The sequence below is a fragment of the Hevea brasiliensis genome, chromosome 3, assembly GCF_030052815.1.
Source record: "Hevea brasiliensis isolate MT/VB/25A 57/8 chromosome 3, ASM3005281v1, whole genome shotgun sequence".
NCBI lineage: Eukaryota > Viridiplantae > Streptophyta > Magnoliopsida > Malpighiales > Euphorbiaceae > Hevea > Hevea brasiliensis.
Genome location: NC_079495.1, coordinates 47,972,363 through 48,116,541, shown reverse-complemented (window position 1 = coordinate 48,116,541; position 144,179 = coordinate 47,972,363).

Genomic DNA, 144,179 nt, shown 5'->3' with positions numbered 1-144,179 from the left:
CATAATTTAATACTACACACACCAATTTTACTCTCTAGCACCAAAAATCCAATTTTTCCATGAACCCTAATCTCCTATAATTAAATTTATACACATTTCATGCAATTTCTTTACTCTAATCATGCATACTACTTCAACAAAGCTTGATTTCATCATCATTTTCATTGAAATATATCAAACTCTAATTTTTCTCCAATTTGGCCAAAACCTTAGTTTAGGTTCCATGCATGTTTCCTTTCATTTTCTTATGAAATTTCATCATAATCTAACTTAATTTAAAGTTTGTGTAACAAAATGAGCATTAAAGAACTTACCTCTTGATGACTTCATTCCAACTCCCCAAATCTTCAATTTTCTTCTAATCTCTTATTTCCCCTTACATTTAATCTCTAAATCAAATATTAATTTGATGCTCTCTACCAATTAGAAGCAAAACCCATAGAGGAAAAGCAAGGAATTGAGTGGTGTCAATGGAGAAAGAAGGAAGAAGAAGAAAGAAAGAAAGAAAGAAGGAGAGAGAGTGGGTGGTAACTAAATGGGAAGGAAAGGGAAGAAATGACTTTTTAATTTTTCTTATCTTTTATATATATTTACTCCCAAAATTAGTTTATTTCAATTAAAAATTTTAATTGTGTCAAAAATGTCATAAAACTTACAATTTTATTTCCTTTCTTTTCTTTTTATATTTACACTAAATTTTCCTCAATATTTCTTCATAATTCAATAATTTATTTTTAGTTAATTAAATTGACCTTTTGGTAAAAAAAAAATCAACTCTTAAAGTGAATTGACCAAAATGCCCCTTATCGGGTCATAATCCATCTTTTACAATATACCCGGTAAGTCCTTATATTTGTGGGTCACTTGAATTTTTATTGCATCTATCTCAATTAATTTTTTTTTTTTTTTTTGGTCCTCAAGGTGCCTTTGAATAGTACTAGTCATGGACCAAAAATGGTACTATTCATAACTTGGAGGTTCAGGGTGTTACATTCAAAAAGTAAGAAAATTGTTTTAAAATTCCTTGCAGGGTATTTAATGGGTTATCAATAAACGAAGACGGTAATTCATTAGGTATACTGTAGGATCATGTTATGCCTTACAGAGGGGTAAGGTATAACACTTTTATATGAATGAATAAATGAAAAATATATTTGAAATTGTATGAGCAGTAATGATGTGACAGGATGACATATGATATGATATGACATATGAAAATATGTGATAGATATTGAATTGTTTTAACAGGTGAATAGTAAAATCCACTAAACTTAAATGGAATAGAGGAGCCTCTGTTCGGGTCTCCATAAAAATAAATTGTGCTATAAAATTTTTTTTTCACAATATGGATAACATGAATAAACATAGTTTAAATTAACAATGTACATGACAAGATAAGATAGGGTGCTCTGGCACCGAATGTGGTACATCTTGCTTGGCTACACTGCAGACGAGTAAGGGGCGTCACATTTAGTGGAATTAAAGCAAAGGTTTAGGCAGTCCTAGACTTAGATAGATAGAAAGAGATAGTGTGCACAACATGCATGGGCCTTTAATTAGAGTCGAGGTGACACTAATGCAGATATATTCTTTATCTGTTTTATAGGGTCGTTGGCATCCGATCCCTCAGAGCACGGGTCTTCTAGACTGATTGAGGAGGAGGTAGAGTCTCATACACCTGCACCTACTCCTAGTTAGGAGCGAAGTAATAGAGCAGAGTCATCCCATGGTGCTGTGGGTAGAGCACAGTAGGCCTTCCTATATTAGATGACTTAATTGCTCCGTCAGATTACTAGAGCCATACCTCAACCACAGCCACCACCACCTCCATAGCCACAACCACTGCCACCACCACCTGTACAGCCAGAGCCAGCACCACCACCTCCATAGCTATAGCCAGTACAGAGGTCCCCACTAGAGAAACTGCAAAAATATGGGTCTGTTGATTTTAAGGGTAAGAAGGAGGATGACCTAGCCACCACAGAGTACTGGCTAGAAAGAACATAGAGGATATTACAGCAGTTACACTGCACCCCAGAGTCGTAGTTGGAGTGTGCTTTGTCACTGCTTTAGGAGGATGCGTATCAGTGGTGGGTGGCAGTGTCGAGAGTGGTACAACCTGCACGGATCACGTAGGATTTCTTTCTGGCTAATTTCAGAAAGAAATATATCAGCCATGTGTACTTAGAGGCCAAAAGAAAAGAATTCCTGGCATTGAAATAGTGGTAGCTTATGGTCTTCGAATATGAGTGGGAATTTATGAAACTTAGTAGATATGCAGGAGAGATAATGCCCACAGAGGCTGATAGATGTAGGAGGTGTGAGGACGGACTAAATGACAACATTTGACTGATAGTTACATCTCACCACTTCACAGAACCTTGTTAGTAGCATCACCTCTTAATGTGGAGAGAGTTAGAGATGAGGAGCAGTCCAGGAGAGACCGATAGCGTAAGAGGGGTCTGGACAGGAGCTAGATCCGATAAATGTCATTCGAGGTATTTTTTTCTCTTTATGACATGTCTGCTTACGCTTTGATAGATCCTGGTTCCACACACTCTTATATGTGCAGCACACCACCGGTTAGTAGAGGGGTACAGATAGAGGGGTTAGAGGAGGACATATTGGTCACAAATCCTTTGGGCCATAGTGTCACGGTGAAGAAGGTCTATAAGGGTTGTCCCCTGAGGGTATAGGGTTATGAGTTTTTAGCTGACTTGATCAAACTACCATTCCATGAATTTGATGTGATACTGGGAATGGATTGGTTATCACGTCATCAGGCGATGGTAGATTATCGGTTGAAGAGGATTACATTACAGACAGCAGATGGGGATGAGATTACAGTTGTGGGTGAAGGAAGAAGTTGTCTTTTCACTATCATATTAGCCACTGCAGCCAGGAGAATGATGAGAAAGGGCTGTGAGGCTTTCTTAGCACATGTGGTTGACACCAGGAAGACTAGCCCGAGTTTACAGGACATCCCCATTATATGTGATTTTCCAGATCTATTTTCAGAAGAGTTGCCGAGTTTGCCACCAGAAAGAGAGGTGGAGTTTGCTATAGAGGTTATGCCTGGTACTGCACCAATTTCTATTGCTCCATATAGGATGGCACCTATTGAACTTAGAGAGTTGAAAGTTCAGTTACAGGAGTTACTAGATAAGGGTTTCATACGCCTTAGTGTGTCAACCTGGGGACCACTGGTGCTGTTTGTTAAAAAGAAGGATGGTACACTTTGACTTTGTATTGATTACTGGTAGCTAAATAAGGTGACTGTGAAGAACAAATATCCTTTACCATGGATATATGATCTGTTTGATCAACTGAATGGAGCCGGTGTATTCTCCAAGAGATCTCAAATTAGGCTATCACTAGCTGAGGGTAAAGGAGACAGATGTGCCTAAAACTGCTTTCAATACCCGGTATAGACACCATGAGTTTCTAGTGATGCCATTTGGGCTAACGAATGCACCAGCAGCTTTTATGGACCTAATGAACCGTATCTTTCATCCCTATTTGGATCGGTTCATTATGGTCTTCATAGATAATATCTTTGTGTATTTTAAGAACTAGGAGGAGCATGATGAACACCTGAGAGTGGTGTTACAGACACTGTAGGAGAAGCAATTATATGCCAAGCTGTCCAAGTGTGATTTCTGGTTAGATGAGATATCTTTCCTTGGACACATTGTATCAACAGATGGGATCAGGGTAGATCCAAAGAAGATTGAAACAATAGTTGAATGGAAGCCTGCCAGAAATGTAATAAAGGTTAGAAGCTTCTTGGGATTAGCTGGTTATTACAGAAGATTTGTGAAGCGATTCTCCCTTATAGCTACTCCACTGAACAAGTTGCTGCATAAGAATGCCAAATTTGACTGGAATGACAAATGTCAAGCTATTTTTGAGAAGCTAAAGGTTATGCATACAGAGGCTCCAGTGCTAAAACAGCCAGAGTCAGGGAAAGACTATGTGATCTACAGTGATGCCTCTCACAATGGGCTTGGGTGTTTTCTGATGTAAGAAGGGAAAGTGGTTGCTTATGCTTCCAGATAGCTAAGACCACATGAAAAGAACTACCCAACTCATGATCTAAAATTGGCGACAATCATATTTACATTGAAGATATGGAGGCATTACTTGTATGGTGAGAAGTGCTACATATACACGGATCACAAGAGTCTGAAGTATTTGCCAACTCAATCTGAGATAGAGGAGATGGATTGAATTCCTTAAGGATTATGATTGTGCGATCGACTATCATCCTGGGAAGGCAAATGTAGTGGCTGATGCACTGAGCAGGAAGTCCATCATGGCTTTGAGAGCACTGAATGTTCACTTGTCCTTAACCCCATCTGGAATTATTTTGGATGAGTTACATGTAAAGCCAAACTTGCTATAGCAAATACAGGAAGCATAGATAATGGATGAAAAGTTAATGACTATTATGGACAGAGTTAAAGAGGGGAAGGAGACTGATTGGGTGCCTACATTATAAAGGCAGAATATGTAACACCCCTAAGTTTGGTAGTGTGTTCTACTGTTCCGGTGACCAGTGTTGTCCGGACAGCTAGGATGCCTAGAACTACACTTCGTTATGATTGAGGGGACATAAAATAATGAAATACAAGAAAAGAAAATACAAGAAAAACAAAGGAAAAATAATAGCAAAGAAATGTAACCAAGTTAAGCGAGCCGAGAACCCTAGCGATGGGTGACCGCACCGGGAAGTCACGGCGTGGACCGTTGACTAACCCTGGACTGCGGGGAACCTTGAAAAATATTTTTAGGATTTAAAGAGACATCAATTGAAGTATAAATATCATTAGAAATATCAAAGAAAAATTAATTAATTAGTACAAAGAAAAGTGAGAAATCGAAAAATGGACAAAACCCGGTGTTACCGAAAAATCGGGAATGCAATCCGAACAGGGGCATTGTGGTCATTTGACACCCCGAGTTGTCTTTTGACCTAAATGTCCATTAAAAATAAATAATATTACACTTGGAAAATATAATGAAAAATTAAATTAGTGGTACCTAATATAAATAGCAAAAATGGGGCGTTAAATGTGGGAAAATGAAATTTATGAATAAACTAATATTGAAGGCCCTTAGTGCTCCACTCACCTGCCAAAGTGGACCACATATTCATCAATTTGGACCAGCATATTGTCATCTTCCTCACTTCTCAAAATTTCAGCAGTGAACCTCCATTGAAGACACTCTATGGCCAAAGCTTAACCAAGCCATGCAACCATGATTTAGACACATTTTTCACGGGCTTCCTTCACAAAAACTATTCTACACCACTTGGGCAGTAGATAGGCAGCAAGAAGACCAAGTTTTGGAGAGATTTTGAAGAGTTTCCAAAGTGGTAAGTTTGTTTTTTTGGTTAGTGCTTCATTAAAGTTAGTAAGGATGTTATGGGTACTTGAATTATGGAGAGATTTTTGAGGTTTGATGTTTAAAGGGGGATGTGTACTTTTGGCAGCCATGGAAACAATTTGAAGGCAGTTTATTTTTGCTTGTAAATGGTGAATTAAATGATTGATTAAATGTATATTGTGTAGGAAATTATTTGGGTGATGTATACTTAGTATATGTAAATGTGAATTGAAATTTGAAGCTTGGAAATTAATGGAATGTCAAGGTACCATTGCGGCAGTTTGTTAACTCTTGAGGAATGCTGGAATTCATGCTTGGTTTATGGAATAATGGTGTTGAATTGTGATAGTGGGGTTATGGCAGTTTGAGGGTATGTATGATGGTGTGAAGTTGAACATGTAAAAGTGTTATGGTTAGGTACTTGAATTGTTGTAATTGAGTTGAAAAATTCTGCACTTTATGGTGTATGTTGAATGTAATTGTAAGCTGCCAAAATGACCTATAATATGTTGTAAATTATGTTTAGGTTATGGTACAACCAGAATTGACTTGAATGTTGAGTTTGGTAAGTGTTAGGAGTGATCCTTGATGTGTATGAAAGAAATGCAATAAGGCAGTTTGAGTTTTAGGCCTAGAACTTTAAGTGTATGGCTCCAATTGGTATGAGACCAATTGGAGGCGAAACTAGGCACAAAATGTGCCAACTTTCATGAAGGAAGCTTGCCAAAATTCTGCTTGCAAGGTAGCTTGAAAAATGACCAAATCCGGATTAAGTGCAATTGAGGCCTGAAAATTGACCATTTGGGCAGCAGTTAGTGTTTAGGCCATAACTCACTCAAAACAGGTCCAATTGACCTGAAATTTTAACCATGAATAGTTAAGACCCATATATACAAGTCTTATGAAGACACCAAAGCCCAGAAATGACCATAAGCAAGTCAAACAGCTTGCACAAGTTCGGGTCCAAAAACTGGCCGAACCTAAAATGACCTAAAGTGACCAATTTTGGTGCAAGTTGACCAGCAATAGTAAAATGATCATAACTTGGTCTACAAAACTCAGAATGATCTAAAATTTTGCCCCGCATTCCATAAGACATATATCTACAAGTTTGTAGTTTTGACCAAAACCCGAAAACCGAGGGAACTAGGCCGTCCGGCAAGGTCAAACTAGTATCCCGAAATCCAGCAAATTGCAAGAAAATGCAGTATACATGGAAATGAATTTGGTAACATGTACCAACCCTAAAAGACTATCAAATGTGACATATTGGTAACCTTAAAACCTAATTTACTTGGAACGCATCGAGGGTCGATATATTAGGTTGATTAAGCAAATAATAGCATTCAGTGAATTACTTATCAAGCATTATAATTAGAGACAGTTTAATTAAATACTGAAACACTTCAAATTATGTTTCTCAGTTAGCAAAGACTCAGGAAAAGGGAAGGAAACACTGAGTCAAGACCAGGAGACAGTTATCAAAGGTTTGTGCACAATAAGTATTTCTTTTGGATTTTTCAATTGAAATAAATTACGATTATTTATATGTTATTGTTTTAAATTGTGTTTGTGCACAATAACTATTTTTAAAAAATTTTTCAATTGAAATAAATTACGATTATTTATATGTTATTGTTTTAAATTGTGTTTGTGCACAATAAGTATTTCTTTTGAATTTTTCAATTGAAATAAATTACGTTTATTTATATGTTATTGTTTTAAATTGTGTTTGTGCACAATAAGTATTTTTTTTGAATTTTTCAATTGAAATAAATTACGCTTATTTATATGTTATTGTTTTACATTGTGTTTGTGCACAATAAGTATTTCTTTTGAATTTTTCAATTGAAATAAATTACGATTATTTATATGTTATTGTTTTAAATTGTGTTTGTGCACAACAGTTATTTCTTTTGAATTTTTCAATTGAAATAAATTATGACTAATTGTATATTATTGTTTCAATTATGGAAATGTGTTTGAATGGATACTTATTGCTTGAAAAGCATTGTAAACGGTTTGAAACTGTGGAAAAATTGATTTAGTGTGATTTGTGAAAATTGAAGTTAATTATGAATTGTGTTGCCATTTTGTGAATGAAATTATGGCTTTGGAAAATTATTGGATTCTCACGAATCATTTGAATAAAATGTTTGGAATTGATTTTGTGATCACACTTAGCATGACAGTATCATATCATTCCTTCTCCATTTATGGGGTTGTGATCGTTTATTTTCCTTCTCCATTTATGGAGTCGTGATCGTTTATTTTTCTCCCTCTCTAGTTTACCAGTTGAGGTGATCGGATGAGTACTCATTATATAGCTAGCTCCCTTCCTCATTGATTTCGATTAGTGGGGTTGTGATTGCTTTGTCGTGGCGTACAACGCGGCATTGATAGGAAATTTTGTGTCATGGCTTAAGTTGTGTATGAATTGGCAACACTGTGTTCGTAAATTATTTGACTAAATTGTGTTATTATGAGCTTTGATAATTTGTGAAATGGAGTTTAAATTCTTATTGACATTCACTGTGTTTTGAATTTAACTACGTTTTGATTACTGAGATTTATTGTGATATTGTGTTAAATTCCTTATGACATTCATTGTATTGAATTTAATTATGGTTTTACGTATCCATCATTTCTATGATTTATGAACTTTGATTTAAAGTTGTATTTGGCTAATGTTGTGCACCGCTGAGACATTGTCTCAGCGATAGCTTTTCATTCTTTATCGCAGTGAAATGCACATGAGACAGTACAGCAGACTAGGCTGCTAGTACATCCAGTGAGAGATTATCGGGTATAATGAGTATACCACATTTTGCATTTTGTACTGTAATGTATGACCACTGTATGTACATAGTGTTCTTGGTTTTGAGCAGTTGTAAATTCAAATTGTACGTTAAAGTTGTAAAATAATTATGAGTTATTTTGGCTTGTAAAAATTGTATTATATTTCTTGTATCTCAGTCTTTGAAAAATCACTGTGGAGAGTTGAGAAATATGTTGTGTTGAGAAATGTGTTGGAGTTGAGATTTGGAAATATATTGAAGTGCTTTTTACAGGTTTTCTGAAGAACTGTTTTATCCAAAATACATATGGCACTCTGCCAAAATTTTTACAGAAACTTCAAATAATTCAAATGTGTTAGTTCTATCACTTTAGTTCAAACAATCTATAGAGGCTGAGGTGCAAGGGGATGCTGACCCTACATAATGTCGATGGTTACTGCGGCACCAGCCCATGATCTGCAGATTTCTGCTCGATTCGCTCGTGAGATGGCTGCAATATTCCAACAAATGGCTGGTAATGTGCCTACTCAAGTCCCAATATAGACACCAGTGGTACAACCACAGTCTTCTGCAAGGTAGTATGACAAATTAATGAAATATGGGGCTACAGAGTTCAAGGGGACAATAGACCTTCTAGAGGCTGAACAGTGGTTAGAAAGGATGGATAGGGTATTCAAGAAACTACATTGCATAGAGGAGCTCAGATTTGAATACTTAGTATCTCTGCTACAGGGGGATGCTTATGATTGGTGGAAAACCATTCCCCACAGTCTGGTAGAACCTGCAGTGCTAACATGGAATGACTTTCTTAGGGAATTCAGACAAAAATATGTCCCTAATACTTATGTAGACCAGAAGCTACAAGAGTTCCTAAGTCTGAAACAGGGAAGCAGATCAGTGGCTGAGTATGAAAGAGAATTTTCCTGCCTAAGCCATTATGCAGTAAATCTACTTTCTACCAGCAAGGAGAGATGTAAGAGGTTTGAAATCAGCTTGAAGCCCAGTATCAGATTACAAGTAGTCATATTCAAACACACTAACTTCTCCGAACTTGTTTCTCAAGCCCTATAGTTGGAAAGAATTGAGTCTGAAGCTGTTCCTGAGAAAAAGAAATAAGAGAAGACAGAGAAAGAGGGAAAATCAGTAGAACAAAGTTCCAGTGGTCCTACTGGAAAGAGGAAGAATCATGGGGAACACAGCAGAGGTGGCAAGAAGTCTGGTAGGGGAAGACATTCAGGACAGAAACCTCCTCTATCTGGTCAGAAGAGTACCGGAGGTTCCTATCATTCCCGCCAATGTGAAACTTTTGGAAGATATCATGGTGGGATATGCTATAAGGCTATTGGAGCCTATTATAACTGTGGAGGCACAGGACACTTTGCCAAGGACTGCACCAGTAGTCGCAGAGTTGGGCAACCTCCTACTACTGCAGAGGGGTCAGTTCAGAGCCCTGTCACCAGAAGTTCACAACCACCCAGCAGAGGTAGAGGCAGGGGTAGAGGTAGCCCAGCAGGTAGCCAAGGCATAGTGAAACATTTAGAGCAAGACAGTGCTTCAGTCAGAGTCTATGCAATGAGACAGAGAGAAGAGGCTAAGACATCTGATGTTGTGGCTGCTACCTTCTCAACTTTTAATCAGGATGTGTTTGTGTTATTTGATCCGGGTTCTACCCATTCTTATGTGTGTGCTAGCATCATTGATTGCATTGTTGTTCCATGTACAAAAATGGACCTTGAGGTGCTAGTAACAAGTCCGCTAAGATAGGAAAGTCTGATATATTGGAATGTATCATAGTAACTATGCAATGTTCTTGATGTTTATACTGTAAGCTGCAGACTACAGTACTAACTTGAGATTATTGTGTAGAGCTATGTACTACCCGATAGTACACCTAGATGAGAATAGTTGCCAATGGCATCTGTTTTGGTATAGTTATGCTAGGACAGAATTTAATTGTTAGAAATAAGTTTGAAAATCCTACTTAGGGATCTAAAACTCAAAAGTTAAATTATCGAAAGGTTATAGTTCAGTACAAAAGGAAGTAAGTTATAGAATATTGAAAGATAAAAAGAGTTATGGACGTAAAAATTCGAACAGTTGGTTCAGATATAACAAAGAAATGTTACGAATGTGAGGAAGACTATGACTAGAATGGTCAGAGGACCAATGACTAGATAAATGATTCTAACATGACCTCAAGGGTCATTCAAGAAGGAACATGAACCGAAATATTAGATAGCACAATAGTAAGAGAAGATTGGTGTTATACAAAAAAAAAAAATGTTGTACTAGATTGTAAAAAATCTTATACAAATTTGAGGAAAAGAAGATTATACGATCGTATAGAAAGGAGAAAATAAACGTATGACTATTGTAAGATGGCTATTGGGTAAAATTTCACGGACGAAATTTATTTTAAGGGGGGGAGAATTGCAACACCCCTAAGTTCGGTAGTGCGTTCTACTGTTCCGGTGACCAGTGTTGTCCGGACAGCTAGGATGCCTAGAACTATACTTCGTTATGATTGAGGGGACATAAAATAATGAAATACAAGAAAAGAAAATACAAGAAAAACAAAGGAAAAATAATAGCAAAGAAATGTAACCAAGTTAAGCGAGCCGAGAACCCTAGCGATGGGTGACCGTACTGGGAAATCACGGCGTAGACCATTGACTAGCCCTGGACCGCGGGGAACCCTGAAAAATATTTTTAGGACTTAAAGAGACATCAATTGAAGTATAAATATCATTAGAAATATCAAAGAAAAATTAATTAATTAGTACAAAAAAAGTGAGAAATCGAAAAACGGACAAAACCCGGTGTTACTGAAAAATTGGGAATGCAACCCGAACAGGGGCATTGTGGTCATTTGACACCTTGAGTTGTCTTTTGACCTAAATTTCCATTAAAAATAAATAATATTACACTTGGAAAATATAATGAAAAATTAAATTAGTGGTACCTAATATAAATAGCAAAAATGTGGAGTTAAATGTGGGAAAATGAAATTTATGAATAAACTAATATTAAAGGCCCTTAGTGCTCCACTCACCAACCAAAGTGGACCACTTATTCATCAATTTGGACCAGCAGATTGTCATCTTCCTCACTTCTCAAAATTTCAGCCGTGAACCTCCATTGAAGATACTCCATGGCCAAAGCTTAACCAAGCCATGCAACCATGATTTAGCCACATTTTTCACTGGCTTCCTTCACAAAAACTGTTCTACACCACTTGGGCAGTAGATAGGCAGCAAGAAGACCAAGTTTTAGAGAGGTTTTGAAGAGTTTCCAAAGTGGTAAGTTTGTGTTTTTGGTTAGTGCTTCATTAAAGTTAGTAAGAATGTTATGGATACTTGAATTATGGAGAGATTTTTGAGGTTTGATGTTTAAAGGGGGATGTGTACTTTTGGCAGCCATGGAAACAATTTGAAGGCAATTTATTTTTGCTTGTAAATGGTGAATTAAATGATTGATTAAATGTATATTGTGTAGGAAATTGTTTGGGTGATGTATACTTAGTATATGTAAATGTGAATTGAAATTTGAAGCTTGGAAATTAATGGAATGTAAAGGTACTATTGCAGCAGTTTGTTAACTCTTGAAGAATACTGGAATTCATGCTTGGTTTATGGAATAATGGTGTTGAATTGTGATAGTGGTTATGGCAGTTTGAGGGTATGTATGATGGTGTGAAGTTGAACATGTAAAAGTGTTATGGTTAGGTACTTGAATTGTTGTAATTGAGTTGAAAAATTCTGCACTTTATGGTGTATTTTGAATGTAATTGTAAGCTGCCAAAATGACCTATAATATGTTGTAAATTATGTTTAGGTTATGATACAACCAGAATTGACTTGAATGTTGAGTTTGGTAAGTGTTAGGAGTGATCCTTGATGTGTATGAAAGAAATGCAATAAGGCAGTTTGAGTTTTAGGCCTAGAACTTTGAGCGTGTAGCTCCAATTGGTATGAGACCAATTGGAGGTAAAACTAGGCACAAAATTTGCCAACTTTCATGAAGGAAGCTTGCCAAAATTCTGCTTGCAAGGTAGCTTGAAAAATGACCAAATCCGAATTAAGTGCAATTGAGGCCTGAAAATTGACCATTTGGGCAGCAGTTAGTGTTTAGGCCATAACTCACTCAAAACAGGTCCAATTGACCTGAAATTTAACCCTGAATAGTAAAGACCCATATCTACAAGTCTTATGAAGACACCAAAGCCCAGAAATGACCATAAGCAAGTCAAACAGCTTGCACAAGTTCGGGTCCAAAAACTGGCCGAACCTAAAATGACCTAAAGTGACCAATTTTGGTGCAAGTTGACCAGCAATAGTAAAATGATCATAACTTGGTCTACATAACTCAGAATAATCTGAAATTTTGTCCCGCGTTCCACAAGACATAGATCTACAAGTTTGTAGTTTTGACCAAAACCCGAAAACCGAGGGAACTAGGTCGTTCGGCTAGGTCAAACTAGTATCCCGAAATCCAACAAATTGCAAGAAAATGCAGTATACATGGAAATGAATTTGGTAACATGTACCAACCCTAAAAGACTATCAAATGTGACATATTGGTAACCTTAAAACCTAATTTACTTGGAACGCATCGAGGGTCGATATATTAGGTTGATTAAGCAAATAATAGCATTCAGTGAATTACTTATCAAGCATTATCATTAGAGACAGTTTAATTAAGTACTGAAACACTTCAAATTGTTTTTCTCAGTTAGTAAAGACTCAGGGAAAGGGAAGGAAACACTGAGTCAAGACCATAAGACAGTTATCAGAGGTTTGTGCACAATAAGTATTTCTTTTGAATTTTTCAATTGAAATAAATTACGATTATTTATATGTTATTGTTTTAAATCGTGTTTGTGCACAATAAGTATTTCTTTTGAATTTTTCAATTGAAATAAATTACGATTATTTATATGTTGTTGTTTTAAATTGTGTTTGTGCACAACAGTTATTTCTTTTGAATTTTTCAATTGAAATAAATTATGACTAATTGTATATTATTGTTTCAATTATCGAAATGTGTTTGAATGGATACTTATTGCTTGAAAAGCATTGTAAACGGTTTAAAACTGTGGAAAAATTGATTTAGTGTGATTTGTGAAAATTGAAGTTAATTATGAATTGTGTTGCCATTTTGTGAATGAAATTATTTCTTTGGAAATTTATTGGATTCTCACGAATCATTTGAATAAAATGTTTGGAATTGATTTTGTGTTCACACTTAGCATGACAGTATCATATCATTCCTTCTCCATTTATGGGGTTGTGATCGTTTATTTTCCTTCTCCATTTATGGAGTTGTGATCGTTTATTTTTCTCCCTCTCTAGTTTACCAGTTGAGGTGATCGGATGAGTACTCATTATATAGCTAGCTCCCTTCCTCATTGATTTCGATTAGTGGGGTTGTGATTGCTTTGTCGTGGCGTACAACGCGGCATTGATCGGAAATTTTGTGTCATGGCTTAAGTTGTGTATGAATTGGCAACACTGTGTTCGTAAATTATTTGACTAAATTGTGTTATTATGAGCTTTGATAATTTGTGAAATGGAGTTTAAATTCTTATTGACATTCACTGTCTTTTGAATTTAACTATGTTTTGATTACTAAGATTTATTGTGATATTGTGTTAAATTCCTTATGACATTCATTGTCTTGAATTTAACTATGGTTTTACGTATCCATCATTTATATGATTTATGAACTGTGATTTAAAGTTGTATTTGGTTAATATTGTGCACCGCTGAGACATTGTCTCAGCGATAGCTTTTCATTGCTGTCGCAGGTAGACAGACAGACAGACAGGGCAGCAGACTAGGCTGCTAGTAGGTGCAGCGAGAGATTATCGGGTATAATGAGTATACCACATTTTGCATTTTGTACTGTAATGTATGACCACTGTATGTACATAGTGTTCTTGGTTTTGAGCAGTTGTAAATTCAAATTGTACATTGAAGTTGTAAAATAATTGAGTTATTTTGGCTTGTAAAAATTGTATTATATTTCTTGTATCTCAGTCTTTGAAAAATCACTGTGGATTTGAGTTGAGAAATATGTTGTGTTGAGAAATATGTTGGAGTTGAGATTTGGAAATATATTGAAGTGCTTTTTATAGGTTTTTTGAAGAACTGTTTTATCCAAAATACAGATGGCACTCTGCCAAAATTTTTACAGAAATTCCAAATAATTCAAATGTGTTAGTTCTATCACTTCAGTTCAAAAAAGGTTTTTAACACCTGTAAATAGTGCTCACCACTGTAAAAGAAGTAAGAAAAGTTTTTAAAATCCCTTGTAGTGTATTTAATGGGTTATCAGTAGACGGAGTTGGTAATTCATTAGGTATACTACGGTGTTATGACTTACAGAGGGGTAGGGTGTGATAGAATATGTGCACCAGGAGATGAACAATAGAAGAAGAATATTATGAAAGAAGTACACAGTAGCTTCCATGCTATGCACTTGGGAAGTAACATGATCTAAAGGCACGCTATTGGTAGCCTGGAATGAAGAAAGACATTGGTGACTTTGTGGCAAGATGTTTGACATGCCAGTAGGTTAAGGCTGAGCATTAGGTTCCATCAGGGTTGTTGCAACCCATATCCATACCAGAGTGGAAATGGGACTGCATCACCATGGATTTTGTTGCTAGGCTGCCATTGACACAGAAGAAACATGACACTATCTGGGTGATTATTGATAGATTGACTAAGTTAGCTCACTTCCTATCAATTAGAGCCGACTACTCACTTGAGAGGTTAGCAGAGATCTACATAGCTGAGATAGTCTGACTACATGGAGTGCCAACATCAGTCATATCTGATCGAGACCCAAGATTTACTTCGATGGATTTGGAGAAGCTATAGGAGTCATTAGGCACTCAACTGCACTTTAGTGCAGCTTTTTATCCTCAGACGGATGGACAGTCAGAACGGGTGATTCAGGTAACCCTTAAGACCTGGTGAAATGTTATTGTAGTTAAAAGACTGATAGTAATGACATGACATGAATTATATGATAGGTGCTGGAGGATATGCTTCGAAGTTGCATCATTGATTTTAGAGGAAGTTGGGAGAAGTATCTTCCTCTGGTAGAGTTTGCATACAATAATAGCTACTAAGCCAATATAAAGATAGCTCCATATGAAGCATAGATGCAGAACTCCCTTGTGTTAGACAGAGTTGGGTGAGGAGAAGATAGCCGGTCCAGACTTAGTAAGGCAGACTGAGGAAAAGGTGAGACTCTTCAGAGACAACCTAAAAGCTGCCTTAGATAGACAGAAGTCATACGTTGATTTAAAGAGGAAAGACATAGAGTATGAGGTTGTTGATAGGGTGTTACTCAAAGTGTTGCCCTGGAAGAAAGTGCTAAGATTCGGCAAGAAGGGTAAGTTAAGCCCTAGGTTTATTGGTCCATGCGAGGTCAATGAACGTGTGAGTCTAGTAGTCTACAGGCTAGCTTTACCACCTAAGCTGGACAAGATCCACAATGTATTCCATGTGTCGATGCTCAGGAGATACAAATCAGATCCTTCTCACATCATCTCAGCAGAAGAAATAATTGTACAACCTGATATGACATATAAAGAAGAACCAATTAGAATCTTGGCACGAGAGATCAAGGAACTCAGAAACAAGAGGATCCCACTAGTGAAAGTCTTATGGAGACACCACAAAACAAAAGAGGCGACATGGGAGAGTGAGGAGATGATGAGGCAGTAGTTCTCTCAGCTCTTCACATCAGGTAAATTTCGAGGATGAAATTTTTATTTAGAGGGGAAGAATTGTAACGCCTTTACTTTAGGTAGTCCATACATTCTACTGTTCCGATGACTAACATCTGTTCGACCAGCTAGGATGTCTGGAACTACACTTGGACTAGAGTGAGGAGACATAAAGTGACTGAATAAAGATCAAGAGAAATTAAGGAAAACTAAAAGAAATGAAATGATAATAGGTTAAAGGAGCCAAGGTTCTAGCGATGGGTAACCATACCGGGAAACGACTGTGAAGGCAGTTACCGGCCCCAGACCAGCGAGGAACCCTGTGAAATAAATATTTAGGATTAAATTGAAGGTTTTATGAGGATTAAATAACATTAAAAATGTCAAAGAAAAATCGAGAAAATTAAGCCAATCGGTACAGACAAATATAACTCGATAAGTACAATGAAGGGCATTTTGGTCATTTCACTATTAGTATTGAATTTTAACCTAAATGTCAATTAAAATTATGAAATATGCAATGGAAATGAGAAAGGAAAGAAAATGAAATAAAAATAGAATTATTACCTAAGCATTACATCATTGTGACATAAGCATGATAATATAATGACATAATTAAGAACTTAATTCAATTTTTAGGGGATAAATACATAACAAGAGACAAAATTGATCAAAGAAAGTCATCTTCTGTAACACCCTTCACCCATCTACAGTGTAGCCTGTTAGTAGTATGCCCTAGAGCATATCATTTAGTAAGTATCTTATACATATTTTTATTAATAAAAGGCTTTTCCACTTTTCTGTTTACATAATATATTTATGTGTAATAGAAAAGGTCCATTGATATTTTGTTAGAAATATTATTCTTAAGTTGTTAAGAATATGAGTGATATTATTTCTAGCACAAAGTATAATAAATAGGTTCACAATCGAGGAACTTCATAATAAGGACATGACTTATCCAGAAAGATTGTATTCATGTTTGTTCCCAAGTTATTTATATGAGATATAAATAAGATGGAATGGTGAGTCTCATGCCATATGACAAACATGATAGGTACTTATAAATGATAAATAGGCCGAACCAGTGACACTTATGACAAGCACATGGAGTTTACTCTTGTCAATGTTTTGTCATAAATCATATCAGTGCATATAATCTTTAAACTTGAGATAGCACAGTTATCTTGTACATAGGTAGTTTGAGTTTGATACTGCTTTCATACTTGTACTATGTATGGGTATATGGGCATGTGTTGGCTCCTACTAGTTATATATGGAGGTAGGTGTTGATGAAGATGGAATCTGTTCCTCTAAGTAAATAGAGATAAAATCCTATATTCATTTAATTATTCTTAAAGTTTCAAGTTTCTGGCCAGGACAGATAGATTTAATAAGAAAAGAGTTTCTGATGAGAAAATCTTTTTAATTAAGAACTGGAATTAAAAGAGAACATAATAATCATAGCAAATGGAGTTTGACATAAACCATGACTCCAACTTGAGTTGGGATTTTGTAACAGAGAGATTCTAGTGTATGGTAACATATGATTATAGGTTCATTTAAGGTAAACCTTATTACTAATTAGGTGTCCATGGCATACTATGCTAGGTGTTAACCATGGTCTATGAGGTGCATAAAATGATTTAGAGAAATCATTTATTGTAAAAAAGAGTTCTGATGATATTAAGAGTTGATATCATGTCTCATTGCCAATTAGTGATGAGCCTAGTAAGTCACACACATACACAAGTAATTACCTAATTAAATATGATTTAATTAATTAATTAAAGAGTTTAATTGATTAATTAAATAGCTTTGGTTTACAATTAGATTGCAGAGTCCCTAGAATGACTTGAAACCAAATCTCGATTATTGGATGTATAGTATAAGTTAAATTTATATTTAAAGTGTTTAAATATGAATTTAATTAATAGGGATTAATTAATTAATTTATATTTGATATAAATTAATTAGAAGAAGAGAATTAATTATTTTGGGTAAAGAACTCAAAATTAAGACACAGGGGCATTTTGGTCATTTCGTAGTGTGACACGTGGCACCATGAGATGGTGACACATGGCATTACACATAAGCTTGACAAATGTCTTTTAATCATGTAAGATGATTAAAATTAAGATTAAATATAGGTTTGACACTTGGCACAATGTGATTGGGTCAATTAAACCTAGAGCTAATCAAAGGGTGACATGTGGCAAGGGTTTAATGTGTTAACCTAGATATATAAGTGTTGTTATGAGAAAATAAAACATAACCAGCAGCCACACTCCTTTGTCACGCCATTTTGAAGCTCTCCCTCTCTTCCTCTTCATCTCTCATCAATTCAAAGAGATTAGCCATCAATCTCTTGAATTAAGAACACCAGAAATTGTTTCTAGTGTCCTGTTTACATCTCTAATCTTTTAAAAGGTAGAACTTGATTTTCTAATTAATAGAAAAAGCTTTAGAAGCTGTTCAAGGGCTGCCATAGGTGTTCTTGGTGTGGACAAGCTAGAGGGACAACATTTGGTGTCCTGAAGATGAATCTCAAAGGTGCAAATACGCTGCAGTGCATCAAGAGGTTAGTGTAACTATTCTTGATTTAATCTAGGGTTCTAAAATTAATCTGATTAATTTTAAAATCTTAAATAGCAAATACAGATCCAAAAACATATTAAAAGAGTTTTAATATGTTGTTTATCATTGAAATCAAATAGATAAAAATAAATCTTGCATGATACATGTGACCCTAGGTGAAAATTTTTGAATTCAATGGTATAAACTTGTATTTTTCACGCTTCTGTTCCTTTAATTGGTATCAGAGCCACTGTATTTTCCATTTAGATTGTTGATTATATGATTTAATTGTGTGTTTTGATCATGAAATGATTTATCCATTGCTGGTTGCAATGAAGGTGTGGCGGTATGCTTGAAAAACACCATCAATGGTCTCATGGTTTGGCTTCCATAGGTGGTTCAAGGTTTGGCTTTTAATTCTGCAATTGTTGTATGATCTAAGGCCTATTCTTTGACTAATTAAAGTGTTTAATTAGTAGTTTTAATCACATAATTAAATTATAATTCAAATCAGAATTTTAAAAATTATTTGAATGTGATTCAAATCTGAATTTTAAAAGTTGTTTGAATGTGATTCAAATCTGAATTTTTAAAGTTGTTTGAATCATATTCAAATCTGAATTTTTAAAGTTGTTTGAATCATATTCAAATCTGAATTTTTAAAGTTGTTTGAATAATATTAAGATCTGATTTTTTAAAAAATGTTTGAATGTGATTCAAATCTGATTTTTTAAGAAATGTTTGAATGTGATTTAAATCTGAATTTTTAAGGTTGTTTGAATGTGATTCAAATCTAAATTTTTAAATTTGTTTGAATGAGATTCAAATATGAGTTTTTAAATTTATTTGAATCATATTCAAATATGGATTTTTAAGTTGAATATGAGATATTCAATTTAATTTAAGTATGTATGTTTTATTTAATTATTAAATAGTGATATGCATGATGGATGATCATGGACTATATAAGACCAATGTGATTGGATTTATTTCTTTTATGTTTCTTTGGGATTGTAAATTAATTAATTTATTGTAATTTATTTTGGGCATGTATTATTAAGTTTGTAATAATTTTTGGGTTGTAATTTCATTTATTTAAGTTCTTGTAAATTCGCCTTGGTGTGCCAAGGATCACTATGTAATTGGATTGCAAGGAGGTCAAGAGCATTGGTGGGACCGGTGGGAGGAATTCAAGATCAAGTGTTGATTATGTACTCCTTCAGCAACTCTTGTAAAATGAATGAATGAAATGCACCAAGGAATGCCCTGATTCAATTCTTGGTGGCTCAGAATTGAATCCCTTAGAAAGTCCATGATCATACCATATTTACTGCTTATCCATGAATGCATGAGATGTATGGGAATATATGCAATTATATGATACATGCATGCTAAATGGATAATGTGCAAAGTGAGACCTAAATAGTAATTAGGATGACCATAAAATCTTCCAAATAAATGATTAAGTTGGAAATGCTATAATTAAAGTAATTATAACATAGGCCCTCTAGTAGGACAATTATTTTAAGAAATTTTAAATAGTTGCATAAGATGCAATTAATTTAAGAGATTTTCTTAAGAATAATTGTTAAGTATGAGATGTTGTAAATATGTAAATGGTTTGGTGGCCAATATTGGATGGACCTGAGGACATTAAAATTATTTGCATAATTAATGGCTCAATGGGATCAACTTAACTAATGCAAGATAAGTCAATAATGGATGTACCTGAGATTTTGAGCATTAGGGGCTAGGTAAAGGATTGAACCTCACATGAGATGTGATGGGCAAGGAGTTGCTCACTTATAGTTTTATGTAATTTCAATAATGAATATACCTGAGGATGATCAATAGAATTATAAGAATTCAATCACCCACTAGAAATCCATCCAACTAGGATTTCCATTTTCTACTTTGAAAGTACAGGATTCGCTAAGTTAGTGGGAGGACCAATTTGATTAAAAGACCATAATCTTTTTGGTTGATTACTTGATACATTTACTAATTAATCTGGTTATTTTCTGCAATTAATTTTGTGATAATAATGAGCACAGAACAACCACCACCATCCAATATCCTTGCAAGCATACTTGATCGCAATAGGTTGACAGGGCTTAATCTCTCTGATTGGCTAAGAAATTTAAAACTTGTCCTGAACCTTGAACATATAGGATATGTTCTAGATTCAAATGTTCCTGGTCCCTTACATCTAGAGGCCACTCAAGAGGAACATAAAACTTTGGACAAGTGGAAGCAGCATGATATGAGAGCTAAGTGTTACATGCTTGCTTCCATGAGTAATGAGTTACAGAAGCAGCATGAGAACATGCAGAGTGTGAGTGAGATCCTCCTTCACCTACAAGAGTTGTATGGTGAGCACAGTAGGAATGCTAGGTATGAGATATCTAGGCAGTTGTTTCGCATGAGGATGTCTGAGGGACAGAATGTTGGGGATCATGTCCACAAGATGATTCGGCTAATTAAGCAGTTGGAACATCTTGACTTCAACATGGATTTCCAACTACAGACAGATTTGATCCTTCAGTCCCTTCCTGAGTCTTTTAGGAATTTTGTGACAAATTTTCATATGACTCAACAAGAATGCACCTTAGCTGGTTTACTCAACATGCTGGTTATTGCCCAAAAGAATATGCCGGGCAATAAAGGAAAAGAGGTAGCTTTGATTGCATCTTCTTCTACTGGAAATTCCAACAAGAGGAAGGGCAATAAGAAAAAGAAACCTCAGATTCCTGGTCCTTTTAAGAAAATAGCTAAACAGAAAGGGAAGACTAAAGTTGATGGAGGCAAAGGAAAGTGTTTCCACTGCCAGAAGGATGGGCACTGGAAAAGGAACTGCCCAGAGTATCTTGCTTATATGAAGGACAAGAAGGATAAACCTTCAGAAGGTATGTCCATATCTTGTTATTTAGATTCTGATGATACTCATAGTTCATCTACAGCTTGGGTTTTAGATACTGGTGCCAGTTCTCACATTTCTAATGATATGCAGGAACTAGCAAATAGTAGCAGCTTGCTTTCTCAAGATGTTAGAGTCCAGATTGGCAATGGCTCAACTGTTAATGCTTTAGCCATAGGATCTAAATCTTTTTATATGTTTGGACATATTTTGTGTTTGGATAAAATTTTATATGTACCTGAAGCTTTTAAGAACATCATTTCTATATCTAGTTTGACTAGAAATGGCTATGAATTTCAGTTCACAAGTGATATTTGCAATATTTATTTTGGAAATAAATATGTTGGTTCGGGTTATATGAATGATGGTCTTTATTATTTGGATAATAATGACAAACACAAAATGAATGCAAGTGATCTAAATGAATGCAATGCCATGGTGAAAACCAACTCAAGTTCAAAATATATTTGGCACTTAAGGTTATGTCATGTTGCAGAAGATAGGATTGCAAAACTGGAGAAAATGGGGATTCTATCCTCATTGGGCTCTGAGCCTACTCCAACTTGTGAATCTTGCCTTCAGGGCAAAATGACTAGATCACCCTTTGTTGGACAAGGGCTAAGAGCTAAAAATATTTTGGAGCTAATACATAGTGATGTATGTGATCCATTTAAGGAAATGGTTAAAGGCGATTTTCATTACTTTATTACCTTTACTGATGATAAATCAGGGTTTAGGTATTTATATTTGATGAAATACAAACATGAATCCTTTGAAAAGTTCAAAGAATTTAAATCTGAAGTAGAAAATCAAACAGGAAAGAGTATTAAAACTCTTCGATCAGATCGTGGAGGTGAATATTTGAGTACTGAATTTGATGAATACTTGAGAAAGCACGGCATTGTTTCCCAGCTGACTCCTCCAGGAACGCCACAACTAAATGGTGTATCTGAAAGGAGAAATCGTACCTTATTGGATATGGTACGTAGTATGATGAGCTATACTGATATGCCAATCTCCTTTTGGGGATTTGCATTAGAATCAGCTTTGTGTATTCTGAATAAGATTCCATCAAAATCAGTTTCTTCCACACCTTATGAGATATGGCATGGAAGAAAACCAAGTCTTAAGCATGTTAAGATTTGGGGTCGTCCAGCTTATATCAAAAAGCTGAACACTGATAAATTGGAAACCAGATCAGAAAAGAGTCAATTTATTGGATATCCAAAAGATAGTTTTGGATATTATTTTTATTTTCCTACTTCACAAAAGGTTGTGATAAGTAGAAATGCCACATTTCTTGAACAACAGTTTGTCCAAGAAGGAGGCAAAGGAAGGCAAATAGAGTTAGAATTAGAGAATTCTGACCAATCAACAGATCAGATGGATATAGATCCATCTAGTCAACCTATATGTGACACCCCTTACCCGTCTACAGTGTAGCCGAGCAAGCTATGCCACACGGTGTACCAGCACACTCTATTTTACCTTAATTAATTTTTGTCAAGGTTTTGAATATAGTTTGTGAAACATAGTTCATTTATTGAAATTATAATTTATTTGAGGTTCCGAAAATTTTATAGAAAATCCGGCAGAGTACCGGCTAAAAATGGAGAAAACAGTTCTTCGGAACCTGTTAAAAACACTTCCAAAATTTGTATTCAATCATCTCAAACTCCAATATCCAAAATCTCAACAATATTTCTCAATTTCAGTTCTCAATAACCTTTTCATTTCTCAAACATCCATTTCTCATAATACTCATATACAAGCAATAAATAAATGCTTAAATTTTGCATTCATAGTCATAACTTTCATTATTTACATGAACATCAAAATATATTACATAAGTTCAAATACATATGAGAAAGTAAAAATTTGCTACAAAATATCAAAATGACACCTAGTGTCCTATTAATGCACTGCAGAAGTTGAGGTGACAAGGACACTATGCAGAACTGTAGGATGGACTCACCCAGTCTGTGGTCTACTGGGCTCACGATCGGGATCTCCAGTACCTACGCGTGGCAAAAGCAACGCGCTAAGCAATAATGCTTAGTGGTGCAATAATATAATAAAAGGAAATAGCAAGAATTTAAATGTGTGGTGAATGTATATGTTTTATTTGTTTGGTATTTGTATATCATTTACTTTGTCCACTTTTATTCATTTGGTTGCCCCAAGTAACCTACACTAGACGACTGGACTGGATAACGGGTAAACTGGCACTGGGTATCTAGTACCTCGGGCCGTCACACCATCGGTCACATATGCATATCCCGGTGTGCAACAGAACAGCTAATAAGCTGTAATAACATCAGGCATAAGGCCAAGTCTCAATACAAAGTCAGAATGGCTAAAAGCCATGAAATCACGGAATGGCATATTGCCATATGCAGTACTGCTAACTGAACCCTATTGGCATGCCAAACTATCCAAACCAATCTTGTTAGGTATACTAGGGCATTCGATACTTTAAAATTCTTCAATCTTTGAATTTCAAGTTTCGATGTTACTATTCACCTCTATGGTCAACTAAAATGTTGACTTTTAGGTAGAAATTAGGTACATTGGTTTTGGCACTCCCAACATACCACATTTTGCCTTAAAAACTTGTTGGAATTGGTCACCATTACCATTTCTAATTTAAAACCAAGAGGGCAGAAAATTTCAGTTTTTGAAGCATATGTTTACTGTTCCATTAAACACTGTTGCAGTGGGAATTTGAAGAAATGACAAACATGAAAGTTGTTCCTTATTTTGTCTAGTTGAATTTCCTTTTTTGAATCACTCCATTTGGAGTTTTGTAGCTCCAGATATGGCTCAAAAACAACATCTGGCCGGATTGCCAATCTGCAGAATTGACCATATCTACAGTAACATGAACAGTGACTGTGATTGCATTTTTGAATTGGTTCTGGCCATAATTTGGGGTATGTTTCTTCATGAAAGTTGTTTGTCTATATCTTAACTTGTTGCTGTAAAAATTTTAGGTCAATTGACCAAATCTACAGTGAGTTATGGCCAAATGAACAGTTACTGTTCATTTGGTCATTCTGCAGAATCAGTTGCAGGGTATCCGGATTGGGGCCAAGTTTTGGTCCTCTTGCTTTGGTCTTTTGGGCATGGTTTCTTCAGAAAAAATGTGCCATTATAAGCCTAGTTTCATGTCCAATTGGCCAAACACCAATTGGACCAACACAGCCAAAGTTATGGCTGTGTAATTGGACTGAAATTTCAGTCCATTGCTGCTGTCTTTAGGCAGCATAGTCATTCTCTTTGCCAAGCCATTTTTCAGTCCAATTTATGGTCAACATACCTCAAATGGTCACTAATTGACCATTAGAGTGTTCTTTAACAGTTTCATAAGCAAAGTCAAAGTTTCACTTCTCAAAACCCTAATGTCCAACTCAATTTACCCATAAACCTCAATTAGCACACTTGTTCAACATCCATGCATATTCATACCTTAAACACCATTTCTAGCTCACTTTAAGTCCAATAAAACAATCAAAACCATTCCTCTAGTAGGGCTGCCGAATTCTATGGTGGACATACACTTGAATTTGTTTCATTTATTTCACAATTTCTCATCCATTACAAGCCTCAATCATGGAATTAATGAGTTTTAACTACATATATGCACTAACCTCTTGTAGGGAGATTTTTCCCAAGCTCAAAACTTCACTTTCCTTCTTCTTCTTGGCTGCCAAAAGCTTCCCCAAGTGATATGGTCAAGGTTTAATGAAAGGGGTTAGGGTTTAGTGGTGTAACAAAGGGAGCAATTAAGCTTAATTGAAAAAAAATCAATGGAGGGGTCTAGGGCATGTTTCGGCTGGCTTTTGGGGAAGGAGATGGCTGCTGCAATTTTTGGTTATTTGGTCTTCATTTAGTCTCTTTATTAGTTAGTCAAATGATGGCTTAATTGTGATTGGTCATAGTTTTCTTAATGACATCACCATGATGTCATAAATGAGCTTTTTCCTCACTTTCTTTTCTTTCCTCCATTACTCATTTTCAATTTAATTTCTAGTAATGTTTATTCATATTTTATGTCATATTAATTATTTACTCAACTGGACAAGTTGGCCAAAAATCACCTCTGAAGGCGAAATGACCAAAATGCCCTCCGTTTGGCTGAACGGGTCAAAATTATCTATACCGATTGAAAATTTTTTCTAGGTATTTTCTTGGCATTCTAATGCCATGGGAACCTCAATAACCCTTCTCTGGAGTCCCAAAAATTATTTTATAATTTTTCCCCCGGGTCTAGGGCTCCTCGTTGCGCGTTGCGAGAACCGTAACTTCCCTCTGGTTACCCATCGCTAGGGCACCGACTCGTTTAACTTGGTTGTATTTTATTTCTAAAATTTTTACTAAATTTTTCTTATTAATATTTGAGTTAATTATGATTCTCGACTTTAGTTTAAATATTTTTCCGGACGTTCTAGCTGTCCGGACCGACACCTGATCACCAAAAAAGAGAATGTACGGAGTTGGTACAGGGAGGGTGTAACAACTCTTCCCCTCTAATTTAAATTTCGTCCTCGAAATTTACCTGATGTAAACAGTTGAGGGAACTGTTGCCTCATCGTCTCCTCACTTTCCCAAGTTGCCTCCTCGGTGTTGTGGTGCCTCCAAAGCACTTTCACCAATGGAATTTGCTTGTTTCTCAACTCTTTCTCTTCCCGAGCCAAGATCCGTAGAGGTTCTTCTTCGTATGTCAAATCCGGCTATATTTCAATTTCTTCTCTGGAGATGACATGTGAAGGATCTGAGCGGTATCTTCTGAGCATAGACACGTGGAACACATTGTGGATCTTGTCTAGCTCTGGTGGTAAAGCTAGCCTATAGGCCACTGGACCCACACGTTCAATGACTTCATATGGGCCAATGAACCTAGGGCTTAACTTACCTTTCCTTCCAAACCTCAATACTTTCTTCCATGGTGACACCTTGAGGAACACTTTGTCGCCAACCACATATTCTATTTCTTTTCTCTTCAAGTCGGTATAGGATTTCTGTCTGTCTGAGGCAACCTTGAGATTGGCTTTGATTAGTTTTACCTTTTCCTCAGTCTGTTTCACCAGGTCTTGCTCCACCAGTTTGTCTTCGCCCAATTCAGTCTAGCACACTAGAGTTCTACATTTTCTCCCATACAGTGCTTCATATGGGGCCATTTGGATGCTAGCTTGGTAGCTATTATTGTATGCAAATTCTGCTAATGGGAGGTATCTATCCCAACTTCCCTCAAACTCAATGACACAACTCCTCAGCATATCCTCAAGGACCTGACATATATTTCATGTTATTATTATCATTTTAGTTCAATAGTTGTATTAATTCAATTGGTTTAATTGTTTACCTGGATTACTCTTTCTGATTGCCCATCCATCTGAGGATGGAAAGCTGTGCTGAAGAGGAGTTGTGTACCCAAGGATTCATGCAACTTCTTCCAGAATCTTGATGTAAACCTTGGGTCTCGATCAGATATGATGGAAAGTGGAATTCCATGAAGTCTAACTATCTCTCTGATATACAATTCTGCTAACTTCTCCAGTGAGTAGTCAGTCCTAACTGGCAGAAAGTGTGCTGACTTGGTCAATCTATCCACTATTACCCATGATGCATCATGTTTCTTCCGGGTGAGAGGTAGACCACTTACAAAATCCATGGTGACTCGATCCCATTTCCATTCAGGTATGCGTATAGGTTGTAGCAAACCCGATGGAACTTGATGTTCTGCCTTGACTTACTGACATGTCAAGCATTTAGTCACATAGTCAGCTATGTTTTTCTTCATACTGTGCCACCAATCAAGCTTGGATCATGATACATCTTTGTACTTCCTGGGTGCATAGCATATACACTAGTGTGTGCCTCTTTTAGAATATTGGCCTTCAATTCCCCATCATCTGGTACACACAGTCTTCCTTTGTAATACAGACACACATTTACCTTCACCTCATAATCAGTTGCTTTTCCTTCTGGGATTTTGCTCATAATGGCCGTTAATTTTCCATCTGCCATTTGCCCATCCAAAATCTGCTGTAGCAGGTTTGGCCTCACTTGCAACTCAGCCAAAATAGCTCCATCTCGAATCAAAGTTAGACGGGCATTCAATGATCTCAAAGCTGTGATGGACTTTCTGCTCAAAGCATCAGCAACTACATTTGCCTTCCCAGGATGGTAGTCAATTACACAATCATAGTCCTTCAGGAACTCAATCCATCGCCTCTGTCTAAGGTTGAGCTCCTTCTGAGTTGGCAAATATTTCAGACTTTTGTGGTCTGTGTAAATGTAGCACCTTTCACCATACAAGTAATGCCTCCATATCTTCAGTGCGAAGATAATTGCTGCAAGCTCTAGATCATGGGTAGGGTAATTTTGTTCATGTGGCCTTAACTGCCTGGAAGCATAAGCGACCACTTTCCCCTCTTGCATCAATACACACCCTAACCCATTATGAGAAGCATCACTGTAGACCACGAAGTCCTTTCCTGACACTGGCTGTGTTAACACTGGTGCCTCTGTCAACATAGCCTTCAACTTCTCAAAACTGGTCTGACACTTGTCATTCTAGTCAAATCTGACATTCTTGTGTAACAACTTGGTCATTGGAGCAGCTATTAAGGAAAATCCCTTTACAAATCTTCTGTAATACCCAGCTAGCCCCAAGAAGCTTCTGACCTCAGTTGTATTCCTGGGAGGCTTCTATTCCATCACTGCTTCTATTTTCTTAGGATCCACCCTAATCCCATCAGCTGACACTATGTGTCCAAGGAATTCTATCTCATTCAGCCAAAAGTCACACTTGGACAACTTAGCATACAGCTTCTTTTCTCTCAGGGTTTGCAGAACAATCCTCAAATGCTCATCATGTTCTTCCCTGGTCTTGGAATACACCAGCATATCATCAATAAAGACCATTACGAACCGATCTAGGTATGGATGGAAGATATGGTTCATAAGGTCCATAAATGCCGCTGGTGCATTTGTTAGGCCAAAGGGCATCACCAGAAACTCATAATGCCCATACCGGGTCCTGAATGCAGTCTTGGGCACATCTACATCCTTCACCCTCAACTGATGATACCCTGATCTGAGATCAATCTTAGAAAATACTCCTGCCCCCTTCAACTGATCAAACAGATCATCAATTCTAGGCAACGGATATTTGTTCTTCACAGTCACTTTATTCAACTGCCGGTAATCAATGCATAGCCTCAAAGTCCCATCCTTCTTTTTCACAAACAGCACTGGAGCTCCCCATGGTGACACACTGGGGCGTATGAACCCCTTATCAAGCAACTCTTGCAACTGAGTTTTCAACTCTCTCAATTTAGTGGGTGCCATCCTATAAGGAGCAATGGAAATGGGTGCTGTACCCGGCAGTGTCTCAATAGCAAATTCAACTTCCCTTTCTGGTGGCAAACCAGGCAACTCTTCAGGAAATACGTCTGGGAAGTCTCTTACTGTGGGTATGTCACTCAAGTTTGGCTTAGCCTGCCTAGTATCCACCACATGTGCTAGGTAGGCTTCACAGCCTTTTCTCATCATTCTTCTTGCAACTGTGGCTGAGATGACATTGGACAAGAAATCTGTCCTTTCCCCCACAACTGTGATCTCATTACCCTCAGGGGTTTTCAAAGAAATTCTCTTCAATTTGCAATCAACTATTGCCTGATGACGTGACAACCAGTCCATTCCCAAAATCACGTCAAACTCATGGAAAGGCAACTCAATTAAGTCTGCCAAGAATTCATACCCCTGAATCTTTAACGGGCAACCCTTGTACACTTTGTTCACCACTACACTGTGGCCCAATGGATTAGTGACCAGAATGTCTTGGTCACTCTCCCCTACTAGTATCCCCCTTTCTACGGGTAAGTTGATGCAAATGTAGGAATGAGTAGATCCTGGATCTACCAATGCATGCACAGGAGTATTGTAGAGGGAGAACGTACCCCTGATGACGTCCGGGGCATCTTGCTCCTCCTGAGCTCTAATAGCACAAGCCCTTGCTGGTGGTCTACTGTCAGGCCTCTCTGCTGGCGCAGATGCAGGCCTCTGTGATGGTCCAACAGCCTCAGATTTACCAGATTTTCTACCTCTCGTAGTGCGCGCAGACCGGTCACATGCCTTGTGTTGGAGCAGCTGTAGTAGTTCTGCGTGGACAGTTCCTCAGCTGATGCTCTGTTGACCCACACCTCAAGCAGGCACCAGTCACTCTCCAACACTCCCCCTTATGCCATTTCTGACAGTGTGGACACGCAGAAGATGCTGGGGCTGGTCCCCTGAACCCCATCCCTGGAGAGCTGCCCACTGATGGTGTGGACTGGCCTCTCCTAGAGGTAAACTGTGGCCTGGGCCCCTGTGACTGACCCTGACCTTGTGGTTGGCCTGAACTCTGTGCAGGTGGACCCTTGAACTTCTTCCCAAATGCAGGAGATGAACTGGACTGACCTGGGCCCCTCTTCTGCTGTCTCTCTCTTCTGGTCTGCTCACTGATTCTTACTTTTTCCACCTTTATTGCAGCTTCCACTAACTTGGTAAATTCTGTGATTCCCAAGGCAGTGAGCTGGATCTTGATGTTGTCATTTAGTCCCTCTTCAAATCTCTTGCACCTTTCAGCTTCATTAGGGACTATCTCCCTTCCATAGCGGCTCAATCTTACGAATTCCTTCTCATATTCGGCCACTGACAGCTGTCTCTGCCTCAGGTTAATAAACTCTCTTCTTCTCTCTTCCAGGTATACAGTACCCACATATTTCTTCTTGAATTCAGAGAGAAAGAAGTCCCAAGTTACAGCTTCTGGCTGTACTTCACTGGACACCGTGTCCCACCATTCATAGGCATCATCTTGTAACAGAGATATGGCAACTTCCAGGTTTTGCTCTGGAGTGCAGTGGAGTTGTTTTAGAACTCTGCCCGTTCTGTTCAACCAATTTTCGGCTACAACAGAGTCATCTTCTCTCTTGCCATAGAAGTCCACTACTCCAAACTTCCTTAGCCTTTCTAGGTTTGATTTCTGTTGTGGAGCTGGTGGTGGTGGTGGTGGTGCTGGCATTACCCCGGCCATTTGTCTAAAGAAGTCGGCCATTTATTGGAACATGGCTTATGGATGCTGAGCAGGCTCTGCTAGAGCTGGCGGAGCAGATTCTCTCATGCCCCCAGTCTCAGCTGCTGCAGGTGGAGCATGACTCTCCACTTCCTCCTCAACGGCTCTCTGAGATGAAGGGTCCATATCCTATTCAAAATAAGAAAGATAAACAGATCTGCGTTAGTGTCACCTCGACTCTTACAAATGCAACGCATGGTATGGACTCAATCTAGGCCTAGAAAAGCCTAAACCGTGCTCCGATACCACTAAATGTGACACCCCTTACCCGTCTACAGTGTAGCTGAGCAAGCTATGCCACACGGTGTACCAGCACACTCTATTTTACCTTAATTAATTTTTGTCAAGGTTTTGAATATACTTTGTGAAATATAGTTCATTTATTGAAATTATAATTTATTTGAGGTTCCGAAAATTTTATAGAAAATCCGGCAGAGTACCGGCTAAAAATAGAGAAAACAGTTCTTCGGAACCTGTTAAAAACACTTCCAAAATTTGTATTCAATCATCTCAAACTCCAATATCCAAAATCTCAACAATATTTCTCAATTTCAGTTCTCAATAACCTTTTCATTTCTCAAACATCCATTTCTCATAATACTCATATACAAGCAATAAATAAATGCTCAAATTTTGCATTCATAGTCATAACTTTCATTATTTACATGAACATCAAAATATATTACATAAGTTCAAATACATATGAGAAAGTAAAAATTTGCTACAAAATATCAAAATGACACCTAGTGTCCTACCAATGCACTGCAGAAGTTGAGGTGACAAGGACACTGTGCAGAACTGCAGGATGGACTCACCCAGTCTGTGGTCTACTGGGCTCACGATCGGGATCTCCAGTACCTACGCGTGGCAAAAGCAACGCGCTAAGCAATAATGCTTAGTGGTGCAATAATATAATAAAAGAAAATAGCAAGAATTTAAATGTGTAGTGAATGTATATGTTTTATTTGTTTGGTATTTGTATATCATTTACTTTGTCCACTTTTATTCATTTGGTTGCCCCAAGTAACCTACACTAGACGACTGGACTGGATAACGGGTAAACTGGCACTGGGTATCTAGTACCTCGGGCCGTCACACCATCGGTCACATATGCATCTCCCGGTGTGCAACAGAACAGCTAATAAGCTGTAATAACATCAGGCACAAGGCCAAGTCTCAATACAAAGTCAGAATGGCTAAAAGCCATGAAATCACGGAATGGCATATTGCCATGTGCGATCGCTAACTGAACCCTATTGGCATGCCAAACTATCCAAACCAATCTTGTTAGGTATACTAGGGCATTCGATACTTTAAAATTCTTCAATCTTTGAATTTCAAGTTTCGGTGTTACTATTCACCTCTATGGTCAACTAAAATGTTGACTTTTAGGTAGAAATTAGGTACATTGGTTTTGGCACTCCCAACATACCACATTTTGCCTTAAAAACTTGTTGGAATTGGTCACCATTACCATTTCTAATTTAAAACCAAGAGGGCAGAAAATTTCAGTTTTTGAAGCATATGTTTACTGTTCCATTAAACACTGTTGCAGTGGGAATTTGAAGAAATGACAAACATGAAAGTTGTTCCTTATTTTGTCTAGTTGAATTTCCTTTTTTGAATCACTCCATTTGGAGTTTTGTAGCTCTAGATATGGCTCAAAAACCACAGCTGGCCGGATTGCCAATCTGCAGAATTGACCATATCTACAGTAACATGAACAGTGACTGTGATTGCATTTTTGAATTGGTTCTGACCATAATTTGGGCTATCTTTCTTCATGAAAGTTGTTTTTCTATGTCTTAGCTTGTTGCTGTAAAAATTTCAGGTCAATTGACCAAATCTACAGTGAGTTATGGCCAAATGAACAGTTACTGTTCATTTGGTCATTCTGCAGAATCAGTTGCAGGGTATCCGGATTGTGGCCAAGTTTTGGTCCTCTTGCTTTGGTCTTTTGGGCATGGTTTCTTCAGCAAAAATGTGCCATTATAAGCCTAGTTTCATGTCCAATTGGCCAAACACCAATTGGACCAACACAGCCAAAGTTATGGCTGTGTAATTGGACTGAAATTTCAGTCCATTGCTGCTGTCTTTAGGCAGCATAGTCATTCTCTTTGCCAAGCCATTTTTCAGTCCAATTTATGGTCAACATACCTCAAATGGTCACTAATTGACCATTAGAGTGTTCTTTCACAGTTTCATAAGCCAAGTCAAAGTTTCACTTCTCAAAACCCTAATGTCCAACTCAATTTACCCATAAACCTCAATTAGCACACTAGTTCAACATCCATGCATATTCATACCTTAAACACCATTTCTAGTTCACTTTAAGTCCATTAAAACAATCAAAACCATTCCTCTATTAGGGCTGCCGAATTCTATGGTGGACATACACATGAATTTGTTTCATTTATTTCACAATTTCTCATCCATTACAAGCCTCAATCATGGAATTAATGAGTTTTAACTACATTTATGCACTAACCTCTTGTAGGGAGATTTTTCCCAAGCTGAAAACTTCACTTTCCTTCTTCTTCTTGGCTGCCAAAAGCTTCCCCAAGTGATATGGTCAAGGTTTAATGAATGGGGTTAGGGTTTAGTGGTGTAACAAAGGGAGCAATTAAGCTTGATTGAAAAAAAATCAATGGAGGGGTCTAGGGCATGTTTCGGCTGGCTTTTGGGGAGGGAGATGGCTGCTGCAATTTTTGGTTATTTGGTCTTCATTTAGTCTCTTTATTAGTTAGTCAAATGATGGCTTAATTGTGATTGGTCATAGTTTTCTTAATGACATCACCATGATGTCATAAATGAGCTTTTTCCTCACTTTCTTTTCTTTCCTCCACTACTCATTTTGAATTTAATTTCTAGTAATGTTTATTCATATTTTATGTCATATTAATTATTTACTCAACTAGACAAGTCGGCCAAAAATCACCTCTGAAGGCGAAATGACCAAAATGCCCTCCGTTTGGCTGAACGGGTCAAAATTGTCTGTACCAATTGAAAAATTTTTCTAGGTATTTTCTTGGCATTCTAATGCCATGGGAACCTCAATAACCCTTCTCTGGAGTCCCAAAAATTATTTTATAATTTTTCCCCCGGGTCTAGGGCTCCTCGTTGTGAGAACCGCAACTTCCCTCTGGTTACCCATCGCTAGGGCACCAGCTCGTTTAACTTGGTTGTATTTTATTTCTAAAATTTTTACTAAATTTTTCTTATTAATATTTGAGTTAATTATAATTCCCGACTTTAGTTTAAATATTTTTCCGGACGTTCTAGCTGTCCGGACCGACACCGGTCACCGGAATAGTAGAATGTACGGAGTTGGTACAGGGAGGGTGTTACACTATATCCGTTGATGAAACATCTACAGCTCTTCCTCATAGAACAATCAGGGTATCTCACCCACCAGTGAGATATGGTTTCCTTCATGAAGAAGAACAAGAGTTGTCTACTCATGAAGAAGTAGATCATGGAGATGATTCACTTACCTATGAAGAAGCTATATGAGATAAAGATTCTTCAAGATGGATTGATGCTATGAAATCTGAAATTGATTCCATGTATAAGAATCAAGTTTGGGATCTTGTTGACCCACCTGAAGGTATTGTACCTATAGAGAAAAAATGGGTTTTCAAGAAGAAAATTGGTTCTGATGGAAAGGTAGAGACCTATAAGGCAAGGCTAGTTGCGAAAGGGTTTCGCCAAAGGCAAGGAATCGACTATGAGGAGACTTTCTCGCCTGTTGCCATGCTTAAATCAATTAAGATTCTATTAGCAATAGCTGCATACTATGATTATGACATTTGGAAAATGGATGTCAAAATAGCTTTTCTCAATGGATAAATTGAAGAAAACATTTTCATGGAACAACCTAGGGGTTTTGAATCCCAAGATGGTTCCAAGGTATGCAAGCTAAAGCAATCCATTTATGGGTTGAAACAAGCTTCGAGGAGTTGGAACATCCGTTTTGATGAAGCCATTAAATCCTTTGGTTTTATCAAAAAAGAGGATGAGCCATGTGTATATAAGAAGGTTAGTGACAGTGCTATCACTTTCCATGCCTTATATGTGGATGACATACTGTTGATAGGTAATGACACAGGTATGTTGACAATTGTAATGATATGGTTGTCAAATACATTCTCCATGAAAGACTTAGGGGAGGCAACCTATATTCTTGGGATTCGCATCTATAAAGATAGAGCGACAAGAATAATTAGTTTATCCCAAAGTCTATACTTGGAAAAGGTGTTAAAGAGGTTTAACATGCTTGATTCCAAGAGAGGATTGTTACCAGTGAGGCATGGTATCCATCTTTCTAAAGAGATGTCTCAAAAGACACCTGAAGAAAGAGATAAGATGGCTAGGATTCCATATGCTTCAGCTATTGGAAGTTTAATGTATGCAATATTGTGTACTAGGCCGGATATCACATATGCTGTTAGTTTGACTAGCAATCCAATCCAGGTTTGGAACACTGGATAGCTGTCAAGAATATGCTTAAGTACTTGACAAGAACTAAGGATTTATTCTTAATCTATGGAGGTGGAGACTTGTAATTGGATGATTATACTGATTCTGATTTCTAATCAGATATCGATGATAGAAAGTCTACCTCTGGATATGTGTTTATTTGTAATGGATGTGCAGTCAGTTGGAAGAGTTCCAAACAGAGCACGACTGCAGATTCCATTATAGAGGCTGATTATATTGCTGCATCAGATGCTGTAAAGGAAGCTGTTTGGATAAAAAAGTTCATGACAGAACTTGCAGTAGTTCCTTCCATTGAGTCAGCAGTTCCACTACACTGTGACAATAATGGAGCAGTCATACAGGCTAAGGAACCAAGGTCTCACCAAAAATCCAAACACATAGAAAGGAGCTACAACATTATCAGAGAAATAGTTGGGCAAGGCGATGTAGCCATGCAGAAAATAGCATCAGCTAAAAATCCAGCTGATCCATTCACTACGCCTATGTCACAGACTCAGCTAGACCGTCATCTTGAGAAGATGGGTCTAATATATTATAATGAATGGCTCTAGTGTTAGTGGGAGATTGTTAGTAGTATGCCCTAGAGCATATCATTTAGTATGTATCTTGTACATATTTTTATTAATAAAAGGCTTTTCCACTTTTCCGTTTACATAATATATTTATGTGTAATAGAAAAGGTCCATTGATATTTTGTTAGAAATATTATTCTTAAGTTGTTAAGAATATGAGTGACATTATTTCTAGCACAAAGTATCAAAAATAGGTTCACAATCGAGGATATTTCATAATAAGGACATGACTTATCCAGAAACATTGTATTCATGTTTATTCCCAAGTTATTTATATGAGATATAAATAAGATGGAATGGTGAGTCTCATGCCATATGAAAAACATGAGAGGTACTTATAAATGATAAGTAGGCCAAACCAGTGACACTTATGACAAGCACATGGAGTTTACTCTTGTCAATATTTTGTCATAAATCATATAAGTGCATATAATCTTTAGACCTGAGATAGCACAGTTATCTTGTATATAAGTAGTTTGAGTTTGATACTGCATTCATACTTGTACTTTGTATGGGTATATGGGCATGTGTTGGCTCCTACTAGTTATATATGGAGGTAGGTGTTGATCAAGATGGAATCTATTCCTCTAAGTAAATAGAGATAAAATCCTATGTTCATTTAATTGTTCTTGATGTTTCAAGTTCCTGGTGTTAGTAGTATGCTCTAGAGCATATCATTTAGTATGCATCTTGTACATATTTTTATTAATAAAAAGCTTTTCCACTTTTCTATTTACATAATATATTTATGTGTAATAGAAAAGTTCCATTGATATTTTGTTAGAAATATTATTCTTAAGTTGTTAAGAATATGAGTGACATTATTTCTAGCACAAAGTATCATAAATAGGTTCACAATCGAGGATACTTCATAATAAGGACAAGACTTATCCAGAAAGATTGTATTCATGTTTGTTCTCAAGTTATTTATATGAGATATAAATAAGATGGAATGGTGAGTCTCATGCCATATGACAAACATGATAGGTACTTATAAATGATAAGTAGGCCGAACCAGTGACACTTATGACAAGCACATGGAGTTTACTCTTGTCAATGTTTTATCATAAATCATATAAGCGCATATAATCTTTAGACCTGAGATAACACAGTTATCTTATATATAGGTAGTTTGAGTTTGATACTGCTTTCATACTTGTACTGTGTATGGGTATATAGGCATGTGTTGGCTCCTACTAGTTATATATGGAGGTAGGTGTTGATCTAGATGGAATCTGTTCCTCTAAGTAAATAGAGATAAAAACCTATGTTCATTTAATTGTTCTTGATGTTTCAAGTTCCTAGCCAAGATAGATAGATTTATTCAGAAAAGAGTTTCTGATGAGAAAATCTTTTTAATCAAGAACTGGAATTAAAAGAGAACATAATATTCATAGCAAATGGAGTTTGACATAAACCATGACTCCAGCTTGAGTTGGGATTTTGTAACAGAGAGATTCTAGTGCATGGTAACATATGATTATAGGTTCATTTAAGGTAAACCTTATTACTAATTGGGTGGCCATGGCATGCTATGCTAGGTGTTAACCATGGTCTATGAGGTTCATAAAATGATTTAGAGAAATGATTTATGGTAAGAAAGAGTTCTGATGATATTAAGAGTTGATGTCATGTCTCATTGCCAATTAGTGATGAGCCTAGTAAGTCACACATACACAAGTTATCACCTATTTAAATATGATTTAATTAATTAATTAAAGAGTTTAATTGATTAATTAAATAGGTTTGGTTTGCAATTAAATTGCAAAGTCTCTAGCATGACTTGAAACCAAATCTAGATTATAGGATGTATAGTATAAGTTAAATTTATATTTAAAGTGTTTAAATATGAATTTAATTAATGAAAAATTAATTAATTAATTTATATTTGAAATAAATTAATTAGAAGAAGAGAAATAATTATTTTGGGTTAAGAACTCAAAATTAAGACACAGGGGCATTTTAGTCATTTCGCAGTGTGACACATGGCACCATGAGATGGTGACACATGGCATTACAAATAAGCTTGCCAAATGTCTTTTAATCATGTAAGATGATTAAAATTAAGATTAAATGTAGGTTTGACACTTGGCACTATAACACCCTCCCTGTAGAAATTCAGTATATTCTACTGTTCCGGTGGCCAGTGTCGGTCTGGATAGTTAGAGCGTCTGGAAAAATATTTAAACTAAAGTGAGGAACCATAATTAACTCAAATATCAATAAGAAAAATTTAGAAAATATTTTAGAAATAAAATACAACCAAGTTAAATGAGTCGATGCCTAAGTGATGGGTAACCTAGTAGGAAGTTGCGGTTCTCACAACTAGGAGCCCTGACCTGGGGGAAAATTCATAAAATCCCTGTAGAAATTCCATATATTCCATTGTTCCGGTGACCAGTGTTGGTCTGAACAGTTAGAACATTCGGAAAAATATTTAAACTAAAGTGAGGAACCATAATTAACTCAAATATTAATAAGAAAAATTTAGGAAATATTTTAGAAATAAAATACAACCAAGTTAAATGAGCCGGTGCCCAACCGATGGGTAACCTAGTAGGAAGTTGCGGTTCTTGCAACTAGGAGCCCTAGACCTGGGGGAAAATTCATAAAATAATTTTTGGAACTCCAGAGAAGGGTCATTGAGGTTTTTATGGCATTAGAATGCCAAGAAAATACTTAAAAAAATTTTTCAATCGGTACAGAAAATTTTGGCCCGTTAAGCCAAACGGAGGGCATTTTGGTCATTTCGCCTTCAGAGGTGATTTTTTGCCGACTTGTCCAGTTAAGTAAATAATTATTATGAAATAAAATGTGAATAAATGTTGCTAAAAATTGAATTGAAAATGAGTAGTAAAGAAAAGAAAAGAAAATGAAATAAAATTGCAATTTTGACCTCATGCTTATGTCACTAAGCACTCTCACCCAATCACATTGTGACACATGTCCATAAACCAATTAAAATGAGTCAAATGGGCAGAAAATTGAAATGAAAAACTGAACCCTTTTTTCCTCAATTCCCGTCCACCATAGCCAAGAAGCTTTCTCTCCATTTTCTCTTTTAAAGGTTGATTTTCCTAAGCTTCCTCACCTCAAAACCTTATCCTCCCTTCACTAAAATTTATACCCACACTAAGGAGAAGTGTTTGGCAGCCAAGAAAGAGTAAGAAAGTAAAGAAAAATTAAAGTCTTGGTTGGCTTGGATTTGAGCTACAAGAGGTTAGTGCTTATTTATGCATATTTCTCTCTTTAATCCATGTTAGGGACTTAAAATGAGTATGAAATTGTAAGTCAAATGAAATACAACTTATGTGTATGTACACCATGGAATTTGGCAGCCCTAAGGAAGGGATAGTGTTGATGGTTTTGATGGATTTAAAATGGCTTAGAAATGGTGTTGATGTGTAGACATAAATTTGAAATGGATTAGTATGCCTAATTGATATGTGTTGTGTGAACCTTGAATTTGAGCTAGGGTTTGGACACAAAAACTTGGATCTTGTTTATGTGTTGGTGAATGAAAGTTTAAATGTTCAATTAGTGACCATTTGGCTAGGTATGATGAAGAATTGAAGTGAGTTGTAGCTTGGGATTTGAGTTTGGCTAGGCTGCCCATGGTGACCTGCAGAATTGGACATGAGTCCAGCAGGTTTGGGCAGCCATAACTTGAATTTTACAGGTTCAATTGGTACAAAGCCAATTGGAAATGAAACTAGACACATAATGGCACAACTTTGGTGAAGAAACCATGCCCATAAAACAAAAGCAAGTGGACCAAAAGCTTGCCCCAATCCGGGTGACCTGCAGTCTATTTCTGCAGAATGACCAAATGAACAGTGTTTGGTCATTTGGCCATAACTCAACGTAGAATGGTCCAATTGATCTGAAATTTTACCAGCAACAAGCTACGATATTGGCCAACAACTTTCATGAAGAAACCTACCTCAAATTATGATCAGAACCTATCCAACAAGGGAGTTGCAGTCACTGTTCACTGCACTGTAGATATGATCAGTCCAGAAAAATTCCAATCGGGCCAATTGTGGTTTTTGGACCATAACTTGAGCTACAAAACTCCAAATGGAGTGATTCAAAAAATGAAATTCAACTAGAAAAAATAAGGAACAACTTTCATGTTGATCATTTTGCCAAATTCCCACTGCAAAAATGACTAATGGAATAGTAAAGATAAGATATGAAAACTGAAAATTCTGCTCAATTAACTTTAAGCTTAGAAATGGTATTGGCAACCAATACCAACAAATTTTCAATGCAAAATGTGGTATGTTGGGAATATTAAAACAAATGTACCTATTTTTTATGCAAAAGTCAACATTTTGGTTGACTAATGAAGTGAATAGTAACACAAAAACTTGAAATTCAAAAATTGTAAAACTCAAACGTGTAAAATGCCCTAGTATACCTAACAAGATTGGTTTGGATAGCTTGGCATGTCAATAGGGTTCAGTTAGCAGTATTGCACATGGCATTATGCCATTCTGTGATTTCATGGCTTTGAGCCATTCTGACATTGTGTTGAGACTTGGCCTTCTGCCTAATGTTATTACAGCTTATTAGCTGTTCTGTTGCACACCGGGAGATACATATGTGACCGATGGTGTGACGGCCCAAGGTACTTGATACCCAGTGCCAGTTTACCTGCTTATCCAGTCCAGTCGTCCAGTATAGGTTACTTGGGCAACCAAAAATGAAAGTGGATAAATTTAATGAATAGTGAATATAACAAATACAAAATAAGTAAGACTACAAATACTCAACGAAAATTTATTTACAATGAGACATCGATACATTCACTGCATATTTATTTTCTGTTATTTCTTTTTATTTTATTATTGGCACCACTAAGCATTATTGCTTAGCGTGTTGCTTTTGCCACGCGTAGGTTCTGGAGATACTGACCGAGAGCCCAGTAGACCACAGACTGGGTGAGACCTCCTGCAGCTCTGCATAGTGTCCGTGTCACCTCGCCATCTTCAGTGCATTGGTAGGACACTAAGTCTCATTTTGGTATTTTGTAACTAACTTTTATTTTCTCTTCTGTAATTGAGACTTATATAATGTATTTTGATGTCAATGTAAATAGTGGAAATTGTGTTTATGAATAGAAAATTGAGTATTTATTTATTGCTTGTAAATGAATACCATGAGAAATGAATGATTGAGAAATAGAAATGTTGTTGAAAAATATTGAGATTTTGATGATGAAATGGAGTTTGGGATTGGTTGAAAATTTTGGAAGTGTTTTTCACAGGTTCCGAAGAACTGTTTTCTCCATTTTTAGCCAGTACCCTGCCGAATTTTCTATAAAATTTTCGGAACCTCAAATAAATTATAATTTCAATAAATGACTTAAATGAATTATATTTCATAAATTTTACTTCATAACTATGAAAAAAAAAGAAAACAAAAAAAAATATAATAATAAATTAGGAAAAAAATGATTGAATTAAAATAGGGTGTTCCGATACACTGCGTGGCATATCTTGCTCGGCTACACTGTAGACGGGTAAGGGGTATCACATTTAGTGGTATCAGAGCACGGTTTAGGCGTTTTTAGGCCTAGATTGAGTCCATACCATGCATTGCATTTGTAATAGTCGAGGTGACACTAATGCATATCTGTTTGTCTTTGTTATTTTGATTAGGATATGGACCCTACATCTCAGAGGGCAGTTGAGGAGGAAGTGGAGAGTCATGCTCCACCTGTAGTAGCTGAGACTGGGGGTAGGGGAGAACCTGGTGCACCAGCTCCAGTAGAGCCTGCTCAGCCTCCACAGGTCGTGTTCCAGCAAATGGCCAAATTCTTCAAACAAATGGCTGGGGTAATGCCACCACCACCACCACCTCCACAGCAGAAATCACACCTGGAAAGACTAAGAAAATTTGGAGCAGTGGATTTCTTTGGCAAGAGAGAAGATGATTTTGTTGCAGCTGAAAATTAGTTGAACAGAACAGGAAGGGTTTTAAAACAACTCCACTGCACTCCAAAGCAAAACCTAGAAGCGGCCATATCTCTGTTGCAAGACGATGCATATGAATGGTGGGATACGGTGTCTAGTGAAGTACAGCCAGAAGTAATAACTTAGGACTTCTTCCTCTCCGAATTCAAGAAGAAATATGTGGGTAGTGTATACCTAGAAGAGAGAAGAAGGGAATTCATTAACCTAAGGCAGAGACAGTTGACAGTGGCCGAGTATGAAAAGGAATTTGTCAGATTGAGCCACTACAGGAGGGAGATAGTCCCTAATGAAGCTGAAAGGTGTAAGAGATTTGAAGAAGGATTAAATGACAATATAAAGATCATGATCACTGCCTTGGGAATCATAGACTTCACCAAGTTAGTGGAAGCTGCAATAAAAGTTGAAAGAGTAAGAATAAGTGAGCAGACTAGAAGAGAGAGACAACAAAAGAGGGCCCGGGTCAGTCTAGTTCATCTCCTATAACTGAGAAGAAGTTCAAAGGTCCACCTACACAGAGTTCAGGTTAACCACAAGGTCAGGGTCAGTCTCAGGGGCCCAAGCTATAGTTCACCCCTAGGAGAGGTTAGTCCACACCATTAGTGGGCAGCTCTCCAGGGATGGGGTTTAGGGGACCAGCCCCAGCATCTTCTGCATGTCCACATTGCCTGAAGTGGCATAAGGGGGAGTGTTGGAGAGTGACTGGTGCCTGCTTAAGGTATGGGTCAACAGAGCATCAGTTGAGGAACTGTCCACGCAGAATTACTATAGCTACTCCAACACTAGCAGACAGACCTGCTCCTGCACCACAAAGAGGTAGGAAATCTGGCAAATCTGAGGTACTGGGACCATCACAGAGGCTCGCATATGAGCTAGTAGAGAGGCCTGAGGGCAGACCACCTGCCAGAGCCTATGCCATGAGAGCTCAGGAGGAGCAAGATGCCCCGGACATCATCAGGGGTACGTTCTCCCTCTACAATACATCTGTGCATGCATTAGTGGATCCAGGATCCACTCATTCATACATCTGCATCAACCTACCCATAGAGAGGGGGATATTAGTAGGGGAGAGTGACCAAGACATTCTGGTCACTAATTCATTGGGCCACAATGTAGTGGTGAACAAAGTATACAAGGGTTGCCCGTTAAGGATTCAGGAGTATGAATTCTTGGCAGACCTGATTGAGTTGCCTTTCCATGAGTTTGACGTGATTTTGGGAATGGACTGGTTATCACGTCATCAGGCAATGGTTGATTGTAAATTGAAGAGAATTTCTTTGAAAACTCCTGAGGGTAATGAGATCACAGTTGTGGGGGAAAGGACAGATTTCTTGTCCAATGTCATCTCAACGACAGTTGCAAGAAAACTGATGAGAAAAGGCTGTGAAGCCTACCTAGCACATGTGGTGGATACTAGGCAGGCTAAGCCAGATCTGTGTGACATACCCACAGTAAAAGACTTCCCAGATGTGTTCCCTGATGAATTGCCTAGTTTGCCACCAGAAAGGGAAGTTGAATTTGCTATTGAGACACTGCCGGGTACAGCACCAATCTTTATTGCTCCTTATAGGATGGCGCCTGAGAATTAAAAAGGCGAAATCCGATTCTGAGTTCTTGGATAAGGGGTTTATACGCCCCAGTGTGTCACCATGGGGAGCTCCAGTGCTCTTTGTAAAGAAGAAAGATGGGACTTTGAGGTTATGCATTGATTACTGACAGTTGAATAAAGTGACAGTGAAGAATAAGTATCCGTTGCCTAGAATTGATGATCTGTTTGATCAGTTGAAGGGAGCAGGAGTATTTTCTAAAATTGATCTCAAATCAGGGTATCATCAGTTGAGGGTGAAGGATGCAGATGTGCCAAAGACTGCATTCAGGACCCGGTATGGGCATTATGAGTTTCTGGTGATACCCTTTGGCCTAACAAATGCACCAGCGGCATTCATGGACCTTATGAACCGTATCTTCCATCCATACCTAGATCGGTTCGTAGTGGTCTTTATTGATGATATTTTGGTGTATTCCAAGACCAGGGAAGAACATGATGAGCATTTGAGGATTGTTCTGCAAACCCTGAGAGAAAAGAAGCTGTATGCTAAGTTGTCCAAGTGTGACTTCTGGTTGAATGAGATTGCATTCCTTGGACACATATTGTCAGCTGATGGGATTAGGGTGGATCCCAAGAAAATAGAAGCAGTGATGGAATGGAAGCCTCCCAGAAATACAACTGAGGTCAGAAGCTTCTTGGGGCTAGTTGGGTATTACAGGAGATTTATGAAGGGATTTTCCTTAATAGCTGCTCCAATGACCAAGTTGTTACATAAGAATGTCAGATTTGACTAGAATGACAAGTGTCATACTAGTTTTGAGAAGTTAAAGGCTATGTTGACAGAGGCACCAGTGTTAACACAGCCAATGTCGGGAAAGGACTTTGTGGTCTACAGTGATGCCTCTCATAATGGGTTAGGGTGTGTATTGATGCAAGAGGGGAAGGTGGTCGCTTATGCTTCCAGGCAGCTAAGGCCACATGAACAGAATTACCCTACCCATGATTTAGAACTTGCAGCAATTATCTTCATGAAGATATGGAGGCATTACTTGTATGGTGAAAAGTGCTACATTTACAGACCACAAAAGCACGAAATACTTGCCAACCCAGAAGGAGCTCAACCTTAGACAGAGGCGATGGATTGAGTTCCTGAAGGACTATGATTGTGTAATTGACTACCATCCTGGGAAGGCAAATGTAGTTGCTGATGCTTTAAGCAGAAAATCCATCACAGCTTTGAGATCATTGAATGCCCGTCTATCTTTGGTTCGAGACGATATTTTGGCTAGGTTGCAAGTGAGGCCAAACCTGTTACAGCAGATTTTAGATGGGCAAAAGGTAGATGAGAAGCTAAAGGCTATTATGAGAAAAATCCTAGAAGGGAAAGAAACTGACTATGAGGTGAACGCATATGGGTGTCTGTACTATAAAGGAAGACTGTGTGTACCAGATGATGGGGAATTGAAGGCCAATATTCTGAAAGAGGCACACACCAGTGTTTATGCTATGCACCCAGGAAGTACAAAAATGTATCATGATCTGAAGCTTCATTATTGGTGGCCTGGTATAAAGAAGGACATAGCTGACTATGTGACTAAATGCTTAACATGTCAGCAAGTCAAGGCAGAACATCAAGTTCCATCAGGTTTGCTATAGCCTATATGCATACCTGAATGGAAATGGGATCGAGTCACTATGGATTTTGTAAGTGGCCTACCTCTGACCCAAAAGAAGCATGATGCAGTATGGGTGATAGTAGATAGATTGACGAAGTCAGCACACTTTCTGCCAGTTAGGACTGACTACTCACTAGAGAAATTAGCATAATTGTATATCAGTGAGATAGTTAGATTGCATGGAATTCCACTTTCCATCATATCTGATCGAGACCCAAGGTTTACATCGAGATTTTGGAAGAAGTTGCATGAGTCCTTGAGTACACAACTCCACTTCAGCACAACTTTCCATCCTCAGACGGATGGGCAATCAGAAAGAGTAATCCAGGTAAACAACTGAAACCAATTAAACTAATACACATATTGAACTGAAATGGTAATAATAATGTGAAATACATGTCAGGTCCTTGAGGATATGCTGAGGAGTTGTGTCATTGAGTTTGAGGGAAGTTGGGATAGATACCTTCCACTGGCAGAATTTGCATACAACAATAGCTACCAAGCTAGTATCCAAATGGCCCCGTATGAACCACTGTATGGGAGGAAATGTAGAACTCCAGTGTGCTGGACAAAATTGGGCGAAGACAGACTAGTAGGGCCAGACCTGGTGAAACAGACTGAGCAGAAAGTAAAACTAATCAAAGCCAATCTGAAGGTTGCCTCAGATAGATAGAAATGTTATGCCGACCTGAAGAGAAAAGAAATAGAATATGCAGTTGGCGACAAAGTGTTCCTCAAGGTGTCACCGTGGAAGAAGGTATTGAGGTTTGGAAGAAAAGGTAAGTTGAGCCCTAGGTTCATTGGCCCATATGAAGTCATTGAACGTGTAGGACCAGTAGCTTACAGGCTAGCTTTACCACTAGAGCTGGACAAGATCCATAATGTGTTCCACGTGTCTATGCTAAAAAGATACCGCTCAGATCCTTCACATGCCATCTCCATGGAAGAAATTTTTTACAACCGGATTTGACATATGAAGAAGAACCCATACGAATCATGGCTCGGGAAGTCAAAGAGTTGAGGAATAAGCAGATTCCACTGGTGAAAGTGATTTGGAGGCACCACAACACTGAGGAGGCAACTTGGGAAAGTGAAGAGATGATGAGTCAATAGTTCCCTCAACTGTTTGCATCAGGTAAATTTCGAAGACAAAATTTAAATTAGAGGGGAAGAGTTGTAACACCTTCCCTGTAGAAATTTTGTATATTCTACTGTTCCGGTGACCAGTGTTGGTCCGGACAGTTAGAACGTCCAGAAAAATATTTAAACTAAAGTGAGGAACCATAATTAACTCAAATATTAATAAGAAAAATTTAGGAAATATTTTAGAAATAAAATACAACCAAGTTAAATGAGCCGGTGCCCAACCGATGGGTAACCTAGTAGGAAGTCGCGGTTCTCGCAACTAGGAGCCCTAGACCTGGGGGAAAATTCATAAAATAATTTTTAGGACTCTAGAGAAGGGTCATTGAGGTTTCTATGGCATTAGAATGCCAAGAAAATACTTAGAAAAAATTTTCAATCGGTACAGACAATTTTGGCCTGTTAAGCCAAACGGAGGGCATTTTGGTCATTTCGCCTTCAGAGGTGATTTTTGGCCGACATGTCCAGTTAAGTAAATAATTATTATGACATAAAATGTGAATAAATATTGCTAAAAATTGAATTAAAAATGAGTAGTAAAGAAAAGAAAAGAAAATGAAATAAAATTGCAATTTTGACCTCATGCTTATGTCACTAAGCACTCTCACCCAATCACATTGTGACACATGTCCATAAACCAATTAAAATGAGTCAAATGGGAAGAAAATTGAAATGAAAAAACTGAACCCTTTTTCCTCAATTCCCGTCCACCATAGCCAAGTGAAGGAACGGAAGCGTGAAAAACACAAGTTTATACCATTGAATTCAAAAATTTTCACCTAGGGTTACATGCACCATGCAAGATTTATTTTTATCTATTTGATTTCAATGATAAACAACATATTAAAACTCTTTTAATATGTTTTTGGATCTGTATTTGCCATTTAAGATTTTAAAATTAATCAGATTAATTTTAGAACCCTAGATTAAATCAAGAACGATTACACTAACCTCTTGATACACTGTAGCGTGTCTGCGCCTTTGAGATTCGTCTTCAGGACATCAGATGTTGTCCCTCTAGCTTGTCCACACCAAGAACACCTATGGCAGCCCTTGAACAGCTTCTAAAGCCTTTTCTATTAATTAGAAATTCAAGTTCTGCCTTTTAAGAGATTAGAGGTGTAAACAGGACAGTAGAAACAATTTCTAGTGTTCTTAATTCGAGAGATTGATGGCTAATCTCTTTGAATTGATGAGAGATGAAGAAGAATAAAGGGAGGGCTGCAAAATGGCGTGACCAAGGAGTTTGGCTGCTGGTTGTGTTTTGTTTTCTCATAACAAAAAATAAATAGCTAGGTTAACACATTAAACCCTTGCCACATGTCACCCTTTGATTAGCTCTAGGTTTAAGTGACCCAATCACATTTTGCCAAGTGTCAAACCTATATTTAATCTTGATTTTAATCATCTTACATGATTGAAAAACATTTGGCAAGCTTATGTGTTATGCCATGTGTCACCATCTCATGGTGCCACGTGTCACACTATAAAATGACCAAAATGCCCCTGTGTCTTAATTTTGAGTTCTCAACCCAAAATAATTATTTTTCTTCTTCTAATTAATTTATATCAAATATAAATTAATTAATTAATCTCTATTAATTAATTTCTAATTAATTAAATTCATATTTAAACACTTTAAATATAAATTTAACTTATATTATACATCCAATAATCTAGATTTAGTTTCAAGTCATGCTAGGGACTTTGCAATCTAATTGCAAACCAAACCTATTTAATTAATCAATTAAACTCTTTAATTAATTAATTAAATCATATTTAATTAGGTGATAACTTGTGTATGTGTGTGACTTACTAGGCTCATCACTAATTGGCAATGAGACATGATATCAACTCTTAATATCATCAGAACTCTTTCTTACCATAAATGATTTCTCTAAATCATTTTATGAACCTCATAGACCATGGTTAACACCAAGCATAGCATGCCAAGGCCACCCAATTAGTAATAAGGTTTACCTTAAATGAACCTATAATCATATGTTACCATGCACTAGAATCTCTCTGTTACAAAATCCCAACTCAAGCTGGAGTCATGGTTTATGTCAAACTCCAATTGCTATGAATATTATGTTCTCTTTTAATTCCAGTTCTTGATTAAAAAGATTTTTCTCATCAGAAACTCTTTTCTGAATAATTCTATCTGTCCTGGCCAGGAACTTGAAACATCAAGAACAATTAAATGAACATAGGATTTTATCTCTATTTATTTAGAGGAACAGATTCCATCTTGATCAACACCTACCTCCATATATAACTAGTAGGAGCCAACACATGCCCATATACCCATACACAGTACAAGTATGAAAGCAGTATCAAACTCAAACTACCTATATACAAGATAACTATGCTATCTTAGGTCTAAAGATTATATGCACTGATATGATTTATGACAAAACATTGACAAGAGTAAACTCCATGTGCTTGTCATAAGTGTCACTGGTTCGGCCTACTTATCATTTATAAGTGCCTATCATGTTTGTTATATGGCATGAGACTCACCATTCCATCTTATTTATATCTCATATAAATAACTTGGGAACAAACATGAATACAATCTTTCTGGATAAGTCATGTCCTTATTATGAAGTATCCTCGATTGTGAACCTATTTATGATACTTCGTGCTAGAAATACTGTCACTCATATTCTTAACAACTTAAGAATAATATTTCTAACAAAATATCAATGGACCTTTTCTATTACACATAAATATATTATGTAAACGGAAAAGTGGAAATGCCTTTTATTAATAAAAATATGTACAAGATACATACTAAATGATATGCTCTAGGGCATACTACTAACAATCTCCCACTAGCACTAGAGCCATTCATTACAATATCTTAGACCTATCTTCTCAAGATGTCGGTCTAACTGAGTCTGTGACATAGGCTTAGTGAATGGATTAGCTGGATTTTTCAGCTGATGTTATTTTTCTGCATGGCTATATCGCCTTGCCCAACTATATATCTGATAATGTGGTAGTGCCTTTCTATGCGTTTGGATTTTGGGTGAGACCTTAGTTCCTTAGCCTGTATGACTACTCCAGTATTGTCACAGTGTAGTGGAACTACTGACTCAATGGAAGGAACTACTGTAAGTTCTGTCACGAACTTCTTTATCGAAACAGCTTCCTTTGCAGCATCTGATGCAGCAATATACTCAGCCTCTGTAGTGGAATCTGCAGTCGTGCTCTATTTGGAACTCTTCCAACTGACTGCACCTCCATTACAAATGAACACATATCCAGAGGTAGACTTTCTATCATCGATATCTGATTGGAAATCAGAATCAGTATAACCATCCAATTGCAAGTCTCCATCTCCATAAATCAAGAATAAATCCTTAGTTCTTCTCAAGTACTTAAGAATATTCTTGACAGCTATCCAGCGTTCCAAACCTGGATTGGATTGATACCTGCTAGTCAAACTAACAGCATATGCAATATCCGGTCTAGTACACAACATTGCATATGTCACACCTTATCCCTCCGTAAGGCATAGCATGCTCCCGTAGAATACTTAATGAACTACCGAACTTCACCTACCGATAACTCATTAAGTACCCTACAAGGGATTTTAAAACAATTTTCTTACATTTTGGAAGTGGTGAGCATTTTGGTAAGAATTAAAAACCATTTATTCAAAGTTTAAATACTAGTAAAAATTTTTGTCCATTCAAATTTTGTCGCAAATTTTATAAAAATTTTGACAGAGTTCCCTCTGTATTTTGAGAAACCAGTTCTTCAAATACCTGTAAAAAGCACTTCCAAAACTATTTTACAACTCCCAACCTCCAATAATTCACAATTCAACTCAAGTCAATCCATTTCAAAATAGTTTCACAATCCAAGTCAAATTTGTCAACTCAGTAGGTTCAATAATTCCATTCACAAAACATAAGGCAGAAAATCCATATGTACAAATATTAAATTTACAGAAGAAAATCTAAAATAATATTATTATAGTTTATTTACAACTGCTCAATTTACATTGATACTTATGACATTATAATATTTACATTAAAATAACCATAAGGGTATAAAACAATACCCGTACAAAAAGGAATCAAAAAGATCTTGTCAATTCCGCAGCTCACTCTGCTGCTTTCTCCTTGCTTTTATCTGCGACAGTAAATTAAACTATCGCTGAGTATAAACATACTCAGTGGTGCACAATAAAGATTTAAAATGTGATACATAAATCATTTATTGATGAAATATAATTTGAATACTTCACAATCACATTTCACAAATATCAAGCTCATAACAACTCATTTGTCAAATAATATATTAAACAACAGTTTAGTCAAACAATTGCATAAACACAGTGTTGCCAAAGTCGTACACAACTTAAGCCATGACACAAAATTTCCGATCAATGCCGTGTTGTACACCACGACAAAGCAATCTCAACCCCATTAATCGAAACCAATGAGGGAGGTGGCTAGCTAGCTAATGAGTACTCATCCGATCTACAACCTCAACTGGCAAGCCAGAGAGGGAGGAAAATAAACGATCTCAACCCCATAAATGGAGGAGGAATAATAAGTAACTGTCATGCTAAGTGTGAATCAAAAATCCATTTCAAACATTTCATTCAAATATTGCATACAAAAATCAAATCCATTTCCAAAGTTACAATTTGATCACAAGGTGGCAACACAAAAGTTCATAAATTCATAATGCGTAATAAATCAATTTTTCAAGGATAAAATGCTTAAATAGGGTTTATTGTGCACAAACCTCAAGCGAGTCGTCCCTTAGCCTCGACTCGTTTCCTCGGGTTCCTTCCCGATATTCTTTTCAACTGAAACACAAAATTTGACAATGTTTCAGTACTAGAACTTAACATAAATCCCAAAATGAATTTTAACTTCGCATTTACCTATTTCTAACGTGTTAAATTCGACGTTCTCGAAATTTTGTGTTTCGGGTTACTATTCACTGCACTATTTAAGTCAAATAATTGACTTTCTAAGGATTAATAGGTATGGGAACTCCAACTTCACCCACATACCACATTTTGGTCACCAAACTTCTTGGTTTTGGTCATTTGTTTAAAGCTTAGGTCATTTTGGCAAAATTACCAATTTTCGGTTTTGGTTCTCCGAAGTTGCACTGTTCCATTGGTTGATCTACTGTTGCAATTTGACAAAACTTCCTTCATAGAAAGTGTTCCTTATTGTCTTAAGTGTATTCTCATTTTTGGATCACCTCAATCGAAGTTTTGTACCTCAAGTTATGGCCAAAATAAGTTTACTGTTCACGTGTACTGCTCATACTGAGATTTTGGTGCTGGCAGATTTTTGGTCCAACTTTGGTTAATAATTTGATCAAGTTAAGTTCATAATTTGGTCTCACTTTCTTCATATGAAATGTTGTACTATGTCTTACGTTTCCATCGGTTCAAGAATCGCCTAAATCCGAGTTTTCTAGAGGGAGTTATAGCTATCCAAACATTGCTGCTCAACTGAAAATCTGCAGAGTTGCAGTACAGTAATTTAATTTTACTCAATGATTTTGAAAGGGTTAATGGCCTAATTTGGGTTGGTGTTCTTCATGAAAGTTTTAGGCCTATATCATATCTAATTGCTGGTAAAATTTCAGGTCAATTTGACCTACCTAGCTCGAGTTATGACCAAATGAACAGTTACTGTTCATTTGGTCAGTTTGGTGCAGGGCAGCCTGCTATCAACTCACTTTGGTCAATTGTTTCACCAACTTTTGGTCAGTTTTTGGTCATGGTTCCTTAATGAAAGTTGTGCTCTTTTATGTCTATTTTCATCTCCAATTGGTGGCATATCCATTAGGCTTGTAAAATTTGAGTTTTGGTCCTTCAAAGAAGGTTTGGTCATGCTGCAAAGCATGACCATTGACCTACGAATTTAGCTAAATTTTCCACCATTCCCACACAACTTATTTGGTCATAATTGACCATTAATTCATGTCACAATAGGTTAAACATGCCATTTATGCATTTCTTCAAATTTTAGTTCACTAACCCTAACATTCAAACCCTAATCTCACTAATTCATTGTGTTTAACTACTTTCAAAGCCTTAAACCATAATAACTCAACTACTTAAGGTTCATATACTCATACACACCTTTAAGTCCATCAAATTCATACACACACATCAAAACCCTAGCTGGATGAATTTGTCTTTAATCCTCCCACCATTAATTTCTTTTCATTTTAAGTATATTCCTAGGTTAATTAAGCTATAAACATAACTAAATCAACTAACAATTCAAGTTTAGTTTACTAACCTTGTGTGCAGAATTTCTTCTCCCTTTTCATCAAATTTTTCTTCTTTCTTTTCTTTGAATCCTCTTTCCTAGTTGTCCAAACAACATCTAGTTATGGTAGGACAATTGGCCATGGTTGGATTTTGGTTCTTCAAGCTCAAAAATGAGCTTTGATGGTGGTTTTGGTGTGGGAGAGAGAGAGTGACGTTTTTTTGAAGAAGAAGATTTGTGTTTTAATTTTTTTTTTCTTTTCTTTTCTTTATCTTATGGAAGACCACAATTCCCAATTTAATAATTCACTAAATTAATTTGTTTATGACATCATTCATGATGTCATCAACTTTGACTTTTCCATCTTCTTCCTCTTTTTTTTTTTTTCTATTAGTTCTTTAATTTAATTCTCTATTCCGAAATTTTCTTTTCTTCGATTTTATTTGTGATTAGGTCGAGTCACTCGGGTCAATTGACCAAATCGCCCTCACCTGTTCATCCCGTTTGCAAATAATCCAATATTTCTTCGGCTCCTCGACCTAATTATTTGATTGGCTTAACAGTTCTTTTCGTGATTTTCTCTTTTCCATTGTGTTCATAAGGGTCCTAAGGACCGCAGTCACTTTTACGGTTCGAAGTTTGAGTTTAAAATGACTTCGCAGTCGTTCCCGAGGAGGTCACTCATCGCTGTGACTCTTGGCTCGTTTAACCTCTTATGTTCTGTTTTTCTTATTTATAGTTAACTAATTAAACATTACTAATTATTTGTGTTTATGGCTTCTCAAGTTGTCTTAAGTGTGGCCCTAATCCCATTAATTGTCCGGACCGACACCGGTCACCGGAACAGTGAAATATACTAGGCTATGCAAACGGGGGTGTTACAGCATACATTAAACTTCCAATAGCCGAAGCATATGGAATCCTGGCCATCTTATCTCTTTCTTCAGGTGTCTTTGGAGACATCTCTTTAGAAAGATGGATACCATGTCTCACTGGTAACAATCCTCTCTTGGAATCAAGCATGTTAAACCTCTTTAACACCTTTTTCCAAGTATAGACTTTGGGATAAACCAATTATTCTTTTCGCTCTATCTCTATAGATGCGAATCCTAAGAATATAGGTTGCCTCCCCTAAGTCTTTCATGGAGAATGTATTTGACAACCATACCTTTATAGTCGTCAACATACCTGTGTCATTACCCATCAACAGTATGTCATCCACATATAAGACAAGGAAAGTGATAGCACTGTCACTAACCTTCTTATATACACATGGCTCATCCTCATTTTTGATAAAACCAAAGGATTTAATGGCTTCATCAAAACGAATGTTCCAACTCCTCGAAGCTTTTTTCAACCCATAAATGGATTGCTTTAGCTTGCATACCTTGGAACCATCTTGGGATTCAAATCCCCTAGGTTGTTCCATGAAAATGTTTTCTTCAATGTATCCATTGAGAAAAGCTGTTTTGACATCCATCTGCCAAATCTCATAATCATAGTATGCAGCTATTGCTAATAAAATCCTAATTGATTTAAGCATGGCAACAGGCGAGAAAGTCTCCTCATAGTAGATTCCTTGCCTTTGGCGAAACCCTTTCGCTACTAGCCTTGCCTTATAGGTCTCTACCTTTCCATCAGAACCAATTTTCTTCTTGAAAACCCATTTGTTCCCTATAGGTACAATACCTTCAGGTGGGTCAACAAGATCCCAAACTTGATTCTTATACATGGAATCAATCTCGGATTTCATAGCATCAATCCATTTTGAAGAGTCTATATCTGATATAGCTTCTTCATAGGTAAGTGGATCATCTCCATGATCTACTTCTTCATGAGTAGACAACTCTTGTTCTTCTTCATGAAGAAAACCATATCTCATTGGTGGGTGAGATACCCTGGTTGTTCTACGAGGAACAGCTATAGATGTTTCATCAACGGGTATTGGTTGATTAGATGGATCTATATCCATCTGATCTGTTGGTTGTTTTGTGCTCATTTTTATCAGAAAATTAACTGCAGAAAATAATCAGATTAATTAGTAAATGTATCATGTAATTAACCAAAATGATTATGGTCTTTTAATCAAATTAGTCCTCCCACTAACTTAGCGAATCCTACACTTCCAAAGTAGAAAATGGAAATCCTAGTTGGATGGATTTCTAGTGGGTGATTGAATTCTCATGATTCTATTGATCATCCTCAGGTACATCCATTATTGGAATTACAATAAACTATAAGTGAGCAACTCTTTGCCCATCACATCTCATGTGAGGTTCAATCCTTTACCTAGCCCCTAATGCTCAAAATCTCAGGTACATCCATTATTGACTTATCTTGCATTAGTTAAGTTGATCCCATTGAGCCAGTAATTATGCAAATAATTTTAATATCCTCAAGTACATCCAATATTGGCCACCAAACCATTTACATATTTACAACATCTCATGCTTAACAATTATTCTTAAGAAAATCTCTTAAATTAATTGCATCTCATGCAACTATTTAAAATTTCTTAAAATAATTGCCCCAATGGAGGGCCTATGTTATAATTACTTTAATTATAGCATTTCCAACTTAACCATTTGTTTGGAAGATTTTATAGTCATTCTAATTACTATTAAGGTTTCACTTTGCACATTATCCATTTAGCATGCATATATCATATAATTGCATACATTCCCATACATCTCATGCATTCATGGATAAGCAGTAAATATGGTATGATCATGGACTTTCTAAGGGATTCAATTCTGAGCCACCAAGAATTGAATCAGGGCATTACTAGCTGCATTTCATTCATTCATTTTACAAGAGTTGCTGAAGGAGTACATAATCAACACTTGATCTTGAATTCCTCCCACTGGTCCCACCAATGCTCTTGACCTCCTTGAACTTCTTGCAATCCAATATTACATAGTAATCCTTAGCATACCAAGGCGAATTTACAAGAACTTAAATAAATGAAATTACAACCCAAAAATTATTACAAACTTAATAATACATGCCCAAAACAAATTAAAATAAATTAATAAATTTACAATCCCAAAGAAACATAAAAGAAATAAATCCAATCACATTGGTCTTTTATAGTCCATGATCATCCATCATGCATATCACTATTTAACAATTAAATAAAACATACACACTTAAATTAAATTGAATATCTCATATTCGACTTAAAAATCCAGATTTGAATATGATTCAAATAAATTTAAAAATTCAGATTTGAATCACATTCAAACAACTTTAAAAATTCATATTTGAATCACATTCAAACATTTTTTAAAAAATCAGATTTGAATCACATTCAAACATTTTTTAAAAAATCAGATCTGAATTTTATTCAATCAAATTTAAAAAATCAGATTTAAATATGATTCAAACAACTTTAAAAATTCAGATTTGAATCACATTCAAATAACTTTTAAAATTCAGATTTGAATCACATTCAAACAATTTTTAAAATTCTGATTTGAATCATAATTTAATTGTGTGATTAAAAATACTAATTAAACACTTTAATTAGTCAAAGAATAGCCCTTAGATCATACAACAATTGCAGAATTAAAAGCCAAACCTTGAACCACCCATGGTAGCCAAACCATGCGCACCATTGATGGTCTTTTTTCAAGTATGCTGCCACCTTGCTTTGCAACCAGCAAAAATCTTTTGATCTCATGATCAAACACACAATTAAATTATATAATCAACAATCTAAATGGCAAATATAGTGGCTCTGATACCAATTGAAGGAACGGAAGCGTGAAAAACACAAGTTTATACCATTGAATTCAAAAATTTTCACCTAGGGTTACATGCATCATGCAAGATTTATTTTTATCTATTTGATTTCAATGATAAACAACATATTAAAACTCTTTTAATATGTTTTTGGATCTGTATTTACCATTTAAGATTTTAAAATTAATCATATTAATTTTAGAACCCTAGATTAAATCAAGAACGATTACACTAACCTCTTGATGCACTGCAGCGTGTCTGCGCCTTTGAGATTCGTCTTCAGGACACCAGATGTTGTCCCTCTAGCTTGTCCACACCAAGAACACCTATGGCAGCCCTTGAACAGCTTCTAAAGCCTTTTCTATTAATTAGAAATTCAAGTTCTGCCTTTTAAGAGATTAGAGGTGTAAACAGGACAGTAGAAACAATTTCTAGTGTTCTTAATTCAAGAGATTGATGGCTAATCTCTTTGAATTGATGAGAGATGAAGAAGAATAGAGGGAGGGCTGCAAAATGGTGTGACCAAGGAGTGTGGCTGCTGGTTGTGTTTTGTTTTCTCATAACAAAAAATAAATAGCTAGGTTAACACATTAAACCCTTGCCACATGTCACCCTTTGATTAGCTCTAGGTTTAAGTGACCCAATCACATTGTGCCAAGTGTCAAACCTATATTTAATCTTGATTTTAATCATCTTACATGATTAAAAAACATTTGGCAAGCTTATGTGTTATGCCATGTGTCACCATCTCATGGTGCCACGTGTCACACTGCAAAATGACCAAAATGCCCATGTCTTAATTTTGAGTTCTCAACCCAAAATAATTATTTTTCTTCTTCTAATTAATTTATATCAAATATAAATTAATTAATTAATCTCTATTAATTAATTTCTCATTAATTAAATTCATATTTAAACACTTTAAATATAAATTTAACTTATATTATACATCCAATAATCTAGATTTGGTTTCAAGTCATGCTAGGGACTTTGCAATCTAATTGCAAACCAAACCTATTTAATTAATCAATTAAACTCTTTAATTAATTAATTAAATCATATTTAATTAGGTGATAACTTGTGTATGTGTGTGACTTACTAGGCTCATCACTAATTGGCCATGAGACATGATATCAACTCTTAATATCATCAGAACTCTTTCTTACCTTAAATGATTTCTCTAAATCATTTTATGAACCTCATAGACCATGGTTAACACCTAGCATAGCATGCCATGGCCACCCAATTAGTAATAAGGTTTAGCTTAAATGAACCTATAATCATATGTTACCATGCACTAGAATCTCTCTGTTACAAAATCCCAACTCAAGCTGGAGTCATGGTTTATGTCAAACTCCATTTGCTATGAATATTATGTTCTCTTTTAATTCCAGTTCTTGATTAAAAAGATTTTTCTCATCAGAAACTCTTTTCTGAATAAATCTATCTGTCCTGGCCAGGAACTTGAAACATCAAGAATAATTAAATGAACATAGGATTTTATCTCTATTTACTTAGAGGAACAGATTCCATCTTGATCAACACCTACCTCCATATATAACTAGTAGGAGCCAACACATGCCCATATACCCATACACAGTACAAGTATGAAAGCAGTATCAAACTCAAACTACCTATATACAAGATAACTGTGCTATCTCAGGTCTAAAGATTATATGCACTGATATGATTTATGACTAAACATTGGCAAGAGTAAACTCCATGTGCTTGTCATAAGTGTCACTGGTTCGGCCTACTTATCATTTATAAGTGCCTATCATGTTTGTTATATGGCATGAGACTCACCATTCCATCTTATTTATATCTCATATAAATAACTTGGGAACAAACATGAATACAATCTTTCTGGATAAGCCATGTCCTTATTATGAAGTATCCTCGATTGTGAACCTATTTATGATACTTCGTGCTAGAAATATTGTCACTCATATTCTGAACAACTTAAGAATAATATTTCTAACAAAATATCAATGGACCTTTTCTATTACACATAAATATATTATGTAAATGGAAAAGTGGAAATGCCTTTTATTAATAAAAATATGTACAAGATACATACTAAATGATATGCTCTAGGGCATACTACTAACACCAAGAAGCTTTCTCTCCATTTTCTCTTTTAAAGGTTGATTTTCCTAAGCTTCCTCACCTCAAAACCTTATCCTCCCTTCACTAAAATTTATACCCACACTAAGGAGAAGTGTTTGGTAGCCAAGAAAGAGTAAGAAAGTAAAGAAAAATTAAAGTCTTGGTTGGCTTGGATTTGAGCTACAAGAGGTTAGTGCTTATTTATGCATATTTCTCTCTTTAATCCATGTTAGGGACTTAAAATGAGTATGAAATTGTAAGTCAAATGAAATACAACTTATGTGTATGCACACCATGGAATTTGGCAGCCCTAAGGAAGGGATAATGTTGATGGTTTTGATGGATTTAAAATGGCTTAGAAATGGTGTTGATGTGTAAACATAAATTTGAAATGGATTAGTATGCCTAATTGACATGTGTTGTGTGAACCTTGAATTTGAGCTAGGGTTTGGACACAAAAACTTGGATCTTGTTCATGTTTTGGTGAATGAAAGTTTAAATGGTCAATTAGTGACCATTTGGCTGTGTATGATGAAGAATTGAAGTGAGTTGTAGCTTGGGATTTGAGTTTGGCTAGGCTGCCCATGGTGACCTGCAGAATTAGACATGAGTCCAGCAGGTTTTGGCAGCCATAACTTGAATTTTACAGGTTCAATTGGTACAAGGCCAATTGAACATGAAACTAGACACATAATGGCACAACTTTGGTGAAGAAACCATGCCCATAAAACCAAACCAAGTGGACCAAAAGCTTGCCCCAATCTGGGTGACCTGCAGTCTGTTTCTGCAGAATGACCAAATGAACAGTGTTTGGTCATTTGGCCATAACTCAACGTAGAATGGCCCAATTGACCTTAACGTTTATCAGAAACAAGCTAAGATATAGACCAACAACTTTCATGAAGAAACCTACCCCAAATTATGACCAGAACCTATCCAACAAGGGAGTTGCGATCCACTGCTCATCGTGATCGTAGATATGGTCAGTCCAGAGAAATTCCAATCCGGCCAGTTGTGGTTTTTGGACCATAACTTGAGCTAAAAAACTCCAAATGGAGTGATTCAAAATTGAAATTCAACTAGACAAAATAAGGAACAACTTTCATGTTGATCATTTTGCCAAATTCCCACTGCAAAAATGACTAATGGAACAGTAAAGATAAGATAAGAAAACTGAAAATTCTGCTCAATTAACTTTAAGCTAAGAAATGGTATTGGCAACCAATACCAACAAATTTTGAATGCAAAATGTGGTATGTTGGGAGTATTAAAACCAATGTACCTATTGTTTATGCAAAAGTCAACATTTTGGTTGACTAATCAAGTGAATAGTAACACCAAAACTTGAAATTCAAAAATTGTAAAACTCAAAAGTGTAAAATGCCCTAGTATACCTAATAAGATTGGTTTGGATAGCTTGGCATGCCAATAGGGTTCAGTTAGCAGTATTGCACATGGCATTATGCCATTCTGTGATTTCATGGCTTTTAGTCATTCTGACATTGTGTTGAGACTTGGCCTTGTGCCTAATGTTATTACAGCTTATTAGCTGTTCTGTTGGCACTGGGAGATACATATGTGACCGATGGTGTGAGGGCCCGAGGTACTTGATACCCAATGCCAGTTTACCCGCTTATCCAGTCCAGTCGTCCAGTATAGGTTACTTGGGCAACCAAAAATGAAAGTGGATAAATTTAATGAATTGTGTATATAACAAATACAAAATAAGTAAGATTACAAATACTTAATGAAAATTTATTTGCAATGAGACATCGATACATTCACTGCATATTTATTTTCTGTTATTTCTTTTTATTTTATTACTGGCACCACTAAGCATTATTGTTTAGCGCGTTGCTTTTGCCACGCGTAGGTTCTGGAGATACTGACCGAGAGCCCAGTAGACCACAGACTGGGTGAGACCTCCTGCAGCTCTGCATAGTGTCCCTGTCACCTCACCATCTTCAGTGCATTGGTAGGACACTAGGTCTCATTTTGGTATTTTGTAACTAACTTTTATTTTCTCTTCTGTAATTGAGACTTATATAATGTATTTTGATGTTAATGTAAATAGTGGAAATTGTGTTTATGAATAGAAAATTGAGTATTTATTTATTGCTTGTAAATGAATACCATGAGAAATGAATGATTGAGAAATAGAAATGTTGTTGAAAAATATTGAGATTTTGATGATGAAATGGAGTTTGGGATTGGTTGAAAATTTTGGAAGTGTTTTTCACAGGTTCCGAAGAACTGTTTTCTCCAGTTTTAGCCGGTACTCTGCCGGATTTTCTATAAAATTTTTGGAACCTCAAATAAATTATAATTTCCATAAATGACTTAAAAGAATTATATTTCATAAATTTTACTTCATAACCATAAAAAAAAAGAAAACAAAAAAAATATAATAATAAATTAGGGAAAAAAATGATTAAATTAAAATAGGGTGTTCGGATACACTGCGTGGCATATCTTGCTCGGCTACACTGTAGACGGGTAAGGGGTGTCATAGGCACAATGTGATTGGGTCACTTAAACCTAGAGCTAATCAAAGGGTGACATGTGGCAAGGGTTTAATGTGTTAACCTAGCTATTTAAGTGTTGTTATGAGAAAAAAAAATACAACCAGCAGCCACACTCCTTTGTCACGCCATTTTAAAGCTCTCCCTCTCTTCCTCTTCATCTCTCATCAATTCAATGAGATTAGCCATCAATCTCTTGAATTAAAAATACTATAAATTGTTTCTAGTGTCCTATTTACATCTCTAATCTCTTAAAAGGCAGAACTTGAATTTCTAATTACTAGAAAAAGCTTTAGAAGCTGTTCAAGGGTTGCCATAGGTGTTCTTGGTGTGGACAAGCTAGAGGGACAACATTTGGTACCCTGAAGACAAATCTCAAAGGCGTAAATACGCTACAGTGCATCAAGAGGTTAGTGTAATCATTCTTGATTTAATCTAGGGTTCTAAAATTAATTTGATTATTTTTAAAATCTTAAATGGCAAATACAGATCAAAAAACATATTAAAAGAGTTTTAATATGTTGTTTATCATTGAAATCAAATAGTTAAAAATAAATCTTGCATGATGCATGTGACCCTAGGTGAAAATTTTTGAATTCAATGGTATAAACTTGTGTTTTTCACGCTTTCGTTCCTTCAATTGGTATCAGAGCCACTATATTTGCCATTTAGATTGATGTTTATATGATTTAATTGTGTGTTTGATCATGAGATCAAAAGTTCATTGATGATTGCAAAGCCAAGGTGGCGGCATAAATGATGAACACCATGGTGCGCATGGTTGATGCACCATATTGGTGTGCAAAAGTAAATGGATGGTGAATGTGCAATTGTTGTATGATCTAAGATCGATTTGATGTCTAATTAAATTGTTTAATTAGAATTTTTATCACACAATTAAATTATGATTCAAATCAAAATTTTAAAAATTGTTTGAATGTGATTCAAATCTGAATTTTAAAAGTTATTTGAATGTGATTCAAATCTGAATTTTTAAAGTTGTTTGAATTATATTTAAATCTGATTTTTTAAAAATTGATTAAATAAAATTCAGATCTAATTTTTTAAAAAATGTTTGAATGTGATTCAAATCTGATTTTTTAAAAAATGTTTAAATGTGATTCAAATCTGAATTTTTAAAGTTGTTTGAATGTGATTGAAATCTGAATTTTTAAATTTGTTTGAATGAGATTCAAATCTGAATTTTTAAATTTATTTGAATCATATTCAAATCTGGATTTTTAAGTTGAATATGAGATATTCAATTTAATTTAAGTATGTATGTTTTATTTAATTGTTAAATAGTGATATGCATGATGGATGATCATGGATTATAAAAGACCAATGTGATTGGATTTATTTCTTTTATGTTTCTTTGGGATTGTAAATTAATTAATTTATTTTAATTTATTTTGGGCATGTATTATTAAGTTTGTAATAATTTTGGGTTGTAAATTCATTTATTTAAGTTCTTGTAAATTCGCCTTGGTATGCCAAGGATTACTATGTAATATTGGATTGCAAGAAGTTCAAGGAGGTCAAGAGCATTGGTGGGACCAGTGGGAGGAATTCAAGATCAAGTGTTGATATGTACTCCTTCAGCAACTCTTGTAAAATGAATGAATAAAATGCACCTAGGAATGCCCTAATTCAATTCTTGGTGGCTCAGAATTGAATCCCTTAGAAAGTCCATGATCATACCATATTTACTGCTTATCCATGAATGCATGAGATGTATAGGAATATATGCAATTATATGATATACGCATGCTAAATGGATAATGTGCAAAGTGAGACCTTAATAGCAATTAGAATGACCATAAAATCTTCCAAACAAATGATTAAGTTGGAAATGCTATAATTAAAGTAATTATAACATAGGCCCTCCATTGGGGCAATTATTTTAAGAAATTTTAAGTAGTTGCATAAGATGCAATTAATTAAAGAGATTTTCTTAAGAATAATTGTTAAGCATGAGATGTTGTAAATATGTAAATAGTTTGGTGGCCAATATTGGATGTACCTGAGGACATTAAAATTATTTGCATAATTATTGGCTCAATGGGATCAACTTAACTAATGCAAGATAAGTCAATAATGGATGTACCTGAGATTTTGAGTATTAGGGGCTAGGGAAAGGATTGAACCTCACATGAGATGTGATGGGCAAGGAGTTGCTCACTTATAGTTTATTGTAATTCCAATAATGGATATACCTGAGGATGATCAATAGAATTATAAGAATTCAATCACCCACTAGAAATCCATCCAACTAGGGTTTCCGTTTTCTACTTTGGAAGTGTAGGGTTCGCTAAGTTAGTGGGAGAGCTAATTTGATTAAAAGACCATAATCATTTTGGTTAATTACTTGATACATTTACTAATTAATCTAGTTATTTTCTGCAATTAATTTTCTGATAATAATGAGCACAGAACAACCACCACCATCCAATATCCTTGCAAGCATACTTGATCGCAATAGGTTCACAGAACCTAATCTCTCTAATTGGCTAAGAAATTTGAAACTTATCCTGAACCTTGAACATATAGGATATGTTCTAGATTCAAATGTTCCTGGTCCCTTACCTCTAGAGGCCACTCAAGAGGAATATGAAACTTTAGACAAGTGGAAGGAGCATGATATGAGAGCTAAGTGTTACATGCTTGCTTCCATGAGTAATGAGTTACAGAAGCAGCATGAGACAGAAAAGAGTTTCTGATGAGAAAATCTTTTTAATCAAAAACTGGAATTAAAAGAAAACATAATATTCATAGCAAATGGAGTTTGACATAAACCATGACTCTAGCTTGAGTTGGGATTTTGTAACAGAAAGATTCTAGTGCATGGTAACATATGATTATAGGTTCATTCAAGATAAACCTTATTACTAATTGGATGTCCATGGCATGCTATGCTAGGTGTTAACCATGGTCTATGAGGTGCATAAAATGATTTAGAGAAATCATTTATGGTAAGAAAGAGTTCAGATGATATTAAGAGTTGATGTCATGTCTCATTGCCAATTAGTAATGGGCCTAGTAAGTCACACACATACACAAGTAATCACCTAATTAAATATGAATTAATTAATTAATTAATTAAAGAGTTTAATTGATTAATTAAATAGGTTTGATTTGCAATTAGATTGCAAAGTCCCTAGCATAACTCTAAACTAAATCTAGATTATTGGATGTATAGTATAAGTTAAATTTATATTTAAAGTGTTTAAATATGAATTTAATTAATGAGAAATTAATTAATAGAGATTAATTAATTAATTTATATTTGATATAAATTAATTAGAAGAAGAGAAATAATTATTTTGGGTTAAGAACTCAAAATTAAGACACAAGGGCATTTTGGTCATTTTCCAGTGTGACACGTGGCACCATGAGATGGGGACACATGGCATTGCACATAATCTTGCCAAATGTCTTTTAATCATGTAATATGATTAAAATTAAGATTAAATATAAGTTTGACACTTGACACAATGTGATTGGGTCACTTAAACCTAGAGCTAATCAAAGGGTGACATGTGGCAAGGGTTTAATGTGTTAACCTAGCTATATAAGTGTTGTTATGAGAAAATAAACATAACTAGCAGCATCACTCCTTTGTCACTCCATTTTGAAGCTCTCCCTCTCTTCCTCTTCATCTCTCATCAATTCAAAGAGATTAGCCATCAATCTCTTGAATTAAGAACACCAGAAATTGTTTCTAGTGTCCTGTTTACATCTCAAATCTTTTAAAAGGCAGAACTTGATTTTCTAATTAATTGAAAAAGCTTTAGAAGCTGTTCAAGGGCTGCCATAGGTGTTCTTGGTGTGGACAAGCTAGAGGGACAACATTTGGTGTCCTGAAGACGAATCTCAAAGGCACAAATACACTGCAGTGCATCAAGAGGTTAATGTAACCATTCTTGATTTATTCTAGGGTTCTAAAATTAATCTGATTAATTTTAAAATCTTAAATGGCAAATACAGATCCAAAAACATATTAAAAGAGTTTTAATATGTTGTTTATCATTGATATCAAATAGTTAAAAATAAATCTTGCATGATGCATGTGACCCTAGGTGAAAATTTTTGAATTCAATGATATAAACTTGTGTTTTTCATGCTTCCGTTCCTTCATAGCCAAGCAAGGCATGTCACGCGGAGTGGCAGAGCACCTAATCTTATCTGATTTCATTATAGTTCTTGATTTACTTGTTTAAAAATTTTATCTGAGGTTTAGGCTATTTTTACTGTTTATCAAAATCTGACTAATTTGAAAAATTTAAAAATTTTAATGACAATCTAGTAGAGTGCCATCAGTAATTTGGACTAACAGTTCCTCTGAACTTGTCAAAAACAATTTCAATATATACTCAATCTCAATCAGAATCATCATGATCAGATACTTAACTCATATATCAGAATTCTTACATTTCATTATCTTGCATAATTTGCCAACTAATTACATAAGTTTGTCAAGTACAGGATATACAAATAATTTACAATATATTTAGAATGAACAAAATACATAACATGTGTAAATATGAGCCCTATCTACATGCATTACTGAGCAGGTGACAACCTTGAATTCTTCTGACAGCCCTATCTATATACAAATTGTATTTTTGTTATGATTTTATTGCTAATCTCTTTTACTCATTTCATTCAATGCTTAATTTAATTGTACTAAAATTTTCGTATACTTAACTTAACTTAACTGCCTGAATTGAATAATGTTTTAATTGACTGCCCGTGTAGCCTATATACTGACCAGACTGGATAAATGGATATACTAGCACTGGGTACCTAGTACCTAGGGCCGTCACACCATCGGTCACAAAGTATCTCCCGGTGTGCAAACAGTGTGGCTAAAAAGCCATATAATCAATCAGGCATTAAGCCGAATATAATAACACAATCTGTATAGCCATAGGCTATTAAAATCATAGTATGGCATAATAAGCCAGAAAACACAGTACGGCGTGAAGCCAATTACATAACAGCTATCAGAATCCTATTGGCATGCCAACCTATCCAAACTAGTCAACTTGGCAAACTAGGCCATATTACAAGATTAAATATTTATTTTTAGGGTTTACTGGTCATTATACAATTCATTGGTCAATGAAAATGTTGACCTTTTCATACATCATGCATAAGTTGATTATAGTATCAACATGTCACAATTCACATTTTAATATGCTGTCAGTATAGTGCAATTTACAATTCTCACAAGTTGGCATTTATTGCCAAATTACTTTAAAGCTTCATTGTATGTTAATGTCAAATTTTCAGTTTTAGTGTGCTAGATTGGTCTAGCTTAATGTCCTATTTCTCTTGGTTTTTAGCTTCTGGTCAAAGAAGCAAAATTGTAGCTCTATGTCTTATTGAAGTTTCGACAATGATTTTAGGTCATTCTGAGTTGTATATACCAAGATATAGTCAATTTACTAAAGCTGGATAGATTGCATTTTTAGTGCAAAATTTGGTCAATTTTAGGTCAAATTCAGTTCTGGCAGTTTTGGTACCCTAACTTGGGCAAGCAATTTGACTTGACTAAACTTCCTTCTTTTTGCTCCAAATATGCTGCCCAAGGTGTGTGTGCAAGCTTTAATGAAGAAACCAGGTGGAAAAGAGGTGTAAATCATGGGTGCATGGAGGTTTCTTCAATTTGGCCATGGTGGTTCTTCAATGGAGGCTTTCGGCTGTTTGTTTCTCAAGGTTGAAGATGGGTATTCTGCTGTCCCAAAGGCTTGTATAGGTGTCTCATAATGTGAGTTAGTGGAGCACTAAAGGTTAGTTAACGATTAATTAATCCAAAGTTTCCTAAATTGTAATTTTATCACCAATCTTTCACTATTTACATAATGTACCACAACTTTATTTTCCATAACATTTTTCAAAGTGTAATACTACTTATTTTTAATGGACATTAAGGTCAAAAGTCAACTCTATATGTTAAATGACCAAAATGCCCCTATTTGGTTTGTATTCCCAATTTTTTGGTAACACTGATTTTTGTCGGTTTCTTGATTTTTCATTTTTAATTGTACTAATTCATTAATTTTTTTTGACATTTCCAATGTTAATTACACCTCAGTAGACCTTTAATTATGTCCCGAAAATATTTCCTCGAGTTCCCCATTGTCCAAGGCTAGTCAACGGTCCTCGTCGTAACTTCCCAATGCGATCACCCATCGCTACGGGTTCGGCTTGTTTAACTTAGTCACATTTCATCTCTTTTATTTTCTCTTAATTTTTCTTATAATTTCTTACTTTGTATTCCATCATTTTATGTCTCTTCACTATCACTAAAATGTAATTCTATACTTTTTGGCTGTTTGTATTCCGACTGTCCACATTCTGGTTGTCTGTACTCTGGCCGCCTGTCCTTTTGGCTGTCCGGATAGACATCAGCTGTCAGTACAGTAAAACGTACCAACCATGTAAGTTAGGATGTTACAACTCTTTCCCTCTAAAAAGGAATTTCGTCCTCAAAATTCATCGGATTTAAATAACTAAGCTTATCATTATTTCATAATTCTATTCACTGTCCCATCATTGTTTTCTTTTGCCTTTATTATCTCTACTCATGAAATCTATCATTCATTAGTTCTCTGATTTCTCATACTGGAATCCTTATTGGTCCTTCAGTCTCTTTTACCAATTCTAACTCTGTTAAATTACCATTTGTCTAGGTATTCTGCATTTATCTTATATAAGACCTCATACTTTGATATCTTCATGCTTATTTAATAAATATCACTATACACAACTCTATCAATGGAAGGTATCTATTCTTGCTTCCAGAGGGAATAGCACTATAACTTCTAAATATATTTTCAAATGCCTAAATCATTCTTTTCTGACAAAAATATCAAAGTAATTATAAGACTCTATATTAATGTCAGATATCTTTACCCAACTCAGTTCGATGTACTGGTGTTCTGCACTTTTTTCCTTACAATGTTTCATAGGGTGCCATTTGTATGCTAGCTTGACACTTATTATTGTATACAAATTCTGTTAGTGGGAGGTATCTATCCTATCTCTCCTCGGATTCAATGACACAAGTTCTTAGTATATTCTCGAGGGCTTATCGCATATTACAAGTTATTATTATCATTTCATTTCATTGTTTACAGGAACTCAATCAGTTTCAGAATTTACCTGAATTACTCATTTTGACTGTCCATCCGTATGAGGATGATAAGTCATACTGATATCTCTAAGCTTATAGCAATTACTATACTACAAGTAGTTCACATTAATGTAACCGAGTCACTAATTCTAGCTACCTTACAAGTGTAATCTTTTGATAGGCTAGTTTTGAAGTTTTAAATTTCTGACTAAAATTTTCACATTTATTTCCCGTAATAGTGCTCTATTCAGGTGTAACTATATCAATTTATAGATTACTTAAAAATATTCTTATTTTATTAAACCACGAGGAAGCACGTAGCTCTATATAATAATCTCATATCGGTACTGTAATCTGCAGCTTACAATACAAACGTCGAGAACATTACATAGTCACTACATTATAACCTCATGGACTAGGTTTTCTACTTCTTTTTCAAATGCCCTCTGCGACTCTGAGTCCATATCTTAACCTTGAATAATTAAAAGTAAACAGATTTGCATTAGTGTCACCTTAACTCTTATGAATGCAATACATGTATGCACACTAGTTCTTTCTACTTATCTTTGCCTAGGAATGCCTAAACCGTGCTTTGATACCACTAAATGTAACAGCCCTCACCCGTCAACAGTCTAGTCGAGCAAGGCGTGTCACACAGAGTGCCGGAGCACCTAATCTTATCTGATTTCATTATAGTTCTTGATTTACTTGTTCAAAAACTTTATCTGAGATTTAGGCTATTTTTACTGTTTATCAAAATCTGACTAATTTGGAAAATTCAAAAATTTTAATGACAATCCAGCAGAGTGCCGACAGTAATTTGGACTAACAGTTCTTTTGAATTTGTCAAAAACAATTTCAATATATACTCAATCTCAATCAGAATCATCATGATCAGATACTTAACTCATATATAAGAATTCTTACATTTCGTTATCATACATAATTTGCCAACTAAATACATAAGTTTGTCAAGTACAGGATATACAAATAATTTACAATATACTTAGAATGAATAAAATACATAACATGTGTAAATATAAACCCTATCTACATGCATTGCTGAGGAGGTGACAACCTTGAATTCTTCTGACACTTCTGCAGGTCTGGACTCTAAAATCTCAGTCAAAGTACCTGCGCGAGGAAATAATTCCATCGCGCTAAGCATTTCTGCTTAGTGGTGCAATAATATAACAAGAAATAATATATACAAATAAAGAAAGAAATAAATCATAATTTGGATATCCAGGAATCAATTATTCTAACTGTATTGTATTTCAAGTCTCTATGGTTCTGCAAATTGTATTTTTGTTATGTTTCTATTGCTAATCTCTTTTACTCATTTCATTCAATGCTTAATTTAATTGTACTGAAATTTTTGTACACTTAACTTTATTGCCTGAATTGAATAATATTTTAATTGACTGCCCATGTAGCCTATACACTGACCAGACTGGATAAACGGATATACTAGCACTGGGTACCTAGTACCTCATGTAACACCCCTATATTCAGTAATGCGTTCTACTGTTCTAGTGACTGGTATCTATCCGGATAGCTAGGATGCCTGTAGTTATACTTAAATGTTAGTGAGGAGACATGAAATAATGAAATACAATAGAGAAAAATACAAGAAAAATTAAGGAAAAATAAAAGAGAGAAAATGAAACTAAGTTAAACGAGCCAAAAATCGTAACGATGGGTGACCGCACTGGGAAGTTACGGCGTGGACCATTAACTAGTCCTGGACTGCGGGAAACCGTGAGAAATATTTTTAAGACTTAAATAAACATTTATTGAAGTGTAATTGACATTGGAGATATTAAAAAAAAATAGTAAGTCAGTACAAATAAAAACGAAAATTTAAGAAAATCGGTGGGACAAGGATTAAATCGGTGTCACCGAAAAATCAGAAATACAAAGGGAAGAGAGGCATTTTGGTCAATTAACACCTAGAGTTGAATTTTGACCTAAATGTCCATAAAAAATTAGTAGTGTTACATTTTGAAAATGCCATGAAAATAAGAAATATTAAACATAATGTAAATTAAAGGAAAATAAGGACATTAGTGCAATTAGGGAAAACTTGGATTATTATAATGTTAATGTTAATTAGTGGAGCACTAAGTGGATAATTAGTTGACTATAAAAGCTCAATTGAGGACAAAGTGGATAGTCATTTGATCACATTCATCTTCTCCATTCTTCTTGCCAAATTGAAAAGCTCCCAAGCTTCATCCATGGTCACCCCACATGCATCACTTCCAACCTCTTCATCCTCTCCATGAAATCAAAAGCTTCTTTCATTAAACTTAGTCTATACATCATGGGCAGTATATTAGGAGCAAGAAAGAAAGGTTTTGATGAGTTTTTAACAAGCTTCAAAATAGGTAAGTGCTTGTTTTCCATTTTTGCTTCATTAAAGTTTGTGTAGGTGTTGTGGTGAGTTAATTTATGAAGAAAATTTAAGGCTTTAATGAGTTATTGGAAGGTACTATTTTTGGAAGCCATGGAATATCAAGGTTAATGAATTATTTCTTCATGTAAATGGTGATTGAGGTGTTGATTTAAGTGCTTATATGAATAGGAGTGATTTACCATTTATATAGTTTGAATTGTAAGTTTGAAAAGTTAAAATGGAAACTTGATTTATATGTGTTACTTGGGCAGCCTCATGGTGAAGATTGGAACTGTTTAAATTCATGAAAAGTTTGTTGAATTATGGTACTAAAAGTGGCAGCATATGTATATGATATAGTAGTGAAAATATATGTAATTTGATGATGGAAGTTATATGTATTGGTTAGGAGTATTATGTCGATATATTGTTATAAATGGACTTTATAAATTAGGATTTGTATTTGGTGTATTTAAGGTCATTATATTCTGCCGAAAGTGACTATAATATGAAGTCATAAATGGTTGTGATATGATACAAATGCAGAATTTGGTTTGGGAATGAAGTTATAACTAGTTGAATGTGTGATTGGTTTGGTGCTTTAAAAATGTGTTAAGGGCAGTATGTGTTTTAGGCTATAAATGGAATGGTGTGACTCTAATTGGTATAAGACTAATTGGAGGTGAAACTATGCACAAAATGTGCCAACTTTCATGTTGGAAGCCTACCTAAATTATGTCCAGAAAGTGACATGAAAATAGACCGAATTCGGATTAGTGACTTTGCAAACCTGAAAATTGACCATTTGAGCAGTAGTCAGTATTTTGGCCATAACTCACTCAAAACAAATCCAAATGACCTGAAATGTATAAATGGAAAGCTTAGAAATAGAGCTACAACTCTTATGAAGACACCAAAGCCCAGAAATGATCAGAACTAAGTCAAAATGTTTGCACAATTTGGGTTACAAAAACTGGCCGAATTGATTTTGACCTAAAAATGACATAAACTTTGCAATATAAGTGCAACTTGGCCAGCATTAGTAAAATGACCATAACTTGGTCCATAGAACTCCAAATGACATGAAATCAGTCCCAAAATTTCAATAAGACATAGATCTACAATATTGGTAATTTGACCAAAAACCAAAAATCAAGTGAATTAGGTCAATTAACTTTATTACTTTGGCACACTAAATCTGGAATCAGCACATTTGACCATCAAATCTAGAAAATTCAAATAAGCATATCTCCCACCAAAAGTGTCCAATTTAAATGAGCCATACCAATTTGGAAAACTAAGAAAGAAATCTAAAACATTTTTTTAGACAACTTCCTCAAATTATAAATGTATAAGGTCAGAATTTAATGTCAAAACCATTGACCTAATTGAGGACCATGCCAATATAGGACCTTTGAGTCCAAGTTAACAATTTGCCTATGAAGAATTCTATAAGACTTGAAAAATAGTAAGAAAAATTTATGGTTGTCCCTAAGACACAGGGCAACAATACTTATGAAGAACGCTAGACCTTAATGTGATTACAAATAGTCCAAATAAATTAGTAAATTCAGAACCGAAAATGCCTAAAAAGGAAACTAAAAATTTAGATTTGACCTAATTATGGTTAATTAACCATAACTTGAGCTATACAACTCCAAATGGAGTGATTCAAAAAGGAAATTAAAGAAGACACAATGAGAAACAATTTAATGAAGAGAAATCTATTAAATTTACATTGTAGCTTGGTTCAATAGATAGTAAACATTGGCCATGAAATCTGAAAATGGCAATAAAATGCAATAAGCTTTAAAACGAAATTGGTTACATATACCAACATTTAGAGACTATAAAATGTGACAAATTGGAATATTAAAATTGACACACTTAGAGTGCATCAAAGGTCAATATTATAGGCTGACTAATGAAATGAATTGAAGGGAATAGTACTAAGAAAATTTAGATATTGGATTTTATTGTTAGAAACAATTTAACTGAGTACTGAAACACTTTAAATTGTGTGTTTCAGTTGAAAAGGATATTGAAAAGCATAAGGAACATTGAGTCAAGGCCTAGAGGTGACTCAAACCAGGTCTGTGCATAATATTTTTTATATTCACTGCTTTTACTAGAAAAATTAATTGGAGAAATGAGTTATGAATAATTCTTTATTGTTTTGGCTTTGGGAATTTTATTTGGAAATTATTGTATTGCGTACTTTGCAAATGGAAATTTTGAGATAAAATGTGATTTGTGGTTTGTATGAAATATTTAAATATTATGATTTGGAATTGTTTTGATTGACACTTGGCATGGAAATATCACTATGTTCCTCCTCTATTTATGGGGTGAGTATGACTATATTCTCCCTCTTTGACTTGCCAGTCTGAGGTGAGTATGGATGAGTACTCATTAGCTAGCTAGCCACCTCCCTTATTGATTTCGATTAGTGGGATGAGTATGTCTTGTAGTGGTGTACAACACGGCATGTTCGAAAAAGTTTGTGTCATGACCTAAATTGTGTTATTTATTGGCAACATTGTGTTATCAAATTATTTGATCAAATTTGTGTTATATGAGCTTTGAAAATTATGACATGAAATTGTGAATCATTTGAATTGTGAATTATTAATAAATGTTTTATATACCGCATTTTAAATTTTTATTGTGCACCACTGAGTAAATTTTACTCAGCGATAGCTTTTTCATTGCTGTCGCAGGTAAACAGGCAAATAAAGCAGCAGAGTAGGCTGCTTGTAACTTTGCTTTGGGATTTTGCCGGGTATATTGAGTATACCACTTCCTTGTAAATATTATATTAATGTATGTGAACTGTATGTATATATTGTACTTGGTCTTGAGCAGTTGTAAAATAAAGTTGTAAATTACTTTGGCCTAAAAAAATGTTGAACTATAATTTTCTTATATCAGCTTTGAAATACTTAGTCATTTTGCATTCTATTTTTGAAACTATTGAAAGTGATGTTGAATTGAGTTTGACTTATGTTTGAGAAAATTGATTTGTGTTGAGCCATATTAGAGTTTGGGACTGAAACAAATATATTTGAAGTGTTTTCTATAGGTTTTTAAAGAACTGTTTTGCTTAAAATATAGACGGCACTCTGCTGAAATTTTTATAAAATTTGTGACTATTTCAGACCTAATGTATGATTTAACTTCGATTAAAAAGTTTTAACACCTGTCAAAAGTGCTCACTACTTTAAAAAGAAGTAAGAAATTGTTTAAAATCCCTTGTAGTGTATTTAAAGGGTTACCGATAGGCGAAGTACGGTAATTCATTAGGTGTACTATGGGATCATGTTACATTTTACGGAGGCATAGGGTGTCACATGTTTAGTGGTATCAGAACAAGTTTTTAAATTCTGTTTTGACCTGTAATTTGAATATTTTTCCTTCATAGTACAATTGCTCAATGTCATGGTTTGATACATACAGTACATTACATCATAAATATGATCTAATGGAGAGAAATCTCCTTATGTTAGTTGTATAAGAAATAGAAAATCCTGTGAAAAGATATGGAAGAGAAGAATAAGATAATAGAATAGTCTGTGACGGCGAAAGTACAAGGTGAGGCCCCAGCCTCTCAGAGAGTCAGAAGTTCGACTTTACCAGCCCTACCTGTACAAATTACTGCACAAATGGCCCATGTAACATCCTCATTTTCGTAGTCCGTACATTCTACTATTCCGACAGCTAATGTCTGCCCCGGTGTCGGAATGTCTGGAACTACACTTTGGTGATAATGAACAGACATATAATGATGAAATAAATAAGAAGAAAATGCAAGAAAAATCAAAGACAAATGAAAGAAAGAAAATGAAGCTAAGTTAAACGAGCCGACACCACAGTGATGGGTGACCGCACTGGGAAGGCCGTTGCCGACCCCAGGACCGTGGGGAACCCTCAGAATTTAATTTTGGGAAGTAAGTAAAGGTCTATTGAAATATAATTGACACTACAATTATTTAAGAAAATTAATAAATTAGTACAAAGAAAAACGAAAAATCGAGAAATAGACAAAAATCGGTGTTACTGAAAAATCGGGAATATAGCCCGAAGTGGGGTATTTTGGTCATTTGACACCTAGAGTTGCCTTTTGACCTAAATGTCCATTAAAAATAAGTGATATAAAAATTTTGAAAATGTCATGAAAATAAGAAATATTACACATAATATAAATTAAAGGAAAATAAGGACATTAGTGCAATTAGGGAAAACTTGGATTATTATAATGTTAATGTTAATTAGTGGAGCACTAAGTGGACACTTAGTGGACTATAAAAGCTCACTTGAGGACAAAGTGGGCAACCATTTGATCACTTTCATCTCCTCCATTCTTCTTTGCCGAATTAAAAATCCTCCAAGCTTCATCCATGGCTGCCCAATATACAAGCCTTCATCCACCTATGATCAAGCCATCATTTCTTCAAGAGTCCTTCATTAAACTTGTTCTACACATCATGGGAAGCATGTAGGAAGCAAGAAATAGGAGTTTTGGTGAAGTTTAATCAAGCCCAAGTTGAGGTTAGTGCTAATTTTCCTTACCTCACTTAATTAAACTTTGTACTAAGGTGGAGATTAGTTGAATTATTGAAAAATTGGAAGGATTGGATGAATATTTAATGGTGATTGAATTTGGCAGCCATGGAACCTAAAGAGGTTTGAATTATCTTTACATGTAGTTGATGGGAAATGATATTGATTAAGGTAATTAGAGGTCCTAGCAAATTAACTTTATGTGTATGTTGAGATTGAGTAATTGAATTAGGAGTTTGAAAGAATTGTTGAAGACCTTGGATAATTGTTGAATTAGGGCAGCCTTGAGAAGCATGAAAATGGTTAAATTATGCTTATTATTGTTGATTAATGATACTCAATTTATGTGATTATAAGTAGTAGAATTTAATTGTAAGAGTACATGTGAGGTTGACAATGTGAAAGTGGGTTTTGAACAAAATTTTGAAGACTTGGACAATTGAGCTTGAAATTGGCAGCCTATAATGTTATGAAATTGTATGTGAATTTATGTAATATATTGATGAGATGTGATGGTATTAAATTGGGGGCAGCATGTGTAGTTAAAATGGAAGTGTTTGTGTAACATAAGTGTTGATGTACATTGAATTTGGGTGGATGTAAATATTGAAGTTTAATGGTGTATTGTGTGCCTTGTGCCCTTGAGTATTCTGCCCAGAATTCTTGCTGGAATTGTGTATAATATATATATAGAAGTGCCATAGATTGAATATTGAAGTATTGGGAGGAGGAGGATTGTTAAAATTGGAAGTGTGATGTTCAAATGCAGGTTGTGTATGTTGGCAGCACTTAAATTAGGTCATAAGTGCATTGTGAACCCAATTGGTATGAGGCCAATGGGGAGTGAAACTAGACACCAAATAGGCCAACTTTCATGTAGAAATGTTGCCAAAATTCTGCCTAGAAACTGACCTTAAAAATGACCAAATCCGGAATAGCAACCTTGCAACCCAGATTTTTGACCATATGAATAGTAGTCCTTGGGATGACCATAACTCACTCAAAACAGGTCCAATTGACCTGCAATTTTTACCATGGTTAGTTTAGACATAGATCTACAATTCATATGAAGACACCAAAGCCCAGAAATTGCTAGAACTAAGTCAAATAGCTTGAACAAGTTCAGGTACCAAAACTGCCAGAACTAAAATTGACCAAATTTTACACTAAAGGTGCAATCTGTCCAGTTTTAGTAAATTGACCATATCTTCTTGGTCTATACAACTCAGAATGACCTGAAATTTTGGACAGAGTGCAATAAGACATAGAGCTACAATTCTTATGAAGACACCAAAACCCAGAAATGGCCAGAACCAAGTCAAATGGCCTGCACAATTTCGGGTATAAAAACTGCCGAACTAAACGTGACCTAAAATTGACCAAATTTTGCACTAAAGGTGCAATCTGTCCAGCTTTAGTATATTGACCATATCTTGGTCTATACAACTTAGAATGACCTGAAATTTTGCCCCGAGTGCAATAAGACATAGAGCTACAATTCTTATGAAGACACCAAAACCCATAAATGGCCAGAACCAAGTCAAATAGCTCGCACAAGTTCAGGTACGAAAACAGGCCGAACCAAAAGTGACCTAAAAATGACCTAAGCCTACTATTTTAGTGCTTTATGTCCAGCATTGGTAAATTGATCATATCTTGGTCTACACAACTCAGAATGACCTGAAATTTTGCTCCATGTGCAATAAGACATAGACCTACAAGTTTGTAGTTTGGACCGAAACCCAAAAACCGAGGGAACTAGGTCGTCCGGCTAGGTCAAAATAGTACACCGAAATCCGGTAAATTGCAATAAAATGCAATACACTTAGAAATGAAATTGGTAACATATACCAACACTAAAGCGCTATAAAATGTGACATATTGGTGACATTAGAATTGACTCACGTAGAGTGCATCAAGGGTCAACATTATAGGTTGACTAAGGAAATGAATTGAAGGGAATAGTACCAAGAGAAATAGGACTTTAAGCTAGACAAATCTAGCACACAAAAATTAAGAAATTGACCAAATTTTGAAGTAAAGGTGCAATCTTTCCAGCTTTAGTAAATTGACCATAACTTGGTCTATACAACTCGAAATGACCTGAAATTTTACCCCGCGTGCAATAAGACATGGAGCTACAATTTTGCTTCTTTGACCAGAAGCTAAAAACCAAGGAAAATAGGACTTTAAGCTAGACCAATCTAGCATACTAAAATTGAAAATTGGTAATTACATAAAATGATGCTTGAAGTGATTTGGCAATGAATGTCAACTTGTAAAAAGGGTAAATTGCATTATATTGACAACATATTGAATTGTAAATTGTGACATGCTGATGCTAGAATCAACCTATCCATGATGCATAAAAAGGTCAATAATTTTATTGACCAGTGAAAGGGATAAAGATGTATAAACCCTATGAATAAAGAATTAAATATGTAACATTGTAGTATGCCCTAATTTGCCTAGTTGACTAGTTTGGATAGGTTGGTATGCCAATAGGATTCTGACAGCTATTCTGTAAATGACTTTACGTCATACTGTATTTTATGGCTTATTATGCCATACTATGATTTTAATAGCCTATGGCTATACAGATTGTGTTATTATACTCGGCTTAATGGCTGATTGATTATATGGCTTTTTAGCCTCACTATTTGCACACCGGGAGACACTTTGTGACCGATGGTGTGACGGCCCGAGGTACTAGGTACCCAGTGCTAGTATATCCGTTTATCCAGTCTGGTCAGTGTATAGGTTATATGGGCAGTCATTTAAAACATTATTCAATTCAGGAAGCTAAGTTAAGTTAAGTATAATGAAATTTCAGTACAATTAAATTAAGTATTGAATGAATGAGTAAAAGAAATTAGCAAAAGCAACATAACAAATATATAAATTGCAGAATCGTAGAGACTTGAAATACAATACAGTTAGAATAATTTGTATACTGGGTAGTATTACTGAAAAGTTAAAAACTAAGCACTTCCAAAGAGGAACAAACTAGTTTATAAGATCGTTGATACTAGAAATACCATACCAAATTAAATTGATTCTCGAGTATCCGAATTATGATTTATTTCTTTCTTTATTTGTATATATTATTTCTTGTTATACTATTGCACCACTAAGCAGAAATGCTTAGCGCGATGGAATTGCTTCCTCGCGCAGGTACTAAAGGTAAAACCAGTAGACTGTCAACTAAGATTTTTGGAGTCCAGATCTGCAGAAGTGTTAGAAGAGTTCAAGATTATCACCTCCTCAGCAATGCATGTAGATAAGGCTCATTTTATACATGTTATGTATATTGTTCATTCCTAGCACATTGTAAATTATTTATATATCTTGTACAAAATAAACTCATGTAATTAACCTATGAATTATGGAAGCTACTCAAAGTAAGTATTTTAATATGTGAATTGAATTTGAGTTATAATGAGATTGTACTTGTGAATATTGAGATGTTGAAAATCTGATGAGATTTCTGAGAAATCTGGATACTGTATTGAGATACATTATGTTCGAAAATTTTTGAGACTATTAAGTTTGAGAAATTGAGTATATATTGAAATTGGTTTTGGCAGGTTAAGAAGAACTGTTAGTCCAAATTACAGTCGGCACGTTGCCGGATTATCGTTAAAATTTTTGAAATTTCCAAATTAGTTAGATTTTGATAAAAGTAAAAATAGCCTAAACCTTAAATAAAGTTTTTGAATAAGTAAATTAAGAACTGTAATGAAATCAGATAAGATCAGGTGCTCCGACATGCCGTGTAGCACGCCTTGCTCGACTACACTGTAGTCGGGTGAGGGGTGTTACATCCCAGCAAATGGCCACTTTCTTTCAACAAATGGCTGATAATCTGTTAGCCGAAGCCCAAATACAAACCCAACCCCACAAGGGCAACGTGAAATAGAGAAGGGGGAGAAACCTATGAGTCAGAGCTCGAATAGTCATTTGTGAAATAAAGAAAAGACATAAAATAACAATTTCCTTTTAGCAAATGGAGCCAAACAGTGACCTCAAACTGTCCAAAGTGATATCAAAGTTAAAATCCCGAAATTGAACCTAAAGAAAGGTTCTTGAAAAACATTATTAGCTTATCCCTACTAAGTCACTATATACTAAATTACTTGAAACAGGTATGTGGGACCCACTTTCCCACTCTACAATGACATGAAAATTTCGTTATCACTACATGCTAAATCACATGAAATAGTGATGTGGGACCCACCTTTTCCATAATACATGGACATGAAGATTTTGTTAGACAATTAATAATGCTTAATTACTCAAAGCAAACCTAAGTTTATGTATATTGTATAGATCGATTGGTATACCAATTAGGGATTACAGATGGCAGTACAGCCAACATGAAAAGTTATGGATTGACAATATATGTTTGATATGATTTTAAAAGACAATGAATATCGGTATCAGGGGGCTTGCAGGGATGACGATACGTAATGCCTGCAAAGTGCTCTGATAGGTACCACCCAAGGGCTTGCAGGGACGGTGATACGTAACGCCTGCAGGTGCCTTGATAGGTACCCTTAATTGTCACCAATGACAGAGAAAGGGCTTGTAGGGTTGGCGATACATAACGCCTGTAAGTGCTTTGATAGGTTACTTGGGCATAAATATAAGTAATGAGTTTTAAATTTAAATAATTACATGAAGAGACCACTGATATGACTTTAAAAGATAGGGAAGGAAATAAGTGTACAGATAAGATGTTAGAAAATCTAGTCTATAAGGTTATAACGTAGTGACTATGTAATGTTCTCGATGTTTGTATTGTAAGCTGCAGATTACAGTACGAACATGGGATTATTGTGTAGAGCTACGTGCTTCCTCGTGGCATGCCAAGATAAGGATGTTTGTAAGTAGTCTTTGATTTGGTACAGGAGAGTACTGTGAATCAGCCAGAATAAGGTGATGCTTCAGCTAGAGTATACACTATACGGCAGAGGGAAGAGGCTGAGACTTCTGACATTATTGTTGGTACTTTCTCAATTTTTAACTAAGATTTACATATGTATTGTTTGACTCGAGGTCTACATATTTTTATGTTAGTGCCAGTATTGTTTGCCTTCCTGCTGTCCCTCGTATAAAAATAAATTTTGATATGTTAGTGACTAGTCTTTTTAGAATTAGTTTTGAAAGAGTTTGTTAGCAAAAGACATTTCCTAGAATACGATAAATTATTGAAAATCGATAGATAAAGGAGTTGTGGAGGTAAAAATTTGAACAGTTGATTCAGATATAATAAAGAAATGTTACGAATATGAGTAAGATTGTTGACTAGAATGGTTAGAGGATCAATGATTAAATAAATAATTCTAACATGACCTCAATGGTCATTCAATAAAGAAACATGAATCGAAATATTAGATAGAACGATAGTAAGAAAAGATTAGTGTTATATAAACAAATTAAATGTTGTATTAGATTGTTAAAAGTCTGACACAAATTCAAAGGAAAGAATATTATACGATCATATAGAAAGGAGAAAATAAACGTATGACTATTGTAAGACGGCTATTGGATAAAATTTCAAGGACAAAATTTATTTTATGGAGAGAGAATTGTAGCACCCCTATATTTGGTAGTGCGTTCTACGGTTCTGGTGACTGGTGTCTGTCCGGACAGCTAGGATGTCTGGAATTATACTTAAATGTTAGTGAGAAGACATGAAATAATGAAATACAATAGAGAAAAATACAAGAAAAATTAAGGAAAATATAAAAGAGAGAAAATGAAACTAAGTTAAATGAGCCAAAAACCGTAGCGATGGGTGACCACACTGGGAAGTTGCGGCGTGGACCGTTGACTAGCCCTAGACTGCGAGGAACCCTGAGAAATATTTTTAAGACTTAAATAAACATCTATTGAAGTGTAATTGACATTGAAAATATCAAAGAAAAATTAGTAATTCAGTACAAATAAAAATAAAAATTTAAGAAAATCAGCAGGATATGGATTAAATCGGTGTCACCGAAAAATCAGAAATACAACCCGAAGAGGGGCATTTTGGTCAATTGACACCTAGAGTTGACTTTTGACCTAAATTTCCATGAAAAAATTAGTAGTATTAAATTTTGAAAATGCTATGAAAATAAGAAATATTACACATAATGTAAATTAAAGGAAAATAAGGACATTAGTACAATTAGGGAAAACTTGGATTATTGTAATGTTAATGTTAATTAGTGGAGCGCTAAATGGACAATTAGTGGACTATAAAAGCTCACTTGAGGACAAAGTGGATAACCATTTCATCACTTTCATATTCTCCATTCTTCTTGCCGAATTGAAATGCTCCCAAGCTTCATCCATGGTCGCCCCACATGCATCACTTCCAACCTCTTCATCCTCTCCCTGAAATCGAAGGCTTCTTTCATTAAACTTAGTCTATACATCATGGGCAATATATTGGGAGTAAGAAAGAAAGGTTTTGATGAGTTTTTAACAAGCTTCAAAATAGGTAAGTGCTTATTTTCCAATTTTGCTTCATTAAAGTTTGTGTGGGTGTTGTGGTGAGTTGATTTATGAAGAAACTTTGAGGTTTTACTAAGTTATTGGAAGGTACTATTTTTGGCAGCCATGGAATATCAAGGTTAATGAATTATTTCTTTATGTAAACGATGATTAAGGTGTTGATTTAAGTGCTTATATGTATAGGAGTGATTTACCATTTGTATAGTTTGAATTGTAAGTTTGAAAAGTTAAAATGGAAACTTGATGTATATGTGTTACTTGGGCAGCCTTATGATGAATATTGGAAGTGCTTAAATTCATGAAAAGTTTGTTGAATTATTGTACTAAAAGTAGCAGCATATGTAGATGATATAGTAGTGAAAATATATGTAATTTGATGATGGAAGTTATATGTATTGGTTAGGAGTATTATGTGGATATATTATTATAAATGAACTTTATAAATTAGGATTTGTATTTGGTGTATTTAAGATGATTATATTCTGCCCAAAGTGACTATAATATGAAGTGATAAATGGTTGTGGTATGATACAAATATAGAATTTGGTTTGGGAATGAAGTTATAACTAGTTGAATGTGTGATTGGTTTGGTGCTTTAAAAATGTGTAAAGGGTAGCATGTGTTTTAGGCTATAAATGGAATTGTGTGACTCCAATTGGTATGAGGCCAATTAGAGGTGAAACTAGGCACAAAATGTGCCAACTTTCATGTTGGAAGCCTACCTAAATTCTGTCCAGAAAGTGAGATGAAAATTGACTAAATCCAGATTAGTGACTTTGCAAACCTGAAAATTGACCATTTGAACAACAGTCAGTATTTTAGCCATAACTCACCTAAAACAGGTTCAAAAGACCTGAAATTTATATCACGAAAAGCTTAGACATAAAGCTACAACTCTTATGAAGACACCAAAGCCCAGAAATGACCAGAACCAAGTCAAAATGTTTGAAAAAATTGGGTTACAAAAACTGGCCAAATTGACTTTGACCTAAAAATGACCTAAACTTTGCAATATAAGTGCAACTTGACCAGCATTAGTAAAATGACCATAACTTGGTCCATAGAACTCCAAATGACATGAAATCAGTCCCAAAATTTCAATAAGACATAGATCTACAATGTTGGTAATTTGACCAAAACCCAAAAATCAAGGGAACTAGGTTAATTAACTTGATTAAGTTGGCACACTAAATTTAGAATTAGCACATTTGACCATAAAATCTAGAAAATTCAAATAAGCATATCTCCCACCAGAAGTGTCCAATTTAAATGAACCATACCAATTTGGAAAGCTAAGAAAGAGACCTAAAATATTGTTTTAGACAACTTCCTCAAATTATAAATGTATAAGGTCAGAATTTAAGGTCAAAGCCATTGACCTAATTGAGGACCATGCCAATATAGGACCTTTGAGTCCAAGTTAACAATTTGTCTATAAGGATTTCTATAAGACTTGAAAAATGGTAAGCAAAATTTTTGGTTGTCCTTAAGACATAGAGCAACAATACTTATGAAGAATTCTAGACTTCAATGTGATTATAAAAAGTCCAAATAAATTAGTAAAATCAGAATCGAAAATGCCTAAGAAGGAAACTAAAAATTTAGATTTGACCTAGTTATGGTTAATTAACCATAACTTGAGCTATACAACTCCAAATGGAGTGATTCAAAAAGGAAATTAAAAAAGACACAATGAGAAACAATTTAATAAAGAGAAATCTGTTAAATTTACACTGTATCTTGGTCCAATAGACAGTAAACATTGGCTATGAAATCTGAAAATGGCAATAAAATGTAGTAAGCTTTAAAATAAAATTGGTAACATGTACCAACACTTAGAGACTATAAAATGTGACAAATTGGAACATTAAAATTGACTCACTTAGAGTGCATCAAAGGTCAACATTATAGGTTGACTAATGAAATGAATTGAAGGGAATAGTACTAAGAAAATTTAGATATTGGATTTTATTATTAGAAACAGTTTAACTAAGTACTGAAACACTTTAAATTGTGTGTTTCAGTTGAAAAGGATGTTGAAAAGCATAAGGAACATTGAGTCAAGGCCTAGAGGAGACTCAAACCAGGTCTGTGCACAATACTTTTTATATTCACTACTTTTACTAGAAAATTTATTTGGAGAAATGAGTAATGAATAATTTTTTATTGTTTTGGCTTTAGGAATTTTATTTGAAATTATTTTGTTGCCTACTTTGCAAATGGAAATTTTGAGATAAAATGTGATTTGTGGTTTGTATGAAATATTTAAATATTGTGATTTGGACTTGTTTTGATTCGCACTTATCATGGCAATATCACTATGTTCCTCCTCCATTTATGGGGTGAGTATGACTATATTTCTCCCTCTTTGACTTGCCAATCTGAGGTGAGTATGGATGAGTACCCATTAGCTAGCTAGCCACCTCCCTCATTGATTTCGATTAGTGGGGTGAGTATGTCTTGTCGTGGTGTACAACATGGCATGTTGTGAAAAGTTTGTGTCATGACCTAAGTTGTGTTATTGATTGGCAACACTGTGTTATCAAATTATTTGATCAAATTTGTGTTATATGAGCTTTGAAAATTGTGATATGAAATTGTGAATCATTTGAATTGTGAATTGTCAATAAATGTTTTATATACCGCATTTTAAATTTTTATTGTGCACCACTGAGTAAATTTTACTCAGTGATAGCTTTTTCATTGCTGTCGCAGGTAGACAGACAGATAAAGCAGCAGAGTAGGCTGCTTGTAACTTTGCTTTGAGATTTTGCCGGGTATATTGAGTATACCACTTCCTTGTAAATATTATTATAATATATGTGAACTGTATGTATATATTGTACTTGGTCTTGAGCAGTTGTAAAATAAAGTTGTAAATTACTTTGGCCTATAAAAATGTTGAGCTATAATTTTCTTATCTCAGCTTTGAAATACTTAGTCATTTTGCATGCTATTTTTGAAACTACTGAAAGTGATGTTTAATTGAGTTTGACTTATGTTTGAGAAAATTGATTTGTGTTGAGCCATTTTGGCGTTTGGGACTGAAACAAATATATTGGAAGTGTTTTCTATAGGCTTTTGAAGAACTGTTTTGCTCAAAATACAGACAATATTCTGCCGAAATTTTTATAAAATTTGTGACTATTTCAGACCTAATGTGTGATTTAACTTCTATTAAAAAGTTTTAACACCTGTCAAAAGTGCTCACCACTTTAAAAAGAAGTAAGAAATTGTCTAAAATCCCTAGTAGTGTATTTAATGGGTTACCAGTAGGCAAAGTATAGTAATTCATTAAGTGTACTATGGGATCATGTTACATCTTACGGAGGCGTAGGGTGTGACATATTTAGTGGTATCAGAGCAAGTTTTTAAATTCTGTTTTGACCTATAATTTGAATATTTTTCCTTCATAGTACAACTGCTCAATGTCATGGTTTGATACATGCAGTACATTACATCATAAATATGATCTAATAGAGAGAAATCTCCTTGTGTTGGTTGTATAAGAAATAGAAAATCCTGTGAAAAGATATGGAAGAGAAAAATAAGACAATAAAACAGTCTGTGACGACGAAAGTACAAGGTGAGGCCCCAGCCCCTCAGTGAGTCAGAAGTCTGACTTTACCAGTCCCACCCGTACAAATTACGGCACCTCGGGCCATTACACCATCGATCACAAAGCATCTCCCAGTGTGCATACAGTGTGGCTAAAAAACCATATAATCAATCAAGCATTAAGCTGAGTATAATAACACAATCTGTATAGCCATAGGCTATTAAAATCGTAGTATGGCATAATAAGCCAAAAAACACAATACGACGTGAATCCATTTACAGAACAGCTATCAGAATCCTATTGGCATACCAACCTATCCAAACTACTCAATTAGGCAAACTAGGGCATATTAGAAGATTAAATATTTATTTTTAGGTGTTACTAGTCATTATACAATTCACTGGTCAATGAAAATGTTGACCTTTTCGTACATCATGCATAAGTTGATTCTAGTATCAACATGTCACAACTCACATTTCAATATGCTGCCAGTATAGTGCAATTTGCAATTCTCACAAGTTGGCATTTATTGCCAAATTACTTCAAAGCTTTATTGTATGTTAATGTCAAATTTTCAGTTTTAGTGTACTAGATTGGTCTAGCTTAATGTCCTATTTCTCTTGGTTTTTTGCTTTTGGTCAAAGAAGAAAAATTGTAGCCCTATGTCTTATTGAACTTTTGGCACTAATTTTAGGTTATTCTGAGTTGTATAGACCAAGATATAGTCAATTTACTAAAGCCTGACAGATTGCATTCTTAGTGCAAAATTTGATCAATTTTAGGTCAAATTCAGTTCTGGCAGTTTTGGTCATTTTTGGGCTTCGGTGTCTTTATAAGAATTGTAGCTCTATGTCTAGTCTTTCCATGGTATAAAGTTTAGGTCATTTAGACCTGTTTTGAGTGAGTTATGGTCATTTTAGTGATTACTGTTCATATGGTCAAATTATGGGTTGCAATGGTTCTGGATAGTTTTGTTACCTCAAATTGTGCAAGTAATTTGACTTAGTAAATGACATTTCTGGGTTCTGTGATCTTCACCAAAGTTGTAGCCCTATGTCTAAGCTTTCCAATGATATGAATTTCATATCATTTGGACCTATTGTGAGTGAGTTATGGCCAAAATACTGGCTACTGCTTATATGGTCAAATTCTAGATTGGCCAAGTTAACTATTTCAGATTAGGTCACTTTCTGGACAGATTTTTGGTAAGGTTTCTACATGAAAGTTGGTCCAATTTAGGTCTAGTTTTACCTCCAATTTGCCTCATACCAATTGGGGTCACACAAGGTTAGTTACGGCCTAATTTATACACTGCCTTTATCAATCACACAACCTGCACACAAATTGCACTTCCAATGTTTAATCCTCTTTCTCCCAAACTACAATACAATATTCATAACACTTCTAATCTCATTCATCAAGTCTCAAGTTGGTCAATTTGGGCAGAATACACAAGTGTTCAATACACATATTACTACCCTAATTCTCAAAATTAAATTCAATATAATATATACATGTATTCACTTAATTTTTACTACATACAATTCCACCACTACTTCACATATACTTCCCTTAAACCATAATTACCATAATTCACCAATTTAATTCATGAAATCAAGCATTAATCCATGCACTTCAAGGCTGCCAAAAATGGTAGTTTGCTAAGGTCTCCAAATTTCTTTCCAAAATCCCTAAATTTAATACTTACTTACACATACATGGGAATTAATTGGCTAGCACTTCAATTTAACTCCATCAACACTAATTCCCATCAATTTAATGTAAGAAAAATTCAAAGAACATGAGCTCCCATGGCTACCAAAAATTGTACACATCAACAACTCATCAAAACCTTCAAATTTCTTCACCATTCAACTCATCTCAACCTTAAAACAAACTTTAATGAAGCAAGGAATGAAAAACTAGCACTAACCTCAACTTGGGCTTGATCAAACTTCACTAAACTTCCTTCTTTTTGCTCCCAACATGCTGCACAAGGTGTGTGTGCAAGCTTTAATGAAGAAACCAAGTGGAAAAGAGGTGTAAATCATGGGTGCGTGGAGGTTTCTTCAATTTGGCCATGGTGGTTCTTCAATGGAGGCTTTTGGCTGCTTGTTTCTTAAGGTTGAAGATGGGTATTCTGCTGTCCCAAAGTCTTGTATAGGTGTCCCATAATATGAGTTAGTGGAGCACTAAAGGTTAGTTAATGATTAATTAATCCAAAGTTTCCTAAATTGTAATTTTATCACCAATCTTTCACTATTTACATAATGTACCACATTTTTAATTTCCATGACATTTTTTAAAGTGTAATACCACTTATTTTTAATGGACATTGAGGTCAAAAGTCAACTGTAGGTGTCAAATGACCAAAATGCCCCTATTCGATTCGTATTCCTAATTTTTCGGTAACACCAATTTTTGTCGGTTTCTTGATTTTTCGTTTTTATTTATACTAATTCATTAATTTTTCTTTGATATTTCCAATGTTAATTACACCTCAGTAGATCTTTAATTATGTCCCAAAAATATTTCTCCGAGTTCCCCGCGGTCCAGGGCTAGTCAACAGTCCTCGCCATAACTTCCTGGTGCGGTCACCCATTGCTACGGGTTCGGCTCGTTTAACTTAGTCACATTTCATCTCTTTTATTTTCTCTTAATTTTTTTTATATTTTCTTACTTTGTATTCCATCATTTTATTCTCCTCACTATCACCAAAACGTAATTCCAGACTTTTTGGCTGTCTGTATTCCGACTGTCCATATTTTGATTGTCTGTACTCTGGCCGCCTATCCTTTTCACTGTCCGGACAGACATCAGCTGTCAATACAGTAGAACGTACCAACTACGTAAGTGAGGATGTTACATCTTCTTCCTTGTCTTCTACTTTGGCCAAACTCCATGGAAGAATTTCTTCCTCCATTTTCAAGCTTCCAAGCTTGAATTCTCTCCCTTTTCCGCCCTAAAATCTCTAAGTCTCTTCACATAAATTTAATTCTACACCTTGAGGAAGCCATAGGCAGCCAAGAAAGAGAGAAATATTGAAGTTTTTATAAGCTTGGAAACCTCTTGATCAAGGTTAGTGCAAGATTTATCTTACCTCTCTTCTTTAATCATGCTAAGCATGTTGAAATGAGTTAGTATGATAAGAAAATTGAAGAAAATGATGAGTAATTGGGAACCCTAAAATTCAGCAACCTTGATAAATGAGAATAGGTTGAGGTTAATTGGTATTAAAACTTGGTTATGGATGGTCTTTGATGTATATATATGATGGTTATGATGATTGGATATGGGTTTACATGAATTGAGAAATGTTAAGTTGGGGTTTTGACTTCACTTTGAGGAATTTTGTGTATGACTTGAAATTAATGATATTGAGATGAATTGTTGACTATTAAAAGTGCTATGAATGACAATTGAAGTTTGGAAGTTGGAAGGAATTGTTATGGAGAGTGCTGAATTTTCATGCAGGTTTTGGGACCTATGAGTCCAGTGTGGTTGTTGAGCCATAAGTAGAGCTGAGTTGCTCTAATTGGTGTGAGGTTAATTGGAAATGAAACTAGGGTCATAATGCCCCATTTTTCTTGAAGAGACTATGCCCACAAACTGTCCCTAACCTGACCTAAAAACTGCTTGTATCCGGGCAACCCTAATATGGACCTAGGAAAATGACTAAATGAACAGTAAATGTTCAAATAGCCATAACTTACTCTAGAAAAGTCAGAATGACCTGACTCCTGAGCCCATGGAAGTTTTGGACATAGTAGAACAACTTTCATGAAGAATAAAAACCCAAATTCTAACCATAACCAAATCAAATTGCTGACCAAACTTATCTTGTCAAAACTGCCATAACCAAAACTGCCTAGAAATTCTAGACTTGAACCTATCCGACCAGTTTTGGAAAAAATGCTATAACTTGGTCCACAAAACTGCAAATGCAGTTAAACCAAAGCCAAAATCTCTATAAGAGTTAGACCTACAATTTTGGTGTTTTGACCATAACCTAGCACCTAAGGGAACTTGGTCAATTTGCTAGGACAATTCAACATGCCAAAATTTGAAATTGAACCAAATAACCACTTAACTCCAAAACAGTCTTTACACCATAACTTTTAGTAGAAAACTTCAATTGGGATGAGTCAAATTGTTCTGGAAACCTAAGAAACAAAGTTCCAACTTTTATTCAGGGACTTTCCTCAAATTTTTGAGTATAAGAACCCTAAAATAGGAGACAAATCCACTGACCTGAACCTGGAATCCTGAAGGCATAGGGTACATGAGTCTACGCTAGTCAATTGGCTATAACTCATTCTATATAAATTGAAAAATTGAATTTCTTAAATTTGAGTGATCCTAAAACATAGGGCAACAACTCATATGAAGAAAATTAAGCCTAAAAGTGGCTATAACATGCCCAAATAATTAAACAAAGTTAGACTCTGGAATCTGCCTGGCTCTAGAACTAGAAAGAGATAATGAACCAGTTTTGATTATTTGACCATAACTTGAGTTCTAAAGCTCCAAATGACATTATTCAAAAAGAAAAACAAAGATAAGACATAGAGGAACAACTTCTATGCAGGAAGTGTGGCCAAATAGTGGCCACATTTTGACCAATTTACTAGGTGAATTTAAGAAACAATTTTGGACCTAAAGAAAGGTTCAAGAAATAACTTGATATATGGTAGGGAAATTAACCCTAATGAATTACTAAACATAAAAGTGGCATGAATATGTATGCGAGACCTATTTTATCAATACAAATTGACATGAAATGATAAGACTATAAGTAATTAATAATATTTATTTGCCCAATATATACCTAAACTTATGTATATAGCATGGATCGATTGGTATACCAATTAGGGACTACAGATAGTAGTACTACCCATATGAATAATCATTGGTAGATAATATCTGTCTGATATGGTTGTTCTACAGGCTTTATGCCTACCCGTTGGCCATGGGGCCTGATATAATTTTTGGCTTTAATTCCTGCCCGCTGGCCTTGTCCTTGACATGATAAATATATACATGATAGACATATGGCTGTCTAACTAGTATACTCCCATGTATCTAGCTTTTATAGTCGGTTGTAGGTTACTTGGGCACTAATATGAATTTAATAAGATTGAATATGAGAGAAATGAACAGAAAAGATCTGATAAATTTAAATTGTTCCCAAAGTGCATCAAGTATGTAAATGACTCAAATTTATGAAATTATACATAGAATCATTATCTTTTATTTATTTAGTTATTTATAGTTTGAATTATGCACCACTAAGCGTTATGCTTAGCGCGTTGGTTTTCCATCGCTTAGGTACTAGGGATTGCCAGCAGCAGCAGCAGCCACATGTTAGTAGTATGCCCTAGAGCATATCATTTAGTATGTATCTTGTACATGTTTTATTACTAAAAATGCATTTTCACTTTTCCGTTTACATAATATATTTATGTGTAATAGAAAAGGTCAATTGATATTTTGTTAGAAATTCTATTCTTAAGTTGTTAAGAATATGAGTGATAGTATTTCTAGCACAAAGTATCATAAATTGGTTCATAATCGAGGATACTTCACAATAAGGACATGACTTATCCAGAAAGTTTGTAATCATGTTTGTTCCAAAGTTATTTATATGAGATATAAATAAGATAGAATGGTGAGTCTCATGCCATATAACAAACATGATAGGCACTTATGCATGATAAGTAAGCCAAACCAGTGACACTTATGACAATCACGTGGAAGTTTACTCTTGTCAATGCATTCTCATAAATCATATTAGTGCATATAATCTTTAGACCTGAGATAGGACTGTTATCTTGTATATAGGTGGTTTGAGTTTGATACTGCTTTCATATTTGTACTGTGTATGGGTATATGGGCATGTGTTGGCTCCTACCAATTATATATGGAGATAGGTGTTTATCAAGAAGGAATTTGTTACCCTAAGTAAATAGGGATAAAATCCTATGTTCATTTAATTGTTCATGATGTTTCAAGTTCCTAGCCAGGACAGACAGATTTAATCAGAAAAGAGTTTTTGATAAGAAAATCTTTTTTAATCAAGAATTGGAATTAAAAGAGAACATAATATTCATAGCAAATGGAGTTTGACATAAACCATAACTCCAGCTCGAACTGGGATTTTGTAACAGAGTGATTTTAGTGCATGGTAACATATGATTATAGGTTCATTTAAGGTATTCCTTATTACTGATTGGGTGGCCATGGCATGCTATGCTAGGTGTTAACCATGGTCTATGAGGTGCCTAAAATGATTTAGAGAAATCATTTATGGTAAGAAAAGGTTCTGATGATATCAAGAGTTAATATCATATCTCATTGCCAATCAATGATGAGCCTAGTGTGTCACACATATACACAAGTAATCACTAAGTTAAATGTGATTTAGTTAATTAGTTAAAGAGTTTAATTGATTAATTAAATAGGTTTGGTTTGCAATTAGATTGCAAAGTCCCTAGCATAGCTTGAAACTAAATCTAGGTTATTGGATGTATAATATAAGTTAAATTTATATTTAAAATGTTTAAATATGAATTTAATTATGAGAAATTAATTAATAGAGATTAATTAATTAATTTATATTTGATATAAATTGATTAGAAGAGGAGAAATTATTATTTTGGGTTGAGAACTCATGTAACAACCCTATTTGCATAGCCTGGTATTTGTTACTGTTCTGGTGACCTCCTAGAAAGTTCTCCATTCCACCTGTGGGACAAAACCGTGAGGCTTATGGCCAAAGCAAAAAATTCCTCTAGTGGTTGGAGCCCGATTATTACAATTGGTATCAGAGCCGCTCGTGTGTCCTCTTGGGCGATGGTGGGGCAAACCTCAGCGAGGATGCTGAGTCCCAAAAGGGGGGGAGAAAGGTCCCTTAGGCAAATCCCACATCAGCAAAGCATGGAGATGGTCTTGGGTTCAAAAAGTAATGATATATAAAATGGGGGAACTAATCACTAAATGCGCTTTTTGGTAGAATGGCCTAGAGAGTTGGAAGAACTCCAGGGTTAAGCGTGTTCACTTGAGAGAAATCCTAGGATGGTTGACCTCCTGGGAAGTTCTCCATTCCACCTATGGGACAAAACCGTAAGGCTTATGGCCAAAGCAGACAATTCCTCTAGTGATTGGAGCCCGACCATTATAATTGGTATCAGAGCCGCTCGCGTATCCTCTTGGGCGATAGTGGGGCAAACCTCAGCGAGGATGCTGAGTCCCAAAAGGGGGGGAGAAAGGTCCCTTAGGCAAATCCCACATCGGCAAAGCACGGAGTTGGTCTGGTCCCTTAGGCAAATCCCACATCGGCAAAGCACGGAGTTGGTCTTAGGTTCAAAAAGAAATGATATATAAAATGGGGGAACTAATCACTAGAGGCGCCTTTTGGTGGAATGGCCTGGAGAGTTGGAAGAACTCCAGGGTTAAGCATGCTCACTTGAGAGAAATCCTAGGATGGGTGACCTCCTGGGAAGTTCTCCATTCCACCTATGAGACAAAATTTTGAGGCTTATGGCCAAAGTGGACAATTCCTCTAGTGGTTGGAGCCCGATTGTTACAATTGGTATCAGAGCCGCTCGCGTGTCCTCTTGGGTGATGGTGGGGCAAACCTCAGCGAGGATGCTGAGTCCCAAAAGGGGGGGAGAAAGGGCCCTTAGGCAAATCCCACATCGACAAAGCACGGAGATGGTATTGGGTTCAAAAAGTAATAATATATAAAATGAGAGAACTAATCGCTAGAGGCACCTTTTGGTGGAATAGCCTGGAGAGTTGGAAGAACTCCAGGGTTAAGCATGGTCGCTTGAGAGAAATCCTAGGATGGGTGACCTCCTGGGAAGTTCTCCATTCCACCTATGGGACAAAACCGTGAGGCTTATGGCCAAAGCGGACAATTCCTCTAGTGGTTGGAGCCCGACCATTACATGTATTGTAAATGGCATCGTGCCATAATGTTTTTTGTGGCTTATTATACCGCACTATGATTTTAATAGCCTACGGCTATATGGATTGTGTTAATATACTCGGCTTATTGCCTGATTGATTATATGGCTTTTTAGCCCCATTGTTTGCACACCGGGAGATACTTTGTGACTGATGATGTGACGGCCCGAGGTACCAGGTACCCAGTGCTATTTTATCTATTGTTTGTACACTGGGAGATACTTTGTGACCGATGGTGTGAAAGCCTGAGGTACTAGGTACCCAGTGCTATTTTATCCGTTTATCTGGTCTGGTCGGTGTATAGGCTACACGAGTAGTTAATTTAAGTATTATTAAATTCAAATAGCTAAATTAAGTGTAGTGACATACAGTACAACTAAATTAAGTAAAAATGAAAAATTAGCAAATAAAAGTATAAACAACAATAAAAGAATAATCTTAGTAAAGATTACTGAAATATTTGACTGCAAAGAATATTGACACTATAAATTCATAAATGATTAAATTATTCTATTTTAGTTTATTTCTCTTTATAATTAGCACCACTAAGCAGAATAGCTTAGCGCGTTGCTTTTGTAACACGTAGGTATTGGAGACACAGTTGGGGAGCCCAGTCGATCTACGACCGGGTGAGAGATCAGATCTGTACATGAGTCCAGAGTCATCTACACTGCATTGCATACATGGTAGAACTTCGGGATTTTTATGTTTTGACTTTCTGTTGTATTTTGAAATTTACCCCTGTATTTTATAGTATTATGAAAACTTTAAAGTTTGTAATAATTTGTACATATTAAATAACATAGAAATTTTCTGGATGTATTTAAATTATTATGGACTGTATTATGGAACTGTTTAATGACTGTAAAAGTCTATTGACTTTACTGAGAAATTGAGACTGTGAATGAAATTACGATTTTGAGAATACTATATTGAGACTGTTTTTAACAGGTGCAGAAGGACTATTAGTCCAATTTACAGACGGCACTTTATCAGATTTTTGTTAAAAATTTTGCAACACTCAGTTTTATCAAAACATAAAATAATAAACAATCATGATGTAAATTTCACACAACGGTTTCCTAAATCAAATTGAGTATTCAGAAAATAAGATAATCACAGACTAAGTTCTCCGGCACGCCTTGCTCAGCTACACTATAGACAGGTGAGGGGTGTTACAAGTAAACTCTATGTACTTGTCATATTCGTCACTGGTTCGGCCCACTTATTGTCACACCCTACCCCTCCGTAAGGCATAATATGATATCGAAGTGCACCTAATGAATTACCGTACTTTGCCTACTAATAACTCATTAAATATACTATAAGGGATTTTAAAACAATTTTCGTTCATTTTGAAAGTGGTGGATAAATTTTTCATAAATATTAAGAATCTTTACTTGACACTAAGTCATAAATCAAATTTTTAGGTAATTAAAATTTTTACAATTTTTCTAAAAATTTCGATAAAGTGCCGGCTATATTTTTGAGAAAACAGTTCTTCAAAACCCTGTAAAGAAAGACACTTCTAATATTTTTGCTCAACCATAACTCCATTTCAAATCATTTCTCAACTATCTCAAAAATTCAATCTCAAAAATGTATAAATCATTTGCATCAACTATCTCAGTTCATTTTCAAGCCAAACCCATCATAAAGGAAACCATACATAAATTCAAACTCAAGAAGAAATTAAATAGTACATTCATTAAAGTACTAAAATTAATATTACAAATAGTTTTCATTTCAATTACACACTAAAATAACATTACAAAAGTTTTTGTATGACTGCTCAAATAATTTACATACATATAATTACATGCATACATCAAAATCTATGCAGAAGGGTATACCTATGATATACCAGGAGCTAGTCCCAATGTGTCTTCAAGGAAGCTTACTCAACTGCTCTATGCTCTTTTCACTTGCGACAGCATGCAAAGCTATCGTTGAGTGGTGAACTCAGTGGTGCACAACTATAATTTAAAATATAATATAATATACATTGACAAAGTTATAACAATTAATTTGGAAGAATCGAAATTCAACAAAATTCCAAAAGTCAAAATCTTCATTGCCAATAATATAAATATGACTTTGAGCAAGAAATTCAATTTATCAAATCACAACTGGACATTTAAAGTAATTTCAGTAATAATGGAAATAAAGATTAATTTCAATAAAATCAATTATGCATAAATCCCATTTGAAATCGAAATTCTTTACTATTCAAAAACTATTCTTTATCTCACTAACTATGCAAGACTAATCTGCAAGGGCCATCTTCAGGGTAATTCTAACTTCCTATGGTCGGGGAGGTCGAATCATCATGCACAGTACACAACACAATAATGAAACTTCCAAAAGGGCCATGAAAAACTTAGATCTAATCTCTAATAAAAAGAGAATCTAAGCCTATGCACATACCATGGTAATCAAAACAAAGCTAACTCCATTGTCCTCTCAACAAATGAGAGAGATGGGTAATAACCTAGTTAAGCATCTATAGTGAGATATAAAACAATATCATGAATCTCTTTGTCCTTTTTGTAAGCATAAATCACAACATAATTCAATTCAATTCAATGTCAATTCTAATATCCAATAATTTTTATGCTCATCACAATTCCAAACATATTTTATCACAATTTTTTCAAAAATAATTTATTCAATCCACAATAATGCTTAATAATTGTTGAAATATCATTTTACAAAGTTAAATTCATATATACTATAACAATTTCAATATTCATTGTATTAAATCCAATACTTGATAAATATAATATATAAGGAAAATAACGTCATTTAATCATATGAAATATTCATAACAAAATCAATTAAAAACTAGTTGTGCACAAACCTCTTATTTTGTGACACCCCTTACCCATCTACAGTGTAGCCGAGTAAGATATGTCACACATTGTACTGTAACACCCTATTTTATTTCAATCATTTTTATCCTTCCTAATTTATTTTTTTCATAGTTATGAAGTACAATTTGTGAAATATAATTCATTTAAGTTATTTATTGAAATTATAATTTATTTGAGGTTTTGCAAATTTTATAGAAAATCCGGTAGAGTGCCGGCTAAAAATGGATAAAACAGTTCTTCGGAACCTGTGAAAAAATCAATCCCAAACTCCATTTCATCAACAAAATCTCAATATTTCTCAAATATACTCCCATTTTTCATTCATTTATTTCATATGATATTCATATAAGAGTCATAAATAAATATTCACTTTTTCATTCATAAACACAATTTCTAATATTTACATCAATACCCAAAATACATTAAATAAGTCTTAATTGCACATGAGAAAATATAAGTAAATTACAAAATAACAAAATAAAACCTAGTGTCCTACCAATGCACTGATGACGGTGAGGTGACATGGATACTATGCAGAGCTGCAGAAGGTCTCACCCAGTTTGTGGTCTACTGGGCTCTCGGTCGGTCTCTCCAAAACCTACGCGTGGCAAAAAGCAACGCGCTAATCAATAATGCTTAGTGGTACCAATAATAAAATAAAAAGGAATAACAAAAAGTAAATATGCAGTGCATGTTCTGATGTCTTATACAAATAAATTTTTTTTTTTATCATTATTGGTAATCTTATTTATTATGTACTTGTTCTATTCATTATTTCATTAAATTTGTTCACTTTCATTTTTGGTTGCCCAAGTAACCTATACTGGATGACTGGACTGGATAAACGAGTAAACTGGCATTGGGTATCTAGTACCTCGGGCCGTCACACCATCGCGTCACATTTGCATCTCCTGGTGTGCAACAGAATAGCTAATAAGCTGTAATAACATTAGGCACAAGGCCAAGTATCAACATAATGTCAGAATGGCTAGAAGCCATGAAATCACAGAATGGCATAATGCCATGTGCAGTACTGGTAACTGAAACCTATTGGCATGCCAACCTATCGAAACCAATCTTGCTAGGTATACTAGGGCATGTTACACTTTTAAACTTTACAATTCTTGAAATTTAAGTTTAGGTGCTACTATTCATTTCATTGGTCAACTAAAATGTTGACTTTTACATAGACAATAGGTACATTGATTCTAATACTCCCAACATACCACATTTTGCTTTTTACAATTATTGGTATTGGTTGCCAATACCATTTCTAAGCTTAGTGTTAGTTATTCAAAATTTTCAGATTTCAAGCCTCATATTTACTGTTCCATTGGTCATTTTGAAGGAACGGAAGCGTGAAAAACACAAGTTTATACCATTGAATTCAAAAATTTTCACCTAAGGTCACATGCGTCATGCAAGATTTATTTTTATCTATTTGATTTCAATGATAAACAACATATTAAAACTCTTTTAATATGTTTTTGGATCTGTGTTTGCCATTTAAGATTTTAAAATTAATCAAATTAATTTTAGAACCCTAGATTAAATCAAGAACGATTACACTAACCTCTTGCTGCACTGCAGCGTGTCTACGCCTTTGAGATTCGTCTTCAGGACACTAGATGTTGTCCCTCTAGCTTGTCCACACCAAGAACACCTATGGCAGCCCTTGAACAGCTTCTAAAGCCTTTTCTATTAATTAGAAATTCAAGTTTTGCCTTTTAAGAGATTAGAGATGTAAACAGGACACTAGAAACAATTTCTAGTGTTCTTAATTCAAGAGATTGATGGCTAATCTCTTTGAATTGATGAGAGATAAAGAAGAATAGATGAAAAGCCTCAAAGTGGCGTGACAAAGAAGAGGAGTGGCTGCTGGTTATCTTTTTCTTTTCATAACCACACTTAAATAGCTAGGTTAACACATTAAATCCTTGCCACATGTCACCCTTTGATTAGCTCTAAGTTTAAGTGACCCAATCACATTGTGCCAAGTGTCAAACCTATATTTAATCTTGATTTTAATCATCTTACATGATTAAAGAAAACATTTGGCAAGCTCATGTGTAATCCCATGTGTCACCATCTCATGGTGCCACGTGTCACACTGTGAAATGACCAAAATGCCCCTGTGTCTTAATTTTGAGTTCTTAACCCAAAATAATTATTTTTCTTCTTCCAATTAATTTATATCAAATATAAATTAATTAATTAATCTCAATTAATTAATTTCTCATTAATTAAATTCATATTTAAACACTTTAAATATAAATTTAATTTATACTACACATCCAATAATCTAGATTTGGTTTCAAGTCATGCTAGGGACTTTGCAATTTAATTGCAAACCAAACCTATTTAATTAATCAATTAAACTCTTTAATTAATTAATTAAATCATATTTAAATAGGTGATAACTTGTGTATGTGTGTGACTTACTAGGCTCATCACTAATTGGCAATGAGACATGATATCAACTTTTAATATCATCAGAACTCTTTCTTACCATAAATGATTTCTCTAAATCATTTTATGAACCTCATACACCATGGTTAACACCTAGCATAGCATGCCATGGCCACCCAATTAGTAATAAGGTTTACCTTAAATGAACCTATAATCATATGTTACCATGCACTAGAATCTCTACATTACAAAATCCCAACTCAAGCCGAGTCATGGTTTATGTCAAACTCCATTTGCTATGAATATTATGTTCTCTTTTAATTCCAGTTCTTGATTAAAAGATTTTCTCATCGAAACTCTTTTACGAATAAATCTATCTGTCTGGCCAGAACTTGAAACATCAAGAACAATTAAATGAACATAGGATTTTATCTCTATTTACTTAGAGGAACAAATTCCATCTTGATCAACACCTACCTCCATATATAACTAGTAGGAGCCAACACATGCCCATATACCCATACATAGTACAAGTATGAAAGCAGTATCAAACTCAAACTATCTATATACAAGATAACTGTGCTATCTCAGGTCTAAAGATTATATGCACTCATATGATTTATGACAAAACATTGAGAATAGTAAACTCCATGTGCTTGTCATAAGTGTCACCGGTTCGCCTACCTATCATTTATAAGTGCCTATCATGTTTGTTATATGGCATGAGACTCACCATTCCATCTTATTTATATCTCATATAAATAACCTGGGAACAAACATGAATACAATCTTTTTGGATAAGTCATGTCCTTATTATGAAGTATCCTCGATTGTGAACCTATTTATGATACTTTGTGCTAGAAATATTGTCACTCATATTCTTAACAACTTAAGAATAATATTTCTAACAAAATATCAATGGACCTTTTCTATTACACATAAATATATTATGTAAACGGAAAAGTGGAAATACCTTTTATTAATAAAATTATGTACAAGATACATACTAAATGATATGCTCTAGGGCATGCTACTAACAATCTCCCACTAGCACTAGAGCCATTCATTATAATACCTTAGACCCATTTTCTCAAGATGTCGGTCTAACTGAACTTGTGACAAAAGCTTAGTGAATGGATCAGCTGAATTTTTAGCTGATGTTATTTTTCTGCATGGCTATATCGCCTTGCCCAACTATATCTCTGATAATGTGGTAGTGCCTTTCTATGTGTTTGGATTTTGGTGAGACCTTAGTTCCTTAGCCTGTATGACTGCTCCATTATTATCACAGTGCAGTGGAACTGTTGACTTAATGGAAGGAACTACTGTAAGTTCTGTCACGAACTTCTTTATCCAAAGCGACTTCCTTTGCGAAGATCGATGCGAATATACTCGACCTTGTAGTGGAATCTGCGATGCGTGCTCGCTTTGGAACTCTTCCAAATGACTGCACCTCCATTACAAATAAACACATATCCAGAGGTAGACTTTCTATCATCGATATCTGATTGGAAATCAGAATCAGTATAACCATCCAATTGCAAGTCTCCACCTCCATAAATCAAGAATAAATCCTTAGTTGTTCTCAAGTACTTAAGGATATTCTTGATGACTATCGATGTTCCAAACCTGGATTGGATTGATACCGCTAGTCAAACTAACAAAGATATGCGATATCCGACCTAGTACACAACATTGCATACATTAAACTTCCAATAGCCGAAGCATATGGAATCCTGGCCATCTTATCTCTTTCTTCAGGTGTCTTTGGAGACATCTCTTTAGAAAGGTGGATACCATGTCTCACTGGTAACAATTCTCTCTTGGAATCAAGCATGTTAAACCGCTTTAACACCTTTTCCAAGTATAGACTTTGAGATAAACCAATTATTCTTTTCGCTCTATCTCTATAGATGTGAATCCCAAGAATATAGGTTGCCTCCCCTAAGTCTTTCATGGAGAATGTATTTGACAACCATACCTTTATAGTCGTCAACATACCAGTGTCATTACCCATCAAAAGAATGTCATCCACATATAAGATAAGGAAAGTGATAGCACTGTCACTAACCTTCTTATATACACATGGCTCATTCTCATTTTTGATAAAGTCAAAGGATTTAATGGCTTCATCAAAACGGATGTTCCAACTCCTCGAAGCTTGTTTCAACCCATAAATGGATCGCTTTAGCTTGCATACCTTGGAACCATCTTGGGATTCAAAATCCCTAGGTTGTTCCATGAAAATGTTTTCTTTAATGTATCCATTGAGAAAAGCTGTTTTAACATCCATCTGTCAAATCTCATAATCATAGTATGCAGCTATTGCTAATAAAATCCTAATTGATTTAAGCATGGCAACAGGCGAGAAAGTCTCCTAATAGTCAATTCCTTGCCTTTGGCGAAACCCTTTCACTACTAGCCTTGCCTTATAGGTCTCTACCTTTCCATCAGAACCAATTTTCTTCTTGAAAACCCATTTGTTCCCTATAGGTACAATACCTTCAGGTGGGTCAACAAGATCCCAAACTTGATTCTTATACATGGAATTAATCTTGGATTTCATAGCATCAATCCATTTTGAAGAGTCTATATCTGATATAGCTTCTTCATAAGTAAGTGGATCATCTCCATGATCTACTTTTTCATGAGTAGACAACTCTTATTCTTCTTTATGAAGAAAACCATATCTCACTGGTGGGTGAGATACCCTGGTTCTTCTTCGAGAAATAACTGTAGATGTTTCATCAACGGGTATAGGTTGGCTAGATGGATCTATATCCATCTGATCTGTTGGTTGGTCAGAATTCTCCAATTCTAACTCTATTTGCCTTCCTTTACCTCATTCTTGAACAAACTGTTGTTCAAGAAATGTGGCATGTCTACTTATCACAACCTTTTGTGATGTAGGCAAATAAAAATAATATCCAAAACTATCTTTTGGATATCCAACAAATCGACCTTTTTCTGATCTGGTCTCTAATTTATCAGTGTTCAGTTTTTTGATATAAGCTGGACAACCCCAAATCTTAACATGCTTAAGACTTGGTTTTCTTCCATGCCATATCTCATAAGGTGTGGAAGAAACTGATTTTGATGGAATCCTATTCAGAATATACAAAGCTGACTCTAATGCAAATCCCCAAAAGAAGATTGGCATATCAGTATAGCTCATCATACTATGTACCATATCCAATAGGGTATGATTTCTCCTTTCAGACTCACCATTCAGTTGTGGTGTTCCTGGAGGAGTCAGCTGAGAAACAATGCCATGCTCTCCCAAGTATTCATCAAATTCAGTACTCAAATATTCACCTCCACGATCTGATCGAAAAGCTTTAATACTCTTTCCTGTTTGATTTTCTACTTCAGATTTAAATTCTTTGAACTTTTCAAAAGATTCATGTTTGTATTTCATCAAATACAAATACCCAAACCTTGATTTATCATCAGTAAAGGTAATAAAATAGTGAAAACCCCCTCTAGCCATTTCTTTAAATGGACCACATACATCATTATGTATTAGCTCCAAAATATTTTCAGCTCTTAGCCCTTGTCCAACAAAGGGTGATCTAGTCATTTTGCCCTGAAGGCAAGATTCACAAGTTGGAGTAGGCTCAGAGCCCAATGAGGATAAAATCCCCATTTTCTCCAGTTTTGCAATCCTATCTTCTGCAACATGACATAACCTTAAGTGCCAAATATATTTTGAACTTGAGTTGGTTTTCACCATGGCATTGCATTCTTTTAGATCACTTGCATTCAATTTGCGTTTGTCATTATTATCCAAATAATAAAGACCATCATTCATATAATCCAAACCAACATATTTATTTCCAAAATAAATATTGCAAACATCATCTGTGAACTGAAATTCATAGCCATTTCTAGTCAAACTAGATATAGAAATGATGTTATTAAAAGCATCAGGTACATATAAAATATTATCCAAACACAAAACATGTCCAAACATGTAAAAAGATTTAGATCCTATGGCTAAAGCTTCAACAGTTGAGCCATTGCCAATCCGGACTCTAATATCTTGAGAACGCAAGCTGCTACTGTTTGCTAGTTCCTACATATCATTAGAAATGTGAGAATTGGCACCAGTATCTAAAACCCAAGCTGTAGATGAACTATGAGTATCATCAGAATCTAAATAACAAGGTATGGACATACCTTCCGAAGGTGTATCCTTCTTGTCCTTCAGAGAAGCAAGACACTCTGGGCAGTTCCTTTTCCAGTGCCCATCTTTTTGGCAGTGGAAACACTTTCCTTTGCCTTCATCAGCTTTAGTCTTCCTTTTCTATTTAGCTATTTTCTTGGAAAGACCAGGAATCTGAGATTTCTTTTTCTTATTGCCCTTCTTCTTATTGGACTTTTCAGCAGAAGAAGATGCAACCAAAGCTACCTCTTTCCTTTATTCCCCGGCATATTCTTTTGGGCAATAACCAGTATGTTGAGTAAACCAGCTAAGGTGCATTCTTGTTAAGTCATATGGAAATTTGTCACAAAATTCCCAAAAGACTCAGGAAGGGACTGAAGGATCAAATCCGTCTGTAGTTGGAAATCCATGTTGAAGTTAAGATGTTCCAACTGCTCAATCAGTCAAATCATCTTGTGGACATGATCCCCAACATTCTGTCCCTCAGACATCCTTATACAGAATAGCTGTCTAGATATCTCATACCTAGCATTCCTGCTGTGCTCACCATACAACTCTTGTAGGTGAAGGAGGATCTCACTTGCACTCTGCATGTTCTCATGTTGCTTCTGTAACTCATTACTCATGGAAGCAAGCATGTAACACTTAGCTCTCATATCATGCTCCTTCCACTTGTCCAAAGTTTCATGTTCCTCTTGTGTGGCCTCTGGAGGTAAGGGACCAGGAACATTTAAATCTAGAACATATCCTATATGTTCAAGGTTCAGGACAAGTTTCAAATTTCTTAGCCAATCAGACAGATTAGGTCTTGTCAACCTATTGTGATCAAGTATGCTTGCAAGGATATTGGATGGTGGTGGTTGTTTTGTGCTCATTTTTATCAGAAAATTAACTGCAGAAAATAATCAGATTGATTAGTAAATGTATCATGTAATTAACCAAAATGATTATGGTCTTTTAATCAAATTGGTCCTCCCACTTACTTAGCGAATCCTACACTTCCAAAGTAGAAAACGGAAATCCTAGTTGGATGGATTTCTAGTGGGTGATTGAATTCTTATAATTCTATTGATCATCCTCAGGTACATCCAATATTGGCCACCAAACCATTTACATATTTACAACATCTCATGCTTAACAATTATTCTTAAGAAAATCTCTTAAATTAATTGCATCTTATGCAACTATTTAAAATTTCTTAAAATAATTGCCCCAATGGAGGGCCTATGTTATAATAACTTTAATTATAGCATTTCCAACTTAATCATTTGTTTGGAAGATTTTATGGTCATTCTAATTACTATTAAGGTCTCACTTTGCACATTATCCATTTAGCATGCATATATCATATAATTGCATACATTCCCATACATCTCATGCATTCATGGATAAGCAGTAAATATGGTATGATCATGGACTTTCTAAGGGATTCAATTCTGAGCCACCAAGAATTGAATCAGGGCATTCATAGGTGCATTTCATTCATTCATTTTACAAGAGTTGCTGAAGGAGTACATAATCAACACTTGATCTTGAATTCCTCCCACTGGTCCCACCAATGCTCTTGACCTCCTTGAACTCTTGTAATCCAATATTACATGGTAATCCTTGGCATACCAAGGCGAATTTACAAGAACTTAAATAAATGAAATTACAACCCAAAAATTATTACAAACTTCATAATACATGCCCAAAATAAATTAAAATAAATTAATTAATTTACAATCCCAAAGAAACATAAAAGAAATAAATCCAATCACATTGGTCTTTTGAAGGAACGGAAGCGTGAAAAATACAAGTTTATACCATTGAATTCAAAAATTTTCACCTAGGGTCACATGCGTCATGCAAGATTTATTTTTATCTATTTGATTTCAATGATAAACAACATATTAAAACTCTTTTAATATGTTTTTGGATCTGTATTTGCCATTTAAGATTTTAAAATTAATCAGATTAATTTTAGAACCCAAGATTAAATCAAGAACGATTACACTAACCTCTTGATGCACTGCAGCGTGTCTGCGCCTTCGAGATTCGTCTTCAGGACACCAGATGTTGTCCCTTTAGCTTGTCCATACCAAGAACACCTATGGCAGCCCTTGAACAGCTTCTAAAGCCTTTTCTATTAATTAGAAATTCAAGGTTTGCCTTTTAAGAGATTAGAGATGTAAACAAGACACTAGAAACAATTTATAGTGTTCTTAATTCAAGAGAGTGATGGCTAATCTCTTTGAATTGATGAGAGATAAAGAAGAATAGATGAAAAGCCTCAAAGTGGCGTGACAAAGGAGAGGAGTGGCTGCTGGTTATTTTTTTCTTTTCATAACCACACTTAAATAGCTAGGTTAACACATTAAATCCTTGCCACATGTCATCCTTTGATTAGCTCTAAGTTTAAGTGACCCAATCACATTGTGCCAAGTGTCAAACCTATATTTAATCTTGATTTTAATCATCTTACATGATTAAAGAAAACATTTTGCAAGCTCATGTGTAATCCCATGTGTCACCATCTCATGGTGCCACGTGTCACACTGTGAAATGACCAAAATGCCCCTGTGTCTTAATTTTGAGTTCTTAACCCAAAATAATTATTTTTCTTCTTCTAATTAATTTATATCAAATATAAATTAATTAATTAATCTCAATTAATTAATTTATCATTAATTAAATTCATATTTAAACACTTTAAATATAAATTTAATTTACACTACACATCCAATAATCTAGATTTGGTTTCAAGTCATGCTAGGGACTTTGCAATTTAATTGCAAACCAAACCTATTTAATTAATCAATTAAACTCTTTAATTAATTAATTAAATCATATTTAAATAGGTGATAACTTGTGTATGTGTGTGACTTACTAGGCTCATCACTAATTGGCAATGAGACATGATATCAACTCTTAATATCATCAGAACTCTTTCTTACCATAAATGATTTCTCTAAATCATTTTATGAACCTCATAGACCATGGTTAACACCTAGCATAGCATGCCATGGCCACCCAATTAGTAATAAGGTTTACCTTAAATGAACCTATAATCATATGTTACCATGCACTAGAATCTCTCTGTTACAAAATCCCAACTCAAGCTAGAGTCATGGTTTATGTCAAACTCCATTTGCTATGAATATTATGTTCTCTTTTAATTCCAGTTCTTGATTAAAAAGATTTTCTCATCAGAAACTCTTTTCTGAATAAATCTATCTGTCTTGGCCAGGAACTTGAAACATCAAGAACAATTAAATGAACATAGGATTTTATCTCTATTTACTTAGAGGAACAGATTCCATCTTGATCAACACCTACCTCCATATATAACTAGTAGGAGCCAACACATGCCCATAGACCCATACATAGTACAAGTATGAAAGCAGTATCAAACTCAAACTATCTATATACAAGATAACTCTGCTATCTCAGGTCTAAAGATTATATGCACTGATATGATTTATGACAAAACATTGACAAGAGTAAACTCCATTTGCTTGTCATAAGTGTCACTGGTTCGGCCTACTTATCATTTATAAGTGCCTATCATGTTTGTTATATGGCATGAGACTCACCATTCTATCTTATTTATATCTCATATAAATAACTTTGGAACAAACATGAATACAATCTTTTTGGATAAGTCATGTCCTTATTATGAAGTATCCTCGATTGTGAACCTATTTATGATACTTTGTGCTAGAAATATTGTCACTCATATTCTTAACAACTTAAGAATAATATTTCTAACAAAATATCAATGGACCTTTTCTATTACACATAAATATATTATGTAAACGGAAAAGTGAAAATACCTTTTATTAATAAAATTATGTACAAGATACATACTAAATGATATGCTATAGGGCATACTACTAACACATTTGTACAGTAGGAATTTGGCAAAATTGTCTTCATGAAAGTTGTTCCTTATTTTGTATAGTTACATTTCATTTTTTGAATCACTCTATTTGGAGTATTGTAGATCAAGTTATGGCCTAAACACCATAACTGGCCGGATTGGACAAAATCTAAAATTCTGGGCAAAACTAGTTCTGCCATATTTGGTAACCTAAGTTTGGTTGGCAATTTGACTAGTTTATGATCAGAATTTGGATTTGTGTTCTCATGAAAGTTATAGGTGTATGTCTCAGCTTTCTGGTGGTAAAATTTATGACCAAATGAATAAAAGTTGTTCATTTGGTCATTTTGCCCAGGAAGAATGTACGTCACCCGAATTAGGGCAATTTTTAAGTCAACTTGGTTTGGTTTTCTGGGCAAGGTTCCTATACCAAAGTTGTGCCATTATGTGTCTAGTTTCATTTCCAATTAGCCTTGCACCAATTGAACCTCTACAATTCCATTTATAACTGCCCAAACCTACTGGACTCATGCTCAGTCCTGCAGGTTAGCCAAGGCAGCTCACCCATACACAAATGCCAAGCCTCAACTCACTTCATTTCCTCATCATACACATTCAAATGGTCACTAATTGACCATTACAAGGTTAATGAACCATCACATGAGAAAACCCTAGAATTGTTCATGTGTCCAATTTTTTTTTTCATTTCACACATGCACAATTCTTGCATATCATGTACTCAATTATGTTCAATCCCTCATCCACTGCCAAAGGCTGCTCATAACTATTTTTCTAACAAGAAAAATCATCAAACCCTAGCTAACCCTAGCTGCCAAAATTGTAGGGTGCACACACACACTTGTTTATTTTATTTTCTTACATTTCTTACACAATTCATGCACTTAGACATGAATTAAAGCAAAAGGAACAAAGATTGGACACTAACCTTGAATGGAGTAGAATTTCAAGCTACACAAACTTCTTTTTTTCTTCCTCTTTTGGCTTCCTAGAGGATGTTCAAGTTGCTAGGTTAATTTTTTGTGAAGCTAAGTGGTGGTTTTAAGGTGAGATTTGGTGTGAAATGAAGCTTTGGTGGAGCTTCAATGGTGGTTTTGGGTGGAAAGAGAGGAAATGGTTGGTTGAAGGAAAGTGATGGCTGCTGATTGCTTTTGTGTATTTTTATCTCAATTATCCCTTTTAATAAGGTAGCTTAATTATGATTGGTGGGGAAAGGGTTGATGACATCATGTGATGTCAAAATTGTCATTTAATCTCATTTTTCTCTTCTCTACTTATTTTCAATTTAATTTTTAGCAATATTTATTCATATTTTATGTCATAATAATTATTTACTTAATTGGACAAGTCGGCCAAAAATCATCTCTGAATATGAAATGACTAAAATGCCCTCCATTTCGCTTAACAGACTAAAATTGTCTGTACCGATTGAAAAAATTTTCTAAGCATTTTCTTGGCATTCTAATGCTATAGGAACTTCAATGACCCTTCTCTGGAGTCCCAAAAATTATTTTATGAATTTTCTCCCAGGTCTAGTGCTCCTAGTTGCGAGAACCGCAACTTCCCACTGGGTTACCCATCACTAGGGTACTGGCTCATTTAACTTGGTTGTATTTTATTTCCAAAATTTTTCCTAAACTTTTCTTATTAATATTTGAGTTAATTATGGTTCCTCACTTTATTTTTAATATTTTTCTGGACGTTTTAATATTTTTTCGGACCCACACTGGTTACCGCAACAGTAGAATGTACGGAGTTGCTACAGGGAGGGTGTTGCATATTTACTTCAATTCTTGTTTTTCCTTCGAAGATCCCTTTCCAGTCTCTTTTTCAACTGAAACACATAATTTACAGTGTTTTAGTATCATATCTCATAATTAATCCAACAATTTATTTCATACCTTCTTAATTGTAGCCTTAAATTTGCTTAAAATTGTATCATTTGAATTTTGCTTTTTGGGTCACTATTTTCTACTATGCCATTGGTCTAGTTATTGTGGGAATTTGGCTAAATATCATCCGTCAAAGTTGTTCCTTATTATCTTAGCTTTAACTTTCTTTTTGAATCACTCCATTTGGAGTTGTATAACTCAAGTTATGGTCAATTAACCATAATTAGGTCAAATCTGAATTTTGATTTCCTTAATAGGCAGATTTAATACTAAATTTGACAAATTTATATGGATAGTTTATAGTAACATTTAGGCTTAACATTCTTCATAGGATTTGTTATCCTATGTCTTAAGGTCACTCATAATTTTTTGTTACAATTTTTCATGTTTTCTAGAATTAATTATAGCTAAGATATTGGACTTGACTCAAGTTGGCTAATACTTATGTGATTCTCAATTAGGTTAGTAGCTTTGACCTATAATTTAAGCATCTTACATTCATAAATTGTGGAAAGTGTCTAAAACAATATTTTAGTTCTATTTCTTAGCTTTCCAAAATGGTATGGCTCATTGCAATTGAATTTCTTTAGAGGAAGATAAGCTTAAAATATCATTCTGGATTCATTGGTCAATTGTGCAAATTTCCAGAATTGGTATGCTGGCTTAACCTAATTAATTGACTTAGTTCTTTTGATTTCTGGGTTTTGGTCAAATTACTAATTTTGTAGGTCTATGTCTTATTGAAATATTGGCACTAATTTCATATCATTTGGAGTTTTCTGGACCAAGTTATGGCCATTTTACTAATGCTGGTCAAGTTGCACTTATTTGACAAATTCTGAGTCACTTTTAGGTAAATTTCAAGTTTGGCAGTTTTTGTAACCCAACTTGGGCAATCAATTTAACTTAGTAAATGGCATTTTTTGGGTTCTATGATCTTCACAAAAGATGTAGCCCTATGTCTAAGCTTTCCATTGATATAAATTTCAAGTTATTTGGACCTGTTTTGAGTGAGTTATGGCCAATTGAACAGCTACTGTTCATATGGTCAAATTCTGGGTTCTTATGTTAGGCAATTCCGGATTTGGTTATTTTTTTAGGCCACCTCTAGATAGAATTTTGGCATGTCCTCTGCATGAAAGTTGGCCTATTTTATGTCTAGTTTTGCCTCCAATTAGCCTTATGCTAATTGGGGTCACACAAATTCAAGTATGGCTTAAAATTTATATTGCCCTTAACATAATTCTCAAACACCAACCAATGCACATTCAACTTGCTATAACTTCACTTCCCATATCTAATTATGGATTTGTATTATACCATATCCATTCATCACATCACATTATGGTCAATTTGGGCAGAATATACATATTTTCAATACACATATTACAACTTTAATTCTCAAAGTTACATTCAACACAATATATATACATGTAATCACTTAATTTGTTATATACACTTCCACTATCACTTCATATATACTGCCCTCAAACCATCACTATCAGAATTCATCAATTGAATTTATGAAATCAAGCACTAATCCATGCTCTTCAAGGCTACCAAAAATGGCAGTTTGCCAAGGCTTTCACAATTGCTTTCCAAAACCCTAAATTCAATTGTTCAATCACACATACAAGAGGATTAAATTGCTAGCACTTCAAATTGACTTAATCAACACTAATTCCCTTTAATTCCCATCAATTTAATGTAAGAAACACTCAAGTAATATAGGCTCCCATGGCTGCCTAAAATTGGGCAGTCCAATAACTCAACAATTCCATCAATTTTCATCACCAATCAACTTACCTCAACCTAATAACCAAGTTTACTAAAGAAAGGGAGGAAAATTAGACACTCACCTCTTGAGAGCTTTCCCGAAACCTCACCAAATCCTTCCTTTCTTTCTCCCAAAAGCTTCCTCAAGTTGAGTGTGCAAGCTTTAATGAAGAAAACTAGTGGAAAGGGGAGCTAAATCAAGGTTGCATGGAGCTTTACCAAGTTCAGCCATGGTGACTTTCATGGAGTTTCATTCGGCTGGTTCATTTAAAGGTTGAAGATGTGACACCCCTTACCCGACTACAGTGTAGCCGAGCAAGTTATGCCACTCAGTGTGCCGGAGCACTCTATTTTATCTGATTTCATTACAGTTCTTGATTTATTTATTCAAAAACTTTATTGAAGATTTAGGCTATTTTTACTTTTATCAAAATCTAACTAAATTGGAAATTTCAAAAATTTTAACGATAATCCGACAAAGTGTCGGCTGTAATTTGGACTAACAGTTCTTCTAAACCTGCCAAAGACAATTTCAATATATACTCAATTTCTCAAACTTAATAGTCTCAAAAATTTTCAAACATAATGTATCTCAATACAGTATCCAGATTTCTCAGAAATCTCATTAGATTTTCAATATCTCAATATTCACAACTATAATCTCATTATAACTCAAATTCAATTCACATACTAAAATACTTACTTTGAATAGCTTCCATAATTCATAGGTTAATTACATGAGTTTATTTTGTACAAGATATACAAATAATTTACAATGTGCTAGGAATCAACAATATACATAACATGTATAAAATGAGCCCTATCTACATGCATTGCTGAGGAGGTGACAATCTTGAACTCTTCTGACACTTCTGCAGATCTGGACTCCAAAAATCTCAGTCGACAGTCTACTGGTTTTACCTTCAGTACCTGCGCGAGGAAGCAATTCCATCGCGCTAAGCATTTCTGCTTAGTGGTGCAATAATATAACCAGAAATAATATATACAAGTAAAGAAAGAAATAAATGATAATTCAGATACTCAAGAATCAATTTAATTTGGTATGGTATTTCTAGTATCAACGATCTTATATACTAGTTTGTTCCTCTTTGGAAGTGCTTAGTTTATAACTTTTCAGTAATACTAGCAGGTATATAATTTATTCTATATGTATTGTATTTCAAGTCTGTACGGTCCTGCAATTTATATTTTTGTTATGTTTCTTTTGCTAATCTCTTTTGCTTATTCATTCAATACTTAATTTAATTGTACTGGATTTCCATTATACTTAACTTAACTTAGCTGCCTGAATTGAATAATACTTTAATTGACTACCCAAGTAACCTATACTAGGCGATCGGATGGATAACGGTCGTTGGCTTTGGACCGATGGTGCCTCGGGCCGTCATACCATGGGACGCAGAACGTCTACCATGTATGCAGTCAGTATGGCTAAAAAGCCATGATATCACATAATCGGGCATAAAAACCATGAAATCGGGCATAAAAGCCATGAATACGGGCATAAAGCCATGAATACAGGCATAAAGCCTTTTGCAGTACTGCTAAAACAATACCCTATTGGCATGCCAAACTATCCAAACCAATCTTGTTAGGTATACTAGGGCATTTGATATTTTAAAATGTTAATATATTGTGCTTTATGACTTCATTATTTCATGATAAATTTCAATCATAATTCATACATTCATTTGATCATTTATATGATCACAATTCACATCAATTATTCTTTTATACCATTGTACTCAAAATACTTCTCCTCTTTACAATAATGAGAACTAATGTCTCATTCATACATTAATATGGTTTATTTATCCATTCATTATGTTATTCATATTGATCACAATTCTAAACAATAGTTCACATGTACCATTGTATTCAAAACATTTTTCCTTTCTCATTTATACATTCAAGAATCTACTTATGTAATTACAAATTTTATATTTCAAGTTGAGTTACTAATATTTTATGAATTCCATTTGTGATGGGCATATAAGCCCTAACTATCTATTCACATCAATTAGGTGACTTATTTTTCATGTTTCAAGTAATCCATAAACATTTCATGGATTTCAAATTTATGGCCTTAATTCCTTTTTAACAATTTTGACTAGGATGCATAGTCTACATTTGTCATACAATTCTAAGCATTTAAGCTTAGAATTGGTTATAGGTCTTCATCTTAATTTACTAATCATTTTGATTACTATTCACCTTACTAGTCAACCAAAATGTTGACCTTTTTATACTTAATGGATATATTAATTCTAATTACACCAAGATCCCACATTTTGAGTTTTACATTTACTAGTATTAATTGCCAATTGCAATTTAAAGTCCCCTAGATGCATTTGTAATTTCAAATTTTGAATTTCAAGTTTTGGTGCCACTATTCACCTCATTGGTCAACAAAAATGTTGACTTTTGCATAGACAATAGGTACATTGGTTTTAACACTCCCGATGTACCACATTTTGCATTTAAAACTTGTTGGAATCAATTACCAAATCCATTTCCAAGCTTATTTCAAGTTTTCATGTCACTATTCACTTCATTAGTCAACTAAAATGTTGACTTTTGCATAGAAAATATGTACATTGACTTTGGCACTTCAAACATACTACATTTTTCATTTAAAACTTGTTGGTTTTGGTCACTTTCTCAAAGCTTAGGTCATTTTGGCAAAATTGCCAATTTTCGATTTTGGTGCTCCGAAGTTGCACTGTTTCATTGGTCGATTTACTGTTGGAATTTGACAAAACTTCCTTCATAAAAAATTTTCCTTATTTTGTCTAGTTGAATTTCTTTTTTTGAATCACTCTATTTGGAGTTTTGTAGCTCATGTTATGGCCAAAATAAGTTTACTGTTCATGTGCACTGTTCATGCTGAGATTTTGGGTCTGGCAGATTTTTGGTCCAACTTTGGTCAGTAATTTGATCAAGTTAAGTTCATAATTTGGTCTAACTTTCTTCTTATGAAATTTTCTACCATACCTTAGGTTTCCATCGGTTCAAGAATCGGCTAAATCCGAGTTTTCTAGAGAGAGTTATAGTCCTCCAAACATTGCTGCTCAAATGAAAATCTGCAGAGTTGCAGGTTTGAACAGTAATTGTGACTGCCATTTGGGTTAGGTTCTGGTCATAATTTTGGGTAGGTTTCTTCATGAAAGTTGTTTGTCTATGTCTTAACTTGTTGCTTTAAAAATTTCAGGTCAATTGACCAAATCTACAGTGAGTTATGGCCAAATGAACAATTACTGTTCATTTGGTCATTTCTGCAGTCTTTGTGCGGGGATCCGGATTGGGGCCAAGTTTTGGTCCTCTTGCTTTGGTCTTTTGGGAATGGTTTCTTCAGCAAAAATGTGTCATTATAAGCCTAGTTTCATGTCCAATTGGCCAAACACCAATTGGACCAACACAGCCCAAGTTATGGCTGTGTAATTGGACTGAATTTTCAGTCCCTCTGCCTTGTCCTAGGGCAGCCTACATCTTCACTTTGCAATCCTATTTTTCAGTCCAATTCATGGTCAACATACCTAAAATGGTCACTAATTGACCACTAAAATGTCCATTACTCAATTCAAATGCCAAGTCCAATTTTCACCCTTAAAACCCTAATTTCTCATTGCAATTCACCCATACACCTTAGTTACACACTTCCATTCATTATATATGTGTTTATACACTTTAGACATAAGCTCTAATTCATTCTAAGTCCATCATCAACACTCAATCCTATTCCTTCCTTAGGGCAGCTGAAATCCATGGTATGTATACACATGAATTTAGTCCATTTAACTTACAATTTCATACTAAATTCAAGTCCTTAATATGGAAATAAAGGAATATTAGCATAAGTAAGCACTAACCTTTGCATGAGCTTTTTGTCCCTTCACAATCCTTCATTTCCTTAACTTTTCTTAGTAACCAAACACTTTCCCAAAAGAGGTAGACAATTTTTAATGAAGGAAATTTAGGTTTTGATGGTGAGAATTCATGGGAATGAAAGAGAGATGAAAGAGAATGTTTATGGAGGAGAGAAAGACATTTTCGGCTGGTTGGGAGGATGAAGCTGGCTGCTCACGTTTTTTTTCCTTTCCTTTGGTCTTTAATTTGTCTCTTTTAAGTATTTAAGAAAGCTTATTAGCTTGTGATTGGTTGGTAATTTATAAATGACATCATGTGATGTCATTATTTGCATTATTTTGATTTTTCTTGTGATGTCTACCACATTTCAATTTAATTTTTAGCAATATTTCTTCATATTTTATGTCATATTAATTATTTATTTAACTGGACAAGTCGGCCAAAAATCACCTCTGAAGGCAAAATGACCAAAATGCCCTCCGTTTGGCTTAACGGGTCTAAATCGTCTGTACCGATTGAAAAATTTTTCTAGGTATTTTCTTGGCATTATAATGCCATAGGAACCTCAATGACCCTTCTCTGGAGTCCCAAAAATTATTTTATAATTTTTCCCCCGGGTCTAGGGCTCCTCGTTGCGAGAACCGCAACTTCCCTCTGGTTACCCATCGCTTGGGCACCGGCTCATTTAACTTGGTTGTATTTTATTTCTAAAATTTTTACTAAATTTTTCTTATTAGTATTTGAGTTAATTATGGTTCCTCACTTTAGTTTAAATATTTTTTCGAACGTTCTAGCTGTCCGGACCGACACCGGTCACCGGAACAGTAGAATGTACGGAGTTGCTACCGGGAGGATGTTACAGAAGATGACTTAAGTTTCTATCCCAAATGGTTTATATAGGTGTTCCACAATGTGAGTTAGTGGAGCACTAACTTTAGGAAATGACTTATTTAATTAAAGTTACTAAATTTGCAAATTTGCCTCATTACTTCCACTATTTACATTATTTACCATATTTTTATTTTTTATTATATTTTCAAAGTTTAATACCACTTATTTTTAATGGAAATTTAGATCAAAAATAAATTCTAGGTGTTAAATGACCAAAATGCCCATTCTAGGGTTATATTTTCGATTTTTCGGTAACACTGAATTTTATCGGTTTCTTGATTTTTCGCTTTTCTTTGTACTAATTCATTAATTTTTCTTTGACATTTCTAATGTCGATTACACCTCTATAGGCCTTTAATTATGTCCCAAAAATTATTTTCGAGGGTTTCCCGCGGTCCAGGGGTCAGCAATTGCCTTCGCCGTGACTTCCCAGTGTGATCACCCATCGCTACGGTGCTAGCTCGTTTAACCTAGTTTCATTTCCTCTCTTTTATTTTTCCTTAATTTTGCTTGCATTTTCTTATTATTTATTTCATCATTTTATGCCTTCTCAATATCACTGAAGTGTAGTCCCAGAAATCTTGACTTGTCTGAGCAGACATTAGGTCACCGAAGAAGCAGAATGTACGGACTACGTAAAGTGAGGGTGTTACACTTATCATGTATAAGTGCCTATCATGTTTGTTATATGGCATGAGACTCACCACTCCATCTTATATATATCTCATATAAATACCTTGGGAACAAACATGATTATAATATTTCTGGATAAGTCATGTCCTGTGAGACGTATCCTCGATTGTGAACCAATTTATGATACTTTGTGCTAGAAATACTGTCGCTCATATTCTTAACAAGTTAAGAATAGAATTTCTAACAAAATATCAATGGACATTTTCTATTACACATAAATATATTATGTAAACGGAAAAGTGAAATTGCCTTTTATCAATAAAATATGTACAAGATACATATAAATTGATATGCTCTAGGGCATACTACTAACAATCTCCCACTAGCACTAGAGCCATTCATTACAATATCTTAGACCCATCTTCTCAAGATGTCGGTCTAATTGAGCTTGTGACATAGCCTTCGTGAATGGATCAGCTAGATTTTCTGCTGATGTTATTTTCTGTAAGGCCACATCACCTCGCCCAACTATCTCTCTGATAATGTGGTAGCGCCTTTCAATGTGTTTGGATTTCTGGTGAGACTAGGGTTACTTATCCAAATAGCCTCTTTTGCAGCATCTAATATAGCAATATACTCAGCCTCTGTAGTGGAATCAGTAGTCGTACTCTGTTTGGAACTCTTCCAACTAATTACACCTCTATTACAAATAAACACAAACCCAGAGGTAGACTTTCTATCATCGATATCTGATTGAAATTCAGAATCAGTATAACCATCCAATTGCAAGTCACCACCTTCATAAATCAAGAATAAATCCTTAGTTCTTCTCAACTACTTAAGGATATTCTTGATAGCTATCCAATGTTCCAAACCTGGTTTAAATTGAAACCTGCTAGTCAAACTAATAGCGTATGCGATATCCGGCCTAGTACACATCATTACATACATCAAACTTCCAATAGCCAAAGCATATGGAATCCTGGCCATTCTATCTCTTTCTTCAGGTGTCTTTGGAGACATCTCTTTAGAAAGGTGGATACCATGTCTCACTGGTAACAATCCTCTCTTGGAATCAAGCATGTTAAACCTCTTTAACACCTTTTCCAAGTATAGACTTTGGGATAAACCAATTATTCTTTTTGTTCTATCTCTATAGATGAGAATTCCCAGAACATAGGTTCCCTCCCCTAAGTCTTTCATGGAGAATATATTTGACAACCATACCTTAACGATTGTCAACATACCTATGTTATTACCTATCAACAGAATGTCATCCACATATAAGACAAGGAAGGTGACAGCACTATCACTAACCTTCTTATAAACACATGGTTCATCCACATTTTTTATAAAACCAAATAACTTAATGGCTTCATCAAAATGGATGTTTCAACTCCTTGAAGCTTGTTTTAACCCGTAAATGGATCACTTTAGCTTGCACACCTTAGAACTATCTTGGGATTCAAAACCCCTAGGTTGTTCCATGAAAATGTTTTCATCAATGTATCCATTGAGAAAAGCTGTTTTGATATCCATCTGCCAAATCTCATAATCATAATATGCAACTATTGCTGATAGAATCCTAATTGATTTAAGCATGGCAAGAGGTGAGAAAGTCTCCTCATAGTCGATTCCTTGCCTTTGGCGAAACCCTTTCGCTACTAGCCTTGCATTATAGGTCTCTACCTTTCCATCAGAACCAATTTTCTTATTGAAAACCCATTTATTCCCTATAGGTACAATACCTTCAGGTGGGTCAACAAGGTCCCAAATTTGGTTCTTATGCATGGAATCAATTTCGAATTTCATAGCTTCAATCCATTTTGATGAGTCTATATCTGATATAGCTTCTTCATAGATGAGTGGATCATCTCCATGATCTATTTCTTAATGAGCAAACAACTCTTATTCATTTTCATGAGGAAAACCATAACTCACTGGTGGATGAGATATCCTGGTCGATCAACGAGGAATTATTGTAGATATTTCATCAATAGGTGTAGGTTGACTAGATGGATCTATAACCATTTAATCTGTTGGCTGGTCAGAATTCTCCAATTCTAACTCTATTTGCCCTCCTTTGCCTCCTTCTTGAATAAACTATTGTTCAAGAAATATGGCATCTCTACTTACCCCAACCTTTTGTGATGTGGGCAAATAAAAATAATATCCAAAACTTTTGTCACACCCTACCCCTCCGTAAGGCATAACATGATCCCATAGTATACCTAATGAATTATCAAACTTCGTCTACGGATAACCCATTAGATACACTACAAGGGATTTTAAACATTTTTCTTACTTCTTTTTACAGTGGTGAGCACTATTGACAGGTGTTAAAAATTTTCTTTTACTGAAGTGAAACCAAATAACAAATCTAAAGTATTAATAATTTCTGTAAAAATTTTGGCAGAGTGCCATCTGTATTTTGAATAAAATAGTTCTTCAAAAACCTATAAAAAGCACTTCCAATATTTTTCTCAATCTCAAAATCCAATAACAGTTCAACAGAATAATTTCCTCAACAATTGTCAACACAATTCAACAATCAATTTTCTAGTGTTTCCAAAAGATGAGATAAAAGAAACATATCACAATATTTTTACAAGCCAAAATAATTTACAATTTTAGTTTACAACTGCTCAAGACCAAGTACAATATACACACACAGTGCACATACATTACAACAAAAACTACAATATATGGTATACTCAATATACCTGGTGAAATCTCAAAATGTAGCACAAGCTACCTACTCTGCTGCTCTGTCCGTCTGTCTACCTGCGACAACAATGAAAAAGCTATCGCTGAGCCAATGTCTCAGTGGTGCACAACATTAAGAAAATACAATTTAAAAACCATAAGCCATAAATCATATAAACAGTGGATACTTAATATCATAGTTAAATTCAAAAGACAATGAATGTCATAAAGAATTTAAACTCCATTTCACAATATCACAATAAATATCAATAAATCATACACACAGCTTAATCATGGTTCCATAGTCCAATTCGTCCCAAAAGCCAATGGCTAGTGAGGAATAACATAGCTAGCTAGCAAATAAATGAGTACTCATCCTATTCGTCTTCAATAGGCACACACCTCAACAATTCAGCCAGAGAGGGAATTCAAAGTCAATTCTTCCCACTAGACAAGCTAGCGAGGAATTCAATCAATATACATGATAGCTGTGGTTTCAAACCATTTTCAGTGTTTTTCAAGCAATAAGTATCCATCAAATATCATTCAAACAATTTTTCACAATTTAAACAATAATAAACAATTTGTCATAATTTATTTCAATTGAAAATTCAAAAGAAGTAACTGTTGTGCACAAACCTCTGTTAAATGCCTCTTGGCCCTGACTCAGTGTTTCCTTCCCCTTCCCTGAGTCTTTGCTAATTGAAACACACAATTTGATGTGTTTCAGTACTCATTTAAACTGTCTCTAACAATAAGGCTTAATAATTAATTTATTAAATTCTATTATTTTCCTTAGTTAACCTAAAATGTTGACCCTCGATGCACTCTAGGTGAACTAGGTTTAATGTTATCAATATGCCACATTTTATAGCCCTTTAGTGTTGGTATATGTTACCAAATTCATTTTCAAGTGTATTGCATTTTATTGCAATTTATTGGATTTCGGTATACTATTTTGACCTAGCCGGATAACCTACTTCCCTCAGTTTTTGGGTTTTGGTCCAAACTACAAACTTGTAGGTCTATGTCTTATTGCACACGGGAAAAAATTTCAGGTCATTTTGCGTTGTATAGACCAAGATATGGTCAATTTACCAATACTGGACAGAATGCACTAAAATGGGAGGCTTAGGTCATTTTTAGGTCACTTTTGGTTCGGCTAATTTTGGTACCTAAACTTGTGCAAGCTATTTGGCTTAATTCTGGTCATTTCTGGGCTTTGATGTCTTCATAAGAATTGTAGATATATGTCTAATCTATTCATTGTAAGAATTTTAGGTCAATTAGACCTGTTTTGAGTAAGTTATGGTCAAAACACTAACTGCTGCCCAAATGGTAAATTTTCAGGCTTTCAAGTCACTAATCTAGATTTGGTCATTTTTCAAGTCACCTTCTAGGTAGAATTTAGGTAAGCTTCCTTCATGAAAGTTGGCATATTTTGTGCCTAGTTTCACCTCCAATTGGTCTCATACCAATTGGAGTCACACAATTAAGGTTCTAAGCTAAAGTGTACACTGCCCTATTACACATTATTCAACATTTACCAATTACACATTCAATACTTACCAAGTTTACCTTTTATGCCAATTATGATTTAGTACCATAACATTAACACACTTTACATCACATTTTGGTCATTTTGGGCAGCTTGTAACCACTCTCAACATACACATTATAACTCAGAATTTTCAAAGTCCAATTACAATAATTTAACCACATGAACATACCTCATTTACATGTCCAAATCCAAACAATTGTTCACATACGCATGCTGCCACCATAAGAAACATAATTCAACAATATTTCATGAACTTAAACACTTCAATCTTCTTCATGAGGCTGCCACAAGTTTACACATACCCATCAACTTCCATTTTCACTTTTCAAGCTTTCAAATCAAACTTTACACATGGAATTCAACTTCAATACAATTAAACATTTCAATCAACATCCAAACAACTATTTACATGCAAGGACAAGCTGTTCATGGTGAGGTTTCATGGTTGTCAAAATGGCTCAACTTCAATAATTCATCAAACATCAAAAATTCTTCCATAAATCAACTACCCATAACCTTGGTTACACTTTTAATGAAACAAAAATTGAAAACACCCGCTTACCTCTTTTGGACTTCTTCAAAACCTCACCAAAACTTATCTTCCTTGCTCCAAGTATGATACCCAAGGTATGGTGGTCAAGTTTAATGAAGGGAGCTAGTGAAAAAGATAGCTTGAACATAGGTGGAGTGCACCTTGCATGTGGGCGGCCATGGATGGACCTTGGGAGGATTTTGGCTGGTTTTGCAAGGTAAGGTTGAAGATGAGTTCTTGACCACCCAAGTGTCCCTTTAGGTGTCCCAAGGTTAAGGTTAGTGGAGCACTAAGGTAATATAATGATTTAATAATCCAAAGTTTCCAATTTCCCTCATTTTCCTCATATCTTTTACTATTTAGATTATGTACCACCATTTTAGTTTTCATGATACTTTCAAGGTTTAATATCATTTATTTTTAATGGACATTTAGGTCAAAAGGTAGCTCAGGATGTCAAATGACCATAATGCCCCTGTTCGGGTTGTATTCTCGATTTTTCGGTAACACTGAGTTTTGTCATTTTCTCGATTTCTCATTTTTTTTTTACACTGATTACTTAATTTTATTTGACATTTCTAATATCATTTATACTTCAATAGATATTTATTTAAGTCTTAAAAATATTTTCCATGGTTTCCCGTGGTCCAGGGCTAGTCAACAGTCCATGCTGTAACTTCCCGGTGCGGTCACCCATCGCTATGGTTTTCAGCTCGTTTAACTTGGTTACATTTCATTGCTATTATTTTTCCTTTGTTTTTCTCGCATTTTTCTTTCTTGTATTTCATTATTTTGTGTCTCTGCACTAACATTTAAATGTAGTTCTAGGCATTCTAACTGTCCAGACAAACACTGGTCACCGGAACAGTGGAACGCACTACTGAACATAGGGGTGTTACAACTTTCTTTTGGATATCCAACAAATCGACCTTTTTCTGATCTGGTTTCCAATTTATCAGTGTTCAGCTTTTTGATATAAGTTGGACAAACCCAAATCTTAACATGCTTAAGACTTGGTTTTCTTCCATGCCATATCTCATAAGGTGTGGAAGAAACTAATTTTGATGGAATCCTATTCAGAATATGCAAAGCTGATTCCAATGCAAATCCCTAAAAGGAGACTGGCATATCAGTATAGCTCATCATATTGTGTACCATATCTAATAGGGTATGATTTCTCCTTTCAGATACACCATTCAGCTGTGGCATTCCTGGAGGAGTCAGCTGGGGAACAATGCCATGCTCTTTCAAGTATTCATCAAATTCAGTACTTAAGTATTTACCTCTACGATCTGATCGAAGAGTTTTAATACTTTTTTCTGTTTGATTTTTTACTTCAGATTTAAATTCTTTGAACTTTTCAAAGGATTCATGTTTGTATTTCATCAAATACAAATACCTAAACCTTGATTTATCATTAGTAAAGATAATAAAGTAATGAAAATTACCTCTAGCCATTTCCTTAAAAGGACCACATACATCACTATGTATCAATTGCAAAATATTTTCAGCTTTTTGTCCTTGTCTAACAAAAGGTGATCTATTCATTTTGCCTTGAAGGTAGAATTCACAAATTAGAGCAGGTTCAGAACCTAATGAGGATAAAATCCCCATTTTCTCCAGCGTTGCAATCCTATCTTCTGCAACATGACATAATCTTAAGTGCCAAATATATTTTGAACTTGAGTTGATTTTCATCATGGCATTACATTCATTCAGAACTCTTTCTTACCATAAATTATTCTCTAAATCATTTTAGGCACCTCGTAGACCATGGTTAACACCTAGTATAGCATGCCATGGCCACTCAATCAGTAATAAGGAATACTTTAAATGAACCATTAATCATATGTTACAATGCACTAGAATCTCTCTGTTACAAAATCCCAATTCGAGCTGGAGTCATAGTTTATGTCAAACCCCATTTGCTATGAATATTATGTTCTTTTTTAATTTTAGTTCTTAATTAATTAGATATTCTTGTCAGAAGCTCTTTTCCGACTAAATTTGTCTGTCCTGGCTAGGAACTTGAAACATCAATAACAATTAAATGAACATAGGATTTTATCCCTATTTACTTAGGGCAACAGATTCCATTTTGATCAACACCTATCTCCATATATAACTAGTAAGAGCCAACACATGCCCATATACCCATACACAGTACAAGTATGAAAGCAGTATCAAACTCAAACCACCTATATACAAGATAACTATGTTATCTCAGGTCTAAAAATTATATGCACTGATATGATATATGACAATGCATTGATAAGAGTAAACTCTATGTGCTTGTCATATGCGTCACTGGTTCGGCCTATTTATCATGTATAAGTGCCTATCATGTTTGTTATATAGCATGAGACTCACCATTCCATCTTATTTATATCTCATATAAATACTTTGGGAATAAACATGATTACAATCTTTTTGGATAAGTTTTGTCCTTATTGTGAAGTATCATCGATTGCTAATCAATTTATGATACTTTGTGCTAGAAATGCTGTCACTCATATTCTTAACAACTTAAGAATAGAATTTCTAACAAAATATAAATGGACCTTTTCTATTACACATAAATACATTATGTAAACGAAAAAGTGAAATTGCCTTTTTATTAATAAAATATATACAAGATACATACTAAATGATATGCACTAGGGCATACTACTAACAATCTCCCACTAGCACTAGAGCCATTCATTACAATATCTTAGACCCATCTTCTCAAGATGTCAGTCTAACTGAGCTTGTGACATAGGCTTCGTGAATGGATCAGCTAGATTTTCAACTAATGCCATTTTCTACATGGCTACATCGCCTTACCCAACTATTTCTCTAATAATGTGGTAGTGCCTTTCTATGTGTCTGGATTTCTAGTGAGACCAAGGTTCCTTAGCCTGTATGACTGCTCCATTGTTGTCATAGTGGAGTGGAACTGTTGACTCAATGGAAGGAACTACTGCAAGTTCTGTCATGAACTTCTTTATCCAAACAGCTTCTTTTGCAGCATCTGATGCAGCAATATTCTCAGCCTCTGTATTGGAATCTGCAGTCGTACTCTATTTGGAACTCTTCGAACTGACTGTACCTCCATTACAAATGAACACATACCCAGAGGTAGCCTTTCTATCATCGATATCTGATTGGAAATCAGAATCAATATAACCATCCAATTTCAAGTCACCACCTCCATAAATCAAGAATAAATCCTTAGTTCTTCTCAAGTACTTAAGGATATTCTTGATAGCTATCCACTGTTCCAAACCTGGATTGGATTGAAACCTGCTAGTCAAACTAACAGCATATGCGATATCCAGCCTAGTACACAATATTGCATAAATCAAACTTCCAATAGTCGAAGCATATGGAATCTTGGCCATTTTATCTCTTTCTTCAAGTGTCTTTAGAGACATCTCTTTAGAAAGGTAGATACCATGTCTCACTGGTAACAATCCTCTTTTGGAATCAAGCATGTTCAACCTCTTTAATACATTTTCCAAGTATAGACTTTGAGATAAACCAATTATTCTTTTTGCTCTATCTCTATAGATGCGAATCCCAAGAATATAGGTTACCTCCCCTAAGTCTTTCATGGAGAATGTATTTGACAACCATACCTTTATAGCTGTCAACATACCTATGTCATTACCCATCAATAAAATGTCATCCACATATAAGACAAGGAAAGTGATAGCACTATCACTAACTTTCTTATATACACATGGATCATCCTCATTTTTTATAAAACCAAATGACTTAATGGCTCCATCAAAACGGATGTTCCAACTCCTCGAAGCTTGTTTTAACCCATAAGTGGATCGCTTTAGCTTGCATATTTTGGAACCATCTTGGGATTCAAAACCCTTAGGTTATTCCATGAAAATGTTTTTTTCAATGTATCGATTGAGAAAAGCTCTTTTGACATCCATCTGCCAAATCTCATAATCATAGTATGCAGCCATAGCTAATAGTATCCTAATTGATTTAAGCATGGCAACAGGCGAGAAAGTCTCCTCATAGTCGATTCCTTGGCTTTGGCGAAACCCTTTCGCTACTAACCTTGCTTTATAGGTCTCTACCTTTCCATCAGAACCAATTTTCTTCTTGAAAGCTCATTTATTCCCTATGGGTACAATACCTTCAAGTGGGTCAACAAGATCCCAAACTTGATTCTTCTACATGGAATCAATTTTGGATTTCATAGCACCAATCCATTTTGAAGAGTCTATATCTGATACAGTTTCTTCATAGGTAAGTGGATTATCTCCATGATCTACTTCTTCATGAGTAAACAACTCTTGTTCATCTTCATGAAGAAAATCATATCTCACTGGTGGGTGAGATATCTTGGTTGATTTGCAAGGAATAACTATAGATGTTTCATCAATAGGTGTAGGTTGACTAAATGGATCTATATCCATCTGATCTGTTGGTTGGTCAGAATTCTCCAATTCTAACTCTATTTGCCTTCCTTTGCCTCCCTCTTGAATAAACTGTCATTCAAGAAATGTGGCATCTCTACTTACCACAACCTTTTGTGATGTAGGCAAATAAAAATAATATCCAAAACTCTCTTTTGGATATCCAACAAATCGACCTTTGTTTGATCTGGTTTCCAATTTATCAATGTTCAGCTTTTTGATGTAAGCTAGACAACTCCAAATCTTAACATGCTTAAGACTTGGTTTTCTTCCATACTATATCTCATAAGGTGTGGAAGAAACTGATTTTGATGGAATCCTATTCATAATATGCAAAGCTGATTCTAATGCAAATCCCCAAAAGGAGATTGGCATATCAGTATAGCTCATCATACTATGTACCATATCTAATAGGGTTACGATTTCTCCTTTCAGATACACCATTCAGCTGTGGCGTTCCTGGAGGAGTCAGCTGGGAAACAATGCCATGCTCTTTTAAGTATTCATCAAATTCAGTACTCAAGTATTTACCTCTACGATCTGATCAAAGAGCTTTAATACTTTTTTCTGTTTGATTTTCTACTTCAGATTTAAATTCTTTGAACTTTTCAAAGGATTCATGTTTGTATTTTATCAAATACAAATACCCAAATCTTGATTTATTATCAATAAAGGTAATAAAGTAATGAAAACTACCTCTAGCCATTTCCTTAAATGGACCACAAACATCACTATGTATTAGCTACAAAATGTTTTCAGCTCTTAGTCCTTGTCCAACAAAGGGTGATCTAGTCATTTTTCCCTGAAGGCAGGACTCACAAGTTGGAGTAGGTTTAGAACTCAATGAGGATAAAATCCCCATTTTCTCCAGTTTTGCAATCCTATCTTCTACAACATGACCTAATCTTTAGTGCCAAATATATTTTGAACTTAAGTTGATTTTCACCATGGCATTCCATTCTTTTAGATTGCTTGCATTCATTTTGTCTTTATCATTGTTATCCAAATAATAAAAACCATCATGCATATAACCTGAGCCAACATATTTATTTCCAAAATAAATATTACAAACATCATCTGTGAACTGAAATTCATAACCATTTCTAGTCAAACTAAATATAGAAATGATGTTCTTAAAAGCATCAAGCACATACAAAATATTATTCAAACACAAAACATGTCCACACATGTAAAAAGATTTAGATCCTATGGCTAAAGCTTCAACAGTTGAGCCATCGCCAATCCGGAGTCTAACATCTCGAGCATGCAAGTTGCTACTGTTTGCTAGTTCCAGCATATCATAAGAAATGTGAGAACTGGCACCAGTATCTAAAACCCAAGCTGCAGATGAACTATGAGCATCATTAGCATCTAAATAACAAGATATAAACATACCTTCCAAAGGTGTATCCTTCTTGTCCTTCAAATAAGCAAGATACTCTAGGCAGTTCCCTTTCCAGTGCCCATCCTTTCGGCAATGGAAACACTTTCCTTTACCTCCATCAGCTTTGGTCTTCCCCTTCTGTTTGGCTATCTTCTTAGAAGGACCAAGAATTTGAGATTTCTTTTTCTTATTGCCCTTCTTCTTATTGGACTTTCCAACAGAAGAAGATGCAATCAAAGCTACCTCTTTTCCTTTATTGCCCGACATATTCTTTTGGGCAATAACAAGCATGTTAAGTAAACTAGCCAAGGTATATTCCTGCTTAGTCATATGGAAATTTGTCACAAAATTCCCAAATGACTCAGGTAGGGAGTGAAGGATCAAATCCATCTGCAGTTAGAAATCCATGTTAAAGTCAAGATGTTCCAGCTGCTCTATAAGCCGAATCATCTTATGGACATGATCCCTAACATTCTGTCCCTCAGACATCTTCATGCGGAATAGCTGTCTAGATGTCTCATACCTAGCATTCCTGCTATGCTCACCATACAACTCTTGCAGGTGAAGGAGGATCTCACTTGCCTATTGCATATTTTCATGTTGCTCCTGTAACTCATTATTCATAGAAGCAAGCATGTAACACTTGGCTCTCATATCATGCTCCTTCCTCTTGTCCAAAGTATCATGTTCCTCTTGAGTGGCCTCTGGAGATAAGGGACCAGGAACCTTTGAGTCTAGAACATATCTTATATGTTCAAGGTTCAGGATAAGTTTTAAATTTCTGAGCCAATCAGAAAGATTAGGTCCTTTCAACCTATTGTGATCAAGTACGCTCGCAAGGATATTGGATGGTGGTGGTCGTTGTGTGCCCATTATTATTAGAAGAATAACTGCAGAAAATAACTAGATTAATTAGTAAATGTATCATGTAATTAACCGAAATGATTATGGTCTTTTAATCAAATTGATCCTCCCACTAACTTAACGAATCCAACACTTCCAAAGTAGGAAACGGAAATCCTAGTTGGATGGATTTCTAGTGGGTGATTGAATTCTTATAGTCTTATTGATCATCCTCATGCATATCCATTATTGGAATTACAATAAACTATAAGTGAGCAACTCCTTGCCCATCACATCTCATGTGATGTTCAATCATTTACCTAGCCCTTAATGCTCAAAATCTCAGGCACACCCATTATTGACTTATCTTGCATTAATTAAGTTGATCACATTGAGCCAGTAAATATGCAAATAATTTTAATGTCCTCAGGCACATCCATTATTCGCCATCAAACCATTTACATATTTACAACATCTCATGCTTAATAATTATTTTTAAGAAAATCTCTTAAATTAATTACTACACATGCAAGTATTTAAAATTTCTTAAAATAATTGCCTCAATAGAGGGCCCATGATATAATTACTTTAATTTTACCATTTCCAACTTAATCATTTGTTTGGAAGATTTAGTGGTATGCTTATTTACTATTATGGTCTCACTTTGCATATTATCAAATTAGCATGCATATATCTTCTCACACCTTACCCCTCTGTAAGGCATAATATGATCCCATAAAATACCTAGTGAACTACCGCACTTCACCTACCGATAACTCATTAAGTACCCTACAAGGGATTTTAAAATAATTTTCTTACTTTTTATAAGTGGTGAGCATTTTCTAATAGGTATTAAAATCATTTATTTGAAGTTTTCAAACTAGTAAAAATTTTTGGCCCATTTTGTTTTTCCGCAAATTTTATAGAAATTTCGGCAGAGTGCCGTTTGTATTTTGAGAAAACAGTTCTTCAAATACCTGAAAAAAAGCACTTCCAATAATTTTTCTCAACAACTTCTTCAAATTCACAATCAATTCCAATAACTCCACAATCAATCTCAACTAATTTCTCAAGTTTCAAAATTCAATAATCCTCCTTTCTCAATTTTCAAAAATTCAGTAATCATCAAAATAATATCTATCAATTTCATTCAAATTAAAAAAAAATGTTTCCATTCATATTTCATTAAAGACAAATAATCTATATATACATCATACTAAAAATTTACATTAAAAGAAACTCAAACTAAATTTTATTACAAAATTTGTATAAGCTGCTCAAGGCCAATTTTACATGTCCATACAATTACGTGCAATACATATATCAAAATAAATATTTACAGTCAGGGTATAAATTATACCCGATAACTTCAAGCAGGTAGGTCGCTCCACAATCCTCAGCAGCTCAGTCTGCTGCTCCTCTAGTCTCTAAATCTGCGACAGCAATAATAGCCATCACTGAGTACTAGGACTCAGAGGTGCACAACATACTAAAATAATCTTTATGCAGAATTTAAATCACATTTATTCAAAATTTAGAATGAACATGAGGATTAAATATAAAACATGAATTATGAGATTTTAATCCAAATAATTTCATTTCGAAGTATTAAAACACATTTCATAAAACCCACAGTTATATCATGCCATTCGAAACAAATATAATCTCACTAGCCAGAGGCTAACGAGAAGTCACATCACAAGGCTAGCTAGCTCAAATATATGGATATTCATTCAATTTCTTCTTCTACTGGCACACACCTCAACACTTCAGCTAGAAAAGGAATCAAAATTCGAAACTGATTACCCCCACTAGTCATGTTAGTGAGGTGTTCAAATATATGGTCATGACACTGTGGTTTCAAAACTTATCTTTACAATTTACTAAACATTGCCATTTCAAATACACACAAATAACTTTCAACAATTTAAATCAAAAACATTATAAATACTTCATCATAGTAATGTCACAATTCAATATTTCAAATTATTCAAAACAATATGCAGAAGATAATTATACATTGTGCACAAACCTTAAGCGAGTCGCCTCTTGGCCTTGACTCAATTCCTCGGGTTCTTTCTCGGTGTTCTTTTTCACTAAAACACAAAGTTTCACAGTGTTTCAGTATGATAACTCATCATTAGTCCAAAAATAAATTTACATTCACTTATACCTAACTCTAATGTGCTAAACTTGACATTCTTTAAATTTTGTGTTTTGGGGTTACTATTCACTATACTATTCAAGTCAATTTGTTGACTTTCTAAGGCTTAATAGATATGGGAATTCCAACTTCACCCACATACCACATTTTGGTCACTAAATTTGTTGGTTTTGGTTGTTTACTCAAATTCTAAGTCTCTTAGGCAAATTTGCAAATTTTTAGTTTTGGTGTCTTAAGTTGCATTGTTCCATTGGTCATTTTACTGTTAGAATTTGGAAAAACTTTCTTCATAGAAAATGTTCCCTATTGTCTTAAGTTTATTCTCCTTTTTGAATCACTCCAATTGGAGTTTTGTAGCTCATGTTATAGCCATTTGAACCATGGCTGCCGGATTGGACTTAACCCAGATTTCTGGGCAAATTTTGGTTCTGGTAGTTTTAGGTCACCAAATTGGGGTGGCCAAATGACTTAGTTAATGGCATAATTTGGGTTTGTGTTCTTCACAAAAGTTTTAGGTATATATCTCAACTGTCCACTGGTAAAATTTCAAGTCATTTAGACTTGCGTAGCTCAAGTTATGTCCAAATGAACAAACACTATTCATTTAGTCAGTTTGTACAGGTCAGACTGAGAATTTCCGGATTTGGTCAATTTGTTCATCAGGTTTTGGTCACTTTTAGGGTATGCTTCCTAATGAAAATTGTGTCATTTTGTGTCTATTTTCATTCCCAACTGGTCTCATACCAATTGGACTTGTAAATTTTCAGTTTTGGTCCCTCAAAGGGACCTTGGTCCTGCTGCCTGCAGCATGACCACATTGAATCCGAATTTGCTTTTGATTCAAACACTTCTAACACACTTCATTTGGTCACAAATTACCATTTCACACCTCAAACTAGGTCAAAGACATCATTTACCAATTTCTCACATTTTTGTCTCTAAACCCTAAGTGTCCAAAACCTAAGTTCACCAATTCTTTGCATTTAGCTAATTCAAAGCCTTTAACCATAGTCATTCAACTCCTTGACTTGAGGTTTATGTTCCCTTCTAATTCAATCAAACTATGCAATAATACCCCTGCACACATGCTGGCCAAAATTCACTTATAGTCCACACTTTTAATTTGTTTCAATTTTCTCATAATTTACAAGCTATTTCACTAACTACACATGAATTAAATTTAGGAAATAGAGAGTTAAAACTATAACCTTTGCTTTGGATTCCCAAAACTTCAATTTTCTATTTTTCTTCCTCCTTCTTTCTTCTATACTTCTTGTCTAGGGTTCTTGAGAAGCTTTCTAGGGTTTAGGGTTAATTTTAGTGAAAGAACATCAAGTTATTCAAGGTTGAATAACTCTTTAATGGTGGACAATCATGGAGAAGGGAGAGAGAGTGAGTTCGGCTAGTTGGGTGAGGGAAGAAGATGAGGGTTTTCTTTTTTTTTTTTTTTAATGTTATTTTGTCTTAACTAATAAAGTTTATCTTAGTCAAAATTGGTAGTTAAAAATAATTTTAATTATGACATCATAATTGATGTCATCCATGATGTAATAACCTTTTTCTTTTCTTTCCTTTTTTTTTTTTAATTTTTCCATTAGTTCTTTAATTTAATTCTCGATTCTAAAATTTTCTTTTCCCCAATTTTATTTGACAGTTAGGTCAGGAGTCAGCTCTCGGGGTCAATTGACCAAATTGCCCCTCGCCGGTTCAACCCGCTTTGTAAATAATTCAATATTTCTTCCTGCTCCCTGACCTAATTATTTGACTGGCTTAACAACCTCTTTTCGCGATTTTCTCTTTTCCACTATGTTTGTAATGGTCTTAAGGACTGCGGATGTCACATTTTATGGCTTGAAATTTGAGTTTAAATTGATTTTGCAGTCGTTCCCGAGAAGGTCACCCATCGCTGTGACTCTTGGCTCATTTAACTTCTTATGTTCTGTTTTTCTTATTTATACTTAACTAATTGGCAATTACTAATTATTTGTGTTTATAGCTTATCTAGTTGTCTTAAGAGTGGTTCTAATACCCTTAATTGTCCGGACTGACTCCGGTCACCGGAATAGTGAAATATACCAAGCTATGCAAATAGGGGTATTACAATTCTCCCCCCCTTAAAATAAATTTCGTCTCGAAATTTTACCTGGTATTAATCTCTGAACAGCTGTGGGTGCTGTCTTTTCATATCCTCCTCTCATTCCTAAGTAGCTTCTTGGCCCGAATGATGGTTCCACAGCACTTTTACCAACGGGATCTGCTTGTTCTGTAGCTGCTTCACCTCATAAGCCAGAATCTCTATGGGTTCTTCTTCATATGTGAGGTCTGGATTCACTTTAATTTCTTCTACTGGCAGTACATGAGATGGGTTTGATCAATACCTCCTCAACATAGACACATGGAAGACATTATGTATCTTCTCCAACTCTGGAGGTAGTACCAATCGATATGCCAAAGGACCCACTCTTTCCAGAACCTCATATGGCCCAATAAAACGAGGACTCAGTTTCCCCTTTTTGCCGAATCTCATAATTCTCTTCCAAGAGGAAACCTCGAGGAATACTTTCTCACCCACGGCATACTCAATATCCCTTCTCTTCAGATTAATGTAGGACTTTCTGACGGTCTGATGCAGTCTTAAGTCAATCTTTGATCACCCTAATCTTCTCCTCAGTTTGCTGAACAATTTCGGGTCCAATCATCTTTCTTTCACCCATGTCATCCCATCACAATGGGGTTCTACATTTTCTGCCATACAAAGCTTCATATGGTGGCATCCCAATGCTTGATTGGTAGCTGTTGTTGTAAGCAAACTCAATCAAAGGCAAGTGTGTGTCCCAACTACCCTCAAATTCAATCACACAAGCCTATAGCATGTCCTCCAAGATCTGAATTACCCTCTCAGACTGGCCATCTGTAAGTGGGTGGAATGCAGTACTGAAGTTGAATCTAGTTCCTAGGGCTCTTTGAAGACTACCCCAGAATCTATAAGTGAACCTAGGATCTCTGTCTAATACAATGGATACTAGCACTCCATGCAGTCTCACAATCTCATCAATGTACAACTTGGCCAATCTTTCTAAATTGTAGTCCATCCGAACTGGCAGAAAATGAGCAGACTTGGTTAGTCTGTCAACAATGACCCATACTGCATCATGACTTTTCTGTGTCCTTGGAAGTCCCATCACAAAATCCATCGTTATTCTCTCCCATTTCCATTCTGGTACTGGTAGTGGATGTAACAACCCAGTGGGTACTTGATGCTCTGCCTTTACTTGCTGATAAGTTAGGTATTTGGAAACAAACTCTGCCACATCTCTTTTCATACCCATCCACCAGTAATGCTCCTTTAGCCCTCTATACATTTTTGTGCCACCAGGGTACATGGCAAAAGGAGACTCATGTGCTTCCTTCAAAATGATCTGCCTCAAATCAACATCATCAGGAACACACATTATGCCCTGGTGTAGCAGTAGACCATCGTCTCTTATTGAGAATTCTAGTTTCTTGCCCTGCCTGACTTCTTCCAACAGCTTCTGATACTTTTCATCATTCTAAGCAGCCATCCTGATCTGATCAATCAACACTGGCTATACATGCCATGCAACTGCTGTCTACCCATCATCTTTAATCTCTAAGCTAGCATGCAATGATCTTAACTCATGTACCATAGACAAAGGAGTGACCCGTAGACTTGCCATAGTCTTGCGACTTATGGCATCAGCCACAACATTAGCTTTCCCTGGCTGATAGTCTATCAGACAATCATAGTCTTTTATCAACTCTAACCATCTCCTCTATCTCAAATTCAGCTCTTTCTGGGTGCCCAAATACTTCAAACTCTTATGATCTGTGTAGATGTAGCATTTCTCCCCATACAAATAGTGTCTCCAGATCTTAAGAGCAAACAGAATAGCTGTAAGCTCCAAATCATGTGTCGGATAATTCCTCTCATGCGATTTTAGCTGGCATGATGCATAGGCAATGACATTTCGATCTTGCATTAATACACAGCCTAACCCATTGTGAGAAGCATCACTATAAACTGTGTATTCTTTACCTAGAGTAAGTAAAGTAAGGACTAGAGCTTTAGTCAAACATTTCTTTAATTCATCAAAACTCTGCTGGCATTTATCCATCCACTGAAATTTCACATCTTTTCTAAGCAGCTTGGTCAATGGAGATGCTAACATGGAGAATCCCTTCATAAATCGACGGTAGTATCTAGCTAAACCCAGAAAACTACGAATCTCTGTGATATTTCTGGGTGGCCTCCAATTAAGGACAACTTCTTTCTTACTTGGATCTACCTTGATGCCCTCTTCTGATACTACATGCCCCAAGAAAGATATTTCCTTCAGCCAAAATTCACACTTCAACAATTTGGCATATAGTTGTTTCTCCCTCAAAGTCTGTAGTACAATCCGCAGATGTCTATCATGCTCTTCTGCACTCCTCGAATAGACCAATATATCATCTATAAATACCATAACAAACTGGTCGAGGTATGGTCTGAAGATAGTGTTCATCAGATCCATAAAAGCAGCCGGAGCATTAGTTAACCCAAATGGCATAACCAAGAACTCATAATGGCCATAGCGGGTTCTGAAGGCAGTTTTAGGAATACTCTGCTCTTGTACTTTCAGTTGATAATAACCTAATCTCAGAACAGTTTTGGAGAACACAGCTGCACCCCTCAACTGATCAAACAAGTCATCAATATGAGGCAATGGGTATATGTTCTTTATTGCCACCTTATTCAACTGCCGATAGTCAATGCATAACCGGAGAGTGCCATCCTTCTTCTTTACAAACAACACTGGGGCTCCCCAAGGTGAAACACTAGGGCGGATAAAGCCCTTGTCAAGCAGCTCTTGCAACTGTACTTTCAACTCTTTCAATTCTACTGGTGCCATTCTATATGGCGTTATGGAGATTGGATCCACACCAGGCATAACATCAATCTCAAATTGCAGCTCTCTTTCTGGAGGTAATCCTAGCAATTCATCAAGAAACACATCCGGAAAGTCACATACAGTAGGGATGTCCCTCAGTGCTGGACTCCCCACTTGGGTGTCTATCAAATGTGCCAAATATGCTTCACACCCCTTTCTGATCATCCTTCTGGCTAGTGCAGCTGAAATGATGTTTGATGGCAGTAAATGCCTCTCCCCATGTATTACCACATCACTGTACAAAGGGAGACCAAAAGTGACTGTTTTCAGTCTATAGTCAATCGTGGCGTGATACCTGGCTAACCAATCCATGTCCAAGATAATATCATAATCTATGAAGGGCATTTCAATCAAATCTGATAGGAAAACATGTCCTTGGATCACCAAAGGACAGTCCCTATAAATTCTGTTGACCCGTACCTCTTGTCCTAACGGACTAGTTACTAGCACTTCTAAACCCATTTGGACATATGGAACAGCAAGTGAACTGACTATGCTAGCACTAATATATGAGTGGGTTGAACCCGGATCAAATAACACAAATACTTCTTGATCAGAGATAGAGAATGTACCAGCTAACATATTAGAAGTCTCAGCCTCTTCTCGCTGTCTCATCATGTAGATTCCGGCTGAAGCACTTCCTTGTGCTGATTGACCAACAGTGCCCTGACTGCCAGAAGTAGTGCCTCTACCTCTGCCTCTTCCTCTGCCAACAGGTTGTGAACTTTTGGAAGTAGGACTCTGAATAGATCCTTCTGCAGTCATAGGAGCTGGACCATATCTAGGAGCACTAGTGCAGTCTTTAGCTAAATGGCCCTTGCCTCCACAGTTAAAGCAGGCTCCAGTGGCCCAATAGCATTATCCCCCATGAATCTTGCACAAGTCTCATAGGGGCGGGCAGGATATGAACCCCTGCTCGACTGCTGACCAGACCTAGGGGGTCTCTGTCCAGAGAATCGGCCCCTTCCAAATCTTACACCTCGACCCCTGCTGGGTCCACTAAATTTCTTTTTCTTTCCAGAGGTACCACCAGAACTTGGCTCTACTAACTTTTCTCCCTTGTCTTTCTCTGATTTCACAACTTTTTATGATTTTTCTTTTGTTGGGGTCGCTTCTAATTCAATCCTTTCTAACTTGAGTGCTTGAGACATGAGTTTTGAAAAATTGCTATGTCTGAATCCCACTACTTGCATTCTCAAACTAGGCTTCAAACCAGTCTCAAATCTCTTGCACCTTGCCTTGCTGGTAGAAAGGAGACTTCCAGCATAGTGGCTTAAGTGGGAGAACTCCCTCTCATAGTCTGCCACTAATCGGTTCCCTTGTTTCAAACTCAAAAATTCTTGCAATTTCTGATCAACATATGCATTTGGGATGTATTTCTGTCTGAATTCTCTGATGAAGTCATCCCAGGTCAGTACTGGTGGTTCAGCTAAGCTGTGGGGGATGGTCTTCCACCAATCATACGCATCCCCTTGCAGTAGTGACACAGAATATTCAAACTTCAATTCATCTTGGCAATGTAGCTTCTTGAATACTCTATCCATTCTTTCAATCCATTGCTCTACCTCAAATGGGTCTACTGTACCCTTAAATTCAGTAGCTCCATACTTTAATAACTTATCATACTGTTTGGCTGGAGGCAGTGGTTGTACCACAGGTGTCTAGGGTAGAGCTTGAGCAAGCATACCCCCAGCCATTTGTTAAAACATCGCAGCCATCTGCTGTGTAAACTGTGCAGGAAACTGCGGCATTTGTGGGGCTGGTGCTACTGACCCACTGACATTCTGTAAAGCTGAGGCTTTCCCTTGTGCCTCAGCTTCAACAGATTGCTCGACTGAGCGATCCCCTTCTTCCATTTCAGTCTGAAGTTAGGGTATCTCCTAAACAAGTAACACATAGAGATTTCCCTCCGTTAGTTCATATTTATGATGTAATGCACTGTATGTAACAAATATGGACATTGAGCAGTTGTACTTAACAAGGAAAGACACAAATTCTCAAGTTAAAACATACTTCAAAAATTTGCTCTAATACCACTAAAACATGTCACACCTTACCCATCTGTAAGGCATAGTATGATCCCGTAGAATACCTAATGAACCACCGCACTTCACCTACCAATAACTCATTAAGTACCCTACAAGAGATTTTAAAACAATTTTCTTACTTTTTATAAGTGGTAAGCATTTTCTAATAGGTGTTAAAATCATTTATGTGAAGATCTAGGCTCAGTCCTTCAAGTAGATGGGGGATGTGAGGAGGATGTTAGTCATAGGATTAAAGCCGGATGGTTGAAGTGGAGACGTGCCACGGGAGTTTTATGTGATCGTAAGATTCCCAATAAATTAAAAGGAAAATTTTACCGTACAGCCATACGACCGGCTATGCTATATGGTAGTGAGTGTTGGGCACTGAAAGAGTCGTATGCATCTAAGATAAGAGTTGCAGAGATGAGATGTTAAGGTGGATGAGTGGTCATACTAGACTAGATAAAGTCCGTAATGAAAGTATTAGAGAAAAGGTAGGAGTGGTGCCAATTGAAGATAAGTTGAGAGAAGGGAGATTGAGGTGGTTTGGTCATGTGAAGCGTAGACATACGGAGGCTCCAGTTAGACAAGTAGAACACATTAGGCTAGAGGATAGAAAGAAAAAAAGGGGTAGACCTAAATTGACTTGGAGGAGAGTAGTACAGCATGACTTAGAAGCATTACACATTTCTGAGGATTTAACCCAAAATCGTTCAGAGTGGAAAAAGCGAATCCATATAGTCGACCCCAAATTTTTGGGATAAAGGCTTAGTTGAGTTGAGTTTGTTTTTTCGCAAATTTTATAGAAATCTCGGCAGAGTGCCATTTGTATTTTGAGAAAACAGTTCTTCAATTACCTGAAAAAAAAAAACACTTCCAATAAATTTTCTCAATAACTTCTTCAAATTCACAATCAATTCCAATAACTCCACAATCAATCTCAACCAATTTCTCAAGTTTCAAAATTCAATAATCCTCATTTCTTAATTTTCAAAAATTCAGTAATCATCAAAATAATATCTATCAATTTCATTCAAATTAAAATAAAATATTTCCATTCATATTTCATTAAAGACAAAAAATCTATATATACATCATACTAAAAATTTACATTAAAAGAAATTCAAACTAAATTTTATTACAAACTTTGTACAAGCTGCTCAAGACCAATTTTATATGTCCATACAATTACGTGCAATACATACATCAAAATAAATATTTACAGTCAGGGTATAAATTATACCTGATAACTTCAAGCAGGTAGGTCACTCCATAATCCTCAACAGCTCAGTCTGCTGCTCCTCTAGTCTCTAAATAAGCGACAGCAATAGCAACCATCGCTGAGTACTAGGACTCAGTGGTGCACAACATACTAAAATAATCTTTGTGCAGAATTTAAATCACATTTATTCAAAAATTAGACTGAACATGAGGATTAAATATAAAACATGAATTATGAGATTTTAATCCAAATAATTTCATTTTGAAGTATCAAAACACATTTCATAAAACCCACAGTTATATCATGCCATTCGAAACAAATATAATCTCAATAGCCAGAGGCTAAGCTTAAGTCACATCACAAGGCTAACTAGCTCAAATATATGGATATCCATTTAATTTCTTCTTCTACTGGCACACACCTCAACACTTCAGCCAGAGAAGGAATCAAAATTCGAAACTGTTTACCCCTACTAGTCATGCTAGTGAGGTGTTCAAATATATGGTCATAACACTGTGGTTTCAAAACTTATCTTTACAATTTACTAAACATTGCCATTTCAAATATACACAAATAACTTTCAAAAATTTAAATCAAAAACATCATAAATACTTCATCATAGTAATGTCACAATTCAATATTTCAAATTATTCAATACAATATGCAGAAGATAATTTACAAAAAAAATTATACATTATGCACAAACCTTAAGTGAGTCGCTTCTTGGACTTGACTCGATTCCTTGGGTTCTTTCCTGGTGTTCTTTTTCACTGAAACACACAGTTTCACAGTGTTTCAGTATCATAACTCATCATTAGTCCAAAAATAAGTTTATATTTACTTATACCTAACTCTAATGTGCTAAACTTGACGTTCTTTAAATTTTGTGTTTCGGGATTACTATTCACTACACAATTCAAGTCAATTTGTTGACTTTCTAAGGCTTAATAGGTACGGGAATTCCAACTTCACCCACATACCACATTTTGGTCACTAAATTTGTTTGTTTTGGTTGTTTACTCAAAGTCTAAGTCTTTTAGGCAAATTTGCAAATTTTCAGTTTTGGTGTCTTAAGTTGCTCTGTTCCATTGGTCATTTTACTCTTAGAATTTGGCAAAACTTTCTTCATAGAAAATTTTCCCTATTGTCTTAAGCTTATTCTTCTTTTTGAATCACTCCAATTGGAGTTTTTTAGCTCAAGTTATACCATTTGAACCATGGCTGCCGGATTGGACTTAACCCAGATTTCTGGGCAAATTTTGGTTCTGGCAATTTTAGGTCACCAAATTGGGGTGGCCAAATGACTTAGTTAATGGTATAATTTGGGTTTGTGTTCCTCATAAAAGTTTTAGGTATATATCTCAACTGTCCACTGGTAAAATTTCAGGTCATTTAGTCCTGCATAGCTCAAGTTAAGGCCAAATGAACAAACACTGTTCATTTGGTCAGTTTGTACAGGTTAGACTGAGAATTTCCGAATTCGGTCAATTTGTTCACTAGGTTTTGGTCACTTTTTAGGCATGATTCCTAAATGAAAATTGTGTCATTTTGTGTCTATTTTCATTCCCAATTGGTCTCATACCAATTGGACTAGTAAATTTTCAGTTTTGGTCCCTCAAAGAGACCTTGGTGCTGCTGCCTGCATCATTGAATCCGAATTTGCTTTTGATTCAAACACTTCTAACAGACTTCATTTGGTCACAAATGACCATTTCTCACCTCAAACTAGGTCAAAGACATCATTTACCAATTTCTCACATATTATTCTCTAAACCCTAAGTGTCCAAAACCCTAGTTCACCAATTCTTTGCATTTAGCTAATTCAAAGCCTTTAACCATAGTCATTCAACTCCTTGAGGTTTATACTCCCTTCTAATTCAATAAAACCATGCAATAATACCCCTACACACATGCTGGCGGAAATTCACTTATAGTCCACACTTTTAATTTGTTTCAATTTTCTCATAATTTACAAGCTATTTCACTAACTACACATGAATTAAGATTAGGAAATAGAGAGTTAAAACTCTAACATTTGCTTTGGATTCCCAAAACTTCAATTTTCTATTTTTCTTCCTCCTTCTTTCTTCTATACTTCTTGTCTAGGGTTCTTAAGAAGCTTTCTAGGGTTTAGGGTTAATTTTAGTGAAATAACATCAAGTTATTCCAGGTTGAATAACTCTTTAATGGTGGACAATCATGGAGAAGGGAGAGAGAGTGAGTTCGGCTAGTTGTGTGAGGGAAGAAGATGAGGGTTTTCTTTCTTTTTTTTTTAATGTTATTTTGTCTTAACTAATAAAGTTTATCTTAGTCAAAATTGGTAGTTAAAAATAATTTTAATTATGACATCATAATTGATGTCATCCATAATGTAATAACCTTTTTCTTTTCTTTCCTCTTTTTTTTATTTTTTTTATTTTTCCATTAGTTCTTTAATTTAATTCTCGATTTTGAAATTTTCTTTTCTTCAATTTTATTTGACAGTTAGGTCAGGAGTCAGCTCTCGGGGTCAATTGATCAAATTGTCCCTCGCCAGTTCAACCCGGTTTGCAAATAATTCAATATTTCTTCCGGCACCCTAACCTAATTATTTGACTGGCTTAACAACCTTTTTTAATGATTTTCTCTTTTCCACTGTGTTTGTAATGGTCTTAAGGACTGCGACGTCACATTTTACAACTCGAAATTTGAGTTTAAATTGACTTCGCAGTCGTTCTCGAGAAGGTCACCCATCGCTGTGACTCTCGACTCATTTAACTTCTTATGTTCTGTTTTTCTTATTTATACTTAACTAATTGGAAATTACTAATTATTTGTGTTTATAGCTTATCTAGTTGTATTAAGAGTGGTTCTAATCCCCTTAATTGTCCGGACCGACTCCGGTCAACGAAATAATGAAATATACTAGGCTATGCAAATAGGGGTATTACATATCTTATACTTGCATACATTCCCATACATCTCATGCATACATGGATAAATAAATAATATGGTATGATCATGGACTTTCTAAGGGATTCAATTCTAAGCCACCAAGAATTGATTCAGGGCATTCCTAGGTGCATTTCATTCATTCATATTACAAGAGTTGCTATAGGAGTACATAATCAACATTTGATCTTGAATTCCTCCTACTGGTTCCACTAATGCTCTTGACCTCCTTGATCTTCTTGCAATCCAATTATATAGCAATCCTTGGCATACCAACGCGAATTTACAAGAACATAGACTTTAAAGTCCTTAAATAAATGAAATTACAACTCAAAAATATTACAACAATTATCATACAATGCCACCAAAATAACATTAATTATTTTACAACCCAAAGAAAAATAAAAGAAATAAATCCAATCACATTGGTCTTTTATTGTCCATGATCATCCATAATGCATATTACCATTTAACAATTAAATAAAACATACATTCTAAAATTAAATTGAATATCTCATATTCAACTAAAAAATTCAGATTTGAATCTCATTCAACCAAATTTAAAAATTCATATTTGAATCTTATTCAAAATAAATTTAAAAATTCAGATTTGAATCTCATTCAACCAAATTTAAAAATTTAGATTTGAGTCTCATTCAAACAAATTTAAAAATTCAGATTTGAATCTCATTCAAATAATTGAATCAAAAATTAATTGTGTGATTAAAACTCCTAATTAAACATTTTAATTAGTCACGGGCCTAATTATGGGCCTTGAAACCAAGCCCACACTCAAGCCCAAAAACCATGCGTATGATTGAATGAACCAAACCATGCACACCAATAGTGCTCTACACCTTGCTGCCACATTATTGGTCTAACCAGCAATGAATCAATCAACTTTTAATCAAATCACACAATTAAATCAGATATTAAACAATCTAAATGGCAAATATAGTAGCTCTGATACCAATTGAAGGAGTAGAAGCATGAAAATTGTTAGATTAGAACATTGAATTCGAAAATTTTCCTCTAGGGTTTCATGCATCATGCCACATCCATTTTGTGCCTAATTGATTTCAATGTTCAATTGCATTTTAAAAAACTTTTAGTGTGTATTAGGATCTACATTTGCCATTTAAGATTTTTGAATTAACAAATTAATTCATTTGAACCCAAGATTGATACAAAAATATGTGCACTAACCTTTTAATGCACTATAGATGTAATTGGTACTTTTGTGAAGCACCTAGAACCCCAAGAGTTGTCCCTCTAGCTTGTCCACACCAAGATCACCAACGGCAGCCCCTAAACTAACTTCTCAAGCCTTGCCAACCAATTAGAAATTAGGAATTTGCCTTTAGAGAGGTTATAGATGTGTATATGACACTAGAAACAATTTCTAGCAATTTTAATTCAAAAGGATTTGAGTAATTCTCTTTGAATTGATGAGAGAAGAATAAGAAGAGAGGAGAGCACTATAGGTGGCGGCACCTTTCGAGAAAATCAGAATGTGTTCTATTTTTCTTTCTTTTCCCTTTTATAATTAGGTCATCACTTAAAACCCTTGCCACATGTCATCACCTGATTGCATCTTAATTTTAATTGACCTAATCACATTAAGCCAAGTATCAAATATAGATTTAATCTTGACTTTGATCACCTTGCATGATAGGAAGACAAATGGCAAACTTATATGGTGCCATGTGTCACCATCTCATGGTGCCACATGTCACCCTGTGAAATAACCAAATTACCCTTGTGTTTTAATTTTGAGTTCTCAACCCAAAATAATTATTTCTCCCCTTCTAATCAATTTATATCAAATATAAATTAATTAATTAATCTCTATTAATTAATATCTCATAATTAAATTCATATTTAAACACTTTAAATGTCACACCCTACTCCTCGTAAGATGTAACATGCTTCCGTAGTACACCTAATGAATTACCGTACTTCGCCTACTGGTAACCCATTAAATATACTACAAGGGATTTTAAAACAATTTTTGTTCATTTTTAAATTGGTGGGTAAAATTTTTTCAAATTTTAAAAACCTCTATTTAAAATCCAAACATAAATTAAATTCTTAGATATTTAAAATCTCCGCAATTTTTACAAAAATTTCGGCAAAGTGCCATCTATATTTTGAGAAAATAGTTCTTCAAAACCTGAAAATAAAGACATTCCCAATATATTTCTCAATCCCAACTCCATTATTCAATCTCATTTCACAAATCCGCATAAATCACTCAATACACAGTGTAAATTAAATCAAATATTAAAACATCTCATTGAGGTAAACAAATTAATTTTCACATTCATGGGAGCATTAAAATTTAATAGTGCAAAATTTTATGTATATAAAATCTCAAGATAATATTATAATAATTAATATTTGATTACAATAGAAATATATATATATATTACAAAAGAGTTGGTACAACTGCTCAAAGGAAATTTCATACATATAATTACAGAATTATATCAAAAGCTAATGTACAAGGGTATACCTATTATATACCCAAGGATAATCTCACCGTGTCTTTCAGTAACCTCGCTCAGCTGCTCTATATTTTCTTTCACCTGCGACAGCATACAAAGCTATTGCTGAGTGTGTCACACCCTACCCCTCTGTAAGGCATAACATAATCCCTTAGTATACCTAATGAATTACCAACTTCGTCTACTGATAACCCATTAAATATACTACAAGGGATTTTAAAACTTTTCTTACTTCTTTTTATAGTTGTGAGCACTATTTACAGGTGTTAAAAAAAAAAAATTTTGAACTTAAGTGAAAGAGATAACACATTTGAATTATTAGGAATTTCTGTAAAAATTTTAGCGGAGTGCCCTCTGTATTTTAAATAAAATAGTTCTTCAGAAAACCTGTAAAAACACTTCAAATATATTTCTCAATCTCAACTCCACAATAATTTTTCAGTATTTTCAAAGGATGAGATAAAAGAAATATAATACAAAATTCCACTAGTCAAAATAACTCATAATTTATTTTACAACTTCAATGTACAATTTTAATTTATAACTGCTCAAAATCAAGAACAATATATACATACAGTGAACATACATTACAGTACAAAATACAAAATGTGGTATACTCAATATATCCGATGATCTCTCGCTGAATACATTGGCAACCTAGTCTGTTGCCCTGTCCATCTGTCTACCTGCGACAGCAATGAAAAGCTATCGCTGAGACAATGTCTCAGTAGTGCACAACATTAACCAAATACAACTTTAAATCACAATTCATAAGTTATATAAATAGTGGATACTTAAACCATAGTTAAATTCAAGACAATGAATGTCATAAAGAATTTGAAATCCATTTCACAAATTATCAAAGCTCATAATAACACAATTTAGTCAAATAATTTAAGAATACAGTGTTGCCAATTCATACCCAACTTAAGCCATGACACAAATTTCTGATTAATGTTGTGTTGTACACCACGACAAAGCAATCTCAACCCCACTAATCAAAATCAATGAGGAAGGTGTTGGCATTTAAGAGTACTTATCAAAGCACCTGTAGGCGTTACGTATCGCCGTCCCTGCAAGCCCTTGGGTGGTACCTATCAGAGCACTTGTAGGCGTTACGTATCGCCATCCCTGCAAGCTCCTGAGTTCACTCGTGAGAGTTCCCAAGAATCGTAGGAGTTATGTATTGCCGTCCCTACTTTGCTCTGATAACACTAAACACATTTTATCTCAAAATTTCCAAAGTCATAATTTCATTCACAAGATGGCAACACAATTCATAATTAACTTCAACTTTCACAAATCACACTAAATCAATTTTTCCACAGTTTCAAACCATTTACAATGCTTTTCAAGATAAGTATCCATTCAAACACATTTTCACAATTTAAAACAATAATGTACAATTAGTCATAATTCATTTCAATTGAAAAATTCAATAGAAATAGCTGTTGTGGACAAACCTCTTATAACTGTCTCCTGGACTTGACTCAGTGTTTCCTTCCCTTTCCCTGAGTCTTTGCTAACTGAGAAACACAATTTGAAGTGTTTCAGTACTTAATTAAACTGTCTCTAATGATAATGTTTGATAATTAATTCACCAAATTCTATTATTTGATTAGTCAACCTAATATGTTGACCCTCGATGCATTTTAGGTAAATTAGGTTTTAATGTTACTAATATGTCACATTCAATAGTCTTTTAGGGTTGGTACATGTTACCAAATTCATTTCCATGTATCTTGCATTTTCTTGTAATTTGCTGGATTCTGGGATATTAGTTTGACC